The following is a 143,187-nucleotide window of genomic DNA, read 5'->3' as shown; positions in this document are numbered from 1 at the left end:
ACACATACACTCGGGCAAGGAGAAATGCTGCCGCCTTGTGGACGTTTCCTGTAACTACAAGGTGGAAAACGCTGCTGACGGGCCCCTCGATCTGAGGGATCGAAAGGAGTTAATTTGCACAACAGAGACAGCCTCACAGATAGGGACAACGAAGTAATGCTTACAAAACGGGAAAGGTGGGGTGAGGGAGAAATTGACAGGTTCACATTAATGTATACAGGCTAATATTTAAAACACAGGTAATCCAGAAGGACCCACTGGATAGGACAAGGAACTCGACTCAACACTCTGTAATAAGCTATACTGGAAGAGATCCCGAAAAGGAACATATATACACCTATGTATAACTGAATCACTTGCTGTACTCCAAAAAAAACCCCAAAACACACCACACTCCCGACTATATCAACTATACTCCAGTACAAAATACACACTGCAATTACAAAAAATAAAGCTGACCCCATTCCCCTTGGCCTCTGGGACCTGGGCTGGAGTCTCCTCCTTGGACGCGGAGCAGGCTTGGGGCCCAAGGCTGGACTGCCGCGGTGCTGAGCGACCTGGCGACGTTGTGACAGCAAAGTAACCCCTTGGACCTGGAGTGCCTGGTCCCCTCTGCATGGGCCCACAATCTCCAGAGCCGGGGGGGCTCCCCTACACCTGCACCAAGCCTCGGGCACCAGAAACGATGCTGCATTCTGGGCGGGAAGGAGAGCTTTCAAATATCCCCGGGGCCCCACGTCTCCTGGGGGTGGGGTTCCCTCCTCCAGCCTCCTTCCATGGACACGCCCCACCTGTGGACCACAGCTCCGTCATCAGAACAGTTTCCCAGGCATTGGGACTGTTCTCGGGGCTGAAGGGCAAGGGTGAGGAAGCAGTGAGACACAGCCCCTTCGCTGTTCCTTCTGGCATATTCCACTCAAACTGAGGACCCAGGGACAGGACTTTCCCTCAGGCTCGGCTTCCCCGAGTAACCACAGTCGGGCAAGGAGAAATGCTGCCGCCTTGTGGACGTTTCCTGTAACTACAACGTGGAAAACGCTGCTGACGGGCCCTAAATAATCGCAAGGTTTGTGAGGCTGTCAATAAATAACACCTGCCCTCCAGAAAAACCCGCGGCTAGTTCCTCGAAAAAGAATGCAAAACAGGGCAGCCACTTTAGAAGCCAACTGGAAGGTGTCAATTTTACTCACACTGTATATAAAAAGCACATGGAAACATGCTCAGCATCACTCATTATTACAGAAATGCAGAGTCAAACTACAGTCAGGTATCACCTCACACCACTCACACTGGCCATCGCCAAAAAAATCTACAAGCAACAAAGGCTGCAGAGCTCGTGTGCAAAAGGGAATCGTCCTACACTCTTCCTGGCAATGTCAACTGTTGCAGCCACTATGGAGATCTGTATGGACCTTCCTGTAACATAGCTAAACTGAGAACCAATATGTGATCTGGCAAGCGCACTCCTGGCCTTGCATCCCGATATGATCATAATTCCGAACGACACGTGCCTTGGGGCCGTCTCCCGTAACTAAATTTCACTACAACCGGTGCTGCAGGGTGCTTCACATTCAAAACCAGTGCAGGGCGGAGAAGCATGCCTGCCTTCATGAAATGTGCTGAGGTAGGGGATGGAAAAGGAATTCACAACAGGACAGAGGTTCAAGAGGCCAAATTTAAGAGGTTACTTTGCTCACACTATGATAAAAACAATATTTAAACACAGGACGTGACATGCCTCAACCTCGCTTGAACGTTAGAGAGCTACAAGTCAGAACTACAACTAGAGATCTCCTGCCACCAGTCCCATGGCCAGTGACAACTGAATCTACAAATAAGAAATGCTGGAGAGGGCGTGGAGCACAGGTAACCCTCCTACACTGCTGGTGGGAACGTAAAATGGTAGAAACCTCTATGGAGAGCACTGAGGGGTTTCCTTACAAAATAGAGAATGATAATAGAACGCTCCCTAAATCCTTCCACAAAAATAAACTCCAACTCGAAGAAAGACCTAAAGGTAAGGACGGATACTATAAAACCCTTGAGGAAAATGTACGCTTTTGAAAACCTTCGACATAAAGCACAGCAAGGTTTTTCTTGAACCACGATGCAAAGAAATGAAAAATAACAATGTGCAAATGGGACCTGATTAAACCTAAATGCATTTGCACAACAAAGGAAACCGGAACAACACAAAAAGACAACCTGCAGAATGGAAACAAAGGCTTGCAATGGAAGCTCCCCGCAAGAAGTTAATGTCCAAAACATACAAGCAGCTCATGCAGCTGAATAGGAAAAAAAAAACACCACTAAATAGGCGAAAGTATGAAACAGACAGTTCTTTAAAGAAGACTTACAGATGGCCGAAAAGCACCCGAAGAGATGCTCAGGATCACTAATTCTCAGAAAAATGCAAATCCAAAGTACCACGTCGTATCAGCTCACAGAGGTAAAAGGGCCATCATCAAGATATCTACAAACCATAATTGCTGCACAGGGTGTGCAGAAAATGGAACCCTCGTACACTCTTGGTGGGAATGTAAATCGGTCCATCCACTGCGGAGAACGATAGGAAGGAAGGCTCCTGTAAAAACGAAAACTACAGGGCCTCCCTGGTGGCGCAGTGGTTGAGAGTCCGCCTGCCGATGCAGGGGACGCGGGTTCGTGCCCCGATCCCGGAGGATCCCACATGCCGCTGAGCGGCTGGGCCCGCGAGCCATGGCCGCGGAGCCTGTGTGTCCGGAGCCTGTGCTCCGCAACGGGAGAGGCCACAGCAGTGAGAGGCCCGCGTACAGCAAAAAAAAAAAAAACGAAAACTACAAATACCATGGGACCCAGCAATCCCTCTCCTGGGCAGAGATCCAGAAAACCACAACTTCGACACACACCTGCACCCCAGCGTTCACGGCAGCACTGCTTACAACCGACAACACACGGAAGCCACCAAAGTGTAGAGGGACAGATGAATCGCTCAGGCAGGTGCAGCCCCCGTTCCCGATGGAGTAGCACTCAGCCACAAACAAAGGATGAACTCATTCCATTTCCAGCCACAGGGATGGAAGGGGAGATGATCATACTCAGTCAACAAGCGAGACACACAAAAACAAGTATCGTATGATATCACTTAGAGGTGGCATCTAAATACGGATCGAGAGGAATTTATTTGCACAACAGAGACAGCCTCACAGATAGGGACAACGAAGTAATGCTTACAAAACGGGAAAGGTGGGGTGAGGGAGAAATGGACAGGTTCACATTAATGTATACAGGCTAATATTTAAAACACAGGTAATCCAGAAGGACCCACTGGATAGGACAAGGAACTCGACTCAACACTCTGTAATAACCTATACTGGAAGAGATCCCGAAAAGGAACATATATACACCTATGTATAACTGAATCACTTGCTGTACTCCAAAAAAAACCCCAAAACAAACCACACTCCCGACTATATCAACTATACTCCAGTACAAAATACACACTGCAATTACAAAAAATAAAGCTGACCCCATTCCCCTTGGCCTCTGGGACCTGGGCTGGAGTCTCACCCTTGGACGCGGAGCAGGCTTGGGGCCCAAGGCTGGACTGCCGCGGTGCTGAGCGACCTGGAGACGTTGTGACAGCAAAGAAACCCCTTGGACCTGGAGTGCCTGGTCCCCTCTGCATGGGCCCACAATCTCCAGAGCCAGGGGGGCTCCCCTACACCAGAAACGATGCTGCATTCTGGGCGGGAAGGAGAGCTTTCAAATATCCCCGGGGCCCCACGTCTCCTGGGGGTGGGGTTCCCTCCTCCAGCCTCCTTCCATGGACACGCCCCACCTGTGGACCACAGCTCCGTCATCAGAACAGTTTCCCAGGCATTGGGACTGTTCTCGGGGCTGAAGGGCAAGGGTGAGGAAGCAGTGAGACACAGCCCCTTCGCTGTTCCTTCTGGCACATTCCACTCAAACTGAGGACCCAGGGACAGGACTTTCCCTCAGGCTCGGCTTCCCCGAGTAACCACAGTCGGGCCTGAAGAAATGCTGCCGCCTTGTGGACGTTTCCTGTAACTACAACGTGGAAAACGCAGCTGATGGGCCCCGAATAATCACAAGGCCTGTGGGGCTGTCAATAAATAACACCTGCCCTCCAGAAAACCCCGGGGCTAGTTCCTCGACAAAGAATGCACAACAGGGCAGCCGTTCAAGAAGCCAATTTGAAGGTGCCAATTTTACTCACACTGTAGAAACAAAAAAAGCACATGGAAAGACACTCCGCATCACTCATTATTAGAGAAATGCAGAGTAAAACTACAATCAGGTATCACCTCACACCACTCTCACTGGCCATCTCCAAAAAACGCTCCAAGGAATCAAGGCTGCAGAGGACGTGTGCAAAACGGAGTCGTCCTACACGCTTGCCGGCAATATCAACGGGTGCAGCCACTATGGAGAAATGTATGGAGCTTCCCGTAACATAACTAAACAGAGAACCATGTGTGATCCGGCATTCCCTCTCCTGGCCTTGCATCCCGATATAATCATAATTCGGAACACCACGTGCCACCTGTATTTTCATAGCAGCACAATTAGGACAAGTGCAGACATACATTCCACCCAAATGTCCATCAACAGAAAAACGAACATTATGGGGTACATACATACAAAGAAATACTACTCAGGCAACAAGAAGAATGAAAACATACCATCTGCAGCAGCAAGGATGGACTAACAGATTATCCTACGAGGTGAATCAGGTCAGAGAGAGAAGGACAAAGAGCATGAGATCTCCCTTATCGGTGAAACCTATCCATTCATGCAAATGATCTAATTGAAAAAACAGAAAGAGACTCTCACAGGTAGACAAGAAACTTACGGTGACCATACAGGAAAGGTGGGGTGAGGGATACATTTGGAGGTTGCGATTAGCATATAAACATTATGATCAATCGTAGATCATCCCAAAGGACCTTGTGAATAGCTCAAGGAGCTCGACTCAACACACTGTAATCACCTTCTGGAAAACCAACCCGAAAAAGACTAGGTAGCCCTCTATGTATCACGGAATCACGTTGTTGAACAGGTAAAGCCAAAACGCGACACTGCAAGTCACCTCTACTCCCATAGAAAATAAAAATTAACTTGAAACAAACAAACAAACAAAAATAACCACACATACACTCGGGCAAGGAGAAATGCTGCCGCCTTGTGGACGTTTCCTGTAACTACAAGGTGGAAAACGCTGCTGACGGGCCCCTCGATCTGAGGGATCGAAAGGAGTTAATTTGCACAACAGAGACAGCCTCACAGATAGGGACAACGAAGTAATGCTTACAAAACGGGAAAGGTGGGGTGAGGGAGAAATTGACAGGTTCACATTAATGTATACAGGCTAATATTTAAAACACAGGTAATCCAGAAGGACCCACTGGATAGGACAAGGAACTCGACTCAACACTCTGTAATAAGCTATACTGGAAGAGATCCCGAAAAGGAACATATATACACCTATGTATAACTGAATCACTTGCTGTACTCCAAAAAAAACCCCAAAACACACCACACTCCCGACTATATCAACTATACTCCAGTACAAAATACACACTGCAATTACAAAAAATAAAGCTGACCCCATTCCCCTTGGCCTCTGGGACCTGGGCTGGAGTCTCCTCCTTGGACGCGGAGCAGGCTTGGGGCCCAAGGCTGGACTGCCGCGGTGCTGAGCGACCTGGCGACGTTGTGACAGCAAAGTAACCCCTTGGACCTGGAGTGCCTGGTCCCCTCTGCATGGGCCCACAATCTCCAGAGCCGGGGGGGCTCCCCTACACCTGCACCAAGCCTCGGGCACCAGAAACGATGCTGCATTCTGGGCGGGAAGGAGAGCTTTCAAATATCCCCGGGGCCCCACGTCTCCTGGGGGTGGGGTTCCCTCCTCCAGCCTCCTTCCATGGACACGCCCCACCTGTGGACCACAGCTCCGTCATCAGAACAGTTTCCCAGGCATTGGGACTGTTCTCGGGGCTGAAGGGCAAGGGTGAGGAAGCAGTGAGACACAGCCCCTTCGCTGTTCCTTCTGGCATATTCCACTCAAACTGAGGACCCAGGGACAGGACTTTCCCTCAGGCTCGGCTTCCCCGAGTAACCACAGTCGGGCAAGGAGAAATGCTGCCGCCTTGTGGACGTTTCCTGTAACTACAACGTGGAAAACGCTGCTGACGGGCCCTAAATAATCGCAAGGTTTGTGAGGCTGTCAATAAATAACACCTGCCCTCCAGAAAAACCCGCGGCTAGTTCCTCGAAAAAGAATGCAAAACAGGGCAGCCACTTTAGAAGCCAACTGGAAGGTGTCAATTTTACTCACACTGTATATAAAAAGCACATGGAAACATGCTCAGCATCACTCATTATTACAGAAATGCAGAGTAAAACTACAATCAGGTATCACCTCACACCACTCACACTGGCCATCGCCAAAAAAATCTACAAGCAACAAAGGCTGCAGAGCTCGTGTGCAAAAGGGAATCGTCCTACACTCTTCCTGGCAATGTCAACTGTTGCAGCCACTATGGAGATCTGTATGGACCTTCCTGTAACATAGCTAAACTGAGAACCAATATGTGATCTGGCAAGCGCACTCCTGGCCTTGCATCCCGATATGATCATAATTCCGAACGACACGTGCCTTGGGGCCGTTTCCCGTAACTAAATTTCACTACAACCGGTGCTGCAGGGTGCTTCACATTCAAAACCAGTGCAGGGCGGAGAAGCATGCCTGCCTTCATGAAATGTGCTGAGGTAGGGGATGGAAAAGGAATTCACAACAGGACAGAGGTTCACGAGGCCAAATTTAAGAGGTTACTTTGCTCACACTATGATAAAAACAATATTTAAACACAGGACGTGACATGCCTCAACCTCGCTTGAACGTTAGAGAGCTACAAGTCAGAACTACAACTAGAGATCTCCTGCCACCAGTCCCATGGCCAGTGACAACTGAATCTACAAATAAGAAATGCTGGAGAGGGCGTGGAGCACAGGTAACCCTCCTACACTGCTGGTGGGAACGTAAAATGGTAGAAACCTCTATGGAGAGCACTGAGGGGTTTCCTTACAAAATAGAGAATGATAATAGAACGCTCCCTAAATCCTTCCACAAAAATAAACTCCAACTCGAAGAAAGACCTAAAGGTAAGGACGGATACTATAAAACCCTTGAGGAAAATGTACGCTTTTGAAAACCTTCGACATAAAGCACAGCAAGGTTTTTCTTGAACCACGATGCAAAGAAATGAAAAATAACAATGTGCAAATGGGACCTGATTAAACCTAAATGCATTTGCACAACAAAGGAAACCGGAACAACACAAAAAGACAACCTGCAGAATGGAAACAAAGGCTTGCAATCGAAGCTCCCCGCAAGAAGTTAATGTCCAAAACATACAAGCAGCTCATGCAGCTGAATAGGAAAAAAAAAACACCACTAAATAGGCGAAAGTATGAAACAGACAGTTCTTTAAAGAAGACTTACAGATGGCCGAAAAGCACCCGAAGAGATGCTCAGGATCACTAATTCTCAGAAAAATGCAAATCCAAAGTACCACGTCGTATCAGCTCACAGAGGTAAAAGGGCCATCATCAAGATATCTACAAACCATAATTGCTGCACAGGGTGTGCGGAAAATGGAACCCTCGTACACTCTTGGTGGGAATGTAAATCGGTCCATCCACTGCGGAGAACGATAGGAAGGAAGGCTCCTGTAAAAACGAAAACTACAAATACCATGGGACCCAGCAATCCCTCTCCTGGGCAGAGATCCAGAAAACCACAACTTCGACACACACCTGCACCCCAGCGTTCACGGCAGCACTGCTTACAACCGACAACACACGGAAGCCACCAAAGTGTAGAGGGACAGATGAATCGCTCAGGCAGGTGCAGCCCCCGTTCCCGATGGAGTAGCACTCAGCCACAAACAAAGGATGAACTCATTCCATTTCCAGCCACAGGGATGGAAGGGGAGATGATCATACTTAGTCAACAAGCGAGACACACAAAAACAAGTATCGTATGATATCACTTAGAGGTGGCATCTAAATACGGATCGAGAGGAATTTATTTGCACAACAGAGACAGCCTCACAGATAGGGACAACGAAGTAATGCTTACAAAACGGGAAAGGTGGGGTGAGGGAGAAATGGACAGGTTCACATTAATGTATACAGGCTAATATTTAAAACACAGGTAATCCAGAAGGACCCACTGGATAGGACAAGGAACTCGACTCAACACTCTGTAATAAGCTATACTGGAAGAGATCCCGAAAAGGAACATATATACACCTATGTATAACTGAATCACTTGCTGTACTCCAAAAAAAACCCCAAAACAAACCACACTCCCGACTATATCAACTATACTCCAGTACAAAATACACACTGCAATTACAAAAAATAAAGCTGACCCCATTCCCCTTGGCCTCTGGGACCTGGGCTGGAGTCTCACCCTTGGACGCGGAGCAGGCTTGGGGCCCAAGGCTGGACTGCCGCGGTGCTGAGCGACCTGGCGACGTTGTGACAGCAAAGAAACCCCTTGGACCTGGAGTGCCTGGTCCCCTCTGCATGGGCCCACAATCTCCAGAGCCAGGGGGGCTCCCCTACACCTGCACCAAGCCTCGGGCACCAGAAACGATGCTGCATTCTGGGCGGGAAGGAGAGCTTTCAAATATCCCCGGGGCCCCACGTCTCTTGGGGGTGGGGTTCCCTCCTCCAGCCTCCTTCCATGGACACGCCCCACCTGTGGACCACAGCTCCGTCATCAGAACAGTTTCCCAGGCATTGGGACTGTTCTCGGGGCTGAAGGGCAAGGGTGAGGAAGCAGTGAGACACAGCCCCTTCGCTGTTCCTTCTGGCACATTCCACTCAAACTGAGGACCCAGGGACAGGACTTTCCCTCAGGCTCGGCTTCCCCGAGTAACCACAGTCGGGCCTGAAGAAATGCTGCCGCCTTGTGGACGTTTCCTGTAACTACAACGTGGAAAACGCAGCTGATGGGCCCCGAATAATCACAAGGCCTGTGGGGCTGTCAATAAATAACACCTGCCCTCCAGAAAACCCCGGGGCTAGTTCCTCGACAAAGAATGCACAACAGGGCAGCCGTTCAAGAAGCCAATTTGAAGGTGCCAATTTTACTCACACTGTAGAAACAAAAAAAGCACATGGAAAGACACTCCGCATCACTCATTATTAGAGAAATGCAGAGTAAAACTACAATCAGGTATCACCTCACACCACTCTCACTGGCCATCTCCAAAAAACTCTCCAAGGAATCAAGGCTGCAGAGGACGTGTGCAAAAGGGAATCGTCCTACACGCTTGCTGGCAATATCAACGGGTGCAGCCACTATGGAGAAATGTATGGAGCTTCCCGTAACATAACTAAACAGAGAACCATGTGTGATCCGGCATTCCCTCTCCTGGCCTTGCATCCCGATATAATCATAATTCGGAACACCACGTGCCACCTGTATTTTCATAGCAGCACAATTAGGACAAGTGCAGACATACATTCCACCCAAATGTCCATCAACAGAAAAACGAACATTATGGGGTACATACATACAAAGAAATACTACTCAGGCAACAAGAAGAATGAAAACATACCATCTGCAGCAGCAAGGATGGACTAACAGATTATCCTACGAGGTGAATCAGGTCAGAGAGAGAAGGACAAAGAGCATGAGATCTCCCTTATAGGTGAAACCTATCCATTCATGCAAATCATCTAATTGAAAAAACAGAAAGAGACTCTCACAGGTAGACAAGAAACTTACGGTGACCATACAGGAAAGGTGGGGTGAGGGATACATTTGGAGGTTGCGATTAGCATATAAACATTATGATCAATCGTAGATCATCCCAAAGGACCTTGTGAATAGCTCAAGGAGCTCGACTCAACACACTGTAGTCGCCTTCTGGAAAACCACCCCGAAAAAGACTAGATCGCCCTCGATGTATCACGGAATCACGTTGCTGAACAGGTAAAGCCAAAACGCGACACTGCAAGTCAACTCTACGCCCATAGAAAATAAAAATTAACTTGAAACGAAAAAAAAAAACCAAAAAACCACACACAGACTCGGGCAAGGAGAAATGCTGCCGCCTTGTGGACGTTTCCTGTAACTACAACGTGGAAAACGCTGCTGACGGGCCCTAAATAATCGCAAGGTTTGTGAGGCTGTCAATAAATAACACCTGCCCTCCAGAAAAACCCGCGGCTAGTTCCTCGAAAAAGAATGCAAAACAGGGCAGCCACTTTAGAAGCCAACTGGAAGGTGTCAATTTTACTCACCCTGTATATAAAAAGCACATGGAAACATGCTCAGCATCACTCATTATTACAGAAATGCAGAGTAAAACTACAGTCAGGTATCACCTCACACCACTCACACTGGCCATCGCCAAAAAAATCTACAAGCAACAAAGGCTGCAGAGCTCGTGTGCAAAAGGGAATCGTCCTACACTCTTCCTGGCAATGTCAACTGTTGCAGCCACTATGGAGATCTGTATGGACCTTCCTGTAACATAGCTAAACTGAGAACCAATATGTGATCTGGCAAGCGCACTCCTGGCCTTGCATCCCGATATGATCATAATTCCGAACGACACGTGCCTTGGGGCCGTTTCCCGTAACTAAATTTCACTACAACCGGTGCTGCAGGGTGCTTCACATTCAAAACCAGTGCAGGGCGGAGAAGCATGCCTGCCTTCATGAAATGTGCTGAGGTAGGGGATGGAAAAGGAATTCACAACAGGACAGAGGTTCAAGAGGCCAAATTTAAGAGGTTACTTTGCTCACACTATGATAAAAACAATATTTAAACACAGGACGTGACATGCCTCAACCTCGCTTGAACGTTAGAGAGCTACAAGTCAGAACTACAACTAGAGATCTCCTGCCACCAGTCCCATGGCCAGTGACAACTGAATCTACAAATAAGAAATGCTGGAGAGGGCGTGGAGCACAGGTAACCCTCCTACACTGCTGGTGGGAACGTAAAATGGTAGAAACCTCTATGGAGAGCACTGAGGGGTTTCCTTACAAAATAGAGAATGATAATAGAACGCTCCCTAAATCCTTCCACAAAAATAAACTCCAACTCGAAGAAAGACCTAAAGGTAAGGACGGATACTATAAAACCCTTGAGGAAAATGTACGCTTTTGAAAACCTTCGACATAAAGCACAGCAAGGTTTTTCTTGAACCACGATGCAAAGAAATGAAAAATAACAATGTGCAAATGGGACCTGATTAAACCTAAATGCATTTGCACAACAAAGGAAACCGGAACAACACAAAAAGACAACCTGCAGAATGGAAACAAAGGCTTGCAATCGAAGCTCCCCGCAAGAAGTTAATGTCCAAAACATACAAGCAGCTCATGCAGCTGAATAGGAAAAAAAACACCACTAAATAGGCGAAAGTATGAAACAGACAGTTCTTTAAAGAAGACTTACAGATGGCCGAAAAGCACCCGAAGAGATGCTCAGGATCACTAATTCTCAGAAAAATGCAAATCAAAAGTACCACGTCGTATCAGCTCACAGAGGTAAAAGGGCCATCATCAAGATATCTACAAACCATAATTGCTGCACAGGGTGTGCGGAAAATGGAACCCTCGTACACTCTTGGTGGGAATGTAAATCGGTCCATCCACTGCGGAGAACGATAGGAAGGAAGGCTCCTGTAAAAACGAAAACTACAAATACCATGGGACCCAGCAATCCCTCTCCTGGGCAGAGATCCAGAAAACCAAAACTTCGACACACACCTGCACCCCAGCGTTCACGGCAGCACTGCTTACAACCGACAACACACGGAAGCCACCAAAGTGTAGAGGGACAGATGAATCGCTCAGGCAGGTGCAGCCCCCGTTCCCGATGGAGTAGCACTCAGCCACAAACAAAGGATGAACTCATTCCATTTCCAGCCACAGGGATGGAAGGGGAGATGATCATACTCAGTCAACAAGCGAGACACACAAAAACAAGTATCGTATGATATCACTTAGAGGTGGCATCTAAATACGGATCGAGAGGAATTTATTTGCACAACAGAGACAGCCTCACAGATAGGGACAACGAAGTAATGCTTACAAAACGGGAAAGGTGGGGTGAGGGAGAAATGGACAGGTTCACATTAATGTATACAGGCTAATATTTAAAACACAGGTAATCCAGAAGGACCCACTGGATAGGACAAGGAACTCGACTCAACACTCTGTAATAACCTATACTGGAAGAGATCCCGAAAAGGAACATATATACACCTATGTATAACTGAATCACTTGCTGTACTCCAAAAAAAACCCCAAAACACACCACACTCCCGACTATATCAACTATACTCCAGTACAAAATACACACTGCAATTACAAAAAATAAAGCTGACCCCATTCCCCTTGGCCTCTGGGACCTGGGCTGGAGTCTCACCCTTGGACGCGGAGCAGGCTTGGGGCCCAAGGCTGGACTGCCGCGGTGCTGAGCGACCTGGCGACGTTGTGACAGCAAAGAAACCCCTTGGACCTGGAGTGCCTGGTCCCCTCTGCATGGGCCCACAATCTCCAGAGCCAGGGGGTCCCCCCTACAGCTAAAGCAAGGCTAGTGCACCCAGAGGATGGTGGACTGCAGCCTGTGATTGGCCCTTGGGTCCCTCTAGCTCCTATCAGGTCTGTCTCCAGGCGTCCCACCCCCTCTTTGCAGCGTGTCTTGGGATAGGGCAAGAAACCACCAAGACCCATCTGCTACAGGTAATTGCAGAGTCCTCCTCTTTTAGGTGTTAATCATCCCCACCTGGGAGAGGGAAGGCAGAGATGGGTTTCTACTTAAAAACCCATCTGATGTAAACGGAATCTTCCACTTCAGCCAAAGGCCACTGATGGTATCCTACCATCTGAAGGTTCTTGTAGAAGAAAGATGAGAGGAATCAAGAGTCTGTGAGGCCTCTGATACAGAGAACAGACTAGTGACTGCCAAGGGGTGGGTAGGTAGGTAGGTAGGAATGTGGGTAGGTGGGTAGGTGGGTAGGTGGGTGGGTGGGTGGGGTGAAGGGCTGGGAGTTTGGGTTTTAGCAGAAGCAAACTATTATATATCGAATGGATCAACAAGTCCTACTGTATAGCACAGGGAACTATATTTAACATCTTGGGATAAACCATAATAAAAAGGATATATATATATATATATATATATTTTTTTTTTTTTTTTTTTTTTTTTTTTTTTTTTGCTGTACGCGGGCCTCTCACTGCCGTGGCCTCTCCCGCTGCGGAGCACAGGCTCCGGACACACAGGCTCCGCGGCCATGGCTCGCGGGCCCAGCCGCTCCGCGGCATGTGGGATCCTCCGGGACCGGGGCACGAACCCGTGTCCCCTGCATCGGCAGGCGGACTCTCAACCACTGCGCCACCAGGGAAGCCCTAAAAAGGATATTTAAAAGAATGCATATATGTATAAAAATCACTTTGCTGTACAGTAGAAATTAACTCTGTAAATCAGCTCTGTTTCAATAAAAACTTCTGACCACAAAAATAAATTAATAAACCTAAGTGGGGGCTTCCCTGGTGGCGCAGTGGTTGAGAGTCCGCCTGCGGATGCAGGGGACATGGGTTCGTGTCCCAGTCAGGGAAGATCCCACATGCCACGGAGCAGCTAGGCCTGTGAGCCACAGCCGCTGAGCCTGCGCATCCGGACCCTGTGCTCCACAATGGGAGCTACAACAGTGAGAGGCCTGAAGTAAGTCAGAAAAACAAATACAGTATGCAAACCCATGTATATGGAATCTAAAAAAAATAGTTCAGATGAACCTAGGGGAGGGACAGGAATAAAGACACAGACATAGAGAATGGACTTGAGGACATGGGGAGGGGGAAGGGTAAGCTGGGACAAAGTGAGAGAGTGGCATGGACCTATATACACTACCAAATGTAAAATAAATAGCTAGTGGGAAGCAGCCGCATAGCACAGGGAGATCAGCTCGGTGCTTTGTGTCCATCTAGAGGGATGGGAGAGGGAGGGTGGGAGGGAGATGCAAGAGGGGGGGATATGGGGATATATGTATATGTATAGCTGATTCACTTAGTTATACAGCAGAAACTAACACAACATTGTAAAGCAATTATACTCCAATAAAGATGTTAAAAAATAAAGATAATAAAGATACACTTCAAGTATCAGAGCATAAACCATTTAAAGTAAATTAATGGGGAGTAATGCAGTATGTACACCCTAACCAGAAATAAATGTGCATAGCTATATCATTGTCAAGTAGATTTTAAAGCAAAATTACTACTAAATACGGAGCACACTAGATATTGTTGAGTACAGCAAGAAGATATAGCAAGTCTAAAATTTTATGTACCAGATAGCATAGCTTCAAAATATATAAAGCAAAAACAGAACTAAAAGGACAATACAGGGCTTCCCTGGTGGCGCAGTGGTTGAGAGTCCGCCTGCCGATGCAGATGACACGGGTTCGTGCCCCGGTCCGGGAAGATCCCACAGGCCGCGGAGCGGCTGGGCCCGTGAGCCATGGCCGCTGAGCCTGCGCGTCCGGAGCCTGTGCTCCGCAACGGGAGAGGCCACAACAGTGAGAGGCCCACACACCGAAAAAAAAAAATGACAATACATTGGAGATTTAAACACATCTCAATAGCAAAGTGAACAAGCAGGAAAATCATGTAAGGATATAGATTATTTGAATCACATCATTAATCAATCTGACCTAATTGATATAGATACAACTACACCCAACAACTGCAATAAAAATATTTAGGTGGTCAGAATACTTCAACAGGAACCTCACAAATGAGGTTAACCAAATGACCAATAAGCATGACTCAGAAAATTTCCATTAAAACCACAAGGAAATAATATTGCACCCCATGTGACTAAAACGATAAGAGCCGACATCACCAAGTGTTATCAAAAATGCGCAGCAACTGGAATGCCCATACATTACTTGTGAGAGTTTAAAAAGATTCGTCCACTTTCTAAAATTGTTTGCAGCATATATGTACCTACACCCCTGTAATTCCACTCCCAGCTACTATCCAAGAAACATCCATCAAAAGACATGTGCAAGGATGTTAACAGCAGCTTTACTCAATGATAAACATTTGAAACAAACAAAATGTGCACCGAGGAGAATGTGTTACCTTCGTATGATGGAATTCTACAGAGTAATAAAAATAACTAATCGATACAGGCAACAGGACACATGAACCTCACAATTATGTTGAGCAGAAAAAATACCAAACGTTCCCACTGCATAATACCTTTATATGAAGTTCAAAAATGGGCAAAAAGGAACCAACTCTACCATGTGTTGAGAATAGTGGTCAGTGCCGAGGGGAGCATTTGGAGGCGTTCTAGGGCACCAGAAATGTTCTGTAGCTTGAGCAGGGAGATGGTCTGTGGGTGTAGACATAAAATGCATTAAGCCATTGTGAGGACAAATACAAGTCAAAATTTTTTAACTTTAATTCTCACTCATGTAAACAGGCACAGAGACTTTCCTCTTCCTCCTTTAAAAAAAATCAGTTTTACTGGGGTACAATTGACAAAATTGTAAGATACTTAAAGTGTGCATCGTGGTGATTCGATATATGTACACATTGTAAAAGGACTGACCCCATCTGGTTAATACATCCATCACTGTATGTGATATCATATATATACACACATATTTTGGGGTGAGAAAATTGAAGTTCTGCTCCCTTAGCAAATTTCCATTATATAAGACAGTGTTATCAGCTAGAGTCTGCACGTTTTACATTAGTTCCTCAGAGCTACACTAGTAACTGGTGACACGGATGTGAATGAGCAGGTCTCACAGGCTTACATGTTGGTGATGAAGATGATGTTTAGGAAATCCTTGTCTGCCTCCTTCCATCCTCCATTCCCAGGTACACGAGGTGCACAGGAGGTGTTCATTAAATGTCTATCATTTCCTGTCATAAGGACACCCGATTCTCAGTTCTCATTATTCACACTACTTATGTTTTATAAAGTCACCAGTACACTGAAGCAGTGATAACAGAGCCACTGCTTCTATGTGAAATACAGGATTAAGTACCTTCGAGCCTCTGGTTACAACATTTTGGTCAACAAATCAATATGTAACCTTGTTTTATGTGTGTCTCTGTTTAAAGACACCTTACTCAAAATGTATTGTTGATTCACTAATGTTGAACTCACAGCCAACAGCACTATAACTCATGCCTGAAGGAAGCTTATATAACACACCTGTTTCTCCGGAAGACACATGACAGCCTTCAGGTGCTCAGGAACATTAGACCACACTTCAGGACTGTACTTGGGTTTGTTAAACAGCAATGTCACACCCAGAAATTGGCACCAAATAGATCCACATAAACGACACCTGTATAGAGGATGAGAGCTGGGCTTAAACAAGAAGGCAAAGAACTGCCTGGTCCAACCTCGGCTGGGAGTGTGTCAGGGGACTCAAATTTTTCAACTTTCTGTGCATGCCCAAGAATGAGCAGGGAGAGTACCCAAAGTATTGATTTTGGGAGTTACTAATAAATTTTAGCAAGCAGGTGAATTCACAAACATGGAATCCATCAATAAGGAGGATCAACTGTTAATTAGTATCATGTGTGTTGAGTGTGAGACGGGATTTTTTTCCCCCCCGACAGGAGCCATGAGATTATACCGTGTAGAACAAGCGAGCCTAGGAAAGGGAATTATAAGAGACTTGAAGGATGCATCAGCCTGAGCCAAGGAGGGTGGAAAGGGTTACAGAGCAGTGGGCTGTGAAAACAGGCGCAAAAACCCTGGAGGGAGAAAAAACAAGAAGGGAAAAATTCATCTGCAATTTCTCAAAGACCTGTGTAGAATCTCCTGGGTCTAGAAAGCAGGAAGCTTCAAATGAGAGGACAAAGGTGCAACAGATTCCTGCTGATTAAGAAAACGCCAGCAACAACTCCCCATCTTCCACTCCTGGTAACCACCGTTCTAATCTCTGCTTCTAAAAGTTGGAGTCTTTTCGGTACCTCACAGACGTGGAATCTTGCTGTATTTTCCTTCTGGCACTGGTTTACTTCACCTAGGATAATGTTCTCCAGCGTCATCACACAAATAGCAGGATTTCCTTCTTTTTTAAGGCTGAATAAAGTCCTATTGTATCGGTGTAAAGTGTTAGTTATGCAAGATGAATCAGTTCTGGGGATCTGCCCTACAGCAACGTGCCCGTAGTCATCCATACTCTATTGTACCCTGAAAATTTTAAGAGGATGGGTGTCATGGTAAATGTTCCTGCTATACACACACACGACACAAAGAAATTTTGGAGGTGCTGGCTATGTCTATTCCCTTGATTGTGGTGTATGCCTGTGTCCAAACTCATCAAGTTACATATGTTAAAATATGTGCAGTGTTTTTTCGTATATTAATTATACTTCAAAAAAGCTGGTTGTTTCTACCCACCCCACGACTTTAAATCAATCACAATAAAGCTGTTCTTTTAAAAAAGAAAAGGAAAAACCAAAGGAAGGGAAAGTTCAGAGCCCCATAGGAAGGAGACGTCCCTTACCAAGCAGACTTCCAATCTCACACAAGTTTCTAGATGGCGGATTCAGGGAACCTCAAATAAAGTCAAATCCACGCCCTCCCTAGCCTGTGATTGGTCCTCGGGTCCCTCTGGCTCCTAACAGGTCTGTCTCCGGGCGTCCCGCCCCCTCTGTTGCAGCGTGTCTGGGGATAGGGCAAGAAGCCACCAAGACCCAGCTGCTACAGGTAATTGCAGAGGGCTTCTCTTTTAGGTGTAAATCATCCCCACCTGGGAGAGGAGAGGCAGAGATGGGTTTCTAATTAAAACCCATCTGATGCAAATGGAATCTTCCACTTTAGCCAAAGGTCACTGATGTGAACACCTCTCCTACCATCTGAGGGAACTTGTAGAACAACGAAGGACGAGAGGAATCACGAGTGCCTGAGGCCTCAGATACGGAGAACAGACTAGTGGTTGCCAAGGGGGAGGTGGGGGGGGAGGGAAGGATTGGGTGTTTAGGGTCAGCAGATGCAGACTATTATGTATTGAATGGGTAAACAACAAGGTCCTACCGTATAGCACAGGGAACTATACTCAATTTCCTGGGATAAACCATCATGGAAAAGAATAGTAAAAAGAATGTATATATATATATATGTATAACTGAATCACTTTGCCGTACAGCAGAAATTAACACAGCATTGTACATCAACTACAATAAAATTTTTAAAAAGTGTCCTTGAGGCCTGAAAACCACAGAGGTAACCGCATCTAGGGACCATTTCTTCTCCCAATGCCAGGAAAACCACCTGTGAAACTGTTCCATCATAACACGGAGGCTTTTATTCTGAAGTCAGGAACGAGACAGATGGTCTCGTGGCCACCACTAACTAACGTCCTGTTGGAGGTTTTAGCCAATTAAATTAGCAATTTTAACTACAATTTTAACTAATTTAACTCACCCTGGAGGGAACTAGGCTTCCTGGCTCCTCTCAGAAACATCTCCCAAAGAAGAAGGAAAATGCACTTGGTTTGCCCCACCTTCCAACTTCATAGGCTCTGGGGATCCAGGAAGTTGACAATTGTAACTAATTTTAAATTTAAATCAGCAGTTAGGAAGCAAGTAGAGAAAGGCATAAGAATTGGAAAGAAACAGGTAAAACTATATGTGCAGATGACTTGATTACATTTCAGAAAACCCAGAAGACGGCAAGGAAATCTACTACCAATATATGTGTTTATATATACGTCTGTGTGTGTGTCTGTGTGTGTGTGTGTGTGTGTGTGTGTCATTTTCCTACACGCTCTGTCTCTGAGTCCCCTTCGACAGGGTCTATTGCTTTGGGACCCACATTAGGTCCTGGTGATACCGAAACCCTCCTTTTGCTTAGTCAGATTACATTCCAAATAGGAGAGGTGCTCATGTGAACAAGATCACCCAATGAATGGCTGTAGACGTTTTCCGTTGGATGCAGCGCCTTTGGGCTGACAGCAGTGTCGCCCTCTGTGAGTCTGGGGAACACCCCAATCCTGAAATTGTCTAAAGTTGCTTGTTCTTCTGAATCTAAGAGGGAGGGGAGCAGGTCCTTCACAAATGGGAAGCACCTGTGAGAATAAGCCTTGTAGCCCAATTCCTCTGACCGAGGATGCTAAAGGCTTTCAAATCTGTGCCATGGAGAAGAGTGATAATGCACCAGCCCCAGCCAATGGGAAGGGAGGATGCATGTTGCCCAGAACCCCAGAGCCTATTAGGGTGGAAAGTGGGGCAGACCAAGTGCTTTTTCTTCCTGCCTTGGGAGATGTTTGTGACAGGAGGAGACAGGAAGCCTAGTTCCCTTCAGCGGTGAGTGGTGGTGCTGTTCTCCTCTCTCTTCTGTCTCCTATGTTTCCACATCACTTTCTTACAGTTACTATATCAGATACTTGAGTTCACCAGGTCCAGTTGGGCTCAGTTTCTTCTTCTCTCCCCAGTTCCTTGAGCTGTAAAGTCAGGTGGTTTACTTGAGACCTTTCTTTTTTCCTAAGGTAGACTTTTTCTTTGTGCTCAAATATCAGAATAACGGAATCAAGAGTGGAGGTGAAGCTTAAGTAGCGTGGCTACTTAAGAGGTGGTCGTCATCCACAGGGAGCTTGCAATTCTCCAAAACCACTGCAGTGAATTGATGGAGATAAAACTTTGAGTCAGTACCCAATACATGATGACTTAAGTAACCAGGAAGTTCTCGGGTGATGGAGATGAGAGTTAACCGATGATAATATGTAAAAAAGATAACCCAGAGAAGCGATAGGATACGAGTAGTAGGTAGACCAAGGCGAACGCCCCACTCCCCCTGTGACTTCATTCTGTTCTCCTCCATATTCCACTTTTTACACACAATAAACACGATGGAGGAAGACAAAAGAAAGACATGTGGTGGCGAAGATGCAAGAAGATGCATAGAAGGGAATAAACCTTTGATTCCAGGTGCTTTTTATAAATTCCCATTGAGCCTTTAAAATAATCATGGTATAGAAGGAAGCCCTGAGTCATTGTTAGCTATGATGAGCCAGGCACTGTCTTAAATGTACTTGTGGGTGTATGTCTTTGAGAATCCTCACAACCCCAAAAGCACATATGATAAGATCCCAGTATCAGAGATGAGAAAAGAGGTGCAAAGAGGCTCTGCAATTTTCCCAAAGTCACCTTGCTAATAAGTGGCAGAGAGAATTAAACACTACAAAGTGGTTTTGAGTCTAAACACTGAGCCCCAATAGTGGAGAGGCTCCCCGGGTTTTCCGCAGGCCAGAGACTCTTTGAGGAAGGGGGGAAGAGTATATCCAGCACGTGGTTTGCTCCATCAAATATGGATTACATAAATATGTCCCCCGGGGTGGTGTTCTCACGTTCGTGTAACTTCATGTCTCCCCAGGTCGCGTCTCTTCTCTCTTCCAACTGGTCCCCTTTATCGCTGGCGCTGAGGATCTCGGCCTCGAGTAAAGATGAGTGACGTGAACTGGAATTCTGACTCTTCCTCTTGCTCTTCCTCCTCTCCTTCCCCCACTTCTTTCTCCTCTCACTCGCCTTCTTTCTTCTCATCCTCTCCCTCCTCCACCTTCCCTTTCAAAGATGGAGTCATGCTGTACATGGTCTATTTAAACAAGGAGAATCTACAAAGGTTCAAGCAGCTTTTAGTGGAAGAGAGCCCCAGACCTGGCTCTCTCCAGATCAGCTGGGACCAGCTGAAGACAGCCCGGTGGGGGGAGGTGGTTCACCTCCTAATCGAGTCCTTCCCTGGACGCCTCGCTTGGGAGGTGACTCACGACATCTTCGCCAAGATGAACCAGGCAGAACTGTGTCTTCGGGTACAGATGGAGCTGAATGGTGAGTAAGAATCTGGTATACAAGACGGGGTTGGGCTTGGGTGCTACAGAGCTAGACGCTTCACTAGCCACTCCTATGTAGATACACTATACTTATACTTTACTTTCTTATACATCTAAATGTACACATACAAAGATATATATACATATAGCACATACATACATGTATATTAAAGCGTTTATTTTTTAATTTTTCGACTATGGTTTTATTTTTTAATTTGGAAATTGGCTCCCTCTTTCATTAACATGTAGTTGATTTACAGTGTTGTGCTAGTTTCAGGTGTACTGAACAGTGATTCATATATATAAATATATACAAATATATATATTCTTTTTCAGATTCTTTCCATTATAGCTTATTACAAAATACTGAGTAGAGTTCCCTGTGCTATACAGTAGAATATTGTTGTTTATTTTATTATTTTTTAAATTTTTATTGGAGTATAGTTGATTTACAGTGTTGTGTTAGTTTCAGTTTCAGGTGTTAGTACAGCAAAGTGAATCAGTTATACATACACATATATCCACTCTTTTTTAGATTCTTTTCCCATATAGGCCATTACAGAGTACTGAGTAGAGTTCCCTGTGCTATACAGTAGGTCCTTATTACTTATCTATTTCATATATAGTAGTGTGTGTATGTCGATCCCAATCTCCCAATTTATCCCTCCCCATACCTTTTCCCTTTGGTAACCATAAGTTTGTTTTCTGTGTGTGGGGGTCTATTCCTGTTTTGTAAATAAGTTCATTTGTATCATTTTTTTAGATTCCACATGTCTCTAATTCCATCCATGTAGCTGCAAATGGCATTATTTCATTCTTTCTTATGGCCGAGTACTATTCCATTGTGTGTATGTACCACATCTTTTTCCCCATTCATCTCTCGATGGACATTTAGGTTGCTTCCTAAATGCACATACATGTATATTAGAGTGTTTGTGTGTTTGACATATATGTGTGTGTGTGAGTGCAGTGTTCGGCTGGGCTGTACATTTATATGTTATTGAACACCCTCCCCAGGACCTCCTGACACACCCCCATTTTCTCACTTCCCAGCATCGCGATGGGAGGTCTGGGTAATCTTCTTCTCCCTGAACTAAGGTGCTGAGCGAATGAGACCCGTGACTGGCGGGGCCGCCGCTCTCCTACGCGGCCCCGTTCCCTCCACGTGGCTCTCCCTGTTCTGTCCACCTTATCATGCCCACGAGGGGCTCATTGTTTGTCTGTTCCAGACATTTTACCTAACTTGGAACCAGAGGCCTTGAACCCGAGAGAAACACAAATGAACTTGGAGGAAGATGAGTCTGGTATGTGCTGGCCCTGTGCAGATTCTGGTGGAAAACAGGCTATGGGTGGGGATGAGAAGCCCAGTCCCTAAGGCAAGGCAGGTTGTAAATGAGTATGTCTAGTGTCCCTTCTGTGAATCAGAACTTCAGAAAAAAGAGCAGCTGTGCACTCACCTAAGCGGGAAGTCCAGCCACCGACCCAGATGGATGCAGGGGCTCAGGCTACATCCTCGAGACATCACTTCTCTGCCTCCTTCCATTGGATTCAGTTTTGAGTGGCCCCTCATCTGCTCACTGGCCGTTTCTGCCACCAGCTGCCCTTAGCAACACCAGCAGGAAAAAAGAGTGCTTATTTCTCATTTTTCCAACACAAGTCCTAGAGCTCACTGCCTTGAATGAACTGAGACCATGAGCTCCTTGATGAATGATGTGGTGAAATGCTCTGGTGGGTGGACACTGGCTCATGTGCTTATGAGACAGCTTGATGGTAGGTCCAGCCACAGTCCAAAGTAACGGTCGGAGAGTGGGAAGGGGGCGGTTCTCCAAAAAATTTAGGGTGCTGTTGCCAGGCTAGGAATGGTCAGTAGGTAGGCAAATACAGCAGCTATCTGAATCCATCCCTCCTTCCCCTACTCCATTATCCTGGACCATCAAAGTAGGAGTCTAGGGAATTCCCTGGGGGTCCAGTGATTAGGACTCAGTGCTTTCACTGCCGAGGGCCCAGGTTCCATCCCTGGTTGGGGAAGCTGAGATCCCACAAGCCGTGTGACGCAGCCAAAATAAAATTTTTAAAATATATTTTTTAATTTAAAAAATACAAATAGATAAAGCTACCCCAGCCATCTTCTGAGAATTAAAAATAGGAAGAAAGGACCAAAAGAACTGCTGTGCCAATAGAAGCTATGGGGTCACTGAACCAATTTCAAGAGCTTTATAACCGCCCCCCACTTCTTATGTAAAGAGCAGTTCTTGCTTTGTCTAAGCCACTTCAAGGTGACTGTTCTGTTCCTTGCAGCTTCTTAATTGATGCACTGCTCTCCGAAACGTGTGTGATTGATGCACTGTGTCCTGGAGCTGGATGTAGACATCAAGCCTCGTTTTCTGGTTGTTCAGTTAGTTCTCACAAACAACTCATGTTGTACCCTGTATCTCTCCCATCTCATTCATCCAGATAAACTACGGAAGTACAGACTACACTTGATGAATGAATATTCGACCCTATGGAACAGGACCGCTTGGCCTGGGAACCACATGGACTTCTTTTACCAAGACCTACACAGAGAAGAGACATTCTTACCCTGTCTACTTCTTCCCAGAAAACCTCAAGGAAGACAGCCCAAGACTGTGGTTCTTCAGGGGGTCGCCGGGGTTGGAAAAACAAGCCTGGCCAAAAAAGTAATGTTAGAATGGGCAGAAAACAAGTTCTATGCCCACAAGCTCTGGAACGCTTTCTACTTCCATTGCCAGGAGATGGACCAGTTGGATGAGCAGAGCTTCGCTGAGCTCATTGCACGCAAGTTGTCCGGGTCTCGGGCTCTGGCGTCCAAGATCATATCCAAAGCAGACCAGCTTCTACTCCTGTTTGATGGCTTCGAGGAACTAACCTCAACCCTCATAGATAGACCCGAGGACCTGAGTGAGGACTGGAGCCAGAAGGTGCCCTGGTCTGTCCTCCTGACCAGTTTGCTGAGCAAAAGAATGCTTCCCGGGGCCACGCTAATCATCTTCCTGAGGTTCACCTCTTGGAAGAACTTGAATCCCTTTCTGAAATGCCCGTCTCTGATAACCCTTACAGGGTTTAGTGTGCCTGAGAGATCCAGGTATTTCAGGACGTACTTCAGAAACAAGAGCGAAGCCGATGAAGCCTTGAGTTTTGTCATGGGAAACACGATTCTCTTCTCCATGTGTCAGGTCCCTGTCATCTGCTGGATGGTATGTTCTTGTCTGAAACAGCAGATGGAGAGAGGAGCAAATCTCCTGCACACGTTTCCAAATGCCACAGCTGTATTCGTCTACTTTCTTTCCAGCTTGTTTCCAGCCAGGGTTAGAGACCTTTTCAATAAGACTCACCAAGAACAGTTGAAAGGTCTGTGCTCCTTGGCCGCAGAGGGTATGTGGGAAAGGAGATGGGTGTTTAATAAGAGAGATCTCAACCTGGCCAGACTGGATGAAACAGACGTCGAGACTTTTCTCAGCGCGAATATTTTTCGAAGGGTGGTGGGCGACAAAGACCTTTACGCCTTTGCCCACTTGAGCTTCCAGGAATTTTTTGCTGCCTTGTTGTATGTTCTCTGCTTCCCACGAAGACTCAGAAATTTCCATGTGTTGGACCGGTTCCGTGTCCTACGCCTGATAGCACATCCCGGAAGAAAGAGAAACCATCTCGCCCAGATGGCGCTTTTTTTATTTGGCCTTTTAAATGACACGTGCGCTCTAGCTGTGGAGCAGGTGTTCAGATGCAAGGTGTCCTTGGGCAACAAGAAGAAATTGCTGAAAGTCGCAGCCCAGCCACATGAATGTGATCCACCAACCCCGCACCACGGGGTCCCACAGCTATTCACCTGTCTGCATGAAATCCGGGAGGAGGTATTTGTGAGTCAGATCCTAAACAACTGTCGGAAAGCTGCTTTGGTCATCAGCAGAAGTAAAGACATGCAAGTGTCTGCCTTTTGCCTGAAGTTCTGCCGACGTTTGCAGGAGTTACAGCTGACTCTCACCCTGATCATCGCCAAGGCGAGCAGGCGCTACCCCGATCGCCTTCCTGCCTCTGGGTAAGTGCGCCCACCTCTCCCTTGGTAGATTCACGGTCCTATCGGGGACCTTGCCTACCATCTCCTGGGCATCTAGGGCGACCACCTCCGTCTTGAGGGGATCCCTTGCACATGGGACTTTCAGTCTTAAAAACAGAACACAACGTAAAATAGATAGCAAGTGGGACGCAGCCCCATAGCACAGAGAGATCAGCTCGGTGCTTTGTGACCACCTAGAAGGGTGGGATAGGGAGGGTGGGTGGAAGGGAGACACAAGAGGGAAGAGATATGGGGATATATGTATATGAATAGCTGATTCTCTTTGTTATACAGCAGCAACTAACACACCATTGTAAAGCAATTATACTCCAATAAAGATGTTAAAAAAAACAGAAGGTGTTCCTGGGGTGCCAATTTCCATGCTAAAACTGGGAGAATCCTGGAAAAAACCAAGATGAGTGGTTCACCTACCTTGCCTCTATGCTGCACACCCTCCTTCCCATGTATGTGGGGACTGTTTCATCTATCACCCCAATTCTGTATATCAGAAGCCTTTTAGTCTCTAAGGAAGTGCTATCCAACAAGACTTTCTATGATGGGGAAGAATGAAGGAGAAAATTAGAGGGACTCTCAGAGCCAAAGACACTACGTGCTGATCTTGCTCTGGATTTTGGATTCTGCGCTCACCATGCCCCTCCCCCACCCCCCAAAAAGAAAGAATAATTTTCCCTTATTCTGTTCCTATATAGAGTTTTTTCTTTTTAGGAACAACTTCATAAGCACAGAGTAAGAATATGGATTATGTTTTGCATCCTCATCTCTGCCCCCATATAAATCCTAAGTGATTAAAAGGCAACTCCTTTTTTCCCCTAAGTCATAGGAAAATATAAGTGAGGCCACAAGTCTTCCTGGAATGAAATGAAAAATCCTGTAACAGTTCTGCTGGGCATCTTCTTTTTTTTTTTTTTTTTTTTTTTCCTTTGCGGCATGCGGGCCTCTCACTGTTGTGGCCTCCCCCGCTGCAGAGCACAGGCTCCGGACGCGCAGGCTCCGGACGCGCAGGCTCAGCGGCCATGGCTCACGGGCCCAGCCGCTCCGCGGCATATGGGATCCTCCCAGACCGGGGCACGAACCCGCATCCCCTGCATCGGCAGGCGGACTCTCAACCACTTGCGCCACCAGGGAGGCCCCTGCTGGGCATCTTCTTAAATGAGGGCATCTTATGAAAGTCGTAAAGGGGTCTGTGATCATAAGGAAGCCCTGGGTTTGCTAGTAGGTTTTCTCAAGCTTAATCTCTAACAGTGAGCCCTTTTCTCTTTTTCTCCCACACAGACCAGAGGGCAGTGAGAGGTGTTATCTCTGGTGGCAAGACTTCTGCTCTGTGTTTAGAACACATGAGAGTCTGGAAGTCCTGGCTGTGACAAACAGTACTATGGATCCTGATTCAGTGAAGGTCCTTTCTACAGCACTGAAACATCCACACTGTAAACTCCAAAAACTTATGTGAGTATAAAACAAATCCTAGTTGGAAGGAATTCCATGGAAACAGTCTGTTTCCCTCTCTGCTCACACTAGACTTGCTGAAGGCATCCATGTCCGTAGGTTTTTTTCCTAGTCTTACTGAGATAGAATTGACATATAACACTGTAGGTTTAAGTTTTACAGCATAATGACTTGACGTACATATATTGCAAAATGATGACCACAGTAAGTTTAGTTAACATCCATCACCTCACACAGTTACCAACATGCTCTTTCCTAGTGACTGAATGGTCTACTCTCTTAGCATCTTTCCCATCTACCACACAGCAGTGTTAACTACAGTCACTCCAGCACTTATTTGTCTTATACTTGGAACTTTGTACCTTCTGACCACGTTCACTCAATTCCCCCACCCCCGCCTCTGACAACCATAAATCTGATCTCTTTTTCTAAGAGTTTCGTTATTTTTTAGATTCCACATGTAAGTGAGGTTGTTTTTCTAAAGAAGACATACAGATGGCCAACAGGCTCATGAAAAGAGGCTCAACATCACTAAACATTAGAGGAATGCAGATGAAAACCACAGTGACATATCACCCCACACCTGTTATCAAAAACACAAGAGATAATAAGTGTTGGTGAGGATTCAGAGAAAAGAGAACCCCAATGCACTGTTGGTGAAAGTGTGAATTGGCGGCCACTGTGGAAAACAGCATGGAGGTTCCTCAAAAAACTAAAACTCCTAGTTGTTTTTACTGCCTGAATGGTGATGTGCTAAGCAGGTACTTAGTATGGTATACCACTGCATTCCTTTGAGGTAAGTACTGTTATCCTGATTTTTTTAAAGGGAGAACCAGAGAGGTTAAGTGACTTGTCTGAGGTCACACAGCTGGTAAGCTTTGGGGAACGCTCTCCATCTCAGGTGGTCTGAGGCTCGCCTCCTCCATCACCACACGACACTTCTGTGATGCATCACGCTTAGCAGGCCCCTGCGTGTCACAGGTCAAGATTTCCATGAAAGAGGGAAGAAGGTGAGCCAGATCCAATTGCAGTTTGGCAGGGTCTACAAAATGAAACATGCATGTACACCTTGACCCCAAGGTCCACTTTTTAAAATCCACCCAAGGTAAATACATATGCACATACTCAGAGGAATGGTTGAGAACATCACTGCAACATTATCTTCGATAGCAAAAAATGTACAGACATTTATGTAGCACTCACCCTCTGCTGGGCTGTCTTAGGTCCAGCATTACATTTCAGTGCTCTTAAAACCCACAGCCATCCTGAAGAAGTAGGTATTTCATGAGGAAGCTAGGGCACGAGGTTACACAGCTGGTACCTAATTGGAATACAGATTTAAACTCCAGAATCAGTTCTCTTAGCTATTACCTTATACACCCTCTCCCTATGGTTTTTAAAACCCAGAAACTCAATACTTCATCAAAATTCCTTGAAATAGCCCACTTGACCAGTATCTGACCTATTTTCTCTCCTGTTATTATAATGATTATCATTAACTCCCATTGTTTTGAAAAGATTTTTTTTATGTGGACCAATTTTTTAAAAATCTTTATTGAATTTGTTACACTATTGCTTCTGTTTTGTGTTTTGCTTTTCTGGCCACAAGGCATGTGGGAATCTTAGCTCCCCGACCGGAGGTCGAACCCCCACCCCCTGCATTGGAAGGCGAAGTCTTAACCCCTAGACCATCAGGGAAGTCTCTAGCTCCCATTTTTTGAGTGCCTTCCTTTCTACATCAAGCCCTATGCAGAACCTCTTACAGGCATCACTTGTGTTAATTCTCGTGACCGTCCTAACTGGAAAATGTCATGAGCTCTCTTGAGGACATGAAATGAATCTTGGGGAGATTAAGTGACTCACATAAGGTCATCCAACTAGGAGGCTGAGCTGAGAAGAGAATCCAGTTTGGAACCCTGGGCTGCACAGAAAGGGGCCTCATGCATTTAGACTGATAGAACGAAGGAGAACTAATTAGCAAATGGGGAAATGTTGGTCAAAATGTACAGTAGGGCTTCCCTGGTGGTGCAGTGGTTGAGAGTCCGCCTGCCGATGCAGGGGATACAGGTTCATGCCCCGGTCCGGGAAGATCCCACATGCCAGGGAGCGGCTGGGCCCGTGAGCCATGGCCGCTGAGCCTGCACATGCGGAGCCTGTGCTCTGCAACAGGAGAGGCCACAACAGTGAGAGGCCTGCGTACCGCAAAAAAAAAAATGTACTATAAACTTCCAGTTAAACATTGAATACTTTCTGGGGATCTAATGCACAGCATGGTGACTATAGTTAACAATACCTTATGGTATACTTGAAAGTTGCTAAGAGAATAGATCTTCAATGTTCTCACCCCCCCAAAAAAATGGTAAGTATGTGACCAGATGGAGGCGGTTAGCTGACGCTCAGGTTGTAATCGTTTTGCAACATGTAAGCGCATCAAATCAACAAGTGCTGTACACTTTAAACTGATACATTGTTACCTGTATCATCTCAACAAAGCTGGAGGGAAAAAAAATCTAATTAGCCACCTTGATTGTGGTGATGGTTTCATGGGTGTAGGAACATGTCCAACCTCATGAAATTGGGTGCATTAGATATATGATAGATGCACTTTTTTTGGTGTGTCGATTATACCTCAATAAAGCTGTTCAAGAAAAAAGAGCTGATGGGCTGATGCGAGCCTATGATAACCGGACACTGCTTACCTCTGCAGCTTTAGGCACGTGAGCCCCCTCGTGTTGAATGAAGACTTAATCGGAGTTCTGGTGGAAAACCAGTACCTGAGATACTTGGAAATACAAGACACGGAAGTGAGATGCCACGTCATGGAGTTTCTGTGCAATGCCTTGAAACACCCCCAGTGTTTTCTACAGTGTCTGAGGTGAGACTGGGACGGATGGAGAGAGAACCCTGGCACCCAGGCGGTCCGTTCAGAGGTGGGGGTTACATGCTCAGCCTGCCTGACATATTACTGTAATCAGCTGTCAGTTTCACTCAGCTTTTTTCTTTTATCAAAGTATAGTTGAGGGCTTCCCTGGTGGCGCAGTGGTTGAGAGTCCGCCTGCCGATGCAGGGGACACGGGTTCGTGCCCCGGTCCGGGAAGATCCCACATGCTGCGGAGCGGCTGGGCCCGTGAGCCATGGCCGTTGGGCCTGCGCGTCCGGAGCTTGTGCTCCGCAATGGGAGAGGCCACAACAGTCAGAGACCCACATATCGCAAAAAAAAAAAAAAAAAAAAAAAAGTATAGTTGATTTACAATATTGTGTTAGTTTCGGGTGTACAGCAAAGTGATTCAGTTATACATATATATATATATTTTAAATAAATTTATTTAATTTTGGCTGAGTTGGGTCTTTGTTGCAGTGTGCGGGCTTCTCATTGCAGTGGCTGCTCTTGTTGCACATCACGGGCTCTAGGCTTGCGGGCTTCAGTAGTTGTGGCTCATGGGCTCTAGAGTGCAGGCTCAGTAGTTGTGGTGCGCGGGCTTAGTTGCTCCGCAGCATGTGGGATCTTCCCGGACCAGGGCTCTTACCCGTGTTCCCTGCATTGGCAGGTGGGATTCTTAAGCACTGCGCCACCAGGGAAGCCCTACGTATATATATTTTTAACATCTTTATTGGTGTATAATTGCTTTACATTGTTGTGTTATACATATATTTTTGCAGATGCTCTTCCATTATAGGTTATTGTGATATTGAATATAGTTCCCTGTGCTATACAGTAAACCTTTATTGTTTATATATTTTATATATAATGGTATATATCTGTTAATCCCAAACTCTTAATTTATCCCTCTCCCCACCCCTTTCCCCTTTGGTAACCATAAGTTTATTTTCTGTCTGTGAGTTTGTTTCTCTTTATAAATAAATTTATTTATATTATGTTTTAGATTCCAATATACGTGATCTCAAAATATTTGTCGTTAACTCACTTCACTCAGTATGATAATCTCTGGGTCCATCCATGTTGCTGCGAATGGCAATATTTCATTCTTTTTTATGGCTGTTCACTCAGATTTTTTTAAGGTGACAATTTCATATATGTATGCACTGTGAAATGATTGCCACAGTCAAGCTACATAACCAGTGTGCCACCTCACAAAGCCACCATCTGAACACTTGAGATCAACTCTCTTAGCAAACGTCAAGTATACACTACAGTCTTGTTAACCATTGTCACCATGCTGTACATTAGAGCTCCAGAATTTATTCATCTTCTAACTGGAAGTTTGTGCCCTTTGACCATCATTTCCCCCACCCCAGCCCCTGCAACCACCATTCTACCCTCTGGTTCTAAGTTTCACTCAGCTTGAAAACTACAATTTGATGTCCCAGGTGTGTCTGAGATAGGGAAACCATAGCCCTGGGGTGAGCCATAGCTCTAGGGGTGAGCTTGGGCCAGCCCACCCTGGCTTGAAAGAGCTGATTGTTAAACATTCAGAAATTTGGTGAGGGTTGTTAAACAGCATTATTAAAAAACTAACTCGGGCTTCCCTGGTGGCGCAGTGGTTGAGAGTCCGCCTGCCGATGCAGGGGACACGGGTTCGTGCCCCTATCCCGGAAGATCCCACATGCCGCGGAGCGGCTGGGCCCGCGAGCCATGGCCGCGGAGCCTGTGTGTCCGGAGCCTGTGCTCCGCAACGGGAGAGGCCACAGCAGTGAGAGGCCCGCGTACAGCAAAAAAAAAAAAAAACTAACTCACATAAACTTAGTATCGAATAAATTATATTAAAAAACAAAGGTAACAGTTAAAACTCATTACTTCCTAATTTTTCTTACTATATTATTATCGGTGTCAGTGTTCAGCAAACCTTTTCTATGAAGGGCCAGGTAAGGAATATTTTCAACTTTGCAAGACGTACCGTCTCTGTCACGACTATTCTACTCTGCTATAACATCTGAATTAAATAGTGGTGACAGAGTGCTAAAATATCCATTGCCAGTATGCAAATGAATAGGCATGGTTGTGTTCCAATAAAACTTCATTATGATTAATAATTATGTATTCACAGAGTTCATCAATAACTTTAATGATTTATTAAGTATCAATTGTATTATTAATAACTAATAATTATATAATTTACTAGTGATTTTATTTATGTATGAACACTGCAATTTGAATTTCATTTAATTTTCATGTGTCACAAAATATTCTTTAACTATTAAAAAAATTTTAGGGATTTCCCTGGTGGTGCAGTGGTTAAGAATCCGCCTGCCAATGCAGGGGACATAAGTTCGAGCCCTGGTCCGGGAAGATCCCACATGTCACGGAGCAACTAAGCCCGTGCGCCACAACTACTGAGCCTGCACTCTAGAGCCCGCAAGCCACAACTACTGAGCCCGTGCGCCTTAGAACCTGTGCTCCGCAACAAGAGAAGCCACTGCAATGAGAAGCCCGCGCACTGCAACAAAGAGTAGCCCCCTCTCGCTGCAGCTAGAGAAAGCCCATGTGCAGCAACAAAGACCCAACACAGCCAAAAATAAATTTAAAAAAAATTTTAGATCACTCAGTTCACAAGCTGGACAGGACCAGGTAGTAATGCAAATTTTGTCCACGGGCCATAGTTTGACTGAATCTCATTCTTTTTTTTTTTTTTTTTTTTTTTTTTTTTTTTTTTTTTTAACAGTGGTTCAACTTTTAATTTTTTGAGGAATCTTCATACTGTTTTCCATAGTGACTCCACCAATTTACATTCTCAGCAACGGTGCACAAGGGTTCTCTTTTCTCTACAGTCTCACCAATGCTTATTTATTCCTGTCTTTTTTTTTTTCTTTTTTTTTTTTTTTTATTTTACAAATTTAATCAGTTATACATATACATATGTTCCCATATCCCCTCCCTTTTGCGTCTCCCTCCCACCCTCCCTATCCCACCCCTCCAGGCGGTCAGAAAGAACCGAGCTGATCTCCCTGTGCTATGCGGCTGCTTCCCACTAGCTATCTACCTTACGTTTGGTAGTGTATATATGTCCATGCCGCTCTTACACTTTGTCACAGCTTACCCTTCCCCCTCCCCATATCCTCAAGTCCATGCTCTAGTAGGTCTGTGTCTTTATTCCTGTCTTACCCCTATGTTCTTGATGACATTTTTTTCTTAAATTCCATATATATGTGTCAGCATACAGTATTTGTCTTTCTCTTTCTGACTTACTTCACTCTGTATGACAGACTCTAGGTCCATCCACCTCATTACAAATAGCTCAATTTCATTTCTTTTTATGGCTGAGTAATATTCCATTGTATATATGTGCCACATCTTCTTTATCCATTCATCCGATGATGGACACTTAGGTTGTTTCCATCTCCGGGCTATTGTAAATAGGGCTGCTATGAACATTTTGGTACATGTCTCTTTTTGAATTATGGTTTTCTCAGGGTATATGCCCAGTAGTGGGATTGCTGGGTCATATGGTAGTTCTATTTGTAGTTTTTTAAGGAACCTCCATACCGTTCTCCATAGTGGCTGTACCAATTCACATTCCCACCAGCAGTGCAAGAGTGTTCCCTTTTTTCCACACCCTCTCCAGCATTTATTGTCTCTAGATTTTTTGATGATGGCCATTCTGACTGGTGTGAGATGATATCTCATTGTAGTTTTGATTTGCATTTCTCTAATGAGTAAAGATGTTGAGCATCCTTTCATGTGTTTGTTGGCTGTCTGTATATCTTCTGTGGAGAAATGTCTATTTAGGTCTTCTGCCCATTTTTGGATTGGGTTGTTTGTTTTTTTGCTATTGAGCTGCATGAGCTGCTTATAAATTTTGGAGATTAATCCTTTGTCAGTTGCTTCATTTGCAAATATTTTCTCCCATTCTGAGGGTTGTCTTTTGGTCTTGTTTATGGTTTCCTTTGCTGTGCAAAAGCTTTTAAGTTTCATTAGGTCCCATGTGTTTATTTTTGTCTTTATTTCCATTTCTCTAGGAGGTGGGTCAAAAAGAATCTTGCTGTGATTTATGTCATAGAGTGTTCTGCCTATGTTTTCCTCTAGGAGTTTGATAGTGTCTGGCCTTACATTTAGGTCTTTAATCCATTTTGAGCTAATTTTTGTGTATGGTGTTAGGGAGTGATCTAATCTCATACTTTTACATGTCCCTGTCCAGTTTTCCCAGCACCACTTATTGAAGAGACTGTCCTTTCTCCACTGTACATTCCTGCCTCCTTTATCAAAGATAAGGTGACCATATGTCCGTGGGTTTATCTCTGGGCTTTCTATCCTGTTCCATTGATCTATATTTCTGTTTTTGTGCCAGTACCATACTGTCTTGATTACTGTAGCTTTGTAGTATAGTCTGAAGTCAGGGAGCCTGATTCCTCCAGCTCCGTTTTTCGTTCTCAAGATTGCTTTGGCTATTCGGGGTCTTTTGTGTTTCCATACAAATTGTGAAATTTTTTGTTCTAGTTCTGTGAAAAATGCCATTGGTAGTTTGATAGGTATTGCATTGAATCTGTAGATTGCTTTGGGTAGTAGAGTCATTTTCACAATGTTGATTCTTCCAATCCAAGAACATGGTACATCTCTCCATCTATTTGTATCATCTTTAATTTCTTTCATCAGTGTCTTATAATTTTCTGCATACAGGTCTTTTGTCTCCTTAGGTAGGTTTATTCCTAGATATTTTATTCTTTTTGTTGCAATGGTAAATGGGAGTGTTTCCTTGATTTCACTTTCAGATTTTTCATCATTAGTATATAGGAATGCCAGAGATTTCTGTGCATTAATTTTGTATCCTGCAACTTTACCAAATTCATTGATTAGCTCTAGTAGTTTTCTGGTAGCATCTTTAGGATTCTCTATGTATAGTATCATGTCATCTGCAAACAGTGACAGCTTTACTTCTTCTTTTCCGATTTGGATTCCTTTTATTTCCTTTTCTTCTCTGATTGCTGTGGCTAAAACTTCCAAAACTATGTTGAATAAGAGTGGTGAGAGTGGGCAACCTTGTCTTGTTCCTGATCTTAGTGGAAATGGTTTCAGTTTTTCACCATTGAGGACGATGCTGGCTGTGGGTTTGTCATATATGGCCTTTATTATGTTGAGGAAAGTTCCCTCTATGCCTACTTTCTGCAGGGTTTTTATCATAAATGGATGTTGAATTTTGTCAAAAGCTTTCTCTGCATCTATTGAGATGATCATATGGTTTTTCTCCTTCAGTTTGTTAATATGGTGTATCACATTGATTGATTTGCGTATATTGAAGAATCCTTGCATTCCTGGAATAAACCCCACTTGATCATGGTGTATGATCCTTTTAATGTGCTGTTGGATTCTGTTTGCTAGTATTTTGTTGAGGATTTTTGCATCTATGTTCATCAGTGATATTGGCCTGTAGTTTTCTTTCTTTGTGACATCCTTGTCTGGTTTTGGTATCAAGGTGATGGTGGCCTCGTAGAATGAGTTTGGGAGTGTTCCTCCCTCTGCTATATTTTGGAAGAGTTTCAGAAGGATAGGTGTTAGCTCTTCTCTAAATGCTTGATAGAATTCGCCTGTGAAGCCATCTGGTCCTGGGCTTTTGTTTGTTGGAAGATTTTTAATCACAGTTTCAATTTCAGTGCTTGTGATTGGTCTGTTCATATTTTCTATTTCTTCCTGATTCAGTCTTGGCAGGTTGTGCATTTCTAAGAATTTGTCCATTTCTTCCAGGTTGTCCATTTTATTGGCATAGAGTTGCTTATAGTAATCTCTCATGATCTTTTGTATTTCTGCAGTGTCAGTTGTTACTTCTCCTTTTTCATTTCTAATTCTATTGATTTGAGTCTTCTCCCTTTTTTTCTTGATGAGTCTGGCTAATGGTTTATCAATTTTGTTTATCTTCTCAAAGAACCAGCTTTTAGTTTTATTGATCTTTGCTATCGTTTCCTTCATTTCTTTTTCATTTATTTCTGATCTGATTTTTATGATTTCTTTCCTTCTGCTAACTTTGGGATGTTTTTGTTCTTCTTTCTCTAATTGCTTTAGGTGCAAGGTTAGGTTGTTTATTCGAGATATTTCCTGTTTCTTAAGGTGGGATTGTATTGCCATAAACTTCCCTCTTAGAACTGCTTTTGCTGCATCCCATAGGTTTTGGGTCGTCGTGTCTCCATTGTCATTTGTTTCTAGGTATTTTTTAATTTCCTCTTTGATTTCTTCAGTGATCACTTCGTTATTAAGTAGTGTATTGTTTAGCCTCCATGTGTTTGTATGTTTTACAGCTCTTTTCCTGTAATTGATATCTAGTCTCATAGCATTGTGGTCAGAAAAGATACTTGATACAATTTCAATTTTCTTAAATTTACCAAGGCTTGATTTGTGACCCAAGATATGATCTATCCTGGAGAATGTTCCATGAGCACTTGAGAAAAATGTGTATTCTGTTGTTTTTGGATGGAATGTCCTATAAATATCAATTAAGTCCATCTTGTTTAATGTATCATTTAAAGCTTGTGTTTCCTTATTTATTTTCATTTTGGATGACCTGTCCATTGGTGAAAGTGGGGTGTTAAAGTCCCCTACTATGATTGTGTTACTGTCGATTTCTCCTTTTATGGCTGTTAATATTTCCCTTATGTATTGAGGTGCTCCTATGTTTGGTGCATAAATATTTACAATTGTTATATCTTCTTCTTGGATTGATCCCTTGATCATTATGTAGTGTCCTTCTTTGTCTCTTCTAGTAGTCTTTATTTTAAAGTCTATTTTGTCTGATATGAGAATTGCTACTCCAGCTTTCTTTTGGTTTCCATTTGCATGGAATATCTTTTTCCATCCCCTTACTTTCAGTCTGTATGTGTCTCTAGGTCTGAAGTGGGTCTCTTGTAGACAGCATATATATGGGTCTTGTTTTTGTATCCATTCAGCCAGTCTGTGTCTTTTGGTGGGAGCATTTAGTCCATTTACATTTAAGGTAATTATCGATATGTATGTTCCTATTCCCATTTTCTTAATTGTTTTGGGTTCGTTATTGTAGTTCTTTTCCTTCTGTTGTGTTTCTTGCCTAGAGAAGCTCCTTTAGCATTTGTTGTAAAGCTGGTTTGGTGGTGCTGAACTCTCTCAGCTTTTGCTTGTCTGTAAAGGTTTTAATTTCTCCATCAAATCTGAATGAGATCCTTGCTGGGTAGAGTAATCTTGGTTGCAGGTTTTTCTCCTTCATCACTTTAAGTATGTCCTGCCACTCCCTTCTGGCTTGTAGAGTTTCTGCTGAGAGATCAGCTGTTATCTTGATGGGGATTCCCTTGTGTGTTATTTGTTGTTTTTGCCTTGCTGCTTTTAATATGATTTCTTTGTGTTTAATTTTTGACAGTTTGATTAATATGTGTCTTGGTGTATTTCTCCTTGGATTTATTCTGTATGGGACTCTCTGTGCCTCCTGGACTTGATTAACTATTTCCTTTCCCATATTAGGGAAGTTTTCAACTATAATCTCTTCAAATATTTTCTCAGTCCCTTTCTTTTTCTCTTCTTCTTCTGGAACCCCTATAATTCGAATGTTGGTGCGTTTAATGTTGTCCCAGAGGTCTCTGAGACTGTCCTCTGTTCTTTTCATTCTTTTTTCTTTATTTTGCTGTGCAGCAGTTATTTCCACTATTTTATCTTCCACCTCACTTATCCGTTCTTCTGCCTCAGTTATTCTGCTATTGATCCCATCTAGAGTAATTTTTATTTCATTTATTGTGTTTTTAATCGATGCTTGATTCGTCTTTAGTTCTTCTAGGTCCTTGTTAACTGTTTCTTGCATTTTGTCTATTCTATTTCCAAGATTTTGGATCATCTTTACCATCATTATTCTGAATTCTTTTTCAGATAGACTGCCTATTACCTCTTCATTTGTTAGGTCTGGTGGGTTTTTATCTTGCTCCTTCTCCTGCTGTGTGTTTTTCTGTCTTCTCATTTTGCTTATGTTACTGTGTTTGGGGTCTCCTTTTTGCAGGCTGCAGGTTCGTAGTTCCCGTTGTTTTTGGTGTCTGTCCCCAGTGGCTAAGGTTGGTTTAGTGGGTTGTGTAGGCTTCTTGGTGGAGGGGACTACTGCCTGTGTTCTGGTGGATGAGGCTGGATCTTGTCTTTCTGGTGGGCAGGTCCACGTCTGGTGGTGTGTTTTGGGGTGTTTGCGGACTTTTTATGATTTGAGGCAGCCTCTCTGCTAATGGGTGGCGTTGTGTTCCTGTCTTGCTAGTTGTTTGGCATAGGGTGTCCAGCACTGTAGCTTGCTGGTCGTTGAGTGAAGCTGGGTGCTGGTGTTGAGATGGAGATCTCTGGAAGATTTTCGCCGTTTGATATTATGTGGAGCTGGGAGGTCTCTTGTGGACCAGTGTCCTGAAGTTGGCTCTCCCACCTCAGAGGCACAGCACTGACTCCTGGCTCCTCAACTTAGGATGATTTGTTGTCTATTCATGTATTCCACAGATGCAGGGTACATGAAGTTGATTGTGGAGCTTTAATCCGCTGCTTCTGAGGCTGCTGGGAGAGGTTTCCCTTTCTCTTCTTTGTTCTCACAGCTCCTGGGTCTCAGCTTTGGATTTGGCCCCGCCTCTGCGTGTAGGTCGCCGGAGGGCGTCTGCTCTTCGCTCAGACAGGACAGGGTTAAAGGAGCAGCCTCTTCGGGGACTCTGGCTCACTCAGGCCGGGCGGAAGGGAGGGGCACGGAGTGCGGGGCGAGCCTGCAGCGGCAGAGGTCGGCGTGACGTTGCACCAGCCCGAGGCGCGCCGTGCGTTCTCCCAGGGAAGCCGCCCCTGGATCCCGGGACCCTGGCAGTGGCAGGCTGCACAGGCTCCCGGAAGGGCGGTGTGGACAGTGACCTGCGCTCGCACACAGGCTTCTTGGCGGCGGTAGCAGCAGCCCCAGCGTCCCACGCCCGTCTCTGGGCTCCGCGCTTTCAGCCGCGACTCGCGCCCGTCTCTGGAGCTCCTTTACGCGGCGCTCTTAATCCCCTCTCCTCGCGCACCAGGAAACCAAGAGGGAAGAAAAAGTCTCCTGCCTCTTCGGCAGCTCCAGAGTTTTCCCGGTCTCCCTCCCGGCTAGCTGTGGCACATTAGCCCCCTTCAGACTGAGTTCTCGCCGCCAGCTGCAGTCCTCTCCCTGCGCTCTGACGGAAGCCCGAGCCTCAGCTCCAGCGCCGCCCGCCCCGGCGGGGGAGCAGACAAGCCTCTCGGGCTGGTGAGTGCCGCTCGGCACCGCTCCTCTGTGCGGGAATCTCTCTGCTTTGCCCTACCCAGGTATGTGGGGAGTTTCTTGCCTTTTGGGAGGTCTGGCGTCTTCTGCCAGCGTTCAGTAGGTGTTCTGTAGGAGTTGTTCCACGTGTAGCTGTATTTCTGGTGTATCTGTGGGGAGGAAGGTGATCTCCGCGTCTTGAATCTCATTCTTTATCCTGAAAATGGTTTGGCAAATAAATGTAAAAAGAAGTTGTATTTCAAGTCCCTGGTTTGGAATTACAGCCAGACAGCCCATGCCAATTTGTCATGGCCCTGAGTGTGTATTATTTTCTATTGATTATTTGCAATTCAGACGCTGAATTTGATGCAGGTTTCCTCAGGGAAGACGGAAGTCACCCCTCCGGTCACTCTTGGGTGCAGAACAAGGCTGTGAGACAGGAGGTGAGGTCCAGGTGGCTCTGTGGGCACCATTTTCCCCAGGAGCTAAGGTTCAGTGTTTTTGCGTGGCTTCTGTAGGTTGGAAGATTGCCCTTTCAGCCCGAGAAATTGGACTGATCTTGCCAGGAATCTCAAAAACAATGTTCACCTGAAGACTCTCATGCTGAAACGTAGCTCCCTGGAGAGGTTTGAACCATGTCACCACCTGCCAGTGGCCCAACTGGAGAAGCTGTCGTAAGTCTTTTTGTGGTTGTCATGCTGTTGCCCAGTTGTTTGGTAGATTGAGTGTTTCTAGGAGCAAAACAGAAATGAGGGAATGTGTGTATAATGGAACAAAATTGTCTTGTGATTGTTAATGATGTAGATGGGGCAATGAAGGCCTGAGATGAGAGAGACAGACAGAGACAGAGAGACAGAACTACATAAAAGTACATATTTGCAGCTAATATTCTAGAATATATAACTATAATAAGCCTGATGTATCCATCATCCAGTTTATGAAATAGAACCTCACTGGTACTATTTTCCTTCCTCACCAATCACATCAGTCCCCAACCCTGTGACCCCCACACCCCCAGAGCCATCTTGAATTGAGTTGATCAGGCTCCTTATTTGTATTTACACTGATAATACTATACATGGATCCTTAAGCAGAGCACAGTTTTGCAGTGCTTTGAATTTCACATAAGTGGCCTCATTGAGCATGTGTGCTTTTTCCAATCAACTGACATTTTAGTCTTCATCTCTGTTTAGTTGTTTCTATAGGCTGTTCCTCTTTGGTGCTGAATGATAACATTTGTATGAATGTGCAACAATTTAGGTGTCTGTCTTACCTGCCACCGAGGGTTGAGCTATTAACACACACACACACACACACACACACACACACACACACCGACACACTGACACACTCTAGTAGAATTGCCACGTCATGGAGAGCATTCATCTTCAGTTCTACCAGGCTTGTTTCCAGACTGTTGGTACCAATTTTCAGTCCCACCAATGGTGTGTAAGAAAGTTCCCCCAAATTCTCATCCGACTCTTGTTACTGTTACTGCTTTTGCCAATCTGTTGAGCAGAAAATAACGTTATTGTTTATTTATGACTCAAATACCACTTTTTTTTTTTTTGGCGGTACGCAGGCCTCTCACCGCTGTGGCCTCTCCCATCGTGGAGCACAGGCTCCGGACGCACAGGCCCAGCGGCCATGGCTCACGGGCCCAGCCACTCCGTGGCATGTGGGATCTTCCCGGACCGGGGCACGAACCCGTGTCCCCTGCATTGGCAGGTGGACTCTCAACCACTGCTCCACCAGGGGAGCCCCACTTTATTATTTTTTAATTGAAGTATAATCGACTTACAGTATTATATGAGTTTCAGGTGTACAACACAGTGATCTGATACTTTTCTATGTTACAAAATTATCTCCATGATAAGTCTAGTTATCATCTGTCACCATACAAAGTTATTACAACATTAGATACTTTCTTGTTTACGTTTACACTTCCCTCACCACACATGAAAACGTTTTCAGGACCTTCCTATACATCTTAGTTTCTCTAATACGAGTGCCCGCTTCTGTCTTCAGTGCGTGTTTCTATTTTTCTTTACCTTGTGAGATGGTGTCTCTTCCCAGGTCACCTCCATATATGTTATTTACTGTTTCGTCATTGCTGGTCCCTTTCTCTTCCCTCTTCATGCCTCTCTGTAACTGTTTTCCTGATCCCCAATTGCTTCTCACATCGAAGTGCTATCCTCCCCCTTAAATCTGGGAAGCCCTAAGAGCTGGTAACAGAAGTAGGATGAGGCGTTTGCATTTAGAAGGAAAGCCCTGATTGAAATCTTCATCTCTCGGCATGAGACAAGGAAAATCCTGTCGCAGGCATGAATTAAATTGCACCCCGTCTGTGTGTGTCTCTCCCACAGATTGGAGAATTGTGACCTCACGTCACTTTCCTGCAAAAGTCTTATCTCTTCTCTTGCGAGTAACAAGAATCTGACCCATCTGAGCTTGGCAAAAAATGCCTTGAAGGATGACGGGGCGAAACAGCTTTGGAATGCCTTGCAACGCTCTCAGTATCCTCTGCAGAGGCTGGTGTAAGTCCCCAAATGTCCTCTTTTGGGAACTCCCTGGAGTAGAATAGGGCAATGGAGAACAACTGGGATATATGTGTCCATTTATGCAACATACTTATTAAGCACCTACTGCATTTTAGGCATTGTGCTGATGCTGGAAGAAAGCATAATAAAGAGGAAGGTGGTTATGAGTTCAGTTTCAGAGGCAAATTATCTAGCAGCAGAGTTCTCAAACTGTGTGCCGAGGTACCCAGGGGTGAACTCACAGAGGCGCTGCAGGATATTTTAAATGTAAGAGATACTGACATCTGTTCATCACCGCAAGAACTATTAGCTTGAGGTAGTTCTGTTCTAACATCAGGTTGTGCTACATGCCTTTCAATGATGTCATATCTTTGCAAAGCTCCGTCTTTAGCGATCACGAGAGCAAGTGCATTGCAAAAATGTTTTTTAACAAATTTTATTTTACTTTTTTATTTTTTGGCCATGCCGTGCAGCTTGTGGGATCTTAGTTCCCTGACCAGGGATTGAACCTGGGCCCTCGGCAGTGAAAGCGTGGAGTCCTAACCCATGGACCCCCAGGGAATTCCACAGAGCAAAATTTAATGAAGTCACGGGTGATGTGAAAAAAGTGAGACGCTAAGGAGGGCATAAATGGGGAAAGTTTGGGAACCTCTGATCCAATGTGTTCCTCTAACTCCTAGAGGTTGGGAGTGAGTGTTATACCTCTGAGATCAGAATAATGTAATGTGACCTGGCTTTCTGCTTAGAAGTGAGTCATGTATCAACCTCAGTGATATGGACCAGGATACATACTAAGTGATATCCTGTTTGGTGTTTACCTCACTCTATCCTGAATTCTTTAAATGACTTCCCCTAGGTATCAGGGCACATTGGCTGTCATTGACAGAAATTAAACTCAGACTGTCTTAAACCCTAAAGAAATGTGCAGTTCCTAAAACCAGAAATGCTGAACTGACACGCAATATCCCCTGAACCCATTGAAGCTTGCAGGATCCCAAAAAGAAGCAGGAAATGGCGCAGCTGCTTTGGAAAACAGACGGGTATCTCCTCAAAAGGTTAAACAGAAATGTAACATGAGTCAGCAATTCTACTCCTTGGTATACATGCAAGAGAAATAAAAACAAAATCTGCACAAAAAATTGTACGTGGATTTCCATAGCAGCATTATTTGTAGTAACAAAAAAGTGGGAAACAATCGAAGTGTCCAAAAGCTGATGAATGGATAAAGTGTGGTCTATCCATAGGATGGAATATTATCCAACCATAAAAAGCAACAAACTATATGTAAATACATGCTGCAAAGTGGATGAATCTTGAAAATATTACGCTAAATGAAAGAAACCAATCACAAAAGACCACATATAGTATGATTCTATTTATATTAAATATCCAGAATAGGCAAATTGACAGGAAGAGAAAGCAGATTAGTGGTTGGTAGAGCTGGGGGGTGGGTGGGGAAGAAATTGGGAATGACTGCTAAAACGTACACCATTTTCCTTTTCGGGGTGATGAAAACGTTCTAGAATCGTGGTAAATGTTGTGCAACTCTGTAAATATACTGAAAACCAATGGTGTGTACACTTCCAGTGGGTGAACTATATGGCACGTTAATTATATCTTGATAAAGCTGTTATACCAAAAAAAAAGGCAGGAAAGAAAGCTAAGGGTGTTTTGGTGGGTGTTTCTCTGCAGGCTGAGAAATTGTGCCTTGACCTCTGAATGCTGTCAGGATATGGCTTCTGCTCTTGATGAAAATAAAACCCTGAGAAGTCTGGACCTTGGTTTTAATAGCCTGAGGGACGACGGGGTTATCCTGCTCTGTCAGGCCCTGATGAACCCTGACTCGGGCCTACAGATTCTTGAGTAAGTTGTCCCTGTTTCCTTCTTTGAGACCAAGTGTCTGTAAAATTCTCTTGGGGTAGAATGTGGGAATGTGTTTTGCACTTCTGGGGTGTTCCCCCCATTTGGTTGGAGGACTTGGAAACTTCAGAGCAGTGATTCTCAAAGTACAGTCCTCAGACTAGGAACCTCTTCATCAGGGAAGTTGTTAGAAAGGCAAATTCTTGCATCCTTTGTCTCTCTGTGTCTGGTTTATGTCACTGAGCATAATGCCCTCAAGGTCCACCCATGTTGTCACAAACAGAATTTCATTCTTTTATTGGCTGAGTAGTATTCCATCGTATGTATATATCACATCTTTATCCACTCATCTGTCGATGGGAATTGAGGTTGCTTCCGTGTCTTGGCTATTGTGAATAGTGCTGCTATGAACATGAGGGTGCAGGTATCTCTTCCATATCCTGGTTTCGATTCCTTTGGGTCCATAAGCAGAAGTGGGGTCCCTGGATCTTGTGGTGTCCTGAGGGTGGGGACCCCCCCAGTCTGCGCTTCACAATCACCTCCCGTGATTCCCGTGAATGCTAGAGTTTAAGGACCATTGTTAAATTCTTCCATTCAATGAAAGATAAAGAAGAACTTGTTAATTTTAGACTAATACCTTAGATGGCGAGTCTTCCAAAATCAATGTTTATGCTTAGGGAATCTTTTTTTTTGTATGTATTTTTTCCTTCTCCTAAACGTCTCTATGCTAACATGCATACTAGCCAAGTGTTTTGAAAGAATTCATCCTATTTTTAATTGTTTTAGTGGTTACCCTAAATATTTAGAAACGATTTATAGACATCTCTGATGACAAAGGTTGAAACTTTTTTTGAGTTATTTTTTAAATTTTTTATTGGTGTATAGTTGATTAACAATGTTGTGTTAGTTTCAGATGTACAGCAAAGTGATTCAGTTATACATGTACAACTTTTTCTTGCCTCTTTCCTACCTGCATTTTCTGTTCACTATTGGTATGATCTGGGCTCTAAGTCTAGATCACTTTTTTCACTCAGAAATGTTAGCTTTTATTTTTTATTGAAGTATAGTTGATTTATAATATTATATTAGTTTTAGGTATATAGCATAGTGATTCTGTATTTTTATAGATTATACCCCCATTAAACATTATTATAAGATAATGGTTATAATTCCCTATGCTGTATAATATATTCTTGTTGCTTATCTATTTTATACATACTAGTTTGTATCTCTTAATTCTGTACACCTAACTTGTCCCTCCCCTCTTCCCTCTCCCCTTTGGTAACCACCAGTTTGTTTTCTATGTCTCTGAGGCCGCTTCTGATCTCGGAGAGGCGGCAGTGAGTGGTGGCGTGAAGCGACATCTTAATTCCCTGCCCAGGAATTGAACCTGGGAAGCCTGGATGAAAACCAGGAATCCCAGCCACCACACCCGCTGGCTCTTGCCCCCAGTGAAAAATGCATTTATCACAGAACAAAAAAGAAACCTGTAAAACAGGTACAAAGTTTATTATTAGAGACATAGCACAACAACAAGTGGGAGAGCCCACAGAGAAACAGTTTGCTTAGTTGAGATAGAAGCCGGTCAGAGACGCACACCCAGAGAGAAAGGGTGTGGGGTGTGGGCGTCCCCCCTAATGAGGAGGAGCCCCATAAAGAGGCGGTTAAGTCATTCATATATGGCAGTTCTTCCGGGTCTTTGTTAACCTTTGGCCAGTTATCTGATTTCTTTTTCCACACCTGACCTTCCCTAGGACCCTCCCCAACTTGCGTGTGCAACTTTTTTCCAAGATGGATTTCAGCCCAGAGGCCTATGGGACGGCCTTAGCATCACATGTTATGGGGTGGTGCCCCTCCTTTTTGACCCTCTGCACATGTACAATGTCTCCCTGGCCCCAAGGATGGGAAATACATAACCTCTTGATCTTTTTTTTTTTTTTTGCGGTATGTGGGCCTCTCACTGTTGTGGCCTCTCCCGTTGCGGAGCACAGGCTCTGGACGCGCAGGCTCAATGGCCATGGCTCACGGGCCCAGCCGCTCCGTGGCATGTGGGATCTTCCCGGACCGGGGCACGAACCCGTGTCCCCTGCATCGGCAGGCGGACTCCCAACCACTGCGCCACCAGGGAAGCCCAACCTCTTGATCTTTTAACAGGGTTTGTCCCACTCTGTCCAGTGTCTTTTACCCTATTTCTGTTACTGGTTTTTACATCAAGGTGCAGATCTCGAAATATAGACAGGAATCCGGTCATAACTATGTAGTCCTGGAGTCTGTTTGTCTCTTGCTTCAGGAAATGTAAACAGGGAGCTGGTAATGAACGTCTGGCCTGGAGCCCATCTTCTTCTCACCCCAGGAAGTGTAAACAGGAGGCCAGTTGTAACTGTCTAGCCTGGAGCCCATCTATCTCCTGCCTCACTTTTATTTTGTATATATACTCATTTGTGTTCTTTTTAATATTGCACATGTAAGTGATATCACAGAAGTCTAGAGCATTTAAATCACATTATGTTACATCCTTAATTTCTAGGATTAGTCCTGATAATGGATTTCATTTTTGTTGATAATTACTCGAAGGGAGTTCTGGAGGTCACAATTCTTTTACTCCAGAAGGTTAGTCTTGTTTTGTTTTGTTTAAATTATTTATTTATTTATTTTTGGCTGTGTTGGGTCTTCATTGCTGCTTCCGGGCTTTCTCTAGTTACGGCGACCAGTGGCTACTCTTTGTTGCAGTGTGCAGGCTTCTCATTGTGGTGGCTTCTCTTGTTGCAGAGCACGGGCTCTAGGCGAGCAGGCTCCATAGTAGTGGCAGATAGGCTTAGTTGCTCCGCGGCATGTGGGATCTTCCCTGACCAGGGATCAAACCCCTGTCCCCTGAATTGGCAGGTGGATTCTTAACCACTGTGCCACCAGGGAAGTCCTACTACTATATTTAAAATAATCAACAAGGACTTACTGTATAGCACAGAGAACTCTGCTTAATATTCTGTAATAACCTAAATGGGAAAAGAATTTGAAAAAGAATAGATACATGTATATGTACAACTGAATCCCTTTGCTGTATGTCTGAAACTAACACAACATTGTTAATCAACTATACTCCAAAATAAAATAACATTTTTAAAAAGAAAAATAAGCTACTTGGAATGAAATGACTCATTCCGGTCAGAGTGTGATTTCCAGGCTGTGAGCAGCTAGGCTGGCTGAGCTCTCAGGTGAGGGATGTGGTAACTTTTCTGCTGCCTGTTTCTTTCCCACAGGCTGGAAAAGTGCCTGTTCACCTCCGTCTGCTGCCGGGCCATGGCTTCTGTGCTCCTCAACAACCAAACTCTGAGATACCTGGACTTGAGCAAGAACGACATCGGGTTTGGGGGCATCCTCCACCTGCGTGAGGCCGTCAGGAAGAGGAAGTGGGGATCTGAGGTCTCTCTGTAAGTATTTTCTGGGTTCCCTGTGCAGGATGCATAGCCCTAGGAAAGCCCCTCATCAGCAGTGAGATTCTGGACCCCAAATGCCGTCGGCAGATGTTGCTAAAGACCTTTGTTCCTTTCCTGGGGATTTAAAAAAAAAATTTTATTTATTTTATTTATTTATTTTTGGCTGTGTTGGGTCTTCGTTCCTGTGCACAGGCTTTCTTTAGTTGCGTCGAGTGGGGGCTACTCTTTGTTGCGGTGCACGGGCTTCTCATTGCAGTGGCTTCTCTTGTTGCAAAGCACGGGCTCTAGGCGTGTGGGCTTCGGTAGTTGTGGCTCGCGGGCTCTAGAGCGCAAGCTCAGTAGTTGTGGTGCACAGGCTTAGTTGCTCGACGGCATGTGGGATCTTCCTGGACGAGGGCTCGAACCTGTGTCCCCTGCATTAGCAAGTGGATTCTTAACCACTGCGCCACCAGGGAAGTCCTCCTGGGGATTTATAGTTTCCTTCATGTGGCTGACAAGCCACAACTCCTGTGTGTGAAATGAGAAAATAAACCTGGATTCTACTGTCTGCTCTTTTTTTTTTTTTTTTTTGCATTTTAAAAATATTTGTTTGTTTTTTACAGTAGGTCCTTGTTGGTTACCTATTTTAAGTATAGTGTGTACATATCAATCCCAAACTCCCAATCTACCCCTCCACTCCACTCTTCCCCCCACCCCGGTAACCATAAGTTCATTCTCTAAGTCTGTGAGTCTGTTTCTGTTTTGTAAATCAGTTCATTTGTGTCATTTTTTTTAGATTCCGCATATAAGCAATACTATATGGTATTTGTCTTTCTCTGTCTGACTTACTTCACTCAGTATGATAATCTCCAGGTCCATGCATGTTGCTGCAAATTGCATTATTTCGTTCTATTTTATGTCTGAGTAATTAATATTCCATTGTGTATATGTAGCACATCTTCTTTACCCATTCCTCTGTTGATGGACATTTAAGTTGCTTCATGTCTTGGCTATCATAAACAGTGCTACAGTGAACAGTGGGGGCCATGTATTCTTTCGGGTTATGGTTTTCTCTGGATATATGCCCAGGAATGGGATTGCTGGATCATATGGTAGCTCTACTTTTAGTTTCTTAAGGAAACTCCACACTGTTCTCCATAGTGGCTGTACCAATTTATATTCCCACCAACAATGTAGGAGGGTTACCTTTTCTCCACACCCTCTCCAGCATTTATTGTTTCTAGATTTTTTGATGATGGCCATTCTGACTGGTATGAGGTGGTAGCTCATTGCAGTTTTTAAAAAATTTTTAGTTATTTATTTTTGGCTATGCCTCACAGCTTGTGGGATCTTAGCTCCCCGACCAGGGATCGAATCCTCACCCCCTGCATTGGAAGTGCAGAGTCTTAACCACTGGACTGCCAGGGAGGTCCCCTCATTGTAGTTTTGATTCGCATTTCTCTAATAATTAGTGATGTTGAGCATCTTTTCATGTGCCTCTTGGCCAACTGTAAAAAAAAAAAAAAGTAAAAACGTAGCCATCTGCTCTTAAACTGTTTGTTTCTTCATCTTGTCTCCTGTCTTAAACAAATGAATGTGTTATCATCACTTACCAGATCTTCAGCTGTGAAGGGCTTCGTGGATCTTTCTGTTTCTCCATCTGTAATTTTGGGTTGGCATCCTCCTGCAGGAGATACTATGAGGATTGGAAGAAAGTGCATCTATAAGGCACTAAGTTCAGTGCCTGAGACCATCATGATCTCAATTATCGATGGATTCTGGGTAAAGGTCATAGGAAACAGCTGGTGTATTCATTATCTATTGCCCTGGGACACATTATCTCAATGCTTAATAAGGCAACACACATTTGTTGTAAAATTTCTGACGGTCAGAAATACGGGAGCAGTTTAACTGGATGGTTCTACTCAGGCTCTTTTAAGAGCTGAGGTAAGGTGTTGACTGGAGGGTGATGAGGCTGGAGGACCAACCTCCAAGCTCACCCACGTGGCTGTTGGCAGGCGGCCTCAGTTGCTCTCTGCAAGGCTGCGCCTAACGTTGCAGCGAGCTCCCTCCTGAACAAGTGATGGGAGAGGGAGGAAGGGGGCGGGGGGGCAAAAGTGCCCAAAACAGAGCCACAGTCTTTTATTACTGAATCTTGAAAGACCCATCCCTTCTGCTTTATTCTAATGGTCACACAGACCCACTGTAACCCAGTGAGAGAGAGGGCTACATGATAGTGTGAATAACAGGAAGAAGAATCTTTGGGACCACTTGGAGGCACCGGCCACACCTTGTAATTGGTGGATCCAAGGCTCCTGGGCTTCACCCCTGAGCTCTTGAGAGCTGCACCATTGATCTTGAGCTTGTTGACTAGAAAAATATATTCACAGGGCTTCCCTGGTGGCGCAGTGGTTGAGAGTCCGCCTGCCGATGCAGGAGACACGGGTTCGTGCCCCGGTCCGGGAAGATCCCATATGCCGCAGAGCAGCTGGGCCTGTGAGCCATGGCTGCTGAGCCTGCGTGTCCAGAGCCTGTGCTCTGCGACGGGAGAGGCCACAGCAGTGAGAGGCCCGCGTACTGTTAAAAATATATATATATTTTCACAACCTAAAAGTTGAGAGGTAGGTTTTTTAGGAATTAGTAGGAATTTTTAGGACTTCAAGCCCAGGTGTCAGAGTCTCAAGTAACCCTGAGAAAACTGCTCTGAGGAGGTGATGGGGGAGCTAGGATACACAGGAGTTTTGCAACAAAGGGCAGGTGGTAGGAACAAAAGGTTACTGTTAATAAAAGAAAAGCAGACATCTCGAGTTAAGGCATTTAGCACTTTTCTATGTATGGGAAGATGCAAGAGTCTGGGCTCACTGAAATCATTCCTTTGATATGTATCTCAGCTACTTGGGGCCAGTATCCTGTGTTTTCTCATCCTGAGTTCCCTCAGGGCTCACCGTGGGGCGTGGCTGCAGTCTGATGGCTGCTAGATGGCAGGTATTCGTTTCCTTCCTGAGTTCCCTCGGTGCTCACCAGCTCACCACTGGGTTGCAATCACTGATGACTGTGACATCCTTTGTTTACTGATACGGCAGGCAATATTCCATTTACAGTAAGTCCCCTATATACGAGCCTTCAAGTTGCGAGCTTTCAGAGATGTGAACGTGCTTTCACTTATCCAATCACGTAAGTTAGTTCACCTGTCTGGCATACATTGTCTCGTGCGTGCATCCTCTACTGGTTGTGTATCTTGCCCTCCATCTCCTACGGCTGAGGATCCTTCAGCTCTGCCATCTCCCACCTCCTCTCCCTCCTCCAGTCGGTAACTCTTCTTGCCTGTTCACTCAATGCCAGCCCCTGGATGCCAGCTGTTATACTGTACTACTGTACTTTTCAAGGTACTGTTCTGTAAGATTAAAAATGTTTTCTTGGGCTTCCCTGGTGGCGCAGTGGTTGAGAGTCCGCCTGCCGATGCAGGGGACACGAGTTCGTGCCCCGGTCTGGGAAGATCCCACATGCCGCGGAGCGGCTGAGCCCGTGAGCCATGGCCACTGAGCCTGTGCGTCCGGAGCCTGTGCTCCGCAACGGGAGAGGCCACAACAGTGAGAGGCCCCATGTACCGCAAAAAAAAAAAATTAAAAAAGTTTTCTTTGCTTTTATGTATTATTTGCGTGAAAAGTATTATAAACCTATTACAGTACAGTACTATATAGCTGATTGTGTTAGTTGGGTACCTAGGCTAACTTTGTTGGACTTATGAACAAATTGGACTTACAAACGTGCTCTCAGAATGGAATGTGTTCTTATGTAGGGGACTTACTATATCAATCTCATGGGTGGTAAACTTCTGTCCTAGAGGTTTTACATATTTTCCAGCACTGCAAAAGAAAACCGAGCATAGGAGAACCAAACCTGATTCTTATCCTTCTCAGGGAGAAGAAACAGAGTGATGGAGTGGATATGATGAGAAGACTGGAGGGCCCAGTGGTGAACAATGAAATCCTGAAGATAGTTCAGGACTGGAGAGATGAGTGCTGTGATAAGGCAGCGTGGACGAATTGATCTGGTGACGCCCTGGATAATTTTTTCCTGATGAAAAATTGGGCAATGGTTTCCTATTCTGCGGGCCATTCTGAGTCTACAGTGGATCAGTTAGTTCTGGGAAATGGTGTAACGCGTGACCTCCAAATAGCTCTCTCGGAGATCCTGAAGGTCACGTGTCAGACATAGATTAGTCATGGAATTGGGGGCACCACGGTAAGGAGCATTCCAGCTCACTTCTACTCCTGGCTTCTGGAAGTCATTGAATATGTCATGTTAACATTGTCTCTGGGATATATCTGACTCACCTACTGGAGTATTGTGAGAATTGAATTAAAAATGTGCATGAATGCAATTCAAGAACTTGTCAAGTGTTGTTTATTTACAAATAGACTTGTACATCAACTGTTACAAAGGAAAACATCTTGCCTCGAAAGAGGGTCCACTACTGTATAGCACAGGGAACTCTGCTCAATGTTATGTGGCAGCTTGGATGGGAGGAGACTTTGGGGGAGAATGGATACGTGTATATGTATGGCTGAGTCCCTTTGCGGTGCACCTGAAACTATCACAACGTTGTTAATCGGCTATACTCCAATCCAATACAAAATAAAAAGGTTTTAAAATAATAATAAAAAATAGGAAAAAAACAGGGTCCAGAGAAAATTTCTGAGGGAGATAATATAACAAGTGATGGAACAGGGAAATCACCTCATGTTTAAGGAACTCTTTTTTAAAAAGTGGAGTGTGGGACTTCCCTGGTGGCACAGTGGTTGGGAATCTGCCTGCCAATGCAGGGGACACGGGTTCGAGCCCTGCTCCGGGAAGATCCCACATGCCGCGGAGCAACTGAGCCCGTGTGCCACAACTATTGAGCCTTTGATCTAGAGCCCGCAGACCACAACTACTGAGCCCGTGTGCCACAACTACTGAAGCCTGCGCACCTAGAGCCCATGCTCCACAACAAGAGAAGCCACCACAATTAGAAGCCTGCGCACTGCAACGAAGAGTAGCCCCAGGTCTCTGCAACTAGAGGAAGGCTGCGTACAGCAGTGAAGACCCCATGCAGCCAAAAATAAATAAATTAATTAAAAATAAATAAAATAAAATGTGAAGTATGACTCAACTTTTTTTTGAAGGAGTTTAGTCCATTAATAAACAAATTAAAGGGAATTTCTCTTGGAGGTGTACTCGGCTGAACCTGGACCCAGTTTGGAAGGTCTAGAGAGTGGTTTCCTGAATTCTGTCTCCCTAGTGGCCATCACAGGACCTTGAGAAGCCTTAGAATGTACAGGTGGCCTCCTGTGCAACGTCATGGAATAGACTGCGCATCACAGGGCAGACTCTGCACTTTTCTTTTCTTTTGGCCGCACCGTGTGGCTTGTGGGATTTATTTCCCCAACCAGGGACTGAACCCGGGCCCTCTGGACCAGCAGGGAATTCCCCAGACTGCAGTTTTTCAGGTCCTAGCTATCTAGCACAGGACTAAAGTAGTTAGGGCAGCATGTAGAACTCAAAGATCTAGAAAGCAGTCATACAAGTATTTTCTTTTGAAACAGTTCTCTTTTTCTACACAAAGTGATGACCGGGTATTACCTACGTTGGTTTCTCAACTCTCTAAAGGGGTTTTGTTGCAAAAGTCAGAGTAGTTGAGACGCTCAACCCCACCTCCAGTCCATTCTTCAGGGGTGGACAGAAATAAATGTCCATCCAAAGTCGGACTCTAAAGTGAAAATTTGCTTTAATTTGTTCTCCAGAGCCCAGAATTTCACACGTCATGCATTGCTAAAAGGATTCACAGTGACTGAGGTGAGGCTGCCCAAAATGCTTTGCCTGGGGTGGGCAGGCTCGGAGGTGGGCCATGTAAAGCCAGAGAACCCCCCAACTGACACGTTCCCCAGAAGGACCTAGGAGACCCCCACTTTGCTAAAGCAAGGAGGGAATATGCCTTGAGATGAGCAAGGCTGAAAGTATGAACGAGGTTTCCCATCTTCGTGGCACAGTTTATTAACACAGAATCTTTAAAGATGCTGTAGCCTAGCTCCCAGCTCCAGACACCCTGACTTAATTGGAATGGGTGTGGCCTGAGTTTAAGGGATTTTAAACGTTCTCCCAGGTGATTCCAACCTGCAGTGAAGTTTGGGAACCACTGAAGTAGGAGATATCGTTACTGTGGTAAACATTTTGCAATATATGTCTATGAAATCAACATGTTATACACCTTAAGCCTACACAGTGTTGATGATTCCCTCAATAAAGCTGGAAAAAAAAGAAAGAAATGCTCTGGGATGTAACCATTAATGTAGAGGCTCGATGCACAAGGTAGCTGGTGTTGCTATTAACCAAGATGGGCACTTTTAAAAAATTTTTATTTTTTACACAATTTTCAAAGGTTACGTTCCATTTACATTTATTACAAAATATTGGCTAAATTCCCCCATGCTGTACACTACATCCTTGTAGCCTGTCTTACACCCAATAGTTTGTACCTCCTACTCCCCCACCACTCTATTGCCCCTCCCCCTCCCCACTGGTAACCAGTGGCTTGTTTTCTATATCTGTGAGTCTGCTGCTTTTTTGTTATATTCACTAGTTTGTTGCATTTTTTTTAGATTCTGCATGTAAGTGATAAAATACAGTATTTGTCTTTCTCTGTCTGACTTATTTCACTTAGCATAATGCCCTCCAAGTCCATTCATGTTGCTGCAAATGGCAAAATGTTGTTCTTTTTATGGCTGAGTAATATTCCACTGTATGTATGTACCACATCTTCTTTATCCATTCCTCTGTTGGTGGACACTTAGGTTGCTTCCATATCTTGGTTATTGTGAATAGTGCTGCTATGACTGTTGAGGTGCAGGTATCTTATTGAATTAGAGTTTTTGTTTTTTTCCAGATATATACCCAGGAGTGGACTTGTTGGGTCATATGGTAGTTTTATTTTTAGTTTTTTGAGAAACTTCCATACAGTTCTCCATAGTGACTGCACCAATTTCAGTGAACAAGGGTTCCCTTTCCTCCGCACCCTCTCCAGCATTTGTTATTTGTGGTCTTTCTGATGATGGCCATTTTGGCAGATGTGAGGGGATATCTCATTGCATTTTTAACTTGCACTTCCCTGGTGATTAGCAATGGTGAGCAGAGGGGCAGTTTAGAATGTTGGAAAAGATTCATTTGATAACAAACAGGTATATATATTATGAGTTCACAGGACTCCAGGTAAGAGAGTTTTATGGAGAAAGTCAATTGAACAAACAACAGCAGCATCATTAGAGAGTGGTCAGTAAATGCCAGGTCTGGTAAAATGAGGACACACACACACACACACACACACACACACACACACACACATCATTGCTCTGGGACAACCAGGTGAGGGCTGTAGAGGTCCTGGGCACAGGTGTGCTAAGGGTGATGCAGCATCCTCACCTGTTAGGTGGGAAGGGGGCGGGGCATGCAGGTGCAGAAAGCAGCTGCTCCACATCTACGCTGGGTCTGGCCATTTAGAACCGTGGCAGCCAATGGACGGCAACAACGTCACCGGCCCAAGATTCCCCAAAGACCCGTCACCACGTGGTTGCCAGTTGGGATCTGGTCTTGGAGGCAAGGAGTGAACTTGGTGAGTAGTTTCTCCTGTCTTGTTCCTGGTACCTTTCTCTCCCTGTTTTTCTCCATTACTGGTTGGAACTGTTCGTTGCGCCCTGCTCTGTGCTCCCTCTCTCTCCATTTAGACTAGTCAGAGCCCAGAGACCAAAGATACCCTTAGACCGAAGGAAGTGTCCCATTTCCCCGCTTTGCTGGAAAGGTCTACCCACAAAACACATCTGTTTGGGGTGTTTCGGTACAGCTCTCAATTCTTCCTAATCTCTAGGTCTAAAGTGCAGGACAGAATTGGGGTGCTCTGACTCAAGGGTCGAGACCAGCTGACGTCTGGTCCACATCTTACAAGACTCCTTTGTTAATTCTGCTAATAATACGTTCACTATGGCTTACAGCCATCAAAGTGCTATATGGTCCTGAGGGTGTTCTTTGTCAAGGGAGGAAACTGAGTTACAGCTGAGTTAAATGCGTTTTCCTGGGGTGCCAAGAGGTGACTCAATATTTGAAACGGGTCTAACTGATGTCAAGCCCTGTAGTCTTAACTGCTTCTGTGGAATCATTCAAGACACCTGTGCAGCAAGTGAACCTATCTACAAAACAGAAGCAAACTCACAGACTTGCGGTTGCTGAGGGGGAAGGGGAAGGGGTGGGTTGGGAGTTTGGGGTTAGCAGGTGCAAACTATTACATATAGAATGGATAAACAACAAGGTCCGACTGTATAGCTCAGGGAACTATATTCTACACCCTGGGACAAATCATAATGGGAAACAATATAAAAAAAGTATATATGAGTATAGCTGAGTCACTTTGCTGTACAGCAGAACTTAACACAACATTGTGAATCAACTATACTTCAAAAAAAATTTTTTTTAAGATACCTGTGCAGAAAGGTGTTTCAGGAAAGAGTATAGATAAAGGATAGAGACAAACGCAGCTTTGGTGAGTCATTTGTTACCAGAAAATAGCTTTGACCACCAGTCTTTTTTTTTTTGGCTGTGTTGGGTCTTTGTTGCTATGTGTGCACGGGCTTTCTCTAGTTGTGGTGAGCAGGGGCTACTCTTTGTTGAGGTTCGCGGGTTTCTCACTGCAGTAGTTTCTCTTGTTACAGAGCACGGGGCTTCAGTAGTTGTGGCACACAGGCTTAGCTGCTCCGTGGCATGTGGGATCTTCCCGGACCAGGGCTTGAACCCATGTTCCCTGCATTGGCAGGCAGATTCTTAACCACTGCGCCACCAGGGAAGTCCCTGACCACCAGTCTTAACTTACAGCCCTACAACCTACAGTCCTGCTTCTTTGGAATAATGTCTTTGCCTTCTCACCAACCCTGCCTCGATTTTACAGGAGAAGGTGTCCGTCAGCCTATCCCATGTTAATCTTTCCACCTGGGCTCTCCTCCCATCAGCTCACCTGTCTTTTGTGTTTGATGTATCAGTTCCCAGTCTGAGATGTATTGGAAGAGGTGGAGCGTTAGAATCAGATGCACAGGACAATGCTCTTTCCTAAAAGAGAGCAAGCTCTTCCACTTTACAGAACTTTACAGAACCTCTGATTTCAACTCTGTAGAGTGAGGACAATAATAATTTTATTATTATAGTAATAATACAGTAATCGTTATATATTGATACTGTTTACAGAAAGTTTACATGAGATGCTGCAAATCTCCTAAGAAGGGATTTAGAAAAGTACTCATTTAATTTTTTTCTTTGCTTCTTCCACTTTATTTCCTCTTAGCTCTGAGCATATAAACTTTCTCAATCATCTCATGGGAATTCCCTGGAGGTCCAGTGGTTAAGACTCAGCGCTTTCACAGTGGGGGCCTGGGTTCAATCCCTGGTCAAGGAAATAAGATCCTGAAAGCTATCATCTCGTCCTAAAAATAACCTTCCCTAAACCATGCTGATTTCTTTTTAACTACCCCTGAAGGTTTTGTGATTCTTTTCTTGCCCCTCTAATCCCTCTGGTGGATTTCTGCAGCAGTGAGGCAGATGTTTAATTTGAATTGTGGATACATAGGTGTTTGTGTGGCAAGCTGAAATGCATTCTCTTTTAAATAAGCCTCCCTTGTTAATTTAGTCACTTAACCAGATAGTTGGGAGATTTTTGTTTTATGTTTTCAATCTCCATGTATCAAGGTAGTTTTACATTAGAGGGAAATATATAATTAGGAAATTTTCATTTAATTTTTTAAAATTTATTTTATCGAAGTAGAGTTGACTTACAATGTTGTGTTAATTTCTGCTGTATGGCAAAGTGACTCAGTTATACACATATATTCTTTTTCATTTTCTTTTCCATTATGGTTTATCACAGGATATTGACTATAGTTCCCTGTGCTATATAGTAGGACCCTGTTGTTTATCCATCCTATATATACTAGTTTATATCTGCTAATCCCAAACTCCCAATCCTTCCCTCCCCCTTGGCAAGCACAAGTCTGTTCTCTATATAATTTTCATTTAATTGTAACCTAGGAAATCTTAGTTGTTCTGTGGTTAGGATGCAACCTTTTTAATGCGTCCTTAGAAATAAGTATTCTCACTTTTTCTGCCAATAGGGTCAATATGTTTCCTAAATATTATATAGGAATGTTCACAGAAGCTTATGTTCTTTTGAGGGTTCTGTTTTGAGTAATCCAGCACATAAACTTTGTCTCTCCATCATCAGTAATGTTCATCTTTTTTTTCTTTCATAGATGAGTAATGGTAAGAATGTGTCAATTGTGGTTTTGTTTGTTTGTTTGTTTGTTTGGCGGTGCTGTGGGGGATCATTGTTCCCCCCACCAGGGATCGAGCCCATGTTGCCTGCACTGGGAACGCACAGTCTTAACCACTGGACGGCCAGGGAAGTCCCTCAATTGTGTTAGTAAAATGCATTTATTTCTATTAGCTTCTACAAACATGATTTTTAATGGGTGATACCTTTTAGTATTTTGAAAAAGCAAACAGTATGGGAAAATATGAAGTAAAAATGTGTCCTTTCTTAGGCCCGTTAGTTCACCACCACCCACCTTGATCCATTTTATGCTCATCCCCCAAAGGTGGTGTGTATACAGGGGGTGAGTGTTGTATTAAATGTCTTAGAGGCTGAGGCACCAACCTATGATTACTGAGCATTTTTAAGGATGCAGACTGCAACGATTCCTGAATTAACCCACATGTTATTGATCAACCCTTAAATGACCTTCAGTCTTGCTATTGTGAACAAAACTATCTAATAATAATTACATTTAAATGCATTATTTACAGAGATCATTCAGTAGTGAAAGAGGAGATTTGCCAGATTTAAGAATTATTCCTGGAGGGACTTCCCTAGTTGTCCAGTGGTTAGGGCTCCGTGATTCCACCGCAGGGGGTATGGGTTTGATCCCTGGTCGGGGAACTAAGATCCCTCTTGCCTCTTAGTGTGGCCAAAAAATTTTAAAAAAAGAATTATGCCTGGAGCATTCCTAACAAGTACAAAATATTTATGTTGTCACAGACCAGCCTTCTAACTAAGAGAAGAAATGTCTGGCACAGGTCATGAGTGTACACTATAGATACCCGTAAAACAAGTTGATTTAGTGATTGGAGGTTATCAAATCTGCTCCGATGGCTAATGATGTTGAGCATCTTGTCATGTGCTTATTAGTCATCAGTGTATCTTCTTTGGGGGAATTGTCTATTCAGATCCTTTGCTTGTCGTTAGTTGAGTTATTTATCCTGTTATTAGGGGTTTTGTTACAGGGAAGAGCCAAATCTGCCTACATGTTGGATCTGTTTCTTTTACTTTAACCTTTGCTTCCCGTTGCTTTTGTTCACTAAAAGGATACTGTCTATACATAATGGCCTGCCTCTGGGAACCCTGCCCCTCTGCCTGAAGGTTAAACCAGAGTGCCTTTGTTCAGGGAAACATCCGGACCCTGTTCCACCTGTGGATGGCTGCAAGAAAGAAGAAATTAACACATCCCCTCCCCGAGGCCGGCCATTCCAGGAGATATTTGCAAATCTTAAGGCCTTTTTTACTTTACTTCCTCATCTCCTCCCCCCTCTCTGTTCTGTAAAAGAAGCTGGCCTCCAAACCCTGATAAGATGGTTATTTTGAGACACTAGGCCCTCATCTTCTCCGGCTTTCCCAATAAAGTTGTATTCCCTGCCTCAACACCTCGTCTCCAATTTATTGGCCTGTCGTGCAGCAAGCAGAGCGAGCTTGGACTTGAGAGCAGTTTTATATTTTCTAGATACAAGTTCCAGGTCAGATATTTATCAGTATACTTTTTTTTTTAAAGTAGTACCTTCCTTCATCTACCTTTAAATTTATTTATTTTATTTATTTTTGGCTGTATTGGGTCTTCGTTGCTGCGCGTGGGCCCTCTCTAGTTGCGGCGAGCAGGGGCTACTCTTCGTTGCGGTGCATGGGCTTCTCATTGCGGTGGCTTCTCTTGTTGCGGAGCACGGGCTCTAGGCGTGCGGGTTTCAGTAGTTGCAGCACGCGGGCTCAGTAGTTGTGGCTCGCTGGCTCTAGAGCGCAGGCTCAGTAGTTGTGGCACACGGGCTCAGCTGCTCCGCGGCATGTGGGATCTTCCCGGACCAGGGCTTGAACCCGTGTCCTCTGCATTAGCAGGTGGATTCTTAACCACTGCGCCACCAGGGAAACCCTATCAGTATACTTTTATACCAAAAATCTTTACTGTGTTTGTATAACTGAATGTTATGTTAACAGGCACAACCGGAATCAACTGCTCTAAAAACTGTGACTGATTTTCAGCAAGTGGTGGGAACCTATTTGCCAATTCCCTTGAGTCTAGCCTGTTAGCCAAGATCATTCACTGGCAGGTGTTTTTCAGTCTTGCTCTGTGCCAGATGCTATTTCAGGAACTAGGGATACAGGCAGTAAAATATCCCAGAGCTTATATTCTGGTAAAAAGATAGATACGGTGTCAAGTAATTATAAGTCTATGAAGAATTGTTACCTGTTAGTTGGGCTTTTCTCAGTATCTTTCACAAGAGGAATAGAGAATGTCATTCCATCTGGTGAGTCAATTGAGGCTGGTTGTACAAACTTGAGAATTTGATACAAGGTTCTCTTTTGAATCGTGTCACTTTTCCAACAGGTCCCATTTGCTTCGTTTACCAAAGAATCTACTTCTCCATCAAAACCTGAGCTCTCAGCCTTGCGTTAAGATGGGAGAAGCCAAATTATCCTCCTTTTCCAACTATGGACTACAATGGTGTTTCAAGCAGCTACACAAAGAAGAGTTTCAGATATTTAAGGCATTACTAAAGGAAAGAGCTTCGGAACCGGCAACCTGCTCTTTTCCTCTGGTTGAAGTGGATAATGCCGATTCGGAACAGCTCACCTCCCTCTTGCATGAGCATTATAAAGAATCTTTTGCCTGGAAGATATCCATTGACATCTTTGAAAAGATGAGCCTGTTGGCGCTCTCAGAGATGGCCAGGGATGAGATGAAAAGTGAGTAAGACAGATTTGGGGCAGATCTAGGGGTAGGAGAAAAGGGAGGTGACCTCAAGTTCCCATGGGAATGGGAAAGGTATCCTTGTTCTCTCAGGGGGTCCACCTCTACAGCGTGAGTCTGAACTAGGAGAGTTAACTGACTCATTGGTCAACCTCCCTGGCTGGAAGCTATAGAGTCATCTCCAGCCTGTGAAACAATGAAGGAGAAGACATCGGTAGATAAACCCTCTATCTGGAGAGAATGTGGTCAAAGTTAGTAGATGGGATTTGTAGTCAGAAGTGCGTAGCTCTGGTGCCACCACAAGTATGACTTCTGGCAAATTTTGTCCTACTCTGACCCTTGGATTCCACATCTGGGAACAGTAACTGTGATGCTTATCTGTGCTGTTGCAAAGGTTCCATAAGATCATGTATAGAAAGTGGTTAACAAAGCTTCACTCATTTTTTGAGAACACTTATGGCTGTACAATGGACATCTCCCTTATTTCTTGCCCCAGACTGAGGGACTAAGGTTCAAGGAACTTCTCTAAGGACTGACCTTCCTCAGAATGTTGGTACCCATATTATAGCAACGTACTTAGATCAAATTGTGTAGTTATCTTAAGGTATTTAGGAGAAAGTTAGTAGAAAAAAATAATAGCTCTCCTTCATCAGGAGGAATTGTCTCCTCAACTGTGGACAAAAACTTAACGAAGAGCCCCAAGTGTAAGCAATCAGATTGGCCCTAAAGACTTACAGGTATTACATGCCTATATGTAGCTCATCAGCTGTAGCTGCAAAGGACTTGAACAGAAGCTATTCCTTTGGAGCCTCAAAAAAGCCCTGGGTGGAAAACATATTAGTATTATTCACAGGAAATAAGGGTTATAAAATTAAAATAATAGTTGGTATTTACCAATCAGTACCCCAGTCTAAATACCATGTTGAAGCTGTCATGTGCCCTGCTATTGATTTTCAAACTCACCCAAAAAATAGGTTCCCCATGACAGAAGCTAAAATAGAGATTCTACCAAGTTACACAAGTTGAACAAGTTCTTGACCTAATATGTGACAAAAATTACTTAACATTCATTTTGCGTATCTTTAAATTCTCATGTGTCATGTGCCAGAGATTTATAGCTTGCAATGCAATAGGGAAGAGGGATAAATAGGCAATTTTTTAAATGGATGGTGTAGAAAAATATGTGAAGACTAGAATCACTTCCTAGAGGAAGTAAGGTTTAGGCTGAGACAAAAATGAAGAAAAGGAATTAACTGAGCTAATTGGGTAGAGAAGAACATTCTGAGCAAAAGAGAGCAACATTATGAACTCTTTAACAAAGAAAGAGGTTGGATAGACCATGAAGCATTGGAGAGAATATGGCAGGAGATGAAGATAAAAAGGTGGTCTAGGGGCTTCCCTGGTGGCGCAGTGGTTGAGACTCCACCTGCCGATGCAGGGGATGCGGGTTCGTGCCCCGGTCCGGGAAAATCCCACATGCTACGGAGCGGCTAGGCCCATGAGCCATGGCCGCTGAGCCTGTGCTCCACAACGGGAGAGGCCACAGTGGTGAGAGGCCCGCGTACCGCAAAAAAAAAAAGGATGGTCTAGAAGTCAGACAGCATCTTGAAAATAATTTTAATAGCAAAGCATAAGCAATTAAATAGTTTTAAAGGGGTAGGGGTAGAAATAGTCAAACTGGCATTTCAACATTGTTGCTGAAGTCATGAGTGGTCTGGAAAGAGTCATGAGTAGATGCGGGGAGAACAGTTAGGGGTCCATTCTAGCATCCCATGGGAGAAATAAAGGCAGCTTGGACTAGGGTGATGATGGCAGTTAAAGAAAAAGTAGAAATGGAATTGGAAGATATTTTGGAAGCAGACACAACAGTTTTTGAGGACTAAATGCAGAGGGAGAATATGGTATCAAGCATGGTACCCAAGTTTCTGGCATGAGTGACGGGGTGGATGGGGTTCCATTGCCTCATCCCAGGAAATACTGGGAGAGCTGTTTCGCAGCAAGTAGATGGGGGAGGGAGAGGGGGAGGGAGGATTGGTCAATGTTAGAGCTTATGAGTTGAAGGTACCTCTATTTGGAGAACTCACAGGCATCTGAGTAAACTAACTATTCTGACGGTCGAGAGAGGTGTTTAAGATGACTCTTGATGATTAACTCTTCTTTTGTTAAATTTATTGATTCATTTATTTATTTTGGCTGCCTTGGGTTTTCATTGCTGCATGCAGGCTTTCTCTAGTTTCAGCGAGTGGAGGCTACTCTTCGTTGTGGTGTGCGGGCTTCTCATCACAGTGGCTTCTCTTGTTGCAGAGCACAGGCTCTAGGCCCGTGGGCTTCAGTAGTTGTGGCACATGGGCTCAGTAGTTGTGGCTCACGGGCTCTAGAGCGCAGGCTCAGTAGTTGTGGCACATGGGTTTAGTTGCTCCGTGGCATGTGGGATTTTCCTGGACCAGGGCTCAAACACGTGTCCCTGCATTGGCAGGCAGATTCTTAACCACTGAGCCACCAGGGAAGCCCTTGACAATTAACTCTTAATAACCATAATATACTGTCTTATTATATGACCTACCCAGGATCATACAGCAAAAATGGGACTGAAATGTACATTTACGTGCTCAAAATCAGACACTCTTTACTATAAATCTCTGCTGCTTCACCGTGCTGGTGGTATTTGAGGGTCTGTCTCCATTTTCCTCATTTCAGACTAGTCATGGAATAAACTGTGAGATCCTGAGCCTAGTCTTCATTGCCCTCAGTAATTTGGGCAGAGGATGTGCTCATCCCTGATTTGGGGAATTGCTGTGACTTTATTGAGACATTATCTCGTCTACTCTCTATTGCAGAATATTTACTGGCTGAAATACCAGAACATTCTACACCAACAAAGACGGACCAAGGTCCAAGCATGGACGAAGTACCAAGTTAGTGGGGCAGAGGGGGGTGGAAAATGGATGTGTATGAATGATGCTGCTATTAACATTTATGTATAAGGAAATTATCACAGAAAACTATTTATTGAGATCTAAGTTAGTAATATCTCAGTAAGATATGGGGTAGATATATCTAGTAGAATTTGGTGTTGAGGGTTTCAGAAAAACAGAGGTTCAGGAATTGCTCCCACCTTTCTGTTTAGACAACCTAGTGGATGGTGATGTTGAAAGTCAATGATTTTTTTCAAAAATATTTATTGATTGATTGACTGATTTGGCTGCACAGGGTCTTAGTTGCGGCACACGGGATCTTCGTTGCCACATTCAGGATCTTAGTTGCAGCATGTGAACTCTTAGTTGTGGCATGGCATGTGGGATCTTAGTTCCCAGACCAGGGATTGAACCTGGGCCCCCTGCATTTGGGAGCGTGGAGTCTCAGCCACTGGACCACCAGGGAAGTCCCAAAAGTCAATGAAGTAAATTTCAAACTCTGAAATCACTTCAAGCTGGGCTTTTATTCCATCTGTACAACATAACTTATGTTGGCAGGTGTGGGTTACTTTAATCATTCCTTGGACAAATATTTGAAAACCTAATAGCTGTCAGTATTGTCCATTTTCAGTTGGAATGGGTAGTAACAAATACCAACAATGACGACATTTCTAGAATACTTGCCATGGGCCGGGCGCTGTTCTCACATTTTGTGATTGTGTCGTGGGATCCTACACCCATCTCATGAGGGAGGTATTAATATCCCCATTTTATTGATGAAAAACTACTGTAGAGTGATGGTGTGGGGCTAAAATTAGATTTCTGTATAAGGGAATGAGCCAAATATCTGTTCCAAAGTAAGTTCAGAAATAGAAGCTTCTTTCTAATTATCATTTACAGGAAACTTACTAGAAGGAGTAAGTTTTTGGTTAGAGGTAAAAGCTGAAATGAGTTTTTGGTGCATTGAATTTGAGGTCCCTTTAAGGTAGTGAGTTAGACATATGATCCTGGATTTCTAGGGAAGAAATCAGCACTAGAGAACAATATTTGGAACTCTTAAGTACAGACATGATCATTAAATCCATGGAAGAAGAAAAGGTGTCTCCCCCCCCCCGACCCCTAGTATCCCCTTTGGTAACCATAAGTTTGTTGTCTATGTCTGTGAGTCTATTCATTTTGTAAATAAGTTCATTTGTATCATTTTTTAGATTCCACATATAAGTGATATCATATAATATTTGTCTTTGACTTACCTCACTTAATATGATAAACTCTAGGTCCATTCATGTTGCTGCAAATGGCATTATTTCATTTTTTATGGCTGAGTAATATTCCATTGTATATATACACAATACTGTACATAAAATAGGTAAACAACAAGTACCTACGGTATAGCACAGGAAACTATATTCAATATCTTATAATAAACTATAATGGAAACTAATCTGAAAAAGAATATGTGTTTATATATACTCATAAATATATATAAATAAATATAGATGTATACAAATATTTATATAAATATATAAAAACTGAATCACATTGCTATATAGTTGAAAATAACACAACATTCTAAATTAACTGTACTTCAGTTTTTTTTTTTTTTTTTTTTTTTTTTGCGGTATGCGGGCCTCTCACTGTTGTGGCCTCCCCCGTTGCGGAGCACAGGCTCCGGACGCGCAGGCTCCGGACGCGCAGGCTCAGCGGCCATGGCTCACGGGCCCAGCCGCTCCGCGGCATATGGGATCCTCCCAGACCGGGGCACAAACCCGTATCCCCTGCATCGGCAGGCGGACTCCCAACCACTTGCGCCACCAGGGAGGCCCCTGTACTTCAGTTTTAAAAAAAAGAAGAAAAAGAAAAAGCGGCTGAGGAAGAGGCAAAGAAGGGTTGAATTCAACTGCAGCCTATCTTTCTGGGGTTCCTCTACCTCTACAAAAACCTACAACCCAGGAGCACAGTCTGTCCTTTTGACAGAAGATAATACATCAGTGTGACCTCAGCAAATAGAACTTGTTCAGATCTCAGAGGGTCTGCTACTTGTTAATACAGATCTGTTCATGACCTTCCTGATGCAGAACAATGAAGTTTAAGATTTAGAACTTTTGTGTAGAGATTTTATGTAGGGCTAGTCACTGTCTCATGCGTTTGTATAGAGAGAGTCTTGCTCTCTCTTTTTTTTAAAGATAATGGTAGTATCAGCAAATGTAAGGGACCGGATAGGAATTTTAAATTTTTTTTAATTTTTATTTTATATTGGTGTATGGTTGATTTACAGTGTTGTGTTTCATTTCAGGTGTAGAGCAAAGTGATTCAGTAACACATATACATATATCTCTTCTTTTTCAGATTCTTTTCCCACATAGGTTATTACAGAATATTGTGTTCCCTGTGCTATACAGTAGGTCCTTATCAGTTACCTATTTTAGATATAGTAGTGCGTATATTTTTCTCCCTCCCCCCCCATTTCCCCTTTTGGTAACCATAAGTTTCTTTTCTAGGTCTGTGAGTCTCCTGCTGTTTTGTAAGGAAGTTCATTTGTATCCATTCTTCGATTCTACCTATAAGTGATATCTATGATACTTGTCTTTCTCTGTCCCACTTACTTCACCTAGTATGATCATCTAATTTTTTATGTTAGTGCATACCTATTGGATGTCAGAGACTGTTAAAGAGGCTACAGGTATGGAGGTAAAATGACAAGGTATTTTTCTCATGGAGCTCACCTTGGAAGCTGGGAGCTAGATAATTAAGCACATAAAAGAATTGCCATTTATGACAAATGTTGGGAATAAAATAAAGAGGATAAGGTTGAAAGAATTACACTTTGTAATGATAATAGTGGCCATTGCTCATCTTTGCCAAGCCCTGTGCCGATAAATATTGAATGCACTTTGTGTTCCTTAAATATTTGTCACAGCCCTTGAAGAGGATGTCCATCTCATCTTATAGGTGAGGAAATGGAGGTCCAGAAAATGAGGCAACTTGTTCCAAATCACAGAAACTGTAGAGCTTTGAGTTCCAGGCAGGACCGGTCTAACTTCAAAGGCTGTGCTTACCTCCTCGTAAAGAGCAGGGTCCCCTGTCACATGGAGCTGTTTCTCCACAGTAGCCCAGGACTCCTGGGCTGGAACTGAACGTGCACACCCATCCCGAGGTCTGGAACGCAGGGCCACGCACACATCCTCAGCTCCCCCAAGCTTCTCTGTCTTTCAGAGACCACATAGGCATGTTCAGTGTAGATTATTCAGTGAATACGTAGCTGCGTGTCCACAGGGCACCAGGTACTGTTACAAATACTGAAGATACAGTAGCAAGTAGCAAAGTCTCTGCACAGAATCCATTGCGGGAGACAGATAATAAGCAAACAAAAATGTAACCTGTCAGGTATGAAGTCCTGGAAAGAGAAATCAGGTGAAAGGGACACAGAGCTATTTTGCAGAACATCCGTAAGCTTTGAGGAAGTGATCTTGGTACGAGGGACAGAGCTTGTTATATGTACGTTGCTAGGAAGAAACAAAAGACCCACAGCTGTTAGGCCGTCTGACTGAGGATCCACTAGGTCTGCGGTTTTTGTTTTGCTTTTTTGCTAGCTTTTTTACTAAAACCCAGACTTTCTTCAAACTCTCTGTCTCGTTCTTCCTCTCTCCTGTCCGACTCAGGCCACAGAGATGACCAACAGGACTATAAGAGTCACGTGATGAGGAAATTCTCCACGAAGCTGGATGCACACCACAACTTTGAAAAATTTGCCTCTGACTGTCCAGATGTGCACGTGTTGTTGGGGGCTTTTAATCCAGACCAGGGGGGCTTCCGGCCTCTCACTGTGGTTCTACACGGAAAGGCGGGAATCGGGAAATCGGCTCTGGCCAGAAGGATCCTGCTGTTCTGGGCACAAGGTGAGCTCTACCAGGGCATGTTCTCCTATGTCTTTTTCCTCCACGCCAGAGAGGTACAGTGGAAGAGGGAGTGCAGCTTTGCAGAGTTAATCTCCAGGCAGTGGCCAGACACCCAGGTCCAGGTGGAGGGGATCCTGTCCCAACCAGAAAGGCTCTTGTTTGTGGTTGATGGATTTGAGGACCTGGACCTCGCCTTCAAAGACAATGACTCAAATCTCTCTGGAGACTGGGCGGAGAAGCAACCCGTGTCCGTCTTGATGCACAGTCTTCTGAAGAAGGTCTTGCTCCCCGAGTCTTCCCTGATCATCACCGTCCGAGACTCAGGCATAGAAAAGCTCCAATCCGTGCTCCTGTCTCCCCGTTACCTGTTGGTTGGGGGACTCTCAGTGGAAAAAAGGATGCAGTTGATTCTTGAGCATATGAAGCATGAACATCAAAAGATGCAAACCTTGCGTTCAGTAGTGGGCAACCACGAGGTGTTTGACAAGTGCCAGGTGTCCGTCGTGTGCTCCCTGGTCTGTGAGGCTCTCAAGCTGCAAGAGGCACCAGGAAAGAGCCTTTCCATCCCTTGCCAGACTCTCACGGGCTTGTATGCCTCATTCGTGTTCCATCAGCTCGCTCCAAAAGATGCAGTCAGGAGCTGTCTGCGTCAGGAAGAAAGAGTCACCTTGAAGGGCTTGTGCCAGATGGCTGTGGAAGGTGTGTGGAATACGAAGTTCATGTTTTACAGCGATGACCTGGGCATTCACGGACTGAAGGAGCCTGAGCTCTCCGCTCTGTTTCACACAAGCATCCTTCTCCAAGGCAGCTGCTGTGAAGAGTGTTACATGTTCTTACACCTCAGCCTCCAGGAGTTCTTTGCTGCCTTGTACTATGTCCTGGAAGGATTGGAAGGAGAGGGGGACCCCTACCCTCTGTTCACTGAGAATGTAAAGAGTTTGATGGAACTCAAGCAAATCGACTTCAACGTCCACTTGGTCCAGATGAAGAGGTTCTTGTTTGGCCTCATGAGCAAAGAGGTGATGGGGGCGCTGGGAACCCTCCTGGGATGTCCTGTCCCCCTGGTGGCAAAGCAGAGGCTTCTGCACTGGATCTCTTTGTTGGGTCAACACACCAACACCACTGCCCCGCTAGACTTCCTTGACGCCTTCTACTGTCTTTTTGAGACACAGGATGACGAGTTTGTTCGCTCGGCATTGAACAGCTTCCAAGAAGTGTGGCTTCCACTGAACCGGCCAATGGACTTAATAGTGTCTTCTTTCTGTTTCCGGCATTGCCAGTATTTACGGAAAATTCGGTTGGATGTCAGAGAGGTCCCAAAGCATGAATTTGCTGAGGCATGGCCCAGCATTCCCCAAGGGTGAGTACCTTACCTCTGCAATTTTTTTTCCATCTTTGGGAGGGGGGCTATAATTGACAAAGGAAAATTGTGTATATTTAAGATGTATGCCTTGGTGTTTTGATGTACCTGAAATAATCATCACCATCAAGTGAATTAGCATACCCATTACCTCATATAGTTATCATTTTCTGTGTGTGTGTGTGTGTGTGTGTGTGTGTGTGTGTGGTGAAAACACTTAAGACTACCTACTATCCCTAGGCACATTGTTGTACATTAGCTCTCCAGAATGTATTTATCCTGCATAACTGAAACTTTGTACCTTTTGGCCAACATCTCCCCATTTCCCCCACCCCCATCCCCAGGCAACCACCACTCTACATTCTGCTTCTATGAATTCGACTATTTTAGAATCCCCATGTAAGTGAGATCATGCATGTCTCTCTGTTACTGCTTTTTTCCATTAGCATAATATCCTCTAGCTTCATCCCAGTTGTTGCAAATGGCAGGACTTTCTTCTCTTTTAAGGCTGAATGATATTCCATTTTGTGTGTATACCACATTTTCTTTATCCACTTATCCACTGATGGACACTTGGGTTGTTTCCATGTCTTGGCTATTGTGAATAATAGAGTACAAATATCTCTTTGCGATCCTGATTTCAATTCTTTGATATACCCCCCAGAAGTGGGATTGCTGGATCACGTGGTAGTTTTATTTTTAATCTGGGGGGGAACTCCATACTGTTTTCAGTAGAGGCTGTACCCTCTGACATTCAAGGGGGAGCTAGAATTTCAGTACAAACCTTACTCGAGAGCTGGAGGTGTGCCCCGTGGGTGTCGAAATATTCAGGAGGCAGGTGGTTATGAGAGCACTTCTCCAGAGCATGAGGTGAGATCTGCTACACTGGCCTCAGAGTCTCTAAAACCATCCCTGTCCCGCCTTAATACTGGTTTCTCTCCCCGGGCATTTTTGGGGCAGTTGTTCATGTCAGAATCCATCCTGTGGAAGCAAATGCTTATTTCCTTCTCCAACATAGCCTGCAGATCAAAACCCATGATGAGCACTGGGAACACCTCTGCTCTGTGCTCAGCACCCACCCAAGCCTACGACAGCTCGACCTGAGCGGCAGCATCTTGAGTGAAGAGGCCATGAAGACCCTCTGCATCAAGCTGAGGCAGCCAACCTGTAAAATACAGAACCTGATGTAAGGCTTCCCAACCCTTGTACATGTCCCTCTGCCTGGCTGTATCATGGCTCTCCTCTCCCACCTAGTGAGGAAGACCAATCTATAAAAAGTATTTGGAGGGAATAAGTGCCATGGAAGGTATAGGAACCAAGTTCCCAAAAGCACAGGATGGGGAATGACTAAAGACCTTGTGAAGGGATTACTAAGGTGGGTTCATTTACTCAGGGTCTTGAAGGATGAATAGGAGTTTGTTAGTGGGGGAAAAGTGAGGGAGGCTCATTTCAATAAATGGTAGAGCATGAGGCAATAGCAAGATCAAAGTGCATGATCTGTGAGAGCCGTTAAATCAGTCCTTAATGTTTTAGGCTAATAAGGTAACATATTTAAATACCCAATATATTGGGTTGGCCCAAAAGTTCGTTCAGGTTTTTCCATAACATCTTAAGGAAAAACCCAAATGAGCTTTTTGGGCCAACCCAATAAGTTCCTGGGTCTGTTGGAGACGCCAGGGTACTTACCAGACACCTAGAGCAGGAAATGAAGGGCTTGTTCTACTTCAACAAAGGTTCTATTCCCTCCAGGACCAAGTGAAGTACATGTGACACTCAAGACTAGACCAAGTCAAGTTCTTGGCTGCAAACATTTTCCTCTCCTGGCCACTTCTATCTCTTCCCTAATTAGTTTCCTTAAACTGGGCTGAGCCAAGGAGCTTGGTGATCCCAGAATAAGGAATAATGCTTTGTTCACCTTAAGTCCTACACCAAACTTGATTTCTCTGTCAGCTGTTATATTAACTGTTTTTCCCTTGGGGATCCCTTCCCACTAGCTGCCCCTATGTTAAGCTCTTGTTACACCCTGTCACTTGCTTTAATCCATGTCATCCATATATACACTACCAAATATAAAATAGATAGCTAGTGGGAAGCAGCCGCATAGCACAGGGAGGTCAGCTCGGGTGCTTTGTGACCACCTAGAGGGGTGGGATAGGGAGGGTGGGAGGGAGATGCAAGAGGGAGGAGATATGGGGATATATGTATATGTATGGCTGATTCACTTTGTTATACAGCAAAAACACACCATTGTAGAGCAATTATACTCCAATAAAGATGTTTAAAAAAAACAGTAACTCTAAAAAAAAAAATCCATGTCATCACTGTATTTGTCATTCAACCCTAATACATGATAATGGTAAAGAGATTCAGGAAGTACAAAGGATTTTCAGTAAGTCCCCTGATGCCTCTTCAGCTTCCTGTTTGCCTAATTACTTTCACATGTTCTCATAAATTTTCCATAGAATTATAAATATATAGTGGCATATGAAGTTTTTAATCCAAATGATATCACTTTGCACAGTCTGACATTTGACTTTTTCCTGCAACTTGAACTTGGCTAGATATCTGTAGCTGTATTCTTAATGAACTATAACATATTTCATTCTTTTTTAATAAATTTTTTGAAGTATAGTTGATTTACAATGTTGTGTTAGTTTCTGCTGCATAGCAAAGTGAATTATCTATACATATACATACATCCATTCTTTTTTAGATTCTTTTCCCATATAGGTCATTACAGAGTACTGAGTAGAGTTCTCTGTGCTATACAGTAGGTCCTTATTAGTTATCTATTTTATATATAGTAGTGTGTATATGTCAATCCCAATCTCCCAATTTAGCTCTCCCCCACCCTTTCCCCCTTGGTAATCATAAGTTTGTTTTCTGCATCTGTGATTCTATTTCTGTTTTGTAGATAGGTTCATTTGTACCATTTTTTTTTAGATTCCACATAGTGATATCATATATTTGTCTTTCTCTGTATGATTTACTTCACTTAGTATGATAATCTCTAGGTCCATCCATATTGCTGAAAATGGCATTAGTTTGTTCTTTTTATGGCTGAGTAATATTCCATTGTATATATGTACCATGTCTTCTTTATCCATTCATCTGTTGATGGACACTTAGGTTGCTTCCATGTCCTGGCTATTGTAAGTAGTGCTGCAGTGAACATTGGGGTACATGTATCTTTTTGAATTATGGCTTTCTCTGGATATATGCCCAGGAGTGGGATTGCTGGATCCTATGGTAGCTCTATTTTTAGCTTTCTTATGCATAACTCTTTTGCCTGTTTTGAATGTCTTCCCTGATAGGTTAAGCTCCATAGGGCACAGAATATTAGCATTTGTTTAATACACTCTTCCCAGTGACTGATGCATCATAGGTAGTCAAGTATTTGCTGCTTTAAGATAAGATACTTTTGACCTTTGAACAATGCAGGAATTGTTTTGACCCTTGAACAATGCCAAGCCCTGGCCCCATGCAGTCAAAAATCCAAACGTAGGGCTTCCCTGGTGGCGCAGTGGTTGAGAATCCGCCTGCCGATGCAGGGGACATGGGTTCGTGCCCCGGTCTGGGAAGATCCCACATGCCGCGGAGCAGCTGGGCCCGTGAGCCATGGCCGCTGAGCCTGCGCGTCCGGAGCCTGTGCTCCGCAATGGGAGAGGCCACAACAGTGAGAGGCCCGCGTACCACAAAAAAAAAAAAAAAAAAAAAATCCAAACGTAACTTTTGACTCCCCAAAAACTTAACCAGTAATAGTCTCCTGTTGACCAGAAGCCTTACCAATAACATAGTCAATTAATACATATTTATATATGTATTATATACTGTAGTCTTACAATAAAGTAAGCTAGAGAAAAGATGTTATTAAGAAAATCATAAGGAAGAGAAAGTACATTTTTACAGTACTGTATTTATTGATACCATAAATTGACATTGTCTATTTATAAGGGGAATCATTTGTCAGAATCTCCATCAATATTATATGATACAGGGCCTCCCTGGTGGCGCAGTGGTTGAGAGTCCGCCTGCCGATGCAGGGGATACGGGTTCGTGCCCCGGTCTGGGAGGATCCCATATGCCGCGGAGCGGCTGGGCCCGTGAGCCATGGCCGCTGGGCCTGCGCATCCGGAGCCTGTGCTCCGCAACGGGAGAGGCCACAACAGTGAGAGGCCCGCATACCGCAAAAAAGAAAAAAAAAAAAAATTATATGATACAAAATACTTTATATGTTATATGTATAACATACATATGTGTATATACATACGTGTAACAGTGAACATCAAAAATGAAAACACAATGTGAAAGAAATTCATATTTATTTACAGGTATAATGATTCATGCATAGATAATGAAGAAGCAGCAATAAGATTGCTTTATGGTAGCCTAGCCTGTACACTAATGAATGAATCATTATAAAATTTTTATGGCATCCATATTACAGTCACACTCATAATACAGTATTGGAAACATTGTTACATTAAAAAAAAACACCTGTGATGATCAGCTGATACAGTGTCTACAATGATGAGAGAGAAAGGCAGACTGTACAGTAATGCAATTCTTTGAAAGCAAAGTTATAAAACAGTGAGAAAACAAACACATTAATTTTATACTGAATATCACTCACCTTATTCCTGTGTAATGATAGGCTATCCACTTCAGTATAAGTTTTGCACACAATGTTCTACATATATATTTTTATATATTTATTGAAAAAAAATCCATGTAAGTGGATTCGTGCAGTTTAAATCCATGTTATTTGAGGGGCAATTGTAAATGCAAATAATGAGAGATCAGAGTTGAAATGGAAGAAAGAGCAAGAAGGAAACATTAGGATACAACCAAGTGTCACCCAAATGTCACCCAAATGTCTGACTAGTGTTTTCTTTCCTCTTCTGTAGATTTACAGGTGCCCAGATTACCCCTGGTCTCCGTCACCTCTGGCTAACTCTTATCAACCGAAATATTAAATACCTGGACTTGGAAAGCACTCACCTGAAGGATAGAGATGTTATGATGGCATGTGAAGCAGTAAAGCACCCAAACTGTTTGCTGGAGTCTCTGAGGTAAGTCCTGGGTATGGATTTTGCTTTGCGGATTTCAGGGCTTTATTGTTTTTACTTTTTATTTTGAAATAATCATTCACAGAAAGCTGCTAAAATATTATAGAGGATCAGGAATCTGGATAAGGTTGGTGGCGATGGCTGCACAACAGTGTGTATATAATTAATGCCACTGAATTTTACACTGAAAAGTTAAGATGGTAAATTTTGTGTTATGTATATTTCACCACCACAAGAAAAAAGTAACTTTCAATTTTTTTTCTGGCAAAAACCAATTTTATTTAGGCTGTTAAAACATTTATTTTTTATTGTGGTAACATTGACTTGTATATATGAAACCTATATAACATTATATTTCTTTTTGATTAATTAATTAATTTTTGGCTGTGTTGGGTCCTCGTTGCTGCGCATAGGCATTCTCTAGTTGCAGTGAGCGGGGGCTACTCTTTGTTGCAGTGAACAGGCTTCTTGTGGTGGCTTCTCTTGTTGCGGAGCACGGGTTCTAGGCGTGCAGGCTTCAGTAGTTGTGGCACACAGGCTCAGTAGTTGTGGCTCTCGTACTCTAGAGTGCAGGCTCAGTAGTTGTGGCACACAGGCTTAGTTGCTCTGTGGCATGTGGGATCTTCGTGGACCAGGGCTCAAACCTGTGTCCCCTGCATTGGCAGGCGGATTCCTAACCACTGCGCCACCAGGGAAGCCCAGGTCCTACTGTTAACACACAGCTTCCAAGACCCTGCTGGGCACAGGCAGTCTGCTTATAGAAGCAGAGGGAGCTTGGGGAAACCTGGAGGTCTTATGGACCTGACCCAGAAGTGGTTCAAATCACTTCCCCTCATATTCTCTTAGCAGGAACTCAGTTGTGTGATCATACTCACTGCAAGGCAGGCTGTGAAATGTAGTCCAACTCTGCATCCAGGTAAAAGCAAGAACAGGTTTGCACAGTTAGAGCAATGCCTGGCTGCGGTATTTACTCTTTTAATCCTCACAAGCACCACTGTGATTGGTAGCAGTTATCTCCATTTTTCAGATGGTAAAGCTACTTGCAGAACGGCAGATTATGTGACACATCAGGCCTAGAGGATATACTATTTAAGGGTACCAACTTGCCAATAGATAAATAGGTCCTGGAGATCTAATGCACAGTATAATGATTATAGACGCCCCAGTATTGTATTATAAACATCAAAATTGCCAGGAGACTAGATCTTAATTATTCCCACCAAAAACAAAAAAAAAGAAATGATAACATGTGATGTGATACAGGTTGTAGCTACTGCTACACTGGCAATCATATTGCAATATATAAATGTATCAAATCAATGTATGCATATTGCAATGTGTAAATATATCAAGTTACACCTGATACTTATACAGTGTTATATGTCAGATAAATATATGAGATGTCAGCTTTTGATAATTGCTATGAATAAAATAATACTGAAGCAAGAGGATGAGGTTGGGTAGGGCAGGGCAGGCATAGTTAAGGAAGGTAGTGAGACCCACTTACTCAGAAGAAATGACACTCTGGAGAGTGAATGGAAAATTGAACCACAAAAAGACCTGGGGCTGGGATGAGGAGGGGTGTTGCAAACAGAAACAGCAAATGCTCAGACCCTCAGGCCAGAGCGAACAGCATCCAGGAACCAGCCAAATGGACTGAGTGGCTGCCGTGCGGGGAAGGAGGGGAGATGGCTTGCTTCCGGGAGGAGGTGAGGATGTGTCTCCCCTTGCCTGTCTCTGCAGGTTGGATCACTGTGAATTAACCCACACCTGTTGTCAGGTGATCTCCCAAATGCTTGTGACATCCATCAGCCTGAAATCCCTGAGCCTGGCAGGAAATAAGGTGACGGACCAGAGCATAAAGTCTCTCTGTGATGCCTTGAAGGTCACACAGTGCACCCTGCAGAAGCTTATGTGAGTTGAACTGTTCACCAGAGTTATCTTCTCTTGAGATCATCCAAGTCATGGGGGAAAAGGGAGGGGAATTGACTGATGCGTAAGCCGAGGGTTAGAATGGGAGATGGGACCTCATGGGAGAGCCCAATGTGAAGGTTTGAGAAAGACCCAAAAACTAACATCTATGTCTTTGCTACTGACTAACTCCAAACTGATATAAAAGACCAGAGCAGAAGCTGAATTTGAAGAAACAGAGTAGAATGGAGGTTTCCAGAGGCTGGGAGTTGGGGAAATGGGGAGATATGTGTCAAAGGGTATATACTTCCAGTTATAAGAGGAATAAGTTCTGGGGATCTAACATACAGCATTCAGGTTATAGTTAACAATACTGTACTATATACTTGAAACTTTCTCCAATGCCAAAATCCCAAAGAGACGTAAGATTGTGGCTAAGCTGCCGTCTATGGCATCCTTAAGCACCAGGCTCTGTGCTAAGTGTTCTCTCCCATTAACATCATTTTCACAAGCAACCTACCAGCTGGGAATTTTTTCCTCCCACTTGCTGATAAGGAAAACAGAATCCAAAAGAAGGGAAGTCTCTTGTCTCAGGTCATACAGGGAATAAAAGGCACAACTAAAATCTGAGCCCCCGTTTGATACCTAGGGAACTGATCTGTTACCTGGGAATTTCCTCCTTGGCATCCCACAATTTGGACAAGGTTGTTTCTCCCCACCACTCCCAAAGCATGCCATGGCAGGAGCTTCCTCCTTCAGTGGGAGTTTGGTTCTGAATCAGAGCAAAAGTTGAAAACCAAGTGGCACAAATGACCCTTTCAAGCCCAGAAGGGGGAAGAAAAATCACAGTGGAAGCCAACATACCTCCTAGCCATCAACCTGTGGCGGGGCGGGGGGAGAAAAACTTTATTCTACACTCTTATGATCAGTATCTGGTGCCTGCAAATTAAACAGACAATGGACAGATTTGCGGGAGAAAAGGCATACAAATTTTATTGATGTTAATTTTTTTTTAATGGGCATGGGGGCTTCACAGAAAGGAAGTGAAAAACCTGAAGAAGCAGTTAGACTCAGGAGCTTATATACCATTTTAACAAAAGGTAATGAATTGTGGAGAAGTGACTAGACAAAGGAAAGGGGGTTGGGGCTTCTATGGGCTGATAAATTATGGGAAGGTGACTAGGAAGTAAATGGGGGAAACTAATAGAAAATAAGGGTTATAGGAAGAGTCGCCTCAGTGCCACCTCTATCTCTGTGATAAAGGTTGTTCTTTCCCTGGTACAGGAAGTGGGGGAAATGTGTGCCCTGCTTTCAGGCAGATAGATGGAGGGCAGAGAGCTCCTCCTGTGTCTGATTTTTCTTAATTGTCTCCAGCTCAAAATACTGTTTAAGTCAAAGTAGCATATTTTTGAGGTGGCCTGTTCCGATCCCTTTCAAGTCCAACCCAGCAAGCATTTCTTCCTTCATCGAAAGGAACCACCACCAATAATACAGCAGAAGTGCTTGCTATGCGCATTGCACTGCTCTAAGCACGTCAGATGTGTCCATTCATGTAATTTTGTCACAATCCCATGAGAGAAGTACTATTAAACTCTCATTTTCAAGTACTGTTGCTTCTTAAGCTTTGCTAAAGTGGTGGACTATCTAGTTTATATCTATGGGTCATGATGTATTAAATGTTAAGCCCTTCTAAATAGGGAAGTCACCCATCTCTGCAAAACCTCACACCACAGTAAAACAACCAGATAGAGAGCAGATTTGCATTGCCCAGGTGCTGCCCATGGTGGTTGATGGAAGATTTAATCACCCACAATATTTAGAGTAGTATTTTTGTTTTGTTCTGTTTTGTTTTGATTTGAAGTATAGTTGATTTACAATGTTGTGTTAGTTTTGGGTGTAAAGCAAAGTGATTCAGATAAAAAATGTATATGTATATATATATGTGTGTGTGTGTGTAGGTATATATATGTAGGCATATACATATATATATTCTTTTTCAGATTCTTTTCCCTTGTAGATTATTACAAGACATTGAGTAGAGTTCCCTGTGCTATACAGTAGGTGCTTATTTGTTATCTATTTTATATATAGTAGTCCGTATCTGTTAATCCCAAACTCCTAATTTATCCCTCCCCGCCACCTTTCCCCTTTGGTAACCATAAGTTTGTTTCTATGTCTGTGAGTCATATTTCTGTTTTGTAAATTCATTTGTATCTTTCCTTTTAAGATTCCACATATAAGCAATATCACATGATATTTGTCTCTCTCTGTCTTACTTCACTCAGTATGACCATCTCTAGGTCCATCCTTGTTGCTGCGAATGGCATTATTTCATTCTTTCAGAGCGGAATTTGGGGACTAAATCACTGGAGTTGAGTTTGCAAGTTAAACACAGACGTGATGTGACATCACCAGATATCTGCCAGGTCGTGTCAGCTGTGAGGGTGACCTTTCTCTCCCTTCCTTGCAAGGGGGGGAGAGATGGAAATCTAAGAAGAGATATCATTGCCTTTCTGGGACTCTCTCCTTGCAGACTGGGGAACTGCGGCCTCACAGCCACTGACTGCCAGGATCTGGCCTCGGCTCTCACCAAGAACAAGAGCTTGACACACCTGTACCTGTCAGGAAACAGCCTGGGGAGTGAAGGCATGAATCTGCTGTGTCGAGCCATGAAACTTCCCAACTGTGGTCTACAGAGGCTGATGTGAGTCCAACTCGCTGCCCTGCGAGGATTCGTAGCTTTATTACAAAGAGCAGAAAGCAGTGGGGAACGTGGAAATTGTCAGGACGAAGGGACCTGATAAGTGCCACATCCTGCCCCTCCTGATAGCTCCTATATTTCATCCTTCCGTGGAAAATTCCACCTCCGCCTGTGTTTTCTTACAGTGGGAAGTCCTCATTTATCCAAATACAGCCGATTCTCATTACTCGTGGCAGTTGTGTTCTGTAAAGTTGCCGTGAATACTGAATTAGCAAATGCTTAATTAGCGAATACTGAACCATTGCTCCAGGGGAAGTACAGGGTTAGGCTCCTGGGAGCCTCCGGTCACATTTTTTTAAATTTATTTTATTCAAGTATAGTTGATTTATATTGTGTTAATTTCTGCTGTTTAGCAAAGTGGTTCAGTTATACATATATATATTCTTTTTCATTATGGTTTATCACAGGATATTGAATATAGTTCCCAGCGCTATACAGTAGGACCTTGTTGTTTATCCATCCTATATATAATGGCTGACATCTGCTAATCCCAAACTCCCAATCCATCCCTCCCCCCAGCCTCCCTCCCCCTTGGGAAGCACAAGTCTGTTCTCTATGTCTGTGTGTCTGTCTCTGTTTCATAGATAAGTTCACTTGTGTCACAGTTTCTTCAACCAATCAATACTTAACCTTGTTTTGTGTGTTTCTTTTTAAAGACACTTTATTTAATGCATATTATTGATTCATTAACATCGAACTCACAGCCAACAGCACTAGATCTCATCCCTGAAGGAAGTTTATGTAATACATATGTTTTCTCCATAAAGCACATCCCAGCCTTCTTACCCTTAGGACACTAGACAGCACCTTAGCACTATCCCTGGGGGCCATTTTAAACAATGAAGTCACCAACAACACCACCAACAAAAACACAAACATGCAAAAAATCGTGGCGTTAACTGGACCATGAAAAGGATGGTGTGACAGCTGAAAAATTCCAACCTCAGCTAGGAGCATGTGCAACCGACAACTCAAAGTTTTCTCTGCTCTGCGCATTATTGATTTGCAAATATCGGTTTTTTGGGACACCAATGTTAGCAAGGAGGCGGATTCAGGAATGCAGAGTCCATGAATAATGAGGCTTGACCATTTATTAAGCACCTACGTTGGGCAAACACTCTTGGTTGCTAGGGACAGAGATGAGAGGTAGATGTGGTCCCTATGTTTACATAGGTTAGATTCTGGCAGAGGAGTGTTGGATAAGAGCTGAGATTTTTCAGTGCTTCCCTGGCGGTCCAGTGGTTAAGACTCTGTACTTCCAATGCAGGGTGCACTGGTTTGATCCCCAGTCAAGGAACTAAGATCCCACGTGACGTGTGGCCAAAAAAACAAAGAGAGATGAGATTTTTAGATGAGGGTACTGGTGATGCAGGATCAATAGCCACAAAGTGTGTGTGACACACACACACATCTGGGGGTGCTGTGTACTCTAGCTATTTTACAGTAGATGTAGGTGTCCCTGTCACTGTTTTAAATACTGCCCCCTCATGTTGCCAGACTCTTCTATCCGAAATCTTTGGTTTGACAGTAAGAATGTGAGACTGTTAGTCCTGCTCAGTGCTGACAACCAGCTCTGCCATTTCACCGCTTTGACTGATAAGTCCACCAACAACGTCACATGAGGGGAAAATATTCGTGCATTAATGGTATACCTGTAGCCAGAAATTCTGTTGAAGAATATAACTTTGATTCATATGTCTACCTTATGACGTGTTCTAACGTTCCCCAGTGAGTAAGTATGGGGAGATAGTAGTGTAGATAGACTAGTGACCACCGCCCCCTCGCCAAGATGTCCATGTCCTAATCCCCGGAACCTATGAATATGTTACCTTACATGGTAAAAAGGGCTTTCCATTGTGATTAAGTTAAGAATCCTGAGGGACTTCCCCGGCGGTCCAGTGGTTAGGCCTCCGTGCTTCCACTGCAGGGGGCACAGGTTCGATCCCTGGTCAGGGAACTAAGATCCCTCAAGACATGCGCTGCAGCCAAAGTAAAAAATAAAATAGAATAGAATAAAATAGCAAATGAAAAAAATTTTAAAAAGAATCTTGAGATGGGGAGATTCTCCTAGATTATCTGGGTGGCCCCCATGTAATCACACATGTCCTTCAGAGGGAAAGAAGGAGGTAGGAGAATCACAGGTGGAGGGGTGATAACAGAGTGATACAGTTGCTGGCTGGAGACCAAGATCTAAGGCATGCGGGCAGCTTCTAAAAGCTGGAAAAGGCAAGGGAACAGATTCTCCCCAGAAGGAACACAGCCCTGCTGACACCTTGATTTCCAGCCCAGTGAGACTCTGACCTCCAAAACCATAAGATAACATAGGTGTGTTTTTAAAACACTAAGTTTGTGGCCATTTGTTACAGCAGCCATAGGAAGCGAATGCATTGAGTATGGAGGAAAATTTTTAAAAGATGGATCTTGACTAGCATCCAGCACAGGCACTGTGCTAGGTGTTCCATGGTCATCCCATCCCTGACACCCACAGGAGGAGAAAACTGAGGCCGAGGGAAGTTGCTCACGTGAGGTCACACTGAGGAACATGTATGACCATCCCCTTTCCCTGTGTGTGCCCTGCAGACTAAACGCATGCAACCTGGATGTGGCTGGCTGTGGCTTTCTTGCATTTGCACTCATGGGCAACAGACATCTGACGCATCTGAGCCTTAGCATGAACCCCTTGGAAGATGACGGGATGAACCTTCTGTGTGAGGTCATGATGGAGTCGTCTTGTCCCCTCCAGGACCTTGAGTAAGTTTCCCTGGTTGTTGGGGATCAACTCTACCATCTGGGGGCCTGAGGTTCTAGAATGTCAAGAGCATACCACAAATTAGTACCACAAGTACCACAAATTAGTTCTAGGGTCAGCTGAGGCTCATTCTTTCCAGTGGACACTCTGGGTAAGTTGATGTGTTGACACTGCAGTGAGTATGGGAAGGAAAGAGAAAGTATTCTGAACGGGAGCCCTGTGGAAGGATCTATGGGGTTCTAGGACACGCTTGATCTCTAAAACCTCTTTACTTTTCAGAACATCTTGCACCAGGTTAATCTTCAGCTATTCATTCTGTATGTGGGGTGGAGGGGGAGGGGTGGCTGTCTATCTCTCAATCCCTTTTCTCTCTGGGGCTCAAATTTCTTCACCCCTATTGGAACATTTTTATATACTAGGAATATTCCATCACTAAACCAACTAGAAAAAATTAAAGGACCTCAATGAGCAGAAATAAATCTCTAAGCTTGAAACCAAGCAATAATCACTCAGTATTTCAGTTAATGTCTCCTGGATGCATAAGCAACATTGAATATGTCACAAAGAAAGGATCCTAGCAGTTTCCACTTCAGGTATTCTTACCAAGTGGCAGGCATGTGGCTCTCAATACTTCTGCAGTTCCCCCACCAATCATACACTAGGGGGAACTAAAACTCCCAAGGAACCTAAACCTTGCTTGGGTCTCACATTCTGTCCTTGAGGATAAGAAAATCATAATAGTAAATGAAGCATGATATGGTATTCCATTTAATGGTGCATAATAACTTCTAAAACCCCCAAAAGCTGGGACTTCCCTGGCGGTCCAGTGGTTAGGACTCTGTGCTTCCACCGCAGGGGGTATGGGTTCAATCCCTGGTCAGGGAACTAGGATCCCACATGCCAAGTGGTGTGGCCAAAAAATAAAATTTTAATAAATAAAATCCCCAAAAGCTGGACACTGGGCTTATGTCCAGTGTTTTAGTCATGTGTACCATATCAAACTTCGTGTGCTTGATAGCCTTTTCTTATGATCAGTTACAAAGGTAGAGTTAGTGGACCAAAAAGTGGGACCACTTTGAGAGCTCTCCCTCCCCAAAAATAAACAAACGAAAGGAATTGGATCGAGATCATAGTCCACAAACCTCTGAGTAGCCCCCAAGTATTAATTCTTCTATTTATTTTCATGGAATTGGCATTTTGAGCCCTAATGCTGCATGGTATAGAAAATTCAGCTTAGTCCATTGGAGATGCCATTTCTTTGGGGTTGCACTTAACTGCTGGGAGATTTTCTGGTCCTCGCCATCACCATTGGTCCATACTGGCCTCTAAGACTTGATCATTCCCACCTGGTCTTCACAAGTGAGTCCTTCCTCGTTCTTGTTTCTTTTTCTTTTTTTAAATTTATTTTTGGCCGCGTTGGGTCTTCGTTGCTGCGTGCGGGCTTCCTCTAGTTGTTGCGAGTGGGGGCTACTCTTCTTTGCTTTGTGCAGGCTTCTCATTGCGGTGGCTTCTCTTGTTGCGGAGCACGGGCTCTAGGTACGTGGGCTTCAGTAGTTGTGGTGCACGGGCTTCAGTAGTTGTGGCATGCAGGCTTCAGTAGTTGTGGCTCATGGGCTCTAGAACTCAGGCTCAGTAGTTGTGGCACATGGGCTTAGTTGCTCCACGGCATGTGGGATCCTTCCAGACCAGGGATCAAACCCGTGTCCCCTGCATTGGCAGGAGGATTCTTAACCACTACGCCACCAGGGAAGCCCTCCTTCCTCGTTCTTGATGTGAATGCCTCATGGAGATGGACCCAGTGGGATCATTCTATGCTTAGCATACTAGGTTGAGGATGCAAGACTCTGGAGCTGTTTCTGTCATGTCTACTCAGATGACTCATATAGTCACTACTGAAGGGGCCGTTTCCACCCCCTCCCACTCCTCCTGGGAACAGACACACAAGACCCCTTCTCCTTTTGGATCCCAAACCCTACCTAGTGTTTCAGTGACTTCTATCATCTTTTCTATCCCTCTCAGGGCTCTGTCCCTTTGTCAGAGGCTCTACCAATTTCTACTTGTGTTTTTTTCCATCTCTCTCCCTGCCCTCCACCAGGGAGAATGTTTATCCCATCTTCAGGTGAAAAGAATGCTCTGATACGCTCATTTCTTTGTCTGAAGACGCCTCCAGTCTCTTCAAAAACTTTCCCCACCCTCTGCTATTATCTGTCTCTTGAGATGGTAAACTGTCCTAAGCTGCTCACAGGGATGGACAGAAAGATCACCAGTTAGGAAGGAACAAGGGGAATCTCTACTAATGTTTCTGAACCTTATCCCACTGTGGCGCTCTCCTCAAAAGGTACAGATATTGTCTCTCTCTCTAAATCTCGCTCAATAATCTCCATGTCTCTCCCTCTTCATCTCAACCTCTCTCTCCCTCTCTCTCTCCATCTCTCTATATCTCTTCATCTCTCTTTCTGTCTTCATCTCTCTCTTCATCTGTCTTCATCTCTCTCTCCATCTCTCTCTCTCTCTCTCTCTTCATCTCTCTCTCTCTCATGCTCTCTCTCCCCCACCCACCCCCACTTCCTTCCTCTGGCAGATTGGTAAAGTGCCATCTCACTGCCGCTTGCTGCAAGAATCTGTCCTATGTCATCACAAGAAGTCAACACCTGAAGAGCCTGGATCTAGCCGCCAATGCCCTGGGTGACCACGGGATTGCAGTGCTGTGTGAGGGATTGAAACAGAAGAATTCTCTGAGGAGACTTGGGTATGTCCCTGGGATCACCTCTTTGAGGGCTGGGCACAGAGTGAAGGGGACCCAAACGTTAAGTCGCTTGAACAAAGACCGTGTTCTGATTTTCACAATTCCATCAAATTAGACAGCATACAACCATGGCAGAGTAACAGACTGAGGCACAAATTCCAACTGGGCTCCTTTATATGGATGAATTAAATAGCCAACGCTTGAGAACAGGGTCTGGAGGTAGTGAGAACTAAATAGATACATGTTTACTGGAAAACCCATGTGTGCTGAGCACAGTGCCAAATGGTGGAGGTATGGACATGTATAGACCATGGAGTGGCTGCATTTATGGTCTAGTGAGAAAGGTGGACCAAAGAGCAAATGATGACATGGCTGGTTCTCAAACCCTAGTAAGCATCAGCATCACCCCAGAGGCTTGTTTAAAACAGTGTGCCAGTACATACAATGGAATATTACTCAGCCATTAAAAAAGAATGAAATAGTGCCATTTGCTGCAACATGGATGGACCTAGAGATGGTCATACTAAGTGAAGGAAGTCAGACAGAGACAGACAAATACAATATGATATGGCTTATATGTGGAATCTAAAAAAAAAGGATACAAATGAACTTATGAAAAAGAAACAGACTCCCATAGAAAACAAACACCATTACCAAAGGGGAAACATGGTGGGCAGGGATAAATTACGAGTTTGGGATTAACATATACACACTAACATATATATATATATAAAATAACCAACAAGGACCTACTGTACAGCACAGAGAATGCTACTCAATAGTCTGTAATAACCTTTATGGGAAAAGAATCTGAAAAAGAATGGATATATATATTATATATATAATATGTATATAATATATATATTATATATATACACAATTGAATCACTGCTGTACACCTGAAACTAACACAACATTGTATCAATAAATTAACAATACAATGTAAAATAAAAAAAATTTTTAAAAAGGACTGAAGCACTGACACATGCTACAATGTGGATGAACCTTGAAGACATTAGGCTAAAGTGAAATAAGCCAAATACAAAAGGTCACATATTGTATGATTCCATTTCTATCAAATATCCAGAATGGGCAAATCCATAAAGACAGAAAGTAGATTACAGGCAGACCTCATTTTATTGTTCTTCCCAGATACTGTGTTTTTCACAAATGGAAGGTTTGTGGCAACCCTGCATCAAGCAAGTCTATCAGTGCCATTTTTCCAACATTTTCTCTCTTTGTGTCTCTGTCACATTTTGGTGATTCTCCCAATGTTTCAAACTTTTTCATTTTTATTATATTTGTGATGGTGATCTGTGAGCAATGAGATTTTCTTTACTTTTTAATTTTTTTAACTGAAATATAGTTCATTTACAATGTTGTGTTAGTTTCAGGTATACAGCAAAGTGATTCAGTTATACATTATATATATATATATATATATATATATATATATATATATATATATATATATATATAAAATTATTTTTCAGATTCTTTTCCCTTATAGGTTATTACAGGATATTGAGCATATTCCCTGTGCTATACAGTAGGTCCTTGTTGGTTACCTATTTTATATACAGTAGCTTGTATCTGTTAATTCCAGATTGGTGAACTTTGATGTTACTACTATGACTTGATGAAGGCTCAGAAGATTAGCGTTTTGTAGCAATAAAGTATTTTTTAATTAAAGTACACTGTTTTGGGACTTCCCTGGTGGTGCAGTGGTTAAGAATCTGCCTGCCAACGCAGGAGACATGGGTTTGATCCCTGGTCCGGGAAGATCCCACATGCCGTGGAGCACCTAAGCCTGCATGCCACAACTACTGAAGCCCGCGCACCTAGAGCCCATGCTCCGCAACAAGAGAAGCCTCCACAATGAGAAGCATGTGCACGGCAACAAACAGCAGCCCCCACTCACTGCAACTAGAGGAAGCCCACGCACAGCAGCGAAGACACAATGCAGCCAAAAATAAATAAATAAATAAATAAATAATGTTTAAAAAAGTACATTGTTTCTACAAACAATAAGTGCTGGAGAGGGTGTGGAGAAAAATGAACCCTCTTGCACTGCTGGTGGGAATGAAAATTGATACAGCCAGTATGGAGAACAGTATGGAGGTTCCTTTAAAAACTAAAAATAGAGCTACCATATGACCCAGCAATCCCACTCCTGGGCATATACCCAGAGAAAACCATATTTCAAAGACACATGCACCCCAATGTTCATTGCAGCACTATTTACAATAGCCAGGACGTGGAAGCAACCTAAGTGTCCGTCAACAGATGAATGGATAAAGAAGACATGGCGCATATATACAATGGAATATTACTCAGCCATAAAAAGAAATGAAATTGGGTCATTTGTAGAGATGTGGATGGACCTAGAGACTTTCCTACAGACTGAAGTAAGTCATAAATAGAAAACCAAATATCATATATTAACGCATATATATGTGGAATCTGAAAAAACTGGGAAGGTAGATTCTTAACCATGGGACCACCAGGGAAGTCCTGCTGCCGATTTATTTTATACCTAGTTGTTTGCACCTCTTAATCCCCTACTTCTTTATTGCCCCTCCCCCACCACTGGTTTTTTTCTGTGTCTATGACTCTATTTCTGTTTTCTTCATTCATTCATTTTATTTTTTAGATTCCACATTTAAGTGAAAACATACAGTGTTTGTCTTTCTCTGTCTGACTTACTTCACTATGCGTAATACACTCCAGGTCCACCCATGTTGCTGCAAGTGACAAGATTTTGTTCTTTTTCATGGCTGAGTAGTATTCCGTTGTGGTATTTATTTATTTATTTTTGGCTGCATTGGGTCTATTGTTGCTGCGTGTGGGCTTTCTCTAGTTGTGGCAAGTGGGGGCTACTCTTCGTTGTGGTGCGCAGCCTTCTCATTGCAGTGGCTTCTTCTGTTGAGGAGCAGAGTCTCTAGGCACGCGGGCTCAGTAGTTGTGGTGCATGGGCTTGGTTGCTCCGTGGCATGTGGGATCTTCCTGGACTAGGGCTCGAACCCATGTCCCCTGTATTGGCAGGCAGATTCTCAACCACTGTGCCGCCAGGGAAGCCCCCCGCTGTGATTTTAAAGTTGTGGTGGAAGTCAAACATGTGTTGAAGGAGGGATCCGGATCTTGGGGTCATTCCTTGGCTGTGCTGTGCTCTCTAAAGGTTGGAGACATGTGGACTGACCTCCAATGGCTGTGAGGCCCTCTCCTCCGCCCTCTCCTGCAATCAGCACCTGACCAGCCTAAACCTGATGCAGAACAATTTCGGTCCCAGAGGGATGACAAAGCTGTGTTTGGCCTTTGCACAACCCACATCTAATCTACAAACCATTGGGTAAGTCCCCGGCGATGTCTTCTGAAATATGAACCTCCTTCTGCTACAGGCACACTAGTTGGTGGAGAAGCAGTTGATCTGAGAAGTTGAGACCTTGTCTAATCAACCAGATCTTTATCCAACCGCTAAGTGCCCACCGTGTTCCAGGCACCGTGTTGGGTGCTGCGGATACAGGGTGGGTACAGTGCCTGGTACTATGGGGCTTCCTCTGGGGATGGGTTTGGGGAGCGTGGAGGGATGACATACAAATAAAATGTTTATCTTCAGGGCTTCCCTGGTGGCGCAGTGGTTGAGAGTCCGCCTGCCGATGCAGGGGACACGGGTTCGTGCCCTGGTCCGGGAAGATCCCACATGCCACGGAGCGGCTGGGCTTGTGAGCCACGGCCGCTGAGCCTGCGCGTCCGGAGCCTGTGCTCCGCAATGGGAGAGGCCACAACAGTGAGAGGCCCGCGTACCGCAAAAAAAAAAAAAAAAAGTGTTTATCTTCAAAAAAAAAGCTAAAACTAGAATTACCATAGGATCCAGCCATCCCACTTGTGGGTATACACCCAACAAAATTGAAAGCAGGTTTTCGAAGAGATATTTGCACATCTGTGTCCATAGCAGCATCATTCACAATAGCCAAGAGGTGGAAGCAACCCAGGTATCTACTGATGGGTGAATGGATAAATGACGTGTGGTCTTTCCATACCATAAAATATTATTCGGCCTTAAAAGGAAGGAAATTGATACATGCGACAACGTGGAAGAAACTTAAGGACATTATGCTTGGTGAAATAAGCCAGTCACAGAAAGACAAATACTACATGATACTACTTAGGTGAGGTCCCTAGAGTCATCAGATCCACAGAGACAGAAAGTGGAATGGTGGGGGCCTGGGGAGCAAGAGACGGGGCGTTAGTGTTCAACGGGGACAGAGTTCCAGCTGGGGGAGATGAAGAGTTATAAGGATGGACAGTGCTGACGGCTGCACAACAGTGTGGATGGACTGAGTGCCGCTGACCTGTACGATGAAAAATGGTTCAGGTGGTAAAGGTTATGTGTATTTTCCCACCATTAAAATTTTTTTTTTTTTTTTTTTTTTTTTGCGGTACGCGGGCCTCTCACTGTTGTGGCCTCTCCCATTGCGGAGCACCGGCTCCGGACACGCAAGCTCGGTGGCCATGGCTCACGGGCCCAGCCACTCCGCGGCATGTGGGATTTTCCCCGACCGGGGCACGAACCCGTGTCCCCTGCATCGGCAGGCAGACTCTCAATCACTGTGCCACCAGGGAAGCCCCATTAAATGTTTTTAATGTTCAGGATTACTGCAGGTGGTAAACGCTAAGAAAGAAACAGAAGAGTAAGAGAGAGTGACCAGGTGTGGAATTAATTTTGATGACAGAAAAAATATTTGCTGCTTAGCACCTCATGTTTGTAGACAAGATAGAAGTTCAGGGCACCCCTGGAGGTGAAGAAGTACCGCTGAGATTGAGGGAAGTAAACACCTGACTGGAGAAACATGAAACTTGTGGCAGCACAGAAGGCCCCTTGTGGTTGATTGTGATGTATTTATATCAGTAGCAAACTTCCCAGTTGACTGACTGGTTTCTCCTGTATGGTCCAGCGTACAGCAGGTGGATTTATCCAGGGGTCAAGTTTTGACTGATGGACGTCACCAGAAAGAACACGATGGTTGTGGTGTGAAATCTGAGGGGGAGGGTGGCTTGGAAAGCGTGGCTCAGTGGACCTGGAGGTCCTGATGCAGCCGAAGAGAGTGGTTTCAGCGGTCACTTCAGCAAGTGAGCCGAGAAGGCAGAAGGCTGTGTTGAAAAGGGGCATATTTGTGTCGGTGACTCACGAGGCAGTGTAGCCTTTGATGAGATAAGCTTGTGACTTAGGGGACTTAGCAGGTAAAGATGAGAAGAGGCAGACCTAGATTTTACTAATGGACCTTTCGGGAGGCTGTTTCCTTATCTGTCAAATGGGGACGATACCACGTGTCTATTTGAATACCTGTTTCTCTCTCCTAGAATATAAGCTTCATGAAGGTGGGGATTTTGCCTTGTTCATCACTGTGCCTCTAAACCCTGTAACAGGACCTGGCACAGAGTCAGTTCTCAGGAAGGAGTTTGTGAATGGATGAATAACCATGTCTGCCTCTTCAGACAGCTGTGAGGGACAGGTGTCTGTAAAATCTCAGTGGAGTGTCTGCCTTGTAAATAGTTCCTTTACAGGGAGGGACTGGCTTTCATTCTATGGGGAACACACTGTTTCTCCTCAAGAGTACAAGAGGACGGACTTCCCTGGCGGTCCAGTGGTTAAGACTCCGCGCTTCCAGCGCAGGGGATGGGGGTTTGATATCTGGCCAGGGTACTAATATCCCACATGCCGTGTGGTGTGGTCAAAAATTTTTTTTAAAAGTGCAAGAGGAGGTTTCAGACCCTTGGTGGGGTGTCCAGGAATTCTGAGGAAGGGAGAAGTGTCAGAAGCAAATTCTCAGAGTAGTAAGTCCCCTTTTTGCTCCCCAGGCTGTGGAAATGGCAATACCCTGCTCGAACAAGAAGGCTTCTGGAGGAGCTACAGCGACTCAAGCCGCACATTGTAATTGGTGACAGTTGGTACTCTTTTGCGGAAGATGACCGGTACTGGTGGAAAAACTGAAGACGTAAAAACCCTCCTCACTCTGATGGAGGAACCTTCTAGGGTCCAGCTGTGCCCAGGGGTTCTTTCTCAAAGATGGATAATGATTTCTGATTCTCATAAAGCCCTCATAGGTAGTGATTCTTGTGTGTCCACTTTAACTTGGTCATTGCATTTGCCTGAGGTAGGCTTGTGACCTTCATGTCATAGGATCTCAGTATCTGTGAAATGTCTGTCCTACCAGAGGGCATGGAGAGAGAATTAAATAAACACTGAGCATTTGGAAAAAGCATCCAGTGGCCTTCTTTTTTTTTTTTTGGCTGCGTTGGGTCTTCATTGCTGCATGTGGGGTTTCTCTTGTGGAGAGCGGAGGCTACTCTTCGTTGTGGTGCGCGGGCTTCTCATTGTGGTGGCTTCTCTTGCTGCAGAGCACGGGCTCTAGGCGTGCAGGCTTCAGTAGTTGCGGCACGTGGGCTTAGTAGTTGAGGCGCACGGGCTTAGTTGCTCCACGGTATGTGGGATCTTCCTGGACCATAGATCGAACCCATGTCCCCTACGTTGACAGGCAGATTCTTAAATACTGCACCACCAGGGAAGCCCCTCCAGTGGCCTTCTTGATCAATGTGGGTGTGATTCCAGAGCAGAGGAGGGAGGACTTAGGTCCTTAAAAGTGCCCCCAAATTTTGATAGCACAGATCTGCTGGTTTTTTAAAGCACATATCTGAATTTCAAAGTAGGATGTGACTATCATTCAACATCTAAGATATAAACACAAAGCTGAATTTATTGCTTAGTGTAGTAAAGAACAACTGGTCTACCACAGTCTCTCCCTCAAACCAACCCCAAGAGGTAGGTAATATTTCTCCTATTTTACAGATAAGGAAACAGAGGCCGATGGATGTTGACATTTGTCTGGTGTCACAAAGTCAATTAGTAATCCAGAGAAAACTAATTGGAAAAGACATGTGCACCCCCAATGTTCATAGCAGCACAATTAACAATAGCCAAGACAGGGAGCAACCTAAATGTCCATCAACAGAGGAATGGATAAAGAAGATGTGGTACACGTATACACTGGAATATTACTCAGCCATAAGAAAGAAAGAAAGAATGTCATTTGCAGCTACATGGATTATCATACTAAATGAAGTAAATCAGAAAGAGAAAGACAAATACCAATGTGGTATGACTTATATGTGGGATCTAAAATATGATACATAGTTGCATGCACATTTATTTTTATATTTGCGTCCCCTGGAAGGCAGAGCAAGAGGACAGGGAACATCTCCTGGAAGGCGACCGTTGGCAAGTCCAGGAACATCGCTCTGACCTAGTACGTCTGGCCACGGGGTGGGGACCCAGGGTGGGGACATGCTGCCTCCGGGATGACTCTGGGCTCCTCCACTGTCATTCTCTCCAGTTGGACCCTTTCCCCACGTCTTGTGATGTAGCACTCCCTTCTGCCCACTCCTCACACTTTGCCGGTGGGTAATGTTGCGTGTGTGTGTGGTGTGAAGCCATGTCAGTTCCGATCCTCTAAGCTACAAGTCATAGAACTTCTGACCTGAGGTCACTGAGTAGAAGTTCCCCAACTGGTGAGTTTAGTGAATCAGCAGCACCGGGAGGGCAGGATCCCCACCCACCTCCCTGTCATTCCCTTGAACCTCCCCTGGAGCTCACTAGGTGGCGGTAGAGCGTCATCCAGAAAGGACGGCTCACACGTCCCCAGGGCAGGTGTTTCATCCTCAGCACTGTCGAACTTTGGGGCAGGATAATCCTTTGTGGTGGGCAAGGGGGCTGTCCTGTGCACGGTAGGACATCGAGCAGCATCCCTGGCTTTTACCGACCAGATGCCAGGTGCACCCACCCACCCCCGGTCCTGAGAACTAAAAATGGCTACAGACATTGCCAGACGCTACCTTTGGGGCACAGTTGCCGCCACCCGAGAACTAACACTCTACGTTAAACAGAGAAACCTCCCTCGGAAGCACCGCCACACCCCGCGGGACAGAACTGCTTCCCTGGCAAGCCCACGTGGGCGTGTAATGCTGAGGGTGTGGCCACTTCTTGTTTCCCTCATAGGAGGACAGCTGTTGCGTAGACCCAAAGGTGTAGCTGCGTTATTCATAGCTGCCAAAACTTGGAAGCAACCAAGATGTCCTTCAGGAGGTGAGTGCATACAAGGCCTGGAGAGGGTAAGCGGCACGTGCTGGCAGAACAGGGATTGAACCCTGGCTCCTCAACCCTGCATTAGGCTCCTTCCCAGGACAGGAATTAGCCGTCAGTGACCAAGGACCAGGCACTTACAGACACTCCCAGGGATCCCTTGAGACAGTCGAGACAGGCAAGATCTTCTTTGAACAGAGGAGGAAGCCAAGGGTGAGAGGGATTAGTTCACTTGCCCAGAGTCACACAGCCTCTATGCGGCACCGTGGAAATTGGCCCAGAATCTTTCTTGCCCCAGGGGTAGGGAGAGAATGACTCAACCCAAGCCCTTACTTCTACCCAAGGGACGGGGCACATCCCTTCCACCCACCAGGCACGACTCCTCCCTCCCTCCCTCCCCCACCTCCGGAAGCGCCCAAGGGCAGCACTGGATGAGAGGGAAGGGACTGCGGGCATTGGGCAGCGTGTTCTCAGCCTTTGTGTAGCCCGCTCTGGACAGACAACAGCGTCACCCCTCCCGCCTTTGGAGTCTGAGATCTCGAAATAAACCGAACCGCTGCCTCAACCAACTTCCGAGAGGCGATGGCCACTTGAGGACAGGCTGCTCTGACCTACGATCGCACCCGAGATGTTCTAATATATCCTCCTGGGGAGTCAAGTCTCTGCCCACCAGATGGCCATCCGTGACCTTGGTTCTGAGCCCCTGGTTCACCAGGTGAGAACCTGAGGCCCTGAGGTGGGTGGGGGCAGGATCTGCTCAAGGGCAGCACCAGGGGGAGATTCAGGGCTCAAGGTAGAAACCCTGCTTCCTCCTTCAGCTCCCCCTTCTGCTGGTAAACTCCTCTCTCTTTCTGCGGAGGTAAAAGGAACATTGAGTCCAGCCACGGCGTTGGGCCAGACTGGAAATACCCCCTGAAGATCCCGGGGACGTGGTCCCCAGGACTCCAGCTGAGGGTCTCAGGACACTGGAATTGGCATCAGAGGGCCCCACCCTGAGGACTGACCTGCTAGCAGTCCTCACGTCCCAGGACTGCTGCAATGATGCTGCAGGACCAGGTCCATCTGGCAAGTAGTACAGCGCCTAGAACACAAGAAGCACCAGAAAGCAACTGCCCACCCTTGTCTTCCCGCCAGCCCCCTGGCTGGCTCCTCCAGTGGGGCCCTGGGGGCAGGCAGGTATCCGCCCACCCACCAGAGTCCATCTCCCACCTCTAGGATAGTTTTGTCGCTAGGAAGCAGTGGCAGGCCAGGGACACTTCCAGCCTCCTCTGCAGTGACATGTGACCCCGTGACTGTCCCCTGCTCCCCCGATGGGATCTGAGCAGGGGGACACAGGTGCAACGTCCAGGCCAAGTCTTCCAAGAAGCTGGATGCAGGAAGGGGCTGCAGGGGCCGGGGGAGGATGCCCAGCCGGGAGCACGGGCTCGTTTACTGCGTGGGGCAGGCTGCCCTCCACTGTGAGCTGAGGCACGGCCTGTGCAACTCCCTCCTGCACCTCCAGACGGTGAGATTCTTTTCAAAAGCAGCAGCGGGTGGGCCTTACTCTGAACAACCGCCCCAGTTCCTGACAGGCCTGCCCATCCTCCAGCCTGGATACTTGACGGCCACTCCGCTGGGGCCCAGAACCCGCTGCCGGTGAGCTGGCCGGTCACTCTACCAGGACAACCGCCCAGTTTGCACCCGGGCACGAGCACGGACCGAGCCGGCAGCCTCTCTCCACGGGCCTGGCCCGTGGCCAGTGCCCCCTCAGCAGCAACTGCCCGGTGCGGAGCCCTCCGTTTACCCAAACTCAAGAACCACGCACAGCAGAGCAGGGACAATTGGATAGTGCGATTTATTGCCCCCCCGCACCCCTCCTCCAACCGTGCCCAGGCCTGGGATGAGACGGGAGCCCATTTTCTGCGGGGTGCGCCTGGCACAGGGGCTACTTCCGCTCCAGCACTTCTCTGCTACCCCAGATCCAGGCGGAGGAGGAGGGACCAGGGCGAGGAAAAGGATGGGACCCGCGAAGGAGAAGAGAGAAAATAACAGGTAGGCGGGGTCGGGAAGGGGATGCGATTATAAAGAAAACTCTAAAAGGGGAGAGGACCCCTCTTTCCCGTCCCTCTCCGGGGCCCCTCCGCGTGGAAAGGCCCCGATGTCCGCCATCTTCTCGACACCCCCCGCTGGTGGGGGAAGAGAAAGAGGGAAAATGGTCTTTCGCTCGTGGGTTTTGTCGTATCTTGGTCTCTCTAGTTCTCACACAACGTCTTGATTCGGGCTCGGCCGAGAACCTACAAGGGTCAGGCCAGGCCGAGGGCCGGGCGCGGGGAGGGGCCGGGCGGCCCGGTGAGCGTCCCCAGCGTCCCGCCCCAGGCCCGCCGCACCTCTCGGGCCGCACAGGCCGCGGGAGGGGAGGCGGTAGAGCGCGCCGCCGGTCCGGGGCAGCCCTCTCTCCGTCTCTCCCCGGGTCTCTGGGTCCTGCGCCGTCGTCCCCGCCAAGCCCGAGGGGCCCTGCCCCCCCGGGCCCCCGCCCCTACCGGCCCTCCCCGCCACGGCACTCGCTGCACCGCCCGCCCGCCGCCTCGTCGTCGTCGTCATCGTCGTCCTCCCCGCCTGCCCGGTAGTAGCTCTGTCCGCAGCGGCTGCAGACGGAGGGCGCGCCCACGGCGTGGACCTTCTTGTGTCTCCGCAGCGCCGCGCCCTGCACGAAGCCCTCGCCGCACTCCACGCAGATGTGCGCGGGCTCCTCGCCCCCCGCCGCCCCGAGCCCGTCCCCGTGCTGGGCACGCTGGTGGGCCAGGAGCCCGGCCCCGTGCCCGAAGCCCTTCCCGCACTCCACGCACACGTACGGCTTGGGGGCCGGGGCGCGCCGCGAGCGGGGTCCCGGCGCCTTGGTCCCCGTGCCCGCCATGGCTGCAGCCGCCGCGGCCCCCTCGCCCGGCGCGCCCACCACGATGATCCCCTCGCCGTCGCCCACCGGTATGGCGATCTCGCCGTCCGCCGCCGCCGCCTCCTCGGGTGCCTTGGCCCGACGCACGCTGGCCGCCAGCACCTTAGCCGCCACGCCAGGCCCCGACAGCTCCGGGTGCAGCCGCAGGTGGCGCGCCAGGCTCTTGGGCTGGCTGAAGCCGCGGCCGCAGCGCGGGCACACGAAGGGCTTGAGGCCGCTGTGCGAGCGCCGGTGCTTAGCCAGGCTCTTGCTCTGCGTGAAGCTGCGGCCGCAGTCGGGGCAGGCGTAGGGCTTCTCGCCTGTGTGGATGCGCTGGTGCTGCATGAGGTTGGAGCTCCAGCTGAAGCGCTTGCCGCACTCGGAGCAGGCGTAGGGCTTCTCGCCCGTGTGGATGCGCCGGTGCTGCACCAGGTGCGAGCTCTGCGAGAAGGTCTTGCCGCAGTCGCTGCAGGCGTTGGGCCGCTCGCCCGTGTGCGTGCGCTGGTGCCGCGTCAGCTTGGACCAGTGGCTGAAGCTCTTGCCGCATTCGTTGCAGATGTAGGGGGCGGGCGGCCGCGGCCGGGGCGGGGGACCAGCCGGGGGCGCCGACTGGGGCGGGGACAGCTTGGTTGGGGGCCAGCTGGGGACGTCGTCGTCATCCATGATGAGGATGTCCACTGGAAGGCAAGAGGGGAGAGGAGTCAGAGAGCCTACATGCGAGGGCGGCCTGGGGCCCCTCCACCTGCTGCTCTGCGTGCCCCCGGGAACCTCGCTCACCTGTGCGCCCTCCCAGGCTTCCCTGTAACGGGAGCGGTGGCAGAACCTCCCTCAGAGGGCGACTGGGCCCTGCCGGTGCGGAGCCCTCCTCACGGACCTGGCCCTGGTCAGACGTCCCTCCCATCAGTGCCCTTCCCCTCACCCCTCCTAGCGTCTGTCCTCAGGGCATCGAACAGGCCCTGGCATTTTACTGAACATTCATTACCCATCCCTTAGGACTCTTCCTTCCTTCACGGCCGTTTCCCCGGCATCTAGAACAAGGCCCGGGACTTAGCAGGGACGCCAGACATGTCTGCTAAAGGAAACAACAGAAACCAACGGGGGTACAGGATGGAGGTCCAGGGAAGGCTCCTAGTAAAGAATGCCTCCCGAAGCCCAGGCCCCAGGCTGGGGGCCAGCAGAGCACGTCCCCGCCAGACCGGAAGGAGCCGCAGCGCGGTTTCCACCTTTGCCCAGGGACAAGGGCTTGCAGCACCCTGTGGGTGTACAAGCGGGAAATGATGGTGTCACATCTGGGCTCTCGGAAGACAATCCTGTCTGCGGGTGGAGAAGAGAGAAGAGGAAGGGGTCACCGGACTGGTTAATGCGATCACAGGCCAGCACGGAAGTCCTGACCCTCTATTAACTGGGAGTGCAACCTCCAAACACCGCAGCCTCTATTACAGACTTACTCACCCTGGTCCCTGGGTTTGTGGGTACTGTATGCCCGGTGCAAACAATAAAGGAGCGTGGGGCCTTGGTCCTGGCGTCTGCAAGCTGAGGACACCACCACGGGCCGTCTGCCCAACAAAGCCTCTAATACAATTGCGCCACGCCTGGCCTGAGCGGCCGGCCTCCCGGGAGAGATGAGAGCCTGCCCCCTCCCCGCAGCCTGCCCAGCTCTACGAGACTGTTCTGTATGCTCCCTTGGCGACATTTGCCTTCCCTGTCCGGCTTGGGCCTGAGTTACAGAATGAAGGTGGGGCACGTGCTCAAGCCCGGACTCCTGCCTGGGTTCCACCTCGCTCCCTGGGGCACGGCCCCGCCCCCAGGTGCACCGCGAAGGTGTCTTTCAAAGGTGAATCCCATTATAACCTACCGAACATTGTTTTCCCTCTCACTAGGCTGCAAGCCCACAAGGACAGCGGCCGGACCCGTGTTCCAGCACCGGGCTGGGAACAAAGTGCTCCAACTGTCCTGAGACAATGGTCCCATGCACTTAATAAGCATCCATGCGTTTAAGTCTTGTAAGGTGGGCTCCATGGAACTCGGGTCTTTACAGGTGAAAACACCAAGGCACCAGGAAGATGAACCGCCGCCCAAGGCTACACGGCCTGGGAGCAGCAAAGCAGTATCTGCACGGGTAGTCTGGGTCCCAAGACCGCCTGTACTGGAAAGGGTACTGGGATATAGAATCATATATGGAGCAGGAAAAAAAAAAATCCAGGTAGGAAGTCTGGGCCGGGTGGGGGCCGCTTTTCAAGAGATGACACAGGGCCCACTTTGGTGTCAACATAAATCAAGAAGTGGCATCATGGGGATTCCCTGGCCGTCCAGTGGTTAGGACTCCATGCTTTCACTGCCATGGGCCCCAGTTCGATCCCTGGTTAGGGAACTAAGATCCCGCAAGCCACCAGGCACAGCCAAAAAAAAGAAAAAGAAATAGAGTCATAAGCACATTATGTGGAGATATTCGAGAATAAAAAACTGAACCTTGGGGAGCTGTCTGCCTCTGAGCAGTGTGTCCGGGCAGCAGGGGTGGACTGGGCTGGGCTGGAAAGGAGACTTGCTCTTTGCGGGAAATGAGCCGCACCACCTGACCCATGGCAAGTATTCTGCACTCCTTTGATTGAAATAAATGTCTTGTTTACAAAGTTGTCAAGTTTAACAATACACCACCTGACTCAGCGATGAAGAGTATTTACAATCACGATGACAGGAACTGAACACAGCCCATCTGAACTTGTGAAACACCTGTAACTCAATCCGGGGCCCTGGATGCGGGGGTGGTGGTGGTGGTAAGGGGCTGACCACCCATCCAGGTCCAGAAACGGGGAGAGAAGGCCCGAGGAGCCGGCTGGGCAGTGAGGTTCGTGCAGCGGGTGCAGGCTTTCTCTGTAGCCTTGGGCTACGTGACTCTTCTCTCCGCTGCTGCGTTCTGTTTACCCCATGCACTACTTTTTTTTTTTTGCGGTATGCGGGCCTCTCACTGTTGTGGCCTCTCCCATTGCGGAGCACAGGCTCCGGACGCGCAGGCTCAGCGGCCGTGGCTCACGGGCCCAGCCGCTCTGCGGCGTGTGGGATCCTCCCGGACCGGGGCATGAACCCGTGTCCCCTGCATCGGCAGGCGGACTCTCAACCACTGCGACACCAAGGAAGCCCCACGCACTACTTTTTAAGCAGGTGTTAAGCTGTTAAATGGAGGAGGGTCTAATCACTTCGGGAGGCGGGGTTCTCTCTCAACCTTCGGATTCCTGGTCCCCCCGCGAGTGGGTGCAGGGACCGGCGCTCTCCAAGCAGCAGGCGGCTCTCACGCACACCAGAGTCTGAATCTGCACCCCTCCAGGTCAGGCTGGAAGTCAGTGGCTTCCCTCTGGGCCGCCTTCCTCATGGGGGCAACTTCCCTGCCGCACAAACGTCATCTTATGCAAGAATTCCCGGGAAGAGGAGAGGACAGTGACCAGGACAAAGGGCTCACTCGATACTAAGTACAGAAATGACGAGTGATCGCCATTCCCGGAAGGGAAGGGGAGGGGGTGTCCCAGGCTCCAGGTCCCGTCATCCCACAGCAACTGTCACTGTCCTTCTCTCGCTGAAGGAGGGCTCAGCTCCGGCTCCTGCGCTCTGGGCCCAGGCAAGGTCCTGCCGCCCACGCAGCTTCCTGCCCCAGGGTGGATCCTCCCAAGCAGACCTTCTGGGCAAGGGCAGGACCTGCGGCTTTACCGGATGCTAACCTTTTCCCCCTAAAACACACGACATGCAGAGAGCCCGCAAACGGAATGCAGAGCTGACCACAATCAATGCAGAAAGACAAATGCCCCGTCAAGATACAGGTCTTGGCCACCCACCGGGAGCCCCTCCGTGCCCTTCCCAAGCTCACCCCCTCTCAACCCCAAATATAACCACCATGCTGACCTGCGCAGTAATCGTTCCCTTGCATTTCTGTACGGTAGTCACCCAAGTGCAACATCCCAGACACTACAGTTTGGTCCGTTACTTTTTACTTCAGTATGTCTCTAAGTCTCCTGTAAGACACGACTTCCTCCATCTCTTGCTTTTCCTTACGATCTTCCTTTTGAAGAACTGGACGGAGCCCTACGGCCGGTTGGACCCTTGCTGACTGCATGCTCCTCGTGCCCTGCATCTGCTGCCGGTTAGCAGCTGGCTCACCCAGCCCCGCCGGCCCCTGCAATCATTCTGAAGGTGCAATCCTGTTCTTTCACTGAAGGCACCCGATATCTCATGTTTCTCTTTTTGTGATATCAAGGGCCAGCGATGCTCAACGCTTAGGTCTGCTGATTCGTCGAGGGGTGCAAAATGGGGCTGTCCTGTGGTTTCTCCTGCGTTTAGGAGCTGGAATAGTTTTTAGAGACTCTACATCATCTATTGGTTGGTACCCAGTGGTAAATTTCACGTGGTTCTGGCAGGATGAATCTCATTTCCCCTTACCTGCCCAGTTTTCCAGGTTACGAACTGGTTCCCTACCATCCTCCAAGGTAACCACGTAGTCTTTCCTTTCTTAACATCATTAGGAGATCACGGATTTAAATATATCTGGTGGGCTGCACCGCCTGCCATCCTCAGCGCATGGGAGCCTCGAGTGAACTCTGAGTCCTTTGGACGGGACCCAGGGGGTCTTTGACAGATTCCCTGCCATCCAGCCTAACAAGGGGCTACAGGTTCATCCATGCTTCCCACCCCAAACCTGCAACCGGCCGTTTCTCCAAGGGACTCTCGTTTCTTTTGGTGGGAAACAATTTCAAAACCAAAATGTGGAAATGATCTTTGCGCTTTTTTTTTTAAGATAAAATTCCTGTGACTTCTGATACTTTCCATACAAATTCAGGCAAAAGGCTTTTATGCAGTCTTTTCTAAGATATCTGCATCTCTGTTCCTCACTAGGGGTGGAGAGGACTTGAGTAGCCCAAAGTTGCTTATTTGCTGAACCCACATCACACAGCTTCAAGATAAGCATTGTAACTTGAATGGTTAGAATCACCACCACCACTGCCAAGTACCATTCCTGAGAAATCAGGTGAACTATTCCTGTTCCCCTCACTGATTTCACAGCCAGACCTCCACTGCCTGAGCCCTCGTTGAGCCTGCCCTGGCTCACCGCCCATCTCTCTAGCCATGGTGGCTGCCCAAGGCTCACTTGCCCGCAGATTCCTCGGGAAGGCCCCATGAGAACCCTATTTGCTCAGGTCCTGCTGGCTGAGGTCATCTGCGCCCTTCAAACGTGGAAGTCAGTTTTCCTGAATATGATCCTTCACTCAACCTTCTCTCCCCCTGAGAATCATAAATATTACTCCATTTTCTCCTGGCATAAAGCACTGCTGACAAAGTCTGACCACAATCCCATCTACTTTGCCTTGTAAGTCATTTGCTCTTTTTGCCTAGATGCCCCAAAGGATTTGCTTCTTCCTTTAAAGCCCAGTGACTTGACTAGAATATGTCTTATTCGTCCGAGTTGATACTCTCAGATCTGTGATTTGCTCCTTCAATACCTAACTTTTACATTTCAGGAATGTTTTCTGGACTCGTAGTTTTTACCGTTACCTTCCTTTGGATTTCTCCTTCAAAGAGCTTTCTTTACCTAACTTCAGTACCTGGTTTTTTTTTCACTCTGCCTTAATCTTTACTCATTTCTTTTTGATTTTAAAATGTCCCTCTTTTTCACCTTCAATTTTTCTTAAGGAACAATGTGTTATTTTTATTCAGTCTCGAATTCCTCCTACTTCATTTTGAAATTAATTTGACTCTATTTCTAATTCTCTGCTGAGTTCTGGCCCCTGGGCTGAGCTGTTCTGATCTTGTACTTCCAGGGGCCGTCATCTCCTGGCCACTCTGAACAATCCTGACCTGTCTGCAGGTGTATCTCTGACCACCCTCCCTGTCTGTGGAGATACTATTTGCCCCTCTTCTTTTTTATTCTAATAGCTTCCTGGGGGGGGGGGGGAGCAAGAGGACTGAACTCACCATTTTCCAGCTTCGCTCATTTCTGTGGTCAGTCTCCCTGAACTTCTGGGAGGCTACGCTCTGGACAGCGTTTCTAGCTCCTCAGGGCTCCCTCTTCTGAGTGCAGGGCTGCCTGCTCTACGGCCACCCCTAATTTTATCTGGACCTTCCCTTCTCCCTTGTGGCCAATGACAGGGGTCCCACTCGATCCTGAACCCCCTCCTGGCGGGCTCTGCTCTGCGTGGGTCCTGCCCGGGCAGGGCAATTTACCTGGGTAAAGGAAGCCATGGGCCCCAGCAGCCCCGCGCTCCCTGCTCCTGGTCTGCACAGAACCCCTCCAGCTTCAGTTGCTGGCCGCAGTGTGACCAGCCCGAAGTCCTCCAGTGAACCCCTGAGGGCTACCTGGGGCGTCCTCCCCTCCCGCCCCTGCTAACACCACACTGTCCCGGCTGCGGGCTTGTCCCCATCCAGCTGTATTTTGGGGCTTTGCACCTAAGCTGTGCTGCCAGTGTGACCAGGGAACATGGGTTTTGCCCACAGGCAGTTGCTGTGTTTTTACGTGGGTCTGCTGTCATCCGGCTCAGACGTGGCATTTGCGGTGGACTCTGCGGGGTCATTCTGGAGGGCACTGAGACGTGAGAGGCGGGCTTGACAGCGGGAGGCCGGGACCCTGTCCCTGGTGGGTGATTTCCAACACACCAGCTGAAGACTCTTTCCCGCCTCAGAATTGGGATGTCTCTTTCTTATTCATTTTTGGACGGCTTCTCTTTCTGAACACCCTGTAACTAAGGCCCCAGGCCGAGCCTGGACAGCTCTCGCACCTGCAGGCGGTGGGCCGGGGTCAGTGCGCCCGTGAGGCAGCGCGACAGACTCTGGCTGCAGCCTACGGACAGTCCAGGCCCCCCGTCCCCGTCCGCTGGCTCCCGGCGGCCTCACCCTGGGCGGTGGCCTGGGCTCTCTCTGCCCAGCACCCTCTGATCAGCACCCCGAGCTCGAAGGCTGTGAGGATTCCGTGAGAGGACCTGCCCGAGGTGGCTGGCCTCAAGCTCGGGGCACACAGGAAGCGCTCACAGCCCTGCTCATGGACCCCTCGTCCCGACCCGACAGGGAAACAGCCTACAGGGGCTACCGCCAGTCCAAGCCTGCTGCTCCTGCGTCCAGACATCAGCCGGGGGAGGGGGTCTCAGGGCAGGTGTCCGGCACTGTCCCATCACAAGAGGCTGCCACAGAGGTAGGACCCAACAGGGAAGGCCCAGAACCAGGGGACGCACGGCAGCTTGGAAGCATCCAGGCCACACGGCTTACAAGCTGAGCGAAGGGGTGTCACGTGGTCGGGGGCACCACACGGGGAGGGGCCGGAGCAGACTTGCAACAGACTCCGGTGGGGGGTTGGGTCGGGGACAGCAGGCTGGACGAAGGGGATATGAGAACCCACTTGTGCTCTGTAGAGGTTTCCTCAAGAGAATGAGTGAGTGGACCGAGTGTAAAATTAAAACCACCTTACTTCAAGGCAAACATGCATTTTGGAGACAGCTGGGGACACCTTCACACACTGGGCAACGCTTCGTCAGGTGAGATGAGCGTTTGTTATTGCTGGAGAATCTGTAGGTGAAATGATACAATATCTGGGATTTTCTTTAAAATTCTCCAGAAGAACAAGCAGGCACAACCACAGGGGAAAGACGGCACAGCACTGCTCACTGCTAAGGCCAGGCAGTGGGAAGTGCGATCACCACACTATCGATGTTTGAAATTTCCAGCGTGAAACAGACTGTAAAATTAATCTTAAAAAGGCTAAAGACAGGGAAAGGAGGAAGAAGCAGGCCCGGCAGCATGAAACGGGGAAGGATGGGCCGTGCGCCCTCCTGCTGGGTGGTGGAGGGTCTGCGCCCCACGCGCCATGTGCCCTGAAATCTGTTTCCTCCTGTGTAACCACGGCTGCCCGGAGCCAGCCCAAGGAGCTCCCCTCACCCCCTCAGTGGATCTTAGAACTAGATCAGGCGAAGGGGCTCGAGTGCTTTATGCAGTCTATCCCCAGCCCGCCCAGGCCCTCGTAACCTCTCCCGGACGACTACGACACGCCGGCACCGGGATCACGACCTCAGAGCCTGTTCTATAAATAACGTGGTCGCGCCCATTCACTTCCACGCTGCAGCGGCACGAGGCCTACAAAGCCGAAAACACCTCCCCTCTGGCCCCTCAAAGCAAGAAATGCTGGCTGAGCCCGTCCAAAACGCACGAGGACGTGATGCCCGCACGAAGACGCATCAAAAGCAGCATGAAAAAGAGCTCATACTTTATTTCTCAGGTGCCCTGCATGAAAACCCCTGGAAACGGGGAGCACATCTTCACCAGAGGGCAAGGGGTGAGGCCGTGAAGGGGCCAGCGGGGCCAGGTGGGGTCTCAGCAAGCAAAGCCTAGTCCCCGAGGGCTCAAAGATGAGTTTTATTCAACCCAAATAATGCTTTGTCAAACAAAACATGTGGCCAATATTTAAAGAGTGACAGATAAAACCCCAGAAAGATACAAGTCCCATAAAAACCCAGACACCCAGCTGTCCCCCAGGATGGTCACTGGCCCTGCTCTGTGAGCCTGCCGCTCCCCACACATCACAGTTTGTCCCCAGCTCTCCACGTCCTGGCCCACTGGTATGTGGGCCTGCCACCCTGGTCTAAAGAGCACCCTGCCCGGGAGGACCGAGGGGCCACCTGGAAACGGTGCCGAGCACCCAGCGAGGGGAGGGGGCGGCCCCCAGGGGCTCCCAGCTGGGAGGGAACTCGGAGACCCCACAGGCCCGGGAGGCGGCCTGGCTGAGCCCCCAGAGGAGGGATGGTGAGCCCCGAGCCATGGGAGGGGAAGGGGAGACAAAGGAAGCGAGGGTCCAGGGAAGGGTGAGGGACCAGCTGGGAAGAACTCCCCAAGGCCGCCTCACCTGGGTTCTCATGGCTCGCCATCTGCTGGTCCTCAGAATCCAACGGCCCCGGAGACCACGCCTCTTCCCGCAGCTCCATGTCTGGGTCCCTGTTAGAAGGGGACGAGACAGAGGACAGAGTTTATAGGACGCCAGACTGGACGGAGGGCCCCGGGGTGGGGGGACAGGTGCTATGTGGGCTCCGAGCGCCCAGTTCAGGCCCAGCAGACAGGAGGTGCATGGCAGCGGGGACCTAAGGGCCAAGGGAGAGATGGCCCTCTGCTTCCCCACTGGACAGGGGTCCGGCCCGAGGCCACACGCAACCTGGGTGAGGAGGAAGTGCTCCGGCTGCGGCCACCCGGCCGGGGCTAGCATCCCAGCTCCACCGCTGACCAGTTGGGGCCGGGACAAGAGACCCCCTCCAGGGCTTCCCTGGTGGCGCAGTGGTTGAGAGTCCGCCTGCCGATGCAGGGGACACGGGTTCGTGCCCCGGTCCGGGAAGATCCCACATGCCGCGGAGCGGCTGGGCCTGTGAGCCGTGGCCGCTGAGCCTGTGCGTCCGGAGCCTGTGCTCCGCAATGGGAGAGGCCACAACAGTGAGAGGCCCGCGTACCGCAAAAAAAAAAAAAAAAGAGACCCCCTCCACCCCCCCACTCGGTTACGTCACCAGGAAGATGGAGGATGGCCCGACACATGGGCCGTGAAGTCTACGCGAGACAAGTACAGACGGAGCTCTCACCCCAAGCAAGGGAACCCTAAATCTACTCCAGGCGAGGGCCCATCCCACCAATCAAGGCCAGAAGGGCTCCCCTGCCAGGCCTGTCCTAAGGCCTCTCCCTGGACCAGGATGAGGCAAACCCCACTGAGACGTGACAGTGTGTAACAGGGAGACAGGTGACGCGGGCACTGAGCGTCTGAGCAGCTCACAGCCTGAGCTCTGCTTCCAGACGTGGGCCAGCCAAGCAAGACTCCATACCAGACCTGGAGACGGCGACGATGGACCCTCCAGGGACCAGCACGGGAGGAGCGCCGGCCGCTCTGGTCCCAGCCCCTGGCCACCACTCGCCCTAACCCTGGACGTTTCTTATGAGTGGCATCACACAGCACGTGGCCTCTGGCGTCTGGCTTCTCTCGCTGAGTGGCACGCTCTCGAGGCTCACACACGGAGCCGCGTGTCAAAACCTCCTTCCTTTTCACGGCTGAGTAATGTTCCCCTGCAGGGACAGACCACGTGTTGTTTGTTTCTCTGTTCTTTGGGTGACAGACAGAGGCTGGGTGTTTCCCCTTTGGCTACAGTGAGCACAGCTGCTGTGGACGTTGGCGTGCACGTCCTTCACATACTTGTGTGGCCTGCCTCCAGAGCCCACATTTCCACTCCCCGCCGCTGCCCGGGGCAATGCCACGTGGCAGAGCCTGGCCCTTGGGGCGCACAGCTCAGCCTCCCTCCCCTTCCCACTCTGGCGCCTGCAGGGTGGGCAGGGCAGGAGCTGCCAGGCCTGGGCTCCAGGCTGCGCAGAGGTGCGGAGCCGGCAGGGGTCTGCCTGCGTCTTGGACTCAGTGTGCAGGGCGGGGAGGCATGGGCAGGCACCCAGCCCCGGGCAGTGGAGCCTGGTGCTGGGGCCAAGGCATTCCGGTCCCCTCTGGGCCCTGCTCCTTGGTGTGACATCCCTCCCCAGCAGGACGATGGCAGGCAGGCAGGACTTCTGACCAGAAGGGGCACACCGACTAGGACCCGGGGCGGCACCTCGGTTCCTCCTCTCACATTCAGGCCCTTTCAGGTGCAAACCAAGGCCCGTCTGTCTGCATGCCCGCGGCTCGGAGAACCCCTCCCCACACGGTCCTTCTGTCCACCATCTGGGAACGGGGCCATCCAGCCCCAAGCATCACACACCCTGGCACAACAAGCCTGACCCATTTCTCTTGAATCCCCCCAGTAACAAGGGGCTCACCACCATCCAGGCACTGAAGGGAGCTCATTCCATGGCCCGCCCCTCAGTAACCTCTGCTGACATCCGCTAGAAGCTCAAAGAACTGGCCTGTTGAACCGGCCTGTTTAGTTAAGGAATAAACACACGTGGCTGTGCCGCTCACAAGCCCCCAGGCACTGTTCTCAGTGGCTGATGCAACTCTCTGGGCAGGTGTGACCGTCACCCCCAGGCGTGAGGATACCAAGGCAGGGGCGGCAGAGCCGGGATGTGAAGGCAGACCTTCCCGGCTCCAAGTCTGTGCCCAGAACCATTGGAGCTGCCGCTCAGGGTCTGGGCCTGGCTCTCCCGAGTGCTCAAGCACAGAGTCCTGAGACCAGGAGACGGGCAGTAACCAGAGAGGCCAAGCCTGCCGCGGAGCTCGCGGGCCAGGAGGGAAGGCGGGCCCAGGTCCCACAGTCAGACGCAGCCCTACATTAACCTGCGCCCACACGCCCCACGTGACCCCCCCCCCCAGGTCAGGGCACAGAGGTGGAGGCGCCCAGGAGCAGAGGGACGCAGGCCACGTGGCTCACCTGCTCAGCAAATGGTCACAAGGACTCTACGAGCAGGGGCGCAATCCAAGGGCAAGACAAGCCAGGAGGCCAGGGAGGAACACGCCCCTCAGAGGGGCCGGTCGGGGCCTGGGCCACCGCTGGGCGGGGCTGCCCAAGCAGCCCCTGGACCCGGCAGTGAGCAGACCGTCGGAACACGAAGAGGGGGACACCCCCACCAAGCACACGGGAATTGCCAAAATCTGACGGGAAGGTGGGGAGCCTGAACCGGGCAGCTCACGGGAATGGAGCCAGTGGCGAGAGGTGAGACCGGTGGTGAGGCGGACAAGCTCTGCCCCGTCAGGAGGCCGAGGGCCCTGGAGGCACCTATGGGAGTGAGCATGCAGAGTGGGGAGCGGACAGGAGGGGGTCCCCAAGAAAACACAGAGGATTCCCTGAGCCGGTTCTCAGCGCCCTGCACCTCATCACAACCCCGGCCTGCTGCAAGGACCTCGGCCCAGCCCCAGCCTCTCCCTCTGCACAGCGGGATCCAGATCCACCCCACAGTGGGGGTGGGGAGGGGTCGATGACAAAACCAAGGCAGCTTCCAGCCACCGTATCTGAGCCCGGCTGTGTCTGGGCCTGACGAGAAGATAAGGCGGGAGTGTTGGCGGCTCCACAGGCTGGGGGTGTGCTGTGCGCATCTCCCGAGACACCCATGTAACTAACCCTCTTCTCCCCACCTGTCCCAGTCACCCCCTCCCCCACTGGGGAACACTGGTAAACAGGCTGCCGCCCCTGCCTCATGGGGAGGGTCCCTACCAGTCCAGGAGACAGAAAACCAACGAGCACAGGAAAGAAAAGGTGATTTCAGACAATGCAAGTGCCACGACGCACACAGAGGGGCCGGGAGGGCCGCTCCCCAGGGAGGGGGCCCCAGGAGCGGGCCTGAACAAGCCGTGTGGAGGGAGAGGGATGCAGGCAGCAAGGACAGTGGGTGCAAAGGCCAGGGGGCAGCAAGGAGGCTGTGAGGCAGGGCGGGCAGATTCTCCTACAGGGCCTGGAAGGCCAGGAGGAGGCCTGGGGCACCGTGTGAAAGGCAGGGTCTCTCCAAGGGGGGACACCATGACAACACCCGTTTCACAGACGGGGAGACTGAGGCTCACGGATACAGCGGGGCCAGAGCCCGGGTCCCTTGCAGCAACAGCAGGGAGCACCTGGACAGCAGCCAGGAGTTACTCAGCGTTGGTGGTGCGGGACTCAGGGCTGCGGCGACTCCCAGGACCCTGGCAGCCGGGGGACAAAGGAGGACGCTGCCCTGCCACCCTCCACCCGGGCCCACGGCCTCACTGCAGGTCACGGAGCAGGGGATGTACCCGGCCTGCAGGGCCCTGCCAAGACCCTCCGGGGGCTCCACGACAGCGCCAGGCACAGACATGTGCTGCCAAGGGGTGGGTGACAGCCCAATGAGCAGAGCAGAGGCTCGAGGGACGGAACGCAGTGCACCCCAAATCCGACCCCCATGACCACCTTTCTAGGACCCACTGCAGGAAGTGGTGAGACCCATACCGGAAGGACAGACCGGCCCTCGGACCCATCGGGCCCCAGCCCCTAGCGGGCCGAGAGCCGGGTACAACATGCACAATCCGTGTGACAAGGGCCCAGTCAGGTGATGCTGCTGCGGAGCTCACAGCCCCTGCCCGGGGAAGCCCACTTCATAAGCTAATCTGCGGGGAGAACCCAAACCTCGGAAAATGCTTCCTGCAGGGTTTGCCACAGCAAGATTTAGAACAGGGTAAGAACCGGAAAGAACCCGCCAGCCCCGTGGTGGGAGAAAGTGTAATAAGTACATCACAGACCATGAGAAGCAGGTCTACGGACATCTCACAGCCTCTGAAACAACGCTGTAAAGTGGCCGCCCCGCCCCCGCCTCCCCAGCCAATAACAGGAAGAGCCATCTTAACATTTTCTTCTCCTTTACCTTCATCTTCTCAATTTTTTTTACATTAATGGATAATTACTTGTGTAACGAGGGGAAAAGACTAAAAGTTGGCTTCTGATGACCACAAGGACTCCGTATCACAACAGGGAAATCAGGGGGTGTTGGGGATAGAGAACTGTGCGGGCCCTCAGATCACAGGTAAACGTGAAAACTGCACAGCTGGCGGGCGTGCCAGTCAGGGCAGCCGCTGTGAAGAGAGCCTGGCAGGTCCTGATAATGATGAAGTCACTGTGTGACCCCAGGATCCCACTCCTAAGTGTCACTCACAGCAGTGCGGTGCATGACAGCCAACAAGGGGTGACAACTCCAACGCCTGGGGAAGCAGCCAGCACACAAGGCCACTCAGAGCGCGGCTCGGGGATGTGAACCGTCCAGGCCAAGATAAGTGGCTGCCAGCCTGTGGGTGGGATGGGGACGGATCGCGCACTGGCACGGGGTTTTTTTGGAGTGATGAAAATGTTCTGGAATCAGACAGTGGTGATGGTTGCACAACTCTGTGAGTATATTAAAAACCACTAAATTGTACACTTTACGAGGGTGCACTTTCCAATATGTGACTTTTATCTCAATTAAAAAGTAAAAAGACCTAAGAATTCGTACAGGGCCCTCTGATTCAAACCCCGGCAACAATAGAGACACCCAAGAGAAAGAAAAGGAAGAGAGGTCACGGGCTCGGGGGCTGAGGAGGTGGGACGCGCAGAGGCCGCTCCTCTGTGGCTTCTGGGTCGAAACTCGTTTGCCAGGCGGTTATCACGTGCTGCCACTGGAACAATCACGTCTAAGTCAATAAAGCAGGGACTGCCCGGCCTCGAGCGTCCACCTCAGGCCAGCTTCCTGCAGCGACAAGGCCTGGGCTGGCCTCCGTCCTCCCTCCAGGGAACCCACAGGCTCTGGGGGGAGGGACGGAGGACAGGGAGGTGTCGGGCGGCCAGCCCTGCACCAGAGGTTTCCCTGCACCCAGAGGTGCTTACTGAGCACCGGGAACCACGCTGCCCAGAACAAGGCAGTGAGGGAACCAACACCCCGATTTCCATGGTGGGAAGAGCCAGCAGGAAAGTGAGGCTGGGCACGGAGGGGAAGGGGCTGCTCTTGAACCAGGACGCGAGATGCAAAACTTCCACCCTGACAGGCTGCTTTACCACACTGAAGACCCCGAGTTCAGGGCGGTCGGAAAACAGCAGGTGCAAGAAGGACGCTCTGAACCCACCTTCTCCCCCGAAAGCAGGAGGCACGTGAAAGTGCCCTCCCGGCACCAAGAAGAAGAAACATCCCGAGAGAGATCTGCTAAAATGACCTTCCTTCTTGCATCCCCCCGGGTCCCGCGGTTACTCCCCACCACTGCACCTGCTCACCCTGGTGTATAAGAAGCACTCCGGCAATTTTCTCATGAGGGCTCCCAAGCTCACGGAAATAAGATTCGTATGCTTTTCTCCTGTTAATCCGCCTTAGCCAGTCCAGCCGGAAGCCCTAGGAGGGCAGAGGAAAATCCTCCGCCCCCTACAGACTGCAAAAGGCCCCTCCATGGGCCAGACTGGAGCCAAGACGGGATAACGTAAGGGAGTGTCAGTACACAATGACCCTCCTGGAAGCTGCCCTCCAACAAAGAACGGTTCTCACGGGGTTTAAATGGTCACATGTTAACTGGCATGTAGGTGTCAACACATACCCTCAACATGGCCTCTTGGTCCGTAAGCCCTCAATCGTTTACTCTCAGGCTCGTTACGGAGAGTTTGCTGACCCAGATGCAACGGAACGATGCATGCCAGGATTTCGGGGAAAGCGCCCCAGGCCAAGCAGACACACAGGAAAGGCCTGGCGGGGACAGGACACGTGGGCCTGAGGGAGGTTGAGCCTGGGATGGTGGAATGGAGGGCGGGAAGGGGCAGGTGGGGTTCCTGCAGGGGCCACAGCAGGGCCGCCAGTGGCAAGGGAGCCCCGCGCATGGGGGTCAATAGTCTGTGGTCGCCGCCCTGAGACGACTGCTAATCTCATCTCGGGATCCGTGTTTGGCACAGGAGGTCCTACGGGGGCCTGGGCAGGAGCCAGGCCTGCAGCCCGAGGGCAACCCTGTACCTGGGGGAGCGCGACACGAAATACCAAATTAAAAACACCCGGACAGGCTGAGAGACCTCGGAAGAAAGGGAAAAGCTTTCTTCTTGCTTTTTGCCCAAGGGGCTCACCTCTTCATTTCATGCCAGGCCCTGGAAAGGACGGAGCCAGCCCTGCCCTGGGGTAGCAGATGAGGCACCAGAGGCAGAGGGGCCAGAGCAGGGCCGTGCAGGCCCAGTCGGGAGTCTGCATGGTACCCCAGACACGGCAGGAAGCCCTGACTGGGCAGAACCTTACTACGAGGCCCTAGAAAGATGAGGCTCCCCTCGCTGACTTCTGGGGGGTTGGCAGGGGCCCCCACTGGCGCTGCTGGTCAGGGGTGCCTGGCGCAGGGCACACCTGGGGACTCGGGGACAGTCCACTCTGCATTTCGGTTTCAGCCCTGAGCAGAGGGAAGTTACACCACCCACCAGGGAGACTGAAAACCAGCCACGGGGTGAGAACACCCCGGCATCCCCTCTGTCTCCGCGGAAGAGGCCCGGCGGCGGTGGTGCCCTGGCTCCTGGCACGGAGGCTGGAGCCTGGGGCCTCGGTCACTCCGTGACCCTGCACACGCGGCTCAGCCTCTCTGGGCCTCGGCTGCCGCCCCAGTGCAACAGGAACCAGCAGGTACCCCTGGAGCTGAGTGAGAGGATCAGGAGGCGCGTGCTGGGGGACCAACCGCAATCCTGCTGAAGAGCCGAGGGCGGTCACTAAACCATCATACCCGGGTCCCTCCCTCCGCCGTCCAGCCAGTCACTCATCCACTCAAGCAGCTGTTGGGGCCTCGTCCTGATCTGGGGGGCTTGGGGTCCTTCCCCAGGACCTCAGAGGGGAGCGGGGGAAGCTGCAGCCCCTTCCCGTCCAGAGCTGAGGGCCTCGGGCAGCCCCTAAGCCAGCTGCTCTCAGGACCCCGGCGGCTCTCTGGGGGAGAAGGGGCAATTCCCGCAGCCAGCCTGACTGTGGACTCTGATGGCTCTGAAAGCCAAAAGCAGTGGGTCCTACCCTCCCCCGGCCCCCCAAACGCTCAACAGTACCGGCCCGGCCTCACCCTGCTCGGACCCCCGCTCTGCAGAGACGAAGACACGCCCCCGCTGGGGCCTTGAGCGATTCAATTAGCGCGCGAGCTGACGAGGCCCCGCTGGCTATTAAGTGCAAGACAAATTATCGTTATTATTGTTGGTATTAGGTCCCGCCCACCTCCTCTGGATCCTGCCCACCAATTACCCCGCTCTTTCTTCTGCTGCCAGTCTCACCTCGTCCTCCACCCCCCGCTCTGCTCGCTGGCTCCCGGATCCCCCTCATCCTCCGCTCTCCGCCCCAGACCCTCCCGAGGGCCCACTCACTTCTCCCCTCGCCCCGCGCGCCTCTCTCTCCTCTCCGGCTGCTTTCCCTCCGCTGTCGGGGCTGAGCTGTGACCCCCACATCCTTCAACCGCCACTCCCACAACCTCTTGGTCACCAAATCCAGCGGCTACTTCTCAGCCTTGACCCCGGGGACAGTAAGCAGCACCGTCATGTGCACACACCCTCCCTCCCTTCCCGGAGCTCCTGGGGGCCCAGCTGCTGGTCACAGCCCTCCCAGCTCCCCTCCCCTGCCCGCCATCCTCACCACCCTCCTCTCCTAACTCCCACCCCCCGGGGGCCCGCACTCCTGCCCAACACCCCTCCAGAGTCCATTCCCCACACCACGGACCAATTCATCTTTTCAAGGCACTCAGTTCAAATAAGCAACTAAAAACAGGCAAAGGATCAGAAAAGAGGTTTCTCCAAAGACAGCATGCTGTTAAGTACATGAAAAGATGCTCAACTTGGGCTTCCCTGGTGGCGCAGTGGTTGAGAATCTGCCTGCCAATGCAGGGGACACGGGTTCGAGCCCTGGTCTGGGAAGATCCCACATGCCGCGGAGCAACTAGTCCCGTGAACCACAATTACTGAGCCTGTGCATCTGGAGCCTGTGCTCTGCAACGAGAGGCCGTGATAGTGAGAGGCCCGCGCACCGCGATGAGGAGTGGCCCCCACTTGCCGCAACTAGAGAAAGCCCTCACATAGAAACGAAGAGCCAACACAGCCATAAATAAATAAATAAATAAATAAAATTAAAAAAAAAAAAACCATGTGTTTAAAAAAAAAAAAAAAAAAAAAAAGATGCTCAACTTCATCAGCCCTCAGGGAAACGCTCATCAAAACCACAGAGAGACCCCACTGTACACCCACTGGGACGGACATAATAAAAACAGAAAACACAAGTGTTGGCGAGGGTGTGGAGAAGGTGGAACCCTCGTGCACTGCTGCTGAGACTGTGAAATGGTGCAGCCACTGTGGAAAAGAGATCAGCCGCTCCTCAAAAGGTTAAACACAGAATTACAGGATAATCCAGCAGCTCCACTTCTGGCCACGTACCCAAGAGAAATGAAAACACGTCCGCCCCAAAATTTATACACACGTGTTCACAGAAGCATAAATCACAACAGCCAGAAAGTGGAGACAACCCAAACCCCCATCACCGGGTGAATGGACACACAAACGTGGTCTGTCTGTAGCTGGAGTATTACTCAGCCAGGAAAAGGAAGCACTGACCAGTGCCACGTCACAGATGGACCTCGGCAGACACAGACCACGTGGTGTGTGATTCCATTCACGTGAAAAGTCCAGGACAGGCCAATCCAGTCAGAACACAGACCAGTGGTTCTCAGAGGCTCCGGGCCGGGGGACGGGAGTGGGTACACAGCCTTTTAGGGGATGATGAGAAAGTCCTAAAATCAGCGTGGTGATGGTTGCACATCCCTGTGAATACGTTAACTGTATACTTTAAGTAAGTGAACTGTACAACATGGGAATTGCATCACAACGAAACTGTTACTTTTTTTTTTAAGGTAGCTCAGTTCACATCACTCCCCTGCCTGAACCACCTCCAACATGTGTCCGCTGCACTCAGTCCAAAATCCAGCCTCCTCTGCAGGTCCTGCAGGGCCCCGTCGGCCCCAGTCACCCTTGCAAACTCACTTCCTCCTCCAGCCCCTCACTCCCACCTCCCGCCCAGGCCTCCTCTTTCCCTCCAGAGAGCCTGGCCCAGTCCTCCACCTGCCTGGCTCCTTCTCACCTTTCAAGGGTCTGCTCAAATGTCAAATCCCTAGCCCAACAAGCCCCGCCGACATCCCAGCGCCGGGCCTACTTCCCTCCGGGGCCACCACCACCCACCACCCACCACCGTTTGGGATGGCCCTCCTCATCTCCGGCATCCGCTCCTGTGCACGCCAGCTCCCTGCAGGCGAGCGGGCTGGAGCTCTCAGCCCACTGACTCAACAGGGCCGCCTCGGACCCTCAGCCCCTCTTCAGCCCTCCCTGGATGGTAGGTGCCCCCCAGTACCCCCAGGGCTGCAGGCACATCCCTCCATCTCCCATCCAGCTCCTTCCTCACTTCCCTTTTCTGTGGGCATCTTAACCCCTCACTCCAGGCCTGAAGACCCGGTCTGTTCCCTCCTCTGCATCTGCCTGGGCCACCCGGGCCCCCAAGGTGGTCCGGGGGCCCTCCCCACGTCAGACCTGTGGTTTGAATGTTGGGGGAATATCTCTGTGATGCCATCAGGATCTTGTACCCCTTTTTTGGTGGCAACTGTCCGTGTTTCCTCCATGGATTGGCCATTTATTAGATGTTTTCTGCCTGGTCTGGGGCCAGCTGGGCAGACCACTCTTCCCTACAAGGATTCCAGCATGCTTAGACACACAGGGTTGAGCGAAGCCCTGAGGCTCCTGCTCCAGTTTCCTTCGGTCTCTCTGCTTCCTCCCCCTTTCCTTCAATTAGGCTGCCTCCCGGCAAGTTTATTACACTGCTTCATTTCCCCCACCTGGCCCCTCTCAGGTCCTTTGAAGCCCTCCCCAGGGGCCCAGCAGGGCCAGGCTGGCTCAGAAAAGAGTGGGTTCAGGGTAGACACTCACAGCCCCAGGCACCACTCCCCACCTGCTCCACGAGAGACAGAAGTTTCTGGAACTCCTAGAACCCTGAGCTACTGTTACGGCCGCAGGCCCACCCGGGAGTAGAGGGAGCGCTGCAGCCTCTGCCCCACCCCAGCCACCGGCCACCACCTAGTGCTTCTAGAGCTTCCGAAACATTTGTGACCACTCCTGATCCTTAAGTGTGGGTGAGTAACTGAAAATTGTTTAAACAAACAAAAGGCTCTTCAGGACAAAAACAAAAAACAGAAAACAGAACTGCACCTACGGGGCATCTCATGTTCTGTCACCCCTCAATCAGGCCAGCGGGCCAGACCCCCCATCCTCCGGGTGAGCATGGACGCTCCCAGCTTGGCCATCTGCGTGACCTGCACGGTGCTTCCTTCCACCTCGCCCACCTGCCTCCCCCCTGTAGATCTGCCACCAGAGCCCGGCAAAAACAGCACCTCCCCCGGAAATCCTTCCCAGACTTCTCCCTTCCCTCAGCTCAACTGTCCCCTCTTATCAAATAAGACCAGCTCGCAGGACTTCCCTGGTGGTGCAGTGGTTGAGAATCTGCCTGTCAGTGCAGGGGACACAGGCTCGAGCCCTGGTCCGGGAAGATCCCACATGCCGCGGAGCAACTAAGCCTGTGCGCCACAACTACTGAGCCTGCACTCGAGAGCCCACGAGCCACAACTACTGAGCCCACGTGGCACAACTACTGAAGCCCGTGTGCCTAGAGCCTGTGCTCTGCAACAAGAGAAGCCGCCACAATGAGAAGCCTGCGCGCCACAACGAAGAGTAACCTCCGCTCACCGCAACTAGAGAAGGCCAGCGCGCAGCAACAAAGACCCAATGCAGCCAAAAATAAATAATTAATTAATTAAAAAAAAAAAGGCCAGCTCGCATTCATCAAGCACAGCCTACACACTGCAGACCGCGCACACGGTGCAGCAGGAACATAATCTTGATGCCCACACCACCAAGAGACGAGAGGCTGTCCTCTCTGGGCAGGAGGGCGGGCTGCCAGGGTCGGGATCCGCCTCACCACCCACCAGCCTAGGGCTGGTGCTTCACCCCGTGCCTCCTCTTCGTGGGCTTGGTGTCAAGATCAGACAAGATGACGCGCTCCACAAGGAGCCAGGCGCCCAGTACCGCCTAGCAAGTGTGAACCAGGAGTCTAAAGCCCAGTGCAGACAAGTTCACTGGCTGACCCAACGCCACACAGCCACAGAGCCACAGGGCAGAGGGGCCGAGAGCAAAGCAGGGGGCCGGGCTCCAGGCACTTCTTCCCCTTCCATCGAGAACACAGGCACCTGCTCCCCTTATCTCCACGATTACAGACGCAGCCGATGTCCCTGGGAGGATCTCCCCGGCTTACTCACCCCTGCGTGTCCCCCACGCAGCCCCGGAGGACTACGACCTCCCGACAGACCCTGCACAGAGCCCCAGGGAGCCACAACTTTCTGGCCGGCCTGACCCTGAGCCTCAAGGCTGGGGCCACGTCTGATGCGTCTTCGGGTCCCCAGCAACATTCATCACCAGGCCGCCCACACAGGACTCCCGATTCGGCATGAGAGATGCCAGAGTTCTGCGAGCCCAGAGGCCAGGCAGACAGAGCCAGGGCAAGCCCGCCAAGGCGGGCCCAGGAGCAGCCCAGGGCCCTCCCCGCCAGCCCCTCACCCCAAGCTCTGCTGGCCGGCTGCACAGTGGGGGGAGGCAACGGCTCTCTCTGCTCTTACGACAGGGCTGCTGACCCTACTAGCGTGACAACCGAACTCCCCGACCTGCCTCATAAGTTAGTGACGCCTCCTGACACCTGCATCTCAGCACGCACTGCCTGTGTCCTCACCACCTGTGGAAGGCACACCTGAAATGAGGGGCTGGGTCTCAGAGTCCCCCGAGCCGGTGGCCCCGCCCCGTACGAATCTTCACGATAGCTGCCCCACCGGAAGGGGATCCCCGAGTCCCCAAACCAACGAATGACACCTGAGAGACCTCCTTCAGAACAGCCTTTGTCTCCACCAGGCCCCAAGCCTGGCCAAAAGAAAGAAGCTGACGCAGGCGGCGGCATCATGGGAAAGGGCCAGGCTCTGGATTCACACAGACCCATGCTCCGGTGCTGCTGTGGCGCCTGGGACTCAGTCCCCCCCGAGTGGGGTGACCACCCCATCCCAGGGCCTCCGAGGGCTCAGGACACTGAGTACCGGGCACAGGGCCAGCCGCCTGCCTAGGGCTCAGCCAGAGTGTCGTCAGATCTGCAGTCTGTCTCCACCAGGAGGGCAGGGCCAGAGCTGAGTCCCTGGGGGCAGTGCCCGGCACGTGCCCCGGCAGGCAGGAGACCTCAAGCAGCACTGCGGGACAGCCAGCCAGGGTTAGGGGGCTATGGGCAGCATCTGAGCACAGGTGCCCCGAGAGCTGTGTGCCCAGGAGTGACCACCAGAGAGCACAGGGCAGCCAGGCAGTCGCTGGAGGCCATGGAGCAAGATTACCTCTGCCTGCCCAGAACTCACCATCCTCCTCCCCGGAGTCCCAGCGTCCTCTTGGCCAATTCTTCTGTCTTTCAAGACTCGGAACACGCCATCTCCTGAGACATCCTCCCTGACCAGAATGCCCTCCCTCTGGGTTCCTCTAGCTCCCAGGGCTATCCTGGCAAATTACCGAGCCTTGGGCTTCCGTGCACGTGCCTCTCCCCCAGGGCTCTGAGCTGCTCCAGGACAGGAAGTGCTGCCCAGCCGAGTGACCCTCCTCTCCCACCCCACCGCAGAGCATGGCACCAGGACCACTGCTGTGTCCACGGGCCCAGCACAGGGCGGGGTCTGGGCAGCAGCTTTGATGGACCAGGCTTATCCAGCGAACGGTCAACTGTGCTCTCCATCTGAAGGGACTGAGGAGGAAACTGAGCCTGGGAAAGGGGAAGTGGCATGTCCAAGGTCACAGGGCTGGAAGAGACGGAGCCCGAGCCTGGCCTAGGAATGCCTGGCCCCAGAGGCCTGTCCACATGCTTTACACCCACTTCTATGAGATCTGCTTTGGCTCTAAAAGGAAAGCATTAAGAACCTTCCTGCCAAGATCAATACTATTATTATCATCCCTGTTTTACTCAAGTAGAAACTGAGAAATTACTTGTGCCGTAAGGTCACAAAGGTGATGAACGGTGAAGCTGGGACTTGAAACCAGGTCAGTCTGACCCCAGAGCCCTGGGCTAACACACTGCAGTGCTGCTCCTGGGCCCAGCATGGTGCTAAACCCTCCCTGTTCTCTAGCTCTGCTGGGTGGTGGTCAGACCTGGATGACTTCCAGGAGGAAAAGGGCTAATACAAGAGATAACATTAGAAGGAATCTGATCTCAATGTTCTCTGTGGCTGAGGCAGGAGGACCAAAGGAGACTACAGCAGAGACAGGTAGGTGAATGCCAGCTGCATTTAGCCCAAGAGGCTTACAGTCTTAGAGAGGAGATAAGCCAGGATCAACAGCAACTGTGCTTTCCCAGAAGGGAGGCCAGACCCAGCTCCCAGCTGGATCCTCAGCATTGCCCAACGCAGGGCCGGGCACCAGGAACCACACGGAAAACCCAAACCAAGTCAGTCCTTTCCTAAAACGCTGACTGCCCCTCTGGACTGGGCTGGGTGGGGTGTCTTCCCTGGCTCCCTCGGTGCCCTGGATGAGGACGGGGGTGGAAAGAGGGGAGAAGAGGGGCACGGACCTCTGTCCAGGTCTCTACCCGCTCCCTCAGGGACCTTGTTCATCTCCCTGTCCTTGGTGCCAAGCATTGGTAACGGCTCTGTAACAGCCTCTGTCCACACTCGCTGTGGCTCACTTTTCCGACTGCTCACGCCATCCCAAGCTTGCCCGACCCCGCGGGACCGAAGGGCACTCATTTCCACGAACTGGGGTGTCCCCCTTTATGGCCGAGGCTGGGAGCTGGGGTTCAGGGGTGCGGTTCGGCGCCCAGGAGGCCTCGGGATGGCCATCGGGCCCGGCCACCGTCCTTGCCCTGCCCAGCGGGCCACGCGGTGCCTGACCTTGGCCCATCACTTCCCCTCTGGCGCACGCGCTTCCTGCCCGCCGCCCGCGCAGGGGCGAATGAATGAGCCTCCCGCCGGCCGGAATGCCCGTAATTATCAGCCGGATCAAAGGCCGCACGCAGCCCGCCCGGGGCGACAACGGGACCGGGTTCCTTTGAAAGGGGGAAGGAATGGGGGCAGGCCGGGGGCCACTACGGACCCCCGGGGCCGCCGTTTCCGGTCTGGCAGGCTGGGCCCGCGCGGCCTCCTCCCCCACCGGGGCCTCAACTTCCCCCGGGAGTCGCCACCGCTTCCGGCCACGACCGGCCGGGGAGGCTAAGGAGGACGCGTTCACCCGAGCCTCCGGCCCGGCGCGCGCTCCCGCCTCGGGCGCGCTCCCGGGAGCGGCGCACGCGCACTCCCCAGGCGCGTTCCCTGCAGCCCCTCCCGGTGCCCCCGCCCCGCCCCGCGTCACCGGCCGCGCGCCCACTCACGCCCCCCCAGCGGCGCGCACGCGCACTCGCCCGCCCAGTCGCGCTCGCCTCCCGCCTCCCCGCCCGCCCCCCCGGCCGCAGCCCGGCGCCCTGAGGCGCGCGCCCACCCGGCCCCCGGCGCATGCCCCCCGCCCCCGCCCCCTCCCCTCACCTCCTCGGTCCCGGGGCCGCCGCGCCGCACTCCTCCTCCTCTCTCCTCCCTCGCGGATGGTGGCAGCGGCGGCAGCGGCGACTCAGACCCTGGGGTCAGGGGGACGGGCGCCCAGGCCGGAAGTGACCTTCCTGGCCGCTTCCGCCCGCGCCGCTCCCCCCTCCCCTTTCCACCCCACCTCCAGCCTCCACCCAGTCCTCGCCGCTCTAGGAAGGCGAGCCCGGCGACCCCCTAGCTGCCGACCCCCCCAGCTAAATGGTGCGGAGCGGGCGCCCCAGGGAGCCACTTCCGGATGCGTCTAGGACAAGGGTCCGCAGTTCATGCTCTACGGCGCCGCGCTCTGAGGGGCTTCGGGCCCCGCCCCCTCCCAGGACAGGAGGCCCGGGCTCGGCCCGTTAGGCGGAGACTTCCGGGTGTCTAGGGAGGTGCCCCCCGCCCCCACGCCGGGCCCTCGCGCCTGCGCATTCGGCTCCCGGCGCTAGCCCGGGACGGGAGGCACTGGGGAGGAGTGCAGCTACGGCGGCTCATGCCACCCCTAGTCCTCCTGTCGTCTCTATCGTTGTAACCCCTTCCCTGCCGACGCCGCTCTCAGCGGCTGGAGCCCGCGTGCCCGGAGGGGTCCCTCGTCTGCCACCCTGGTCCTTTCTTTACTGGACTGAGCGCTTCAGGCGCCGCCCGGCGTCGACGTCCATCTCTTGAGCCTGTGTCCTCCTTTCTAAAGTAACATTGCGCGCCTGCCTCCAAGGGCTTTTAGATACATTAAGTCCTATTGAGTACCCAGTCCTGTTTTGCAGATACGAGGAACAGAGACATCAAGGCTCTTGGCGAAAGTCACACAACGGAGAATGCAGAGCCTGGGCTCGAACCCGTGGAGTCTGGCTCCAAATTCTTGCATTGACCCGCGCCTCTGCAAACTGCCTCCTGTCACAGAATATTTTTTTAAATTAATTTTTGCTGGAGTATAGTTGCTTTACAATGTTGTGTTAGTTTCTGCTGTACCGCAAAGTAAATCAGCTATACGTATACATATATCCCCTCTTTTTTGGATTTCCTTCCCATTTAGGTCACCACAGAGCATTGAGTAGAGTTCCCTGAGCTATACAGTAGGTTCTCATTAGTTATCTATTTTATACATAGTGTATAAATAGTGTATCTGTCACAGAATATTGATCATAGCAGCTAGGGATCCACCTCCCCTCTTGTGAGGTGTGTGCTTTGTAAGCTTAGTTAGCTGTTTCTGTTAGTAAATATATGCTTTTCAAATTCCTGTTTACACCACAGTGTCCTTGCAGGCTGGGGCCCTCTTGTCCTTTCCCGGGTCTGTAGTTGGCTGGCTGTCACCTAAGCAACAGATGATTTATCCATGTTATTTATAATTATTTTCTTATCATCATCACCAAAACAGTCATAAGCTTGGAAGTCATTAGCTTGTAGAATAACACCTTTCACAGCCTCAATTTAACGAGATGATCTGTGTACATTTGCTTAATTCAATACCTGGCTCATAGTAAGCTCTCAATGGAAATGGTAGTGATTAATATTACTTACTAGTGGTATTATTTCCACTACTGTGGCTGCTGTATGCCAGCCAGCATCAATCATAAAATGTGCATTGTTGATTTAATAATATCCTTTCAGGAAAAAAAAAAGGCCTGTATTAAGTGTAAATAGTAAGGCATGCCTGTGTCTCACCTTCAGAAGCACTACATAGGTAAAATTTTGAATGCATCTTAGAATGGAGGGAAAGGGCTATGACATTAACAATAATACAAATTATTTATACGGGTATGAACTTCACCCCCAAGATACCTGTGTATAAGAAAGGTCACACGTTTGTGCTCCTCTGAATCAGATCATTCGGAACTTCTCTGGTTGGTGGGGGAAACAGCTGACTAAATTAAGGACCCAATGGCAAGATGCAGAGCAGCTCTTTTGGATCACCAGATGGAAGCCATAAATGGAGGACAGTGGAGCAACAAGCTAGAAGGAGTAAGATAGACACTTGATGGCTTTGTGGAAAAGCAGCTCTGTGCTGGCTGAGATGTTACAAGAGAGAAGTTGCTTTCTATCTGATTTAAACTATTGGTAATTCTGAGTCTCTCTTAAGACAGCCAAAGCAATAGTATTGGGCTATTTCCCAAACACAGGATGGGGTTGCAGTAGAGTTGGCTAATTCACCACAAAACCTGCTCTTCCCTTCCAATGTATGGAATTATTCCTGGAATGTGCCTTCCCATACAGGGACTATATTTATTAGTCCTCTTGGCATCTAAGTGTGGACTTGAGAGCGGTTGCCACCAATAGGACTGGAATGGAAGTGACAGTGGCCATTTCCACACCAAGGTGCTTAAAAACAAGCATGCCGGGCTTCCCTGGTGGCGCAGTGGTTGAGAGTCTGCCTCCTGATGCAGGGGACACGGGTTCGTGCCCCGGCCCGGGAAGATCCCACATGCCGTGGAGCGGCTGGGCCCGTGAGCCATGGCCGCTGAGCCTGCGCGTCCAGAGCCTGTGCTCCGCAGCGAGAGAGGCCACAACAGTGAGAGGCCCGCGTACCACAAAAAAAAAAAAAAAAGAAAGAAAAAACCAAGCATGCCTGCTCCATATTCTTTCCCCTCTTGTTAGCTGGATAAAGAGGGTAACAAAACCCTAGGCAATGGTGTAGCCCCAAAATTCAGGGTCCTTTAACAACCATCTCATGGAGACAATCTCCATCACCCAATACCCAATATCCATCCAAACTGTTACATGATCAAGAAATAAATAAATGTCTAATTTGTACACCCATGTTACAGCAGCATTAGGCCAAAAGATGGAAGCAATTTAAGTGTCCATTGATGAATGAATAAACAAAATGTGGTATATGCATATAATGAAATATTATTCAGCCTTTTTTTTTTTTTTGCCACGTGGCATGTGGGACCTTCGTTCCCTGACCAGGGATCAAATCCACGCCCCCTGTGCTGAAAGTGCGGAGTCTTAACCGCTGGACCGCCAGGGAAGTCCCTATTCAGCCTTAAAAAAAGGAAGACTATTCCGACACATGCTATGACCTGGATGAGCCTTGAGAATTTTATACTCAGTGAAATAAGCCAGTCACAAAAAGACAAATACTGTATGATTCCACTTATATGAGGTACTTAGAGTAGTCACATTCACAGAGACAAGTTCACAGGTCAAGTAGAATAGAGATTTCCAGGAGTTAGGGGAGGGGGAATGGAGAGTTAAAGTTTAATGGGGACAGAGTTTCAGTTTTGCAAGATGAAAACAGCTCTGGAGATGGATGGTGGTGCTGGTTACACAACAATGTGAATGTACTTAATGCTACTGAACTGTGCACTTTAAAATGGTTAAGGTGGTAAGTTTTATGTTGTGTATTTACAATCATTAAAAGTTTTAAGAGAAAAAAGCTTGTGATTTACCATTATAATGTATGGTATTATGGTCTGCATATGTGTCCCCACAAAATTCATGTGTTGAAACCTAGTCCCTAAGGTGGTAGTATTAGAAGGTGAGGGTCTTTGGAACAAGACAAGGTGAGGGTCTTTGGTCAAGAGGGTGGAGCCCTTATAATTGTAACTAGTGCCCTTATAAAAGAGACCCAGAGAGCTCCCTTGCCCCTTCCACCATGTGAGGACACAGCAAGAAGCCCACCATTTACACCCCTGAAGACGGCATTCACCAGAACACAACCATGCTGGCACCTTAATCTTGGACTTCCAGCTTCCAGAACCCTGAGAAATAAACTTATGTTGTTCATAAGCCTCCCAGTCTGTGGTATTTTACTACAGCAGCCCTAATGGATTAAGACGTGTGGGTTTCCTAGTTATGGAAGCTTCCCGCACCCTAACTAATTCAGGGTTTTTGGATGCTAGGCTCAGAAGACAGTTCCAATGCTCCCCTTCAGGGATTCATCAGCATCTAGATGGAAATGAAAGCCGTGGGACCAGATAAGATCACGGGGGCTGGGGAGAGAATGGAGTCTGAGTTCAAAGAAAGAAGCAAGCAGTGGTCACCTGACCCAAGCTCAGCCAATCAGCAGCCTTCCCTGGGATTTTTTCCCCTTTGGAATTGAGAAAAGCTTTTGTCTGTCTCTGTGGGGTATGGGAGACTTGGGAGCTGATGGCAGCCTTGTCACCGTGTGCAGGAAGCCAGGCTGCAGGAGGAGAAAATGAAGCTGCACGGAGAAGCAAGAGGGGGGAGAGAGGATGACCTGGCTGAGTTCAGGTGCCTCCCCCAACACCCCCTAACCTTCCTGAGGTTGGTTTGTTAAGCTCTGCCTTCCCTCCAGTGACTCTCTCCCAGGAAATCCCCTGTGTGGCCTCAGCAAATTCCACTTGAGTGTCTGTCACTGTAACCAAAAGAGCCCCGAGTCCCCCGCAGCACTCTGTGCATTGCAAGCATCGGTCAGTGTTGAATGAAGACGGGTTGAATGAAGTGATACGTAAACCCCCAGGGCTGTGCCCAGAGGGATTCCCGGGTGCAGGGGCTCAAGGAACACTCCCACGCTGGAGCCCTTTACAAACCCCCTTCCTACGTCCTCCTGATTATATCTTCTCCTACAAGTGACAGGAGCAGCTGCCCTGGGCAGACTGGAGGTGGAGAGTTTTCAGCACAGCTGCTGAGAAGTCCCCTGAGATACAGAGAAAGACCACACACAGACACACACACACACACACACACACACACACACACACGCAATCACACTATTCAAATCATTATTATCATGATGAGGAGCAGCCATCTCTTGGGTTTTCGTCATGGGCTGGACAGAGTGCTGAGTGTTAGCACGGTCATCCTCATCTCCACCCCCACAAGGTAGTGCGGACACTTCCTCAAAGTGCGGGTCTCCAACCTGCGGCATCGGCCCCACCCGGGAGCCTTTGAGAAGTGCAGGATCCCAGGCCCCACTCTGACCTACCAAGGCAGAATCAGCCTTTTAACCTGATCCTCAAGTGATTCTCACCCACGTGAAAATCTGAGGCTGGCCGGTGCCACATAAACTACAGGATGCCCGGTCAGATTTGGATGAGAAATGTTTTAGTAGAAAACGTCTTGATACTTCTAAAAAATTATTTGTCATTTATTTGAAATGCAAATGGAACTGTGCCTCCTGTAATTTTATTTGCTAAATCTGACAGCCCCATGTAGGGGACACGGTGGGTGCTCCTATAGCATCCATCCACCCTCTTTGCTTCACTGCCGTCCCCAGATTTCCACACCTACGCCATGCGTCCCAGGTGCTGAGGGGTGCATGGGGGGGAGGGGACAATCCCGCCCCTGGCTCTGTCCTGTTCTCCCTGCCTCCGGCCTCTCCCCATATCAGCCTCAGAAAGAACTTTCTATCACCCCCGATACGACGATTTCTTCCCTGTCTGAAGCCTTCCTACAGCTCCCCAACGCCCTCCGGAGGAAGTCAGAGCTGGCTGAGCTCCAAGACCCTTCATTGTGTGGCTCTGGCCCACTTTTCCAGACTCACATCTGACAGCCGCCCCCAACCCCCAAGGGAACAGTAAACTATAGCCACAGAGAGCTACTGGAAATGTTCCCAGCCGTGTTGCCATCTCGCCACTTCTACGTGCTTGTTCTAGCTGTTCCCTCTACCTCTGTTGCCCTCCCTCATTTTGTCGTCCTTCACGACTCAACCAGGTTAGGTACCTCCCCCGTGCCATCCACCACCACCTCCCTGTGCCATCCCCATTATAACAATGACCCCTTTTTGTCCAGAACCCACGGTGAGCAACGGCAGAGCTGAGGTTCGATCCCATGCCCGTCAGGCTCTGAAACTCTGGTCATTGCTTGGGGTTTCCTTGTAGGCCCCTTGTGGCCCTAACACTTTAGAATTCTATGATCCAGGTGTGTGGCTGCTCCATGCAATCTGCACAGATCTCAAGGATTCCAATCCCCAGGAATCCGATCATAAACTAGGAGGACTATGACAGTTAGGGCTCAGGTTGCACGAAATTGAAACACAGTTCAAACAGGTTTAAGGCAAAAAGAAGGAGAAAATTGTGTTGGCTTGTATAACAGCAAAAAAAAATCCCATATATATAGGCACCTTCAGGTATGGTTTGATCCAGGAGCTCAAAGAGTGTCACCAAGGCCTAGTCTCTTGCCATCTAACTTTTGGCTCTGCTACCCTCCCTTTTGTTTCACTCTAGGCATCCACATGGTGGCAAGGTAGCCTCCAGCAGTTTCCAAGCTACACTTACCTCCCTAAAAGTTGGGTGGGAAAGTTGGTGCCTGCCTTTCTCTCACTTGTTCTGGCAAATGTTCCATTGTGTTTTGTTGAATCTGACTGGGTGGCCTGAACCAATCACAGCGGCCGGGGAGGGGGTGAGTCACATGATCACTCCTAGAGCTAGTAATGGAGCCAGCTTCCCCAAAACCAGGGGGAAGGGGAGTGGGGGAGAAATGACCCACTTGGCTCCCCAGGAAAACTGGGTGCAGTTATCAGAGACAACGGAGTGGGTACCAGGAGAATAACGATGGTCTCAAGGAAGGGTCTGGGCTGGCAACAGGTGGGCGTGCTGGGTGCTTTACAGGCATTTCCTCGTGTTATCTTCATCACTGTGCAAGTGAGACAGGCTGGGACCTGGGACCCTTTGCTGCAGTGCTGCAATGCTTACACCTGGACAAACATCAAACTGCATGGGACTAAAAATAACTGCAAGAATGTGCAGTTGGGGCAAAATTATGGACAAAAGATACAAAGAGACCGAAAAACCCAACTGCCACTTCTGAAGAGCCAGGAGCAAAAACAGGGTGTTGGGACCAAAAGCAGGGTACTGAGCAGGCCCCCTGTACACAACACTACCAGAGGGGTGGGCAAACCACCTAAGTCACTCCTCTGGCCTGACCCTTGGACATGCCCCTACCCTCAACCCAGATAAGGAACAAGCTTCCACAATTCCCCCAGCAAGCCAGCCAGCAAGGGAACCTGTTGTTTGTTGTCACTTCCCCTTGCTGCAGCAGGGGCCCCAATAAAGCCTTGCCTGAATTTCTTGTCTGGCCTCTGATCAGTTTCTATTGATTAAGTAGGCCTAGAACCCTGGTTGGTATCACAAGGAGTTGACAACATCAACTCAAATTTATCCCGGGGGCACTGGTGTGCTCTTCACTTACGTGATCTCAACTCATCCTCACAATAATACCACGAAGCAGGTGCTAGACGTGGAAGATAAACAGAGCTATGGACACACACACACATAAATGTATCACTCTTGTTTTAGTACATTCCGCCTGCTATAACAGAACACAGCAGACTGGGTGGCTTATCAACAACAGAAATTTATTGTTCACAGTTCTGAAAGCTACAAGCCCAAGATCAAGGCTGCAGCATGATTGCCTTTTGGTGAGGGCCCCGCTCTTCCTGGTTTATAACCAGCACCTTCTCGATGTGGCCTCACACGGTGTAAGGGGCTAGCAAGCTCTCTGGGGTCGCTTTTATAAAAGCACTGATCCCCATATCTGAGGGCACCGCCCTCATGACCTAATTACCTCTGAGGGGCCCCACCTCCCAGTGCCAAGGTGCAAGGCATTCGGATTTCAACATGAATGTTGGGGAGACGCGGATATTCAGACCATAGCAACCCCCTCTGTAAAGGAAGTATGAAAGCATAACTATGTATTTCTTCTTTGAGAATGAAATGTGTGTCTCATTAAAAGGTTTTTCTAACTACATCTGTTAAAAAATAAAAATACCCAAATGATGGGGGAATTCCCTGGTGGTCCAGTGGTTAGGACTCCAGCTTCCAATGCACGGGGCATAGGTTCGATCCCTGGTCAGAGAACTAAGATCCCAGCATGACGCTAGGCCAAAACATAATAAAATAATAAAAGACAGAATCATAAAACATTAAGGGACTTCCCTGGTGGCGCAGTGGTTAAGAACCTGCCTACCAATGCAGGGGACACGGGTTCGATCCATAGTCCGGGAAGATCCCACATGCCACGGAGCAACTAAGCCCGAGTGCCACAGCTACTGAGCCTGCACTCTAGAGCCTGCGAGCCACATCTACTGAGCCTGTGCGCCAAAACTACTGAAGCCTGGGTGCCCTAGAGCCCGCCCGCCGCAACTACTGAAGCCCACGTGCCTAGAGCCCATGCTCGGCAACAAGAGAATCCACCACAATGTGAAGCCCTCGCACCACAACGAAGAGTAGCCCACGCTCTCCGCAGCTAGAGAAAGCCCGCGTGCAGCAACGAAGACCCAACGCAGCCAAAAATAAATAAATAAATAAAACATTAAAAAAAAATCCCCGAATGAGACTACATTGACTATACACACACTTCCTAAAACTCTTGACACCCAAGGAGAAAAAGATTGACCAGAGAAAGAAATAAAGCAAAACCCCAAAGACCTCCTTAAGTATAAAGCTAATGAGCTTTTAATACATTTAATTATGAAATATACTATGATCCTTATTATGGAATAAGACAATTATATTAAGATCCTGTAGATTTCAGTTCACGGGAAGCCTGCTTTGGCAATTACAAAACGTCAGGAGAAAGTTAATGTGAGCTGGAGGAGGCGTTGGTTGGTGTAAACAAACTATAAAACCCATTAGACTTTCCTCTTCAGGGGGTGAGTTGTTTCCCAGAGCTATAAAAAGTTCAGCATAAATTCAAATGGTTATGAGGTTATGAGGAATGCTCTCTTGTTGCTGAAGGAGTTCGTTTAAAAATAAACGTTTATTTCTGTCTGGCACTTTTTCCTGACAATATCACAGGACATGAGATGTTTTGGGTTGCTAGCTCTGCATCTGTTCTCACTCCCATCTCCCTGACTCCGCCCCCATGTCCCCCCGCTGCCCTGTGCCACTGGAGAGAGGAGCTGAGAATTACCACCTGGCAATCTAAGTCCAGGGTCGGGCCCTTCACCTTCACAAAGACAGCCCGCCTCTCCGGTGGTCCCTCTGGGGTGTCAGCATCCCAGAATAACTGGCACTGGGAAAAGGCCGCTTAACACAGGGACCTGTATCTCATATTTACAAGAATGTTATTTCCTGGTTTGGTGGGGATTCTCTCTTGACAAATGAAACTAAAAATTATTTTCTGAAGAAGAGTTGATCCTCACTGCATGTGGATTCCATACCTCTGAACTCGCCTACTCACTAAAGTGTGCTACCCCTAACCAATACCCAAACTCAGTACTCACAAGAAACCAGCCCTGCTGACACCCTGATCTCGGACTTCCAGCCTCCAGACCGGTGAGAAAATAAACCTCTGTTTGACTCCCTCCTGCTGTAGGCCCTGCTCACTGTTGGCGTGCCCAGGGAAGGGGGTATTCAGGCCAGTGGAGAACCTGCCCCCCACCCTGGGCTGGGCCATGGCCTCAGATGAGACTCCCCACACCCACTGCTGGTCCTAAAGCCTGAGTCCAGCCCCACCCCTGCCTCTCTCCTGCTGTGTCACTTGGAGAAAGCACACTTACCTCGTAGAGCCTCACTTATCCTGACTGTAAAATGGGCTGATGCTTTGATCTGCTCTGCCTTCTCACTGGGTGAGCGTGAGGGTGAGCTAACATAATGGGGGCAGTGTGACCCCATCATTAAGCAATTCATTCACAATTTCATTGTTCACCCTTGACTGGTTCCTGCGGCCTGGTGAAGATGATTCACTCTCAAATCCAGCCCCCCCCACGCCCCCCACCGGAGCCCTCACTGGAGGGTGCAGTCTTACACAGACACACCACCCATTCATCCCAGGACTCTTCCCCTCCTTTGTTCACAGGCTCATCCATCACCTGTTTATCCAGTAAACGTTACCTGAGCCTCCCGGGTGCTCTGGGCAGGAGACCCAGAAGTGAACCCAATGCCCTCCCGGCCCTGGAGGATCTGCCTGCTTTAAACATCATACAAAGAGAAAACGTTAATTATTATTTTGAGTAATAACTACATTGGTTCTACAAAGGGGCGGAGGAGCTTCTATAGGGTACAGCGAAGTTTGCTGCCAAAGGAATTCTCGCCCTCGGGCCTGGGAAGTAGGGTGACAGCCACTTTCCTCCCATGCTTATTTACTCATTCAGGAGCAGACCCCAAGCTGGGAGCTGGCAAAAACTGGGTCTGTGTTACTGAGTTCCTCACCAGAGGGTCGGCAGGGCAGCCACACACACACACACACACACACACACACACACACACACAGTTGAAGCATGAGGTGGAGAGAGAAGGGGCACTGTGGAAGCTCAGATGAGGCCCTTCATCCAGGTTTATTGTGGTGGGCATAGTCAGGGAGGGCTTCCTGGAGAAGGCAGCATCTGAATTGATCACTGAGGGATGTACGATGTTACCAGGTGAAGAAATAGAGGGAGGACATCCAGGGAGTCCTTCTTTCATTCTATTCCTCCCCAATAACTATGGTATACTTTAATGCTGGAGAAACAGCCGTGGTGTGTGGATACTGCATAAACCATCAAGGTGATGTTACATGAATGGCTACTTAATTTGCAGACCCAATGAAGAGTGAAAATGCAGAGCCTCATGTTAAAAAAAAAAAAAAAGCATTTAGAATTTGAAGATGGGGACTTCCTTGGTCGTCCAGTGGTTAAATCTCCAGGCTCCCAATGCAGGGGGGCCCGGGTTCGATCCCTGGTCAGGGAACTAGATCCTGCATACCACAACTAAGACCCAGCACAGCCAAATAAATAAATAAATATTAAAAAAAAAAAAAAAGAATTTGAAGATGGCCACAGGAGAGCATTAAACCGAGCGTGGGGCCCTGGGCAACCATACAGGCTGCAATTCCAGGGAACTGGCGCTGGATGTGTGTGTGACTTTTGTCACCTTTGTTTTCGAGAGCAGACAGCTTGGCATGAAAAGGCTTGAGGGGATGTGATCGTAAAGAGGAGTCTGGTTGGTTAATTCAACCATGCTAAGAAGGACCAGGTTCATGGGCAGAAGATCTAAATAGACATTTCTCCAAACAAGACATACAAATGGGCAATAAACAAATGAAGAGAAGCTCATCATCACTAATTGCTAGAGAAATGCAAATCAAAACTACAATTTAACAAATGCCGTGAGGGTGTGGAGAAAAGGGACCATCCTACACTGTTGGTGGAAATGTCAGTTGGTTCAGCCACTATGAAGAACAGTATGGAGGTTCCTCAATAAAACTAAAAATAGAGGGAAAAAAAGGACCAGGTTCCCCCCTCTCTCCTCCCTTCCATCCTAAGTGGGATCTCCGACTGTCACCCCTCAGGCACCCATGGCGGCCGCCGCCGCTTAAAGTGTCACCCACAGACCAGACAATGCAGGACCACTCTGACTGCTTACCTCCTGTTTGAGAGTTGGGGAAACCTCTCCTTGAGGTGCCCCACAAACCTGCCTTCACGCCTCATTGGTCAGAGGGTGTCACACACCTGAGCCTCAGCCAATTACTGGCAAGGAGAATGGGAGCGTCTGATTGGCTTAGGCCAATAAGCACTGCCCTTTATTGGGCCCTCATCATTCCCACAGGACTCTGTGTGCTAAGTCACTTTCAATTCGGATGAAGACACTGATGAACTGGTCCACCCAGGGTGTTGCATCCCCGTGGAGGGGTGCTGGGGGGCGTTCTGAACCTTGACACACCCACTGTGTGATGCTGAAGCTCGGGATGGACCCGGATCATGTTTGCCGTCTGCCCTTGTATCCTCTGAGCCTGCCCAGGAGCTGTCTTTATAATAAGTGCGCAGTACACAGGAATCGGACAAGTGATGAGTAGAGGATATTCTGTGGTGCAATAAGCCGTTTCGTTACATGGTGGTGGGCTGGGGTGCGGGTGGGGTCAACTTTGCATCCGGGTTGGGCTTGCCTTCATTAGTGACTCAATTATAGGTAAAGTGAAAAATAGCTAATGTTTATCGGCTGATGCCTTACTGTCTGCCAGGCAGTGTCCTAAGTGCTTTGCATATATTCACTCATGAATCCCCACAGGAACCCTGTGGAGTGGTTACTATTCTAGTGTGTGCCTGAGGCGTGGATGCACGTGAGGAGCATAAGAATCCCCTGGAGGGCTTGTTAAAACAAAGTGCTGGCCTTCCCCCTGAGGTTCTGAGTTGGGGGCCAAGAATTTGCATTTCCTATTTATTTATTTAGGCTGCGCTGGGGTCTTAGTTGTGGCACGCGGGATCTTTAGTTGCAGCATGCGAACTCTTAGTTGCTGCATGCATGTGGGATCTAGTTCCCCCGACCGGGGATAGAACCCACGCACCCTGAATTGGGAGCACAGAGGCTTATCCACTGGGCCACCAGTGAAGTCCCAGAATTTGCATTTCTAACGGGCTGCTAAGGGATGCTTTGCAGCTGTTTTGGGGACCGGACTTTGAGAACCGCTGTTACAGGAACATCTGCTTGCCAAGCACCTTCTGCGGGGTGCCCTCTTGTAATTTGCACAAAGGTACCACATAAGCTAGAGGAATTCTGGGTCTGAAAGGGTCCGATTGAGTCAAGGGTTTAAGTTATTTTGTTTTTGGTTGCACCGTTCGGCATGCAGGATCTTAGTTCCCCGACCAGGGATCGAACCCACATCTCCTGCAGTGGAAGCTCGGAGTCTTAACCACTGGACCGCCAGGGAAGTCCAAGGGCTTAAGTTTTAAGAAGTGCCTTCTGAGGAATGGACACACAAAATGTGGTCTATCTATGCAATGGAATATTATTCAGCCTTAAAAATGAAGGAAGTTGTGACACCTGCCATGACGACATGGATGAACCTTGAGGACATTATGCTAAGTGAAATAAGCCAGTCACAAGAGACAAGTACTATATGATTCCACTTACTTACTTGAAGGGTCTAGAATAGTCAAATTCATAGGGAGAAAGTAGAATGGTGGCTGCCAGGGGCTGGTGGCAGGGGGCATGGGGAGTCAGTGTGGACAGTTTGTTTTGCAAGACGAATCGCGTTTTGGAGATGGATGGTGGTGATGGTTGCACAACAATGTGAATGTACTGAATGCCATGGAACTGTATTCTTTTTTTTTTTTTTTTTTTTTGGCTGTGCCGCACCGCTTGTGGGATCTTAGTTTTCCGACCAGGGATCAAACCCGTGGCCCTGCAGTGGAAGCACAGAGTCTTAACCACTGGCTTGCCAGGGAAGTCCCCTGTATTCATTTTCTAAGAGGGTAGAAAACTGGGGGGAAAGCAAGTTTCTTTGCTGGGGGAGGGACAAAATATTTTCTTCTGCCCACCTTAAGGTTTGAGATGTCCCTTAAAAAATCCAAGTGGAGACGTCAAGTGGTCAGTCAGAAGTGAGTGGGATCAAAGATCAGTGTTTTCCTGGAGCAGAAAAGATGCCTGTGTGGCTGGAACACATTGGGCAAGAGGGGAGAAGTGGGCAGAGAGGTGGGCCAGGGTTGGTTAGACCACAGTGAGGAGGTTGGTTTTCACCCGGTCTCGGACAGGAGGTTGTGACTCAGCCACTGACCGCTTGTGAAACCAGGGGAAAAGTGATTGTCCATCTAATGAATGATAGTTATGCGCCAGCCACTGTCACACCCTGTCTGCGCACCAGTCCGGACGGTGGAGGTGGGGGCGAAGGGAGTGTCCTTCTCACCCTTCCTGCACCGAGGAAACGAGGTGTGGACCAGGCGTTGACTAGCCCTGGGTCCACGCGGCTCCTGGGTCGTCCTCTGGCCTGGAAACGTCTGTGCACGGAGCTCCAACTCATCTTCCCGTTGTTGAAATGGGGAGACTGAGGCCCTGTCCAACGGGGGCGCGTCGAGGACTTTCAGGCAGTGCCCTCCCCGACTCAAAGGGGGGTAAACTGAGGCCAGAAACCGCGTGCCGGGCTCACAGAAAAGATCAGGGCGCCTGGGTCGGCCCCCGGCCCACACTCCCCTGAGGCCGGCAGCCGGCTTACGTTCGGATCGCGCATCAACCTCGGACCGCGCATCAACCTCGGACATCACTGCTTCTGCCCGGGTGGGGGTGGGGTGAAACGCGACCCGTTGTCAAGGAGACGCACCCCGCAGGCCCTGATTGGCGTAGAACTCAGGCCCGGGCCGCCCGCTCCTAGGGTACAGGGGCCCCATTTCCTGAGAGCTAGGAGGCTCCAGCCTCCTTCGGTTTCCACGGCAACGACGCCATGGCTCCTCCTTCTCCCTTCGCCCACCGGCTCCCACCTTCGGCACGTCTGCGCATGCCCGGGGCCCGCCCGCGCGCGGGCCAATGGGGAGACCTACACGTGCGTTCTGGGAAATGTAGTCCAAACCCTGGCTCTCTGAGAGGCCATGTTTGCGAGGACCCATAGGCCGCTGGCAGCCCTTCGATGCATCTTGGGAAATGTAGTTCCTGCTCTGGCGGAGCCATTCGGGGACGGGCGTGAGTGGGTCGCCCCGGCGAGAGCCAATGGGAACCCAGTTTTGTCGCGATGCTTTGTGGGAGATGTAGTTCTGGCTGAAGCCGGCGGGGTAGTGGGGGGAAAGGACCACTGGGTTTCTGGGAGTGTTGGGGGGAGGGGGACAGATGAGTTTGGCGCAAAGCCTGCCGGGGCATGGAGTCCTGGTGAGCTTTGTGCGCATGTGCGAGGTGGCGAGGGGGCTTGGGGGGCCTCGCCCGGGAGAGTGAGGTGAGCGAGGGGGGCAAGGAGGGAGGGATTGGAGGGGGGCGGTTGGACTGGCTTTGGGGAGAGGGGGGCTGGAGGCCGGAGGAGAGAGGAACGGGAGGGTTGGGGGAGGGAATGAAAAGAGGGACCGAGAAGAAGGGGGAGGGGAGCGTGAACGGGAGGGGGAGGGTCGGGAAGTGGGAGGGTGTTGTGGGTCCCGGAGGCGGAGAACGCGGGGGAGAGTTGGAAACTGAGGGGGGGTAGTGGGGGAGGGTCGGGAAGTGGGGGGAGGGGGAGGGGACTCCAGCAGCGGGTGGGCTGGGCCCTGCCGAGGCGTCCGGGGGCGCCGGACGGACCGGGTCAGAGAGGTTTGCTGGAAGGGGCTCTGGGGGAGGGTCGTGGTGCAGACGTGGGTGGGGTGCAGGGGGTTCACGTCGTGCATGTCTTTACAAGTTGGGTCTCACTTTTGTGGAGTTGTGAGATTCCCGAGGATGAGCTGAATTGTCCTCTTTCTTTTTTTCTTTCTTTCTTTCTTTTTCTTTCTTTCTTTCTTTTTCTTTCGTTCTTTCTTTTTCTTTCTTTCTTTCGGGTGCCCTCCCCCGCCACTAGCTTGTTGCAAGGGACTAATTTCGTAGGCGTGCAGTGCTTCAAGGCTGTGTTTGCTCTTGTTAGCGTGTGAGGCTGCCCTCCTCCCCGTCAGCCCCCATCACCCTCTTTTATTTGCTATTTTAACCCCTACTCTTCCTCATACTTGGATTTAATGTGTGTGCTTCTGATCGAAGCTATATCCCTAGCACCTCACCAAGTAACAGTAGTAGTAAAGGTTAACTCTGGTTGAAGGCTTGCTTAGCACAGCTGGGTGCTGTTCTCAGCATCTTTGTTTTCCTTACATCTTGAATTCTTACTGCTACTCTTGGGTATGACTTCTCTCCCCATTTTACAGCCTGGGAAGGGAGATTTCTTGTGTAAAAGGTTCTATACCTTGTCCTGGGACGACTAGCTGGGAGAGGTCAGGGCTGGGATTTGCTCCAGGGCCCTTTGCTCTGAGTAAATATTTGTTCAGTGGACCGGTGGTTTTCCACCAGGGTCAACTGTGCCTGCCCCCCTCCCACCTCGGGGCACTCTCTGGAGACATTTTTGATTGTCACAGCTGGGGAGATACTGCTGGCATACTGTGGAAGGAGGCCAGGGATGCTGCTAAACACTGTAGGTTGCATAGGATGGCTGCCACACAGAATTGTCCAGCGCTAAATGTCACTAGTGCAAGGGTGGGAAACCCAGGGGTGGATCAGCAGGTCTTCACTGAACGCTTACTCTGTGTGGGATGGGGCCTCTTCTAATTCATGCTCCTAGCAACCCCTGTGGGGAAGGAGTTACTCTTAGATCTGTACTACAGGTGAGGAATTTAAGTCCAGAGAGGGCCCAAGGTCACACCACTGATAAATGGCTGAATTAAAAGCAGAAGCCAAGCAGGCAAGCTCCAGAAGCTGTGTCTCGTTATTTTTTCCATTTTTTTTTGCGTTTTTTAAAACTTATTGCAGTTTAGTTGATTTACAATGTTGTGTTAATTTCTGCTGTACAGCAAAGTGATTCAGTTATACACATATATACATTCTTTTTTATTTTGTTTTCCATTATGGTTTATCACAGGATATTGAATATAGTCCCTATGCTCTACAGTAGGACCTTGTTGTTTATCCATCCTATATATAATAGTGTGCAACTGCTAATCCCCAGCTCCCACTCCATCCCTCCCCCACCCCCTTGGCAACCACCAGTCTGTTCTTCCAGAGCCCTGCCTCTTAACCATTAAGTTAATGCAGCAGGCGTGGGCTCTGGATTCGAATCCTGCCTCTCTGTCACTCTCTGCGTGTCCATTTCTCTCCTTCTTTACAGTGGGGCTCATCTCCCCAAGTCGCACGGCTGTTGGGAGGGACAGGTGGGGCAGAGTAAGACACAGGCCTCGTGGCGGTCTCCTGAGGCCTCCAGGGTGCCTGGTGGGGCTGGAGGATGCTACCGGCACACACAAAGGCGTGTTACAGTTGCTTTCATGGAGGCAGGACAGAGTACTGTGGCAGCTGCTGGAGCCACTGGCCCTCACTGAGTAAGAGGAGCTGCTTTTCACAGCAGAGGGACCTTTTGTGTGTGTGAATGTATTTTGCTTTGTTTCTTCTTATTTTTTGTCAAGCTATAATTGACATATATTCCTTTCAAGTATACAACATAACGGTTTGTTACTTGTATATATTGCAAAACGATGACCACAATAATTCTAGTTAATACCCATCGCCATACAGAGTTATAGAATTTTTTTTCTCATGATGAGAACTTTTAAGAGCTGTTCTCTCAGCAACTTTCTTTTTTTAAAGATATATATTTTTTAATGCTTTTTTAAAAAAATGTATTTATTTTGGCCTGTGTTGGGTCTTCGTTGGCATGCGTGGGCTTTCTGTAGTTGCGGCTAGCAAGGGCTGCTCTTCACTGAGGTGTGCGGGCTTCTTATTGCGGTGGCTTCTCTTGTTGCGGAGCACAGGCTCTAGGCGCGTGGGCTTCATTAGTTGCGGCACGCTGGCTCAGTAGTTGTGGCTCACACGCTTAGTTGCTCTGCGGCATGTGGGATCTTCCCGGGCCAGGGCTCGAACCCGTGTTGCCTGCACTGGCAGGTGGATTCTTAACCACTGCGCCACCAGGGAAGCCCAACTTTCACATATACAACAGAGTATTATTAACTATAGTGGCCAAGTGGTACTTTACATCCCCAGGAATTAGTTCTTTTGTAACTGGGAGTTTGTAAGTTTTGATTCTTTTCACCATTTTGTCTACCAGCACCCCCACCCCTGCTTCTGGGAACCACCAGTCTGTTCAGTGTATCTATGAGTTTGCTTTATTTTTGTTTTTTTTGGATTGCACATGTAAGGGAAATTGTACATTTGCCTTTCTCTATCTGATTTATTTTGTCTTATCATAATACCCTCGAGGTCCATCCATGTTTTCACAAATAGTAGTATTTCATTCTTTTTTTATGGCTGAATAATATTCCATTATATTTATTTATATATGTATTTATATTTGTATATTCCACTTTATATATATATATATATATATATATATATATACACACACATATATATATTTTGCATCTTCTCTGTCCATTTATCCATCAACAACACTCAGGTTGCTTCCATGTCTTGGCTGTTATTAAAAATAATGCTGCTTTGAACGTCGGGGTGCATGTGTTTTTTCAAATTAGTATTTTTGTTTTCTTTGAATACATACCCAGAAGTAGAATTGCTGGATCAAACGGTAGTTCTATTTTTTTTTAAACCACTTTTTTTTAAAATTAATTACTTTGTTTGTTCTTTTTTTTTTTTTTTGGCTTGTGTCGGGTCTTCGTTGCTGCGCCTGGGCTTTCTCTAGTTGTGGCGAGTGGGGCTACTCTCTGTTGCGGTGCGCCGGCTTCTCATTGCAGTGGCTTCTCTTGTTGCAGAGCACGGGCTCTAGGCGTGTGGGCTTCAGTAGTTGTGGCACATGGGCTTGGTAGTTGTGGCTTGTGGGCTCTAGAGTGCAGGCTCAGTAGTTGTGGCGCACAGGCTTAGTTGCTCCGTGACACATGGGATCTTCCCGGACCAGGGATCGAACCCGTGTCCCCTGCATTGGCAGGCGGATTCTTAACCACTGTGCCACCAGGGAAGTCCCCAGCAGTTCTAATTTTTTGAGGAACCTCCATAGTGGCTGCATGGAGTGACCTTATTTATCAGTCAGTATTTGCTTTCTCAGGAGCAGCCCCTGAGCTTGGTGACCCTGGGACCCAGGGAAGAGTCCATCTGGCCCTGCCTCAGGGGCTAACCTTGGACAGCCGGGAGCGTGGGTCCCTGTGGTCCTCCCTGAGGTCACAAGCCCCTTCAGCGTGACTCCCAGGGCCTCACTCATTCAGGTCAGACTCCACTCCTGTCCCGGAGGGATCTTGCTCACAACAGAGCAGGCTTCTCTGCCTCTTCTGAGACTCGGCTCTGGCCCAGGTCTTCTGGGAAGTCATTCCTGCTGCTGCTGGGCTAGTCAGTCCTTAAATGGAAGGATGGGTGGGTGGAAGGTGATGCTGTGACCGGCTCCAGGGCCAGACAGACGCCAGTGTGAGTTCAGCCCCTGCCACTTATTAGCTGGGTGATTTTGGGCAAGGCCTTCACGTTCTCCATCTGCAAAATGGGGGCAATAATGCTAATCACACAGGACCGGTCATCCTGTAAATTTTCTTTCAGTGCCAACAAGCATGCCGGGCTCTGTATATGTGGCCTCTTGCCCTTGCAACGCTTAAATTCTAGCAAGGGAAATCAGCACCCAGATACGCTAAGACCAGATCTTATTAAACGCTGAGATGAAATTAATACAGTGACATGACAGTAATTGCAGGGGAGGGTGTGTAGGTGATTCAGGGAGGCTGTCCAAGGAGGGAAGGATGGCCTCTGGGCCTCAGAGGTGAGAAGGAGCCAGCTGAGCAAAGATGGAGGTAGAGAATGGCAGTACAAAGGCCCTGAGGTCGGGCCAGCCTTGAGTCTTAGAAGATCATCAGTGTGTGGCAGACGGGCATGGCTGTGCGCCAGTAAAACTTGACTTAAGGGCTTCCCTGGTGGCGCAGTGGTTGAGAATCCGCCGGCCGATGCAGGGGACATGGGTTCGTGCCCTGGTCCGGGAAGGTCCCACATGCCGCGGAGTGGCTGGGCCCGTGAGCCATGGCTGCGGAGCCTGTGCTCCGCAACGGGAGAGGCCACAACAGGAAGAGGCCACAACAGTGAGAGGCCCGCATACCACACACACACACAAAAACTTGACTTAAAGAGGCTGCAGGGACTTGCCCGGTGGTCCAGTGGTTAGGACTCTGCCTTCCAATGCAGGGGGTGCAGGTTCGATCCCTGGTCGGAGAACTAAGATCCCACATACCACACTGTGGGCAAAAACAAACAAACAAACAAGAAAACACAAAGCAAAACCCAGGCTGCAGGCCAGTGGCTCTTGAAGGTTTTAAACTCAGGACCCCTTTATACTTAAAAATTTTTTGAAGACCCCCCCCAAAGCACTTTTGCTTACAGGAATTACATTTATTGGTATGTGTCATGTTAGAAACTAAGGCTGAGAAAATTTCAAAATGTTAATGCATTTAGAAATTGCAGTAATCAACTTTCCATATGTTAAGATAAATAACACTTTTTTTCTTAATTTTTTTTATTGGTGTGTAGTTGATTTACAATGTTGTGTTAGTTTTAGGTATACAGCAAGGTGAGTCCATTATACGTACACATATAGCCACTCTTTTTCAGATTCTAGTCCCATATAGGTCATTACAGAGTATTGAGTGGAGTTCCCTGTGCTATACAGTAGGTTCTTATTAGTTATATATTCTATATATAGTAGTGTGTATATGTCAGTCCCAATCTCCCAATTTATCCCCCCCCCAGCAAATGACACTTTTTATTTATTTATTTTTAAATAACACTTTTTAAATGAAAAATAACCATGTTTCCCTAAATGAAAAGCTGGAAACATGGCATCATTTTTTTGCACATCTTAGTGTCTGACTTGAACAGCTGGGTTCTCCCATCTGCCTCTGCTCTCAGCCTGTGGCCTCTGGAAGGCCCCAGCATACACTCAGGAGAGAATGACAGCGAAAGAGGCTGGTAACCTGTGTTAGGAAAATAGCTCTGACCTCGAGGTACCCCCCGGAAGGATCTTGGGGATCCCGGGGGTCCCCAGGCCATTTGAGGAACACAGTTCTAGGCCGGGGTTTCTTAGGGGCTGGGTCCTTCTCTGCTGGGGGGCCATCCTGTGCACTGTAGGGTCCTTAGCAGCATCCCCAGCCTCCACCCACCGGATGCCAGCAGCACCGCTCCCCGACCCCCATCCAACGAGACCTTTCTAGATGCCTCCCCGGGGTAACGTCACCCCTGGTCGAGAGCCACTGCTTTGCGTCACCCTCACGACTGAAGCCACTGCATGTGTGTTTCCTCCTTCGGGAAGGGGAAGAGGAAGTGGAGGGCACGCGGCTGCCTGGGGGCACCGGGGCGCAGGTCTTACAAAAGGAGAGTGGGGAGGACGGATAAGGGGGGCCTCTTGCAGTCTCTCGCGTTTCCCTGAACCCAGACGTGATAGGGGGCCCCCGAGCGTCGTGGCCTGCTGGGCGGCCGTGACAACACCACCGACCAGGCGGCTTCAACAGTAGACATTTATTCCTCGCAGTTCTGGAGGTTGGGCGTCCGGGATCAGGTGCAGCCAGACTCGGTGTCTGGTGAGGGCCTCTTCCCGGCTTGCAGACGGCTGCTTCCTGCTGTGTCCTCACACTCAGGGGAGACAGATCTCTTCCTACGAGGACATTAGTCCTGTAGGAGCCCGGTCTGATGACCTCATTTAGTCTTCATTTCCTCCTAAAAGCCCCATCTCCAAATACATTTGGGGCTAGAGCTTCCACATATGAACCTGGCGCGGGGTACAGACGGACATAGTTCTGTGCACACTGGCTAGTAAGGAAGAGATTGGGGGGGCTTTGGAGCAAGCATCCTAGGGTGTCTGCCTCGGGGACGTGGGTTGGGACGTAACCAGGCATCGATGATAGTGATGACAACTCACATTTTCCCAAGCATGTGCTACGTGCTGAGATCCGTTCTAAGTTCTCGGTGCACGGGGAGGCTGCGGGGTAGAGGGAGGACAGGAAGGCCACACGAGGCCGGCGAGCGCGCGCTCCTGGGTGCGCGTCAGCGGCGCGCACGCACGCACGCACGCACACACGGGGCGTGGTTTTCGACCTCGTGCCGACGCAGAGGCGGGGGCTTCCGGGGGATGAGACGGAGTTCGGCTCTCACTGCTGCTCTTCCCCCGCGACAGGCGCTGCCGTCCCGCCGGCCCCATGGAGGCCCCGGCCGCCCAGCCTGTGAAGCAGGAGTGCCGGGCCGCCGAGGGCCTGACCCTGGACTCGCCGTGGCACCGCTTCCGCCACTTCCACCTGGGCGACGCCCCGGGCCCCCGCGAGGCGCTGGGCCTGCTGCGCGCCTTGTGCCGGGACTGGCTGCGGCCCGAGGTGCACACCAAGGAGCAGATGCTGGAGCTACTGGTGCTGGAGCAGTTCCTGAGCGCCCTGCCCGCTGACCTCCAGGCCTGGGTGTGCAGCCGGCGGCCCCAGAGCGGGGAGGAGGCCGTGGCCCTGCTGGAGGAGCTCTGGGTGAGCGGGGGCGGCTGGCGGGAGGGGCCTGCACCGCCGCGTCCCCCCACCCCGGGCCTGCCGTCTGCCTTGCCCAGGGCCGGGGGTCCTCAGCTCCACACTGAGACAAGCACAACCGGCTCCATGGGACCCTGAGGTCCAGGGTGTGGTCGAGTCGGGTGGGAAGGTCAGGCCAGCGAGCACGTTTAGAGGGACTGCGCATAAGCGCACCCTCCTGATACTCAGTGCGAGTCCGGGGTCCCCAGGACCACCCTCAGGTCTGACAGCTCAGTGGAAGGCTTCAGCAGTCCCCGACGGCGGCCTGCGCACAGCTGTGGCCATTCACAGCGGAAGGACGCAGGTTAAATCGGCCGAGGAGGGGCAGCAGAGCAGGGTCCAGGAGGTTCCTCCCAGGGGATTCGTGGGCGGTGCCAACTCCTGGCGACAACGTGTGCAAGACACGGAGCATCGCCAACCAGGATGCTCCCCGCACCTCTGCGCCTGGAGGTGTTGGGGCTCCAGCCCCCGCGAAAGGCTGATCGGGTACCATGTGGCCCAGAGCCTCCACATGAATTATGTTGGAGTGTCCAGCACGGCCCAAGGCCCCTAGCAGGCAGAACGTGCTGAGCGAGGGCTCAGCGGTCCCCTCCCAGCAGGTGAGGGCAAAGGCCAGACCTCTCTCTGGGTAAGGTCAGCCCTTGGCTGCACCCCAGGGGTCAGTGGACTGCAGCCTGAGGGCCAGATGTGCCAGCCTCTGGTGCTGTGGTGTGACATAGCCTCACGGGGGCACGGCCTCGCCGTCCACTCGTGTGTCACCTGTGGCCTCTTTCTCCCCAAGGCAGAGTTGAGTGGTCGCGACAGGGACCAGAGGGCCCACAGAGCCGAAAACCTTTGCCCCCTGGCCCTTTCAGGGAAAAGCCTGGGCACTGGCAGGTACCAGGTGATTCGCGTGTGCAGAGTTTGGGGGTCCCAGGACCACCCCCGGGTTCAGTCGTTCATGGGAAGTACTCAGAGCTCGAGGAAAGCTGCTGTTCATCACAGTGAAAGGACAGAGATTAAAGTCGGCCGAGGGAGCAGGCGGATGGGGCAGGGGGACCCTCATGGAGCTTCCTCGCCTCGGGTCATGTGGACAGCATGAGTATTGCCAACCGAGGGACCAGGGGGGCTCCCCAGCCTCTGTAGACATGGCTTCCCAATCGGGGAGGCTGACCTTAATCTCAGGTCCGTCTGGGGGTCAAGCCGATACAGCAGGGCCAGACCTCCCCCAGATCGCGCTATCAGCATGGCCTGCCTGTCCCCATGCAGTCCTGAGGGGTGGGCCCTGGAGGCTATCATCCTCTCCATTTCAGAGATGAAGGTATGAGGCTCAGAGAAGTCGAGTGACTTGCCCAAGGTCACACAGCCAGTTGCGGGGGGTGAGAGGGACAGAACCCATGTGCTGTGGCCCGAGATCCCTGCCTCTGTCCCCTGCTGGATGCCAACACCTGGCTCAGCATCTTCCTGGGGATGGGGCTCAACCTTGGCACAGTCCAGCATCCTGTGCCTGTGACTCGGAACCAGAGAGCCCACAGGCCACCTGCAGGGCCCCCCCCCCCAGCAGTATAAAGTTCCCAGGCTTGTGTGCCTGGGAATCGCAGGGTGGCCGGGCAGTGCAGCTTCCCAGGCTCCACTCCGGGGCGAGCCGGCCCGCATCCTGCTCCACCCTGCCTGCACACCGGCAGGCGTCACCTGGGGTTACCGGGCCCCACTGAGGCCAGGGAGCTGGGAGCTTGGCGTCCACCAGTCTGAGCGGGGACTCCTGGTGAGACCATGCGCTGCCCACCTCCCCCCTCAACTGACCCCTACATGGGAAGTAACACGCTCAGGCCCCCCAAGCAGGTCTGTGTCTGGAGGTGCCCGGGACCCAGGTGGCCCCGTGCCAGGCCCGCCCCACACCTCAGCACACCCTTGTCTTGACCCTCTTCTTCGAGGAACATGTCCTGAGCCATTGGAGCAAAGGCAGGTGGTTGGACACCTCCATCCCTCTGGCTGTGCACTTGCTCAGTGTCCACTGAGGGCTGTGGTGAGAGGCTCCGGGGGTCAGGACCCTCTGAGGTGGTGGGGATGTAAAGTGGTGCATCCGCGGTGGGGAGCAGTCTGGCAGTTCCTCGGGTTGAACGTGGAGCGGCCACGTGGGCCAGCAGCCCCACTCCTGTGTGTGAGCCCAGAGAAGTGAAAACACGTCCACACGTACCTCGCATGCGATACAACCTGAGTGGTAGCAAGTCAGCGTCACTCGTAACAGCCAAAAAGTGAAAACAACCCTCACATCCAACGGCTGGTGAGTGGATCAACAGAACGCGGCCTGTCCACGCAGCAGGACACCACTCAGCCATAGAGGAGTGAAGCCCTGACACGCTACACCGTGGACGAACATCAAAAACACGAGGAACACATGAAAGAAGCCGGTCACAAGGACTTTTCGTTGCATGATTCCGTTGCCGTGAGATTCGCAGAAGAGTCAGGTCCATAGAGGCAGAGAGCAGACTAGTGGTTCCCGGAGGCTGGTGGGGAGGAAGTGGGGAGTGACTGCTGATAGGGACGGGGTACAGGGGCTGGGGGTGATAAAAATATTCTCGAATCCATTGTGGTAATGGTTGCACAACGGAACGTACCAACAACCGGGGAATTGCAACTTAAGTGGGTGAATTATCTGGCATGTGAGTCATGTCGCGATAAAGCTGCTATTTATAAAAAGATTGGCGCCAGGGTCAGCACAGAAGTGGGACAGGCCAGTCCCTGCCCTCCTGGAGCGTGCGAGCCCAGGCAGCTCCACTGGGAGGTCGACCAGGCCTTTTGTGGGGAAAATGACTCCATACCAACTCTTCCCGACATCTGAAGAGGAAGGAACATCCCAGCTCATTCTACAGGGCCGGCGTTTTCCTGGTACAAGACCAAGGAAAGACAACTGTAGGCCTTCCTCCTTAATCTCAAAATAGTAATGTTGAGTGAAAGAAACTAGACCCCCCGGCCCCTGGAGAAGTACCGATTTACTGTACGGCTCTATGAACATGAAGTCCTAGCAGACAGAGACCACTGGATCGTGCCGGGAAGCACAGCAGTGGTTGCCCTGCTGGAGGGACGGGGGGAGGTCACGGATGTGCACAGGGAGGCTTGCGGGGCCACGTGTGTGTTGTGGGGCTTCATGAGCGCATACGCACGTGGAACTCCTCGGGTCGTGTGCCGTGAACCATGTGCATTTACGCATGTCACGCTTCGATGCAGCTGCTGGGAGTGCAGTGTGGAGGGTACCGGGATGGGGGCGCCCTTGAACCTGCAGGAGGTGGCAGAGCTGGTGCTTGGCCAGGGCCTGCAGGGTATGTAGGAGGGCAGGCCGGGCACGGCTGGGAACGGGGCTCCAGGCAGAGGAAGAGCGCGTGCAGAAGCATGGGGCTCTGAGCGCCTGGCACACCCAGGACACCATCGGCCGTTTGCTGTTGCCTGGGCTTAGAGGTGCAGGCGGGGCCCCGGGCAGAGGTGGGAGCTGAGCGCGTGGCAGCGACCAGGCCACAGCAGATGCGAGTGACGGCGCAGCACCTGCGTGGCTGTAA

General features: G+C 48.7%; 4 protein-coding genes across 9 annotated transcripts in view; 3 read left to right on the top strand and 1 right to left on the bottom strand.

The window, feature by feature from the left end:
* Positions 1–20,522: 20,522 nt before the first annotated feature.
* NLRP8 (NLR family pyrin domain containing 8) lies at positions 20,523–46,390 on the top strand. Its single transcript, XM_060085054.1, has 9 exons — positions 20,523–20,904; positions 22,136–22,210; positions 23,361–24,930; positions 26,227–26,442; positions 29,150–29,317; positions 39,077–39,232; positions 40,925–41,095; positions 42,791–42,961; positions 46,216–46,390. The coding sequence occupies exons 1-9, from the start codon at positions 20,523–20,525 to the stop codon at positions 46,388–46,390; spliced, it is 3,084 nt and encodes a 1,027-aa protein (XP_059941037.1).
* Positions 46,391–59,092: 12,702 nt separating this feature from the next.
* Positions 59,093–88,855, top strand: NLRP5 (NLR family pyrin domain containing 5). Its single transcript, XM_060085094.1, has 11 exons — positions 59,093–59,449; positions 62,291–62,368; positions 66,031–67,627; positions 68,646–68,813; positions 72,535–72,699; positions 74,440–74,610; positions 77,141–77,311; positions 79,949–80,119; positions 82,699–82,866; positions 86,042–86,212; positions 88,723–88,855. Exons 1-11 carry the CDS (start codon positions 59,161–59,163, stop codon positions 88,853–88,855), a joined length of 3,282 nt encoding a protein of 1,093 aa, XP_059941077.1. The 5' UTR covers positions 59,093–59,160.
* A 3,960-nt stretch (positions 88,856–92,815) lies between these two features.
* Positions 92,816–118,286, bottom strand: ZNF787 (zinc finger protein 787). 5 transcript variants are annotated; one of them, XM_060084358.1, is made up of 3 exons: positions 117,892–118,286; positions 102,778–102,866; positions 92,816–94,588 (listed from the first exon to the last, which is right to left on the bottom strand). In XM_060084358.1, exons 2-3 carry the CDS (start codon positions 102,854–102,856, stop codon positions 93,516–93,518), a joined length of 1,152 nt encoding a protein of 383 aa, XP_059940341.1. In that variant the 5' UTR covers positions 102,857–102,866; positions 117,892–118,286; the 3' UTR covers positions 92,816–93,515. The 5 variants fall into 5 exon arrangements, with proteins under 5 accessions (XP_059940341.1, XP_059940342.1, XP_059940343.1 ...); XM_060084359.1 differs by lacking the exon at positions 117,892–118,286 and adding an exon at positions 115,753–116,364; XM_060084360.1 differs by lacking the exons at positions 102,778–102,866; positions 117,892–118,286 and adding exons at positions 94,894–94,983; positions 100,116–101,338.
* Positions 118,287–132,341: 14,055 nt separating this feature from the next.
* ZNF444 (zinc finger protein 444) overlaps positions 132,342–143,187 on the top strand; it is a 14,530-nt gene continuing 3,684 nt past the window's right edge. The window contains exons 1-2 of one of the 2 annotated variants that reach the window (XM_060084362.1): positions 132,342–132,438; positions 139,285–139,618. In XM_060084362.1, the coding sequence (XP_059940345.1) occupies positions 139,307–139,618 (312 nt within the window). In that variant the 5' untranslated portion in view covers positions 132,342–132,438; positions 139,285–139,306. Of the gene's footprint in view, positions 132,439–132,716; positions 132,783–139,284; positions 139,619–143,187 lie in introns of those variants that run through there. The other variant, XM_060084363.1, reaches the window with a different exon arrangement.

This window comes from Mesoplodon densirostris, chromosome 19, assembly GCF_025265405.1.
Source record: "Mesoplodon densirostris isolate mMesDen1 chromosome 19, mMesDen1 primary haplotype, whole genome shotgun sequence".
Taxonomy (NCBI): Eukaryota; Metazoa; Chordata; class Mammalia; order Artiodactyla; family Ziphiidae; genus Mesoplodon; species Mesoplodon densirostris.
The sequence above is the reverse complement of the archived record's forward strand: the minus strand, read 5'-3'. Positions and strand labels throughout refer to the sequence as shown.

Coding starts and splice junctions, on each gene's coding strand:
- NLRP5 (XM_060085094.1), top strand. CDS start 59,161: ATGGGAGAAGCCAAATTATCCTCCTTTTCCAACTATGGACTACAATGG. Junction 68,814..72,534: donor TGTAAAATACAGAACCTGAT/GTAAGGCTTCCC, acceptor CCTCTTCTGTAG/ATTTACAGGTGCCCAGATTA. Junction 74,611..77,140: donor TGCACCCTGCAGAAGCTTAT/GTGAGTTGAACT, acceptor CTCTCCTTGCAG/ACTGGGGAACTGCGGCCTCA.
- ZNF787 (XM_060084357.1), bottom strand. CDS start 94,812: ATGGGAGGGACGTCTGACCAGGGCCAGGTCCGTGAGGAGGGCTCCGCA. Junction 94,589..94,688: donor AAGCCTGGGAGGGCGCACAG/GTGAGCGAGGTT, acceptor CTTGCCTTCCAG/TGGACATCCTCATCATGGAT.
- NLRP8 (XM_060085054.1), top strand. CDS start 20,523: ATGAGTGACGTGAACTGGAATTCTGACTCTTCCTCTTGCTCTTCCTCC. Junction 39,233..40,924: donor GCCCAACTGGAGAAGCTGTC/GTAAGTCTTTTT, acceptor TCTCTCCCACAG/ATTGGAGAATTGTGACCTCA. Junction 42,962..46,215: donor TCGGGCCTACAGATTCTTGA/GTAAGTTGTCCC, acceptor TCTTTCCCACAG/GCTGGAAAAGTGCCTGTTCA.